Source organism: Trichosurus vulpecula, chromosome 5 (genome assembly GCF_011100635.1).
Source record: "Trichosurus vulpecula isolate mTriVul1 chromosome 5, mTriVul1.pri, whole genome shotgun sequence".
Classification (NCBI taxonomy): domain Eukaryota; kingdom Metazoa; phylum Chordata; class Mammalia; order Diprotodontia; family Phalangeridae; genus Trichosurus; species Trichosurus vulpecula.
The window spans coordinates 56,558,821-56,702,999 of NC_050577.1; the positions used below are offsets into that span (position 1 = coordinate 56,558,821).

At 38.6% G+C, this 144,179-nt stretch overlaps 2 protein-coding genes across 2 annotated transcripts in view; both read right to left on the reverse strand.

Moving 5' to 3' along the window:
- CUBN (cubilin) overlaps positions 1-31,380 on the reverse strand; it is a 299,579-nt gene extending 268,199 nt beyond the window's left edge. Inside the window, exons 1-14 of the mRNA XM_036760230.1 lie at positions 31,259-31,380; positions 30,666-30,795; positions 29,939-30,034; positions 26,022-26,060; positions 23,954-24,055; positions 23,217-23,320; positions 13,677-13,803; positions 11,776-11,944; positions 9,984-10,115; positions 9,045-9,140; positions 7,611-7,729; positions 6,910-7,096; positions 2,192-2,307; positions 1-184 (exon numbers count right to left, since the gene is read on the reverse strand). The exon at positions 1-184 is cut by the window's left edge and continues 51 nt beyond it. Of these exons, the coding sequence (XP_036616125.1) occupies positions 1-184; positions 2,192-2,307; positions 6,910-7,096; positions 7,611-7,729; positions 9,045-9,140; positions 9,984-10,115; positions 11,776-11,944; positions 13,677-13,803; positions 23,217-23,320; positions 23,954-24,055; positions 26,022-26,060; positions 29,939-30,034; positions 30,666-30,795; positions 31,259-31,380 (1,723 nt within the window). The remainder of the gene's footprint in view (positions 185-2,191; positions 2,308-6,909; positions 7,097-7,610; positions 7,730-9,044; positions 9,141-9,983; positions 10,116-11,775; positions 11,945-13,676; positions 13,804-23,216; positions 23,321-23,953; positions 24,056-26,021; positions 26,061-29,938; positions 30,035-30,665; positions 30,796-31,258) is intronic.
- Positions 31,381-45,846: 14,466 nt separating this feature from the next.
- TRDMT1 (tRNA aspartic acid methyltransferase 1) lies at positions 45,847-109,445 on the reverse strand. Its single transcript, XM_036760188.1, has 11 exons — positions 109,269-109,445; positions 67,219-67,328; positions 63,497-63,573; positions 62,861-62,932; positions 62,299-62,364; positions 54,520-54,589; positions 53,039-53,122; positions 51,641-51,990; positions 49,970-50,027; positions 48,577-48,706; positions 45,847-46,552 (listed from the first exon to the last, which is right to left on the reverse strand). Exons 1-11 carry the CDS (start codon positions 109,330-109,332, stop codon positions 46,452-46,454), a joined length of 1,182 nt encoding a protein of 393 aa, XP_036616083.1. The 5' UTR covers positions 109,333-109,445; the 3' UTR covers positions 45,847-46,451.
- Between the last annotated feature and the right edge of the window lie 34,734 nt (positions 109,446-144,179).

Sequence of the window (144,179 nt, forward strand, 5' to 3'; positions counted from 1 at the left end):
GGTCAGAGTGGAAATAAAAATACAGAGCATTATTACTGCTGTATAGTTCAGGAGGGTGATTGGAGCCACAATATTTTCCAAGTGGATATGCTCCTGAAGAATCTCCATCATGAATCTGAAGAAACTGATAACGACACCTGTCACTTGACTCTAGCTGGAAAACCGGGAAAGTTACATGCAGGACCTATAAAGGAAAAAAGCCAAAACTTACTATTTTTGTCTTTTCAGGTTAACTCCAAAATATTTCAGTAATCTCTGAGGTAGAATTTTTATTCCAGCACTACTAATCCTTATTAATGAATATTCTGATAGCTGTTAAATTTTTCTGACAAAAAGTAGCCACAAACTCCAGCTAAAGTTACAATCAACTCACAAATACTAACACGACCAAAGAAGTCTAGTTAAAGTTCCCTAACTAGTCACCATTAAAGTCAAGCAATAATAATAATTGCTATGTAAAATTAATATTTCTAAACTAGGTAAATTTATGGCTGGCACCAAAGCAACGCCCTCCTCTACCTTCAAGGAACTCTTGCCACCTCAGATTTCACAAAATACTGTGCTTTCCCCTCCCACCCCCACTAATGCACTTATTATGTCTAGTTTGTATTTTAGTTATCTGAATATGTTTTAAATCCTCTGTTAGAATCACGGAAGAGATTATATGTCTCAACTTTGTGTCTTACCCTGAACTTTGCACAGTGATCAACAATACATCATACAAACTTAACAAATAGATTTCAAATTGCTGAAATTATATTTATTCTTTGTAAGATTTAACATTAGCCAGATTTATATGGTTTATTTTAAGATTAGCTGGCTACTATCAGCATTCCCCAGAGTTTAGACATTAGCCCTAACATTTGTATAACTTCCTTTGAAAATCTTTAGGGGTTGGATAATTAAGGGAAGGATGATATCAAGGGCAAAAGAAAAGGAAAAAGATAATATGAGGAATAAAGTACATGCAAGTGTGAATTGAATGTAGAGAATATATTCTAATGTTAAACTCTGGAGCAAGTGAGATGAGAAAATGTAATGTTTTATTTCACACAAACCAACAGACCTATGAAATTCCCTCCTCTATAATCATGACTTGGAATCATGAAATTATACAGTAAAATATTCATCATTTTAAAGATAGGATGGTTGAGAAATCATTTTTTAAAGTTTTGTGCCTGGGCTTTGTTAGAGTTTTAAAATTAACTAACATTATGGTCTTTCTCTCCCCACTCAGGCATATTTTCTATGCCATATCTAAATGAAATAAATTGGACTGGTTCCATCCCAATGAATTTATACTCCTCCCTACATTCTGGTCTAAATGATATATCTCACAACAAACCTAGTGATAAAGAAAAACTTCTATTCATTAGCTTCCTTGCAACATGAAGGCTATAAAATTAAGGCAATGTCCAAATAAGAAATTCCTTTTACACAGAGAAATTAAATGTTCTCAGTATTACAGAACAGAATAGATAAAAAATGATTAAGAATCTAAATCAATAGAGGCTAAAGGGAAGGAAACAACAGTATATCTACTATCTGAAAACAAAGCATTTTCTCATGATTTTGCCTATTTGGGTTTTAAAGTACCTAAAGGGGCCTTTCCTGAAGGAAAACAAGAATAAAGATTCATTATTCATCATTAAACTCACCTCTCAGGCTTGTTGGGAGGATCAAATGAGATAATATATGTAAAGTGCTTTGCAAACCTCAAAGCACTATATTAATGTTGCTGTTATTATAATCATTAATCAACAATTTTAAATGGTACTCATAGCATTAAATTAAGGGGCAGAAATTAAGCATGCTAGCATGGGATAAAAGATCTGGTATGTAACTTTCTATTTTCAGACCTGGTACTTATTTCTGAATTGGAGGAGTGGTCTAGAAATAATAATGTATGTTTCAGGAAATTGTAAATATTAGATCTTTGAGTTAATGAGAACCTTAGACCCAGGGGTTGGTCAGAAGTATGTCTGGCAGCTTTCCCTTGGTCATTTTTGCAGAATAGTTGAAGTCAAATTTCATTCACCTAGCAACTACAGTGATATTCATTTATGAAATTATGGACTGTATGTGATTATAGACTAGAGATTACACTCATCATATTTTCTTGGGTTCCTCAGACTGGGGTAGATTTTTCCAACACAAGATGCTGCCATGGCTAGCCAACCCCAGCACTTACCTTTCTTTCTTCTGTTCGGATGACCCAGAAGCAATTAATATTGTCATTATGACCAATGATCTCTGAATTGGGGTAGCTGAAGGACCCACTAAGCCCAGAAAGTGAACCTCCACAAACTGAAAAGGAAAAACACACACACACACACACACAAAAGAATATACTTTTAAACAGAATCCCAAAGAGAAAATGCTATAGAATTTCTTCCCAAGTAACACTGCCTTTTATGATGACTGTACAAAATGGCTCAGCCTAACCTGTTTGTAGCCAGTGCTTCTTAGTAGAACTAGGATACCATTTTGAAGCACAGATGGATTCTCTCTGTGACCTCAGAAAGTTGGGTTCACAGCTTGTTCATTCCCACAAGTTATATACAGATAAGACAGAATAACCCCACAGCCCCACAATTCCTATTACCCTCCCTCAGCCCCATAAACACATAGGACCAAACTCTAGGCTCTGAACCTCACAGAAGAAATTTAAGGAGTTAAAATTCAGACACAAGATTGAGAAGACAGACCAAGACTTCTTACTACTTCTGCTGTACTGTCCCTAGATCCAGGAATCTGTTCCTGTTTACTTGAGTTATAAGTCACTGATGTGGCCTAGCATAAATTACTCTGCCTCCCCTGGACCTAATTGGGCTTCTAGTGATCACCAGCATGGGGTTTTACTCCCAGGCTCCTAATCAGTAATTCTGGGAAATGATTGAAAACAGCTGCCCCTGGTGCCTAACCAGTTGTTACTGTACCTTAAGCTTGGTACCCTTCCTCCCAGTGTGTTTCTGTCCCCAAAGGGGTACCTGCCTCTTAGGGCAGCCTAGTGAAGTGGGAAGTTATAGCCTCTGCTACCCCACCTTTCTTTCCCTCATTCTATACCCTCTTGGCTGATCTTGCGAGCCTCTATCCTTTCTATTATTTCTTTGGAAACAACTTCCCTTTCTGTCAAACCAAGAATGCTCATTCTCTTCCTTTAATTTGGAAAGCATTCAGTGTCATTGACACATGAAGAGGGGGACTCCTAGGCTCTTCCTTCTTGCAAGTTTCCTTAGTGGGACCAGAATCTCAGATTGCAAAGTGACCTCAGAAGCTAGCCAATCTCATGCCTATTTGAAATAAAAAACAGTTCTCTAACACACTCAACAAGTGGTTATCTACCTGCCAGGACAGCCCATTTCACTTCTGGATAGCTCTGGCAGGAAGCTTTTCTTTGCATCAAAATTACATTTTGCTCTTTATGACTTTCTCCCACTGGTCCTAATTCTCCTGCTGTGGTCAAGCAGACAAAGTCTGTTTCCTTGTCCACTAATGGCCCTTCAAATAATTTGAAGACGTTCTCATGTCCCCTCTGAGTCTCCTTTTCTAAAATTTAAGCAGCCCTATCCTCAGTGGTTTACAGGAAGAGAATCAAGTCATGTCCTTATGATTAGGACATTCAGATTCAGGCACAGTGATTTCATGGAGACATTGTGCATATCATCATGTTATTGAAATGGTCTTGGTTCAGATTCTCATCCTGTGTCATTACTGACCAATTTTTAATACAATCAACCAACAAATTAACAATTATTTATTGACCTTTTTCCATTATGATAGAAACCTTGGAGAATGCAGGACAAATAGGTGAAATGGTCCCTCTCCTTAAGGAACTTACAGTCTAGTTAGGTGGACAAAATTAGCACATGTGAAATAATTAAGAGAAGAAATAAATGCTAGGCTGAGTGGGGCTGAATAAAAGCAATATAACACCAAGTCTAAAACTGTCTGTCTAGCTTTCAAGGCGCCCTTAATCTGGGTAACTCCAACTTTAAATGCCAGGACTCCTCAGCATGTTCCCTATGCACTGGTTTGTCCCCTCTCTTTATTGTCTCACAAGTAAAATATTTCCCTCCCTCTCAAGTTCAGAATCTGAACTTGGTTCTGTCGTTCCCCTGGCCTGGAACTGTCTCCCCTCTGTCTTCCACCTGTCCTCAACCTTCTCATCCTTCAAGGCCCAGCCTAAGTCTTACCTCCTCAATAAAGCCTTCTTGTCATTCTTTGACCTTGCTGTGCTCAGAACTTCTACCCCCCTTACAGAATTCACCACACAACTTGGCACCTCATTACATACTGGCTTGTATTATCCATTGCTTTATTTGCATTTGTCATTTACTCAATTAGACTGAAAAGTCCTTTTGTAGGTGTATTCTGTGTTAGGCATTTCCTCGTGACACCTAGTAGTACCATGCACATAATAGCTGCTCAAATAAATACTCATTAAATCATTCAAACTATTGATTTATTTCAATGGAGGAAGCATGGCATAGTGGGGAGAGTATCAGACTTTGTGTCAGGAGGGATATGGGTTCGCATGGTAACTATAATGTTCAACAGCTGTTCCATCATAGGCAAGTCACTTAGCACATCTGGGCCACAGCTTCATCTATAAGCTGAACACAACTTACAGGGGAGCTGTGAGGAAAGCATTTTGTAAACCTTAAAATGCTCATTTAGTTAAATGTGAGTTATTACTTATGCCTATTACTATGCACTAGGAATGGTGCTAAGTGCTACAGATGGAAAGCCAAGGGAAATAGTTTGATCCCTCAAGGATCAAAGGAGGGAGTTAGCATGTCCATATAGAAGTATACTTATATATACTTGACATAAATAAAGTGAATACAAGGTAGTTTGGGGGAAAGGGTGCACTAGCAACTGGGGAGATGAGAAAAGGTTCATGCAGAAGGCAGAAGCTGGGCTCAGGACTAGAAGAAAACAGGGATTCCAAGAGCAAGTGGTACTAGGAGAGTACTGGAGGGAATGGTCAGGTCAAAGACATGGAAAAAAGGAGATGGGCATCATGTGTACTGAACAAGGGGTAGAGCAGGATGGCGAGACGATCTGCTGGAGAGGATGGGATCAAAGTACACGTAAAGGGGGTTGGATTTGGCAAGGAGAAGGACCACCTCTTCATCAAAGGATACAGTAAAGGAGAAAATGGCAAGAGGTGTCTATCAATCCCTGAACTAATTCCTGAAGGATGGATCAGTTTGGGTAGATAGAGGAACTAAAGGAGGGAAGTTTGGTGAGGGAAAGCAGCAGGAGTGAAAGCATGCTGACCATTAAAAGCACAGTGTGTAGAACACATACAATATGTACGTGGTGGAGGCTACATGTTGGATAGGGAGCAGGGGCAGAGATTACCCAAGTCCTTGAAAACAGGTAGATTCAAGAGGCAATGAAGAACCACTGTATATCTTAGAGTCATAGAGTGACTTGACAAAAATGGAATTCTGAGATGTTATAAATCTTCCACATAATGAAAGACGGTCAACATGTGGCTTGGTTTGTCAGAGAAGAAATATTTGGGAATGGCAAATACTCATATGGGTCGTTGGCTTTTTTGTTTAAAAAAAGTCACTTTGGCTTACATACAGGCATAAAAGAATTCTTTTCTATCTAATACAGTCTCAATTTTTATTTTAAAGCTATTAATCTCCTCCTTAGGGGCAGCATAGCGTAATGGGTAGAGAAGGGGTGTGGAACCTGTGGCCTCGAGGCCACATGTAGCCCTCTAGGTCCTCAAGTGCAGCCCTTTGACTGAAACCAAACTTCAAAGAAGAAATCCCCAAATAAAAGGATTTGTTCTGTGAAGTTTGGATTCAAAAGGCCGCACTAGACTAGGACCTAGAGGGCCACATGTGGCCTCGCAGCCTCAGGTTCCAGGGTCGGTCTTGAAGAAAGGAAGGTTGAGCTCTGATGCATGCTATGCAACCATAAGCAAGTTCCTTGACTTCTCACCACCCCAGGCGACTCCCTATGACTATTCATTATTGATGAGTTGCTGATTAGGCAGCTAGGTGGCAAAGTAGAGAAAGTGTGAGGCTTGGAGCCAGGAAAACCTGAGTCCAAATCTCTCCTCAGGCATTCACTTAGCTCTGCAACCCTGGACAACTCACTTAACCGCCAGTTGACTCAGCTTCTTCATCTGTAAAATGGGGATAATAACAGCACCTAGTTCCCAGTGTTGCTATGAGGACGAAATAACTTGACATTTATAAAGTGCTTTATAAAGCTGAAAGTGCTACATGAATAGCGTGGATGGTGACGATGATGATGATGATGATGACCTGTATTAGTGGAAGGAGCAATCGTCCATGCCAACAAAATAACAGGTACAGAATCATCCCCACCACAAGCAAGATAAAATAAAATAAAATAAAATCCTAACTTCATTCCCGCTACAGCAATGCAGCAAAACAAAACTTAAATCTTTTAAGCAACTGGACAAGTGTTTTCCCTTTTTATGGGCTTCATCACTCAAGGGAACAGAGGGGTAAAACACTGGGGCCAGAATGAATTTGCCTGAGGGATGATGGCTGCTACTCTAGGTTTGGTGGTGGTTGTTCAGTTGTTTCAGTCATGTCTAACTCTTCATGACCCCATTTAGGGTTTTCTTGGCAGAGATACTGGAGGTGTTTGCCATTTCCTTCTCCAGCTCACTTTACAGATGAGGAAACTGAGGCAAACAGGGTAAGTGACTTGCCCAGGGTCACACAGCTAGTAAGTGTTTGTGGCCAGGTTTGAACTCAAAAAGATGAGTCTTCCTGACTCCAGACCCAGCACTCTAACCACGGTACCACCTAGCTGCCCCTAGGTTTAGTAGAAGTGCTTATAAAAGAATTACCATATAAAAGTATATGTCTAAAATATCTAATTTGGCGTTCAGAATTTGAATTTTACCTTGCTGGGGGGTCTGACACTGGGAGCCAGTCCAAGCACTTGTACATTCACAGGTATAACTATTGATGCCATCGGTACAGGTGCCCCCATTAAAACAGGGTTCACTTGAACACTCATCGATGTTTTCTGTGCAGTTGGTGCCTTCCCAGCCTGGATCACATACACAATGGTAGCTAGAAACTGTCTCCTATCGGACAAAAACAAAAGAGCCAAGAGGCGTCCAGGACATCTGAATGAATTTAAATAATAAATCAGGTAAACCAATGAGATGATGTTAGCTGATAATGTTTTAAGCAGGTACTGAAGTAAGATAAACGCACCTCCCAACAGTGTGAATTGTCATTAATGAGCTTAAAGATCGATTGCTAAATATAAAAAGGAGGCTTAACTGGGTTAGGGTAAAGATTGTTCACTCTAATATCTTTGTAACGGTCTCATAAATTAGTGAGAGAAAAAAAATCCACACTCTGACTCTTTCCTGGGAACTGAAATCCTCATTTATCTCTTAATTGTGTTGTAAAAGTAGGTGGTAGTAACAACCATAATTACAACATGACACTTATGCAGTGTTTCAATGTTTATAAGAAAATTTCTAAAACATACTTGGTACTTTAGAATAGAATATCTGGTTTGGAAGTATAGTAAAAAATTAATTGCATGTAGCAGATATTTCATTGTCTGCAATGAGAGAAAATACTTACAATGCACCATCCATTGACACAGGGGTGACTCTGGCAGATTTGGCTGAGTGGGAAACATCCATTCTGTCCATAACCATCCCCCGTATATCCTTCCTGGCAGACACAAGTGGGTATAGAACCTGTGAAGAAGCCGAGCATACAAGTAAAGTTGGCCTCAGTAGTGACAGTGTAATGCTACTTAGGCTGTGTTAGACAACTCAACCAGTTTGCTGTTTGATCTAAAGTATACCAATGAATCAATTAAAATTTTGTTGAACTGAGTGACTATTTCAGCATAGTGCACCTGTCTTTCTGGAACTCATTTGAATTGCATCAAGGCTCTTTTCCCTTAATTCTCATGAAGATATTTCTCTTTAGAAGCTTAACAAATTCCACTCACACATATTTCTTAGATTGCTGTGGCTGTACTGTGGTCTGGCCTGTTCAAATGACTAAAAAAGACTAACTCAATTGGGGAATTGTTGAAAAGGAAATCTAACCCTGGCTTCTAGACAGTTATCAGATTTTGTGGACTATGCAACTAGAGAAAAAGGAGAGGAAGGAGAAATGAGGACTAATTCTTCATCTGATTCTATACATTGAACAAGAAGTATAACTTATTATTCGATCTATAAAAATTGCCTAACTACTACACATCCAACTTTATATACTTATTTTAGGGCAGATGATTTATTTATTTTTATAGAGCTTTAACACAAACCAGTGATGATCTTTTGATTTTTTTTTTAAATTCTGTCATCTTAATTGGCTCTCTGTTGCTACATATTTACTGCATGGAATGACTAGTTTCCTTACTTTATTGTCCCCTTCAAAGTAAGCTGTAAACATATTGTTATTAATGACTTGCAAGCAAAAAGGTGTCCTAGACGAAAATCATCAAAGACAAATCTGACCAGAAAAGGAGATTAGCCAGTTGTGTAACACGAGCGAGGGAAGATGGATTGAAAGCCTAAACTCCACACAGTGCCCACAAAAGAAGGACGAAGGCTCTCACTAGCATTTGGTAGATCCTCTTGGGAGGAATTACAGAAAGATATGGACACAAGCTATGAGGGTGGAGAAGATGTGAAGGGATTGTGGTCTGCAGTGATGGAAAGGATGGAAAGGGAATGTGGTGTACATTGGCTGAGAGAGCACTGAAGTTAATGATCAAACAGATCCATCAAAAAAGAAAAAAAAGCAGCACAGTGGGAATTACCAATGTTTATTACACTATCAACAACGTTGTTCTTAAAGTGGAATGGCCCATAAGTGGTGCATAACTCTACATTTATTTTCCAAGGATAGAGATTACCACATCATTCCTCCTGCAAGCCCAAGCTAAGAAGCTCCAGGCTAAGGGCCTGTAATTTCAAATAATCTGTCACTAAACCACAGTTGTAATAAAGACAATGATTTAAAAATCTAGCACTAGAAGAGGACATATGATATTACCTGAACCAGGGGTACATAAAGCATTCGGATGGCAGCCTCCATTATTCTCTATGCAGATATTTATTGGGGTACACACTTTTCCATTCCCTTGGTAACCTGATCAGATTAAGAATATAGTTATTTTTTAAAATTGTTTTAAGACTAAGTAATAAATATTCCAGAGTAAAAAACCCTAGAATATGAAGTAGTTCAATCAGATTTCTCCTTTCATCCAAGTGTAGTATGTTTAAAGTCATAGAACAAAAGTAACAGTAAAAACCAGAGCAACAGGGAATTCATAATTGAATTAGGAAGACAAATGCTTAGATTGTTTCTATTTGGGGGCAAGTTCTAATTTTAAAGAGTCCTTTTCATGTGTAATGATAACATCAAGGTTCTTAGCTCCAAGGCATTTCAGAAACCCAAAGCTCTATCCTCCTTTTATGGCATTAAGATACCATTTTCATTCTAGTACTTAGCACTCTCTGACCATCCTGTTGAATAATATTATGTGTTTAGAAAATAACAATGTGTTTATGACTTTTTTCAGGAAAGACAACCCATGTGTTTATCATCTAAATCATCATAAAAGTATACTATTTTGATTAATTACATATGAAAAAATAAGCCTATGTCTGACATCTCACGTACAGTCTTTCAAATCCCTTATTGCTATATTATTGCAAATGGATATTTTACCACATGAACAAAGCAATATCCATTAGCATCACAAGACCAGGTTATGCATGACCTTCCCATAAGTTATGGTAATACAGATGTGCCTGAATCCATCTATTAAATTAAGTTAAATTTATTTCTACCTTCAAAATATTCCATAATATTGGTTTCCTGAGATGTATTCTAAAGGGGACCAACAAATGAATTCCCTTTTTAGTAAGTTTGATTCTTTTTCTAGATATCTGTTTTGCTCTGAGAGGAGCAGAGGGTTTGGGACTTCACCTGGAGGACAGGAGCCACATTGATAGGATCCATCTGTGTTGATGCACTGGACCATGGGGGCCATAGAACACCCTCCATTGTCAGTCTCACATTCATTGATATCTTCACAGCTGTAACCACTTCCTTTCCAGCCTGTGACAATGAAAATTGGGTTTAGAAAGCATACTTACATCTTGGACATTCTGGCTCTCAAAGTCAATGGCCCACAAGTCCTATCTGGAGATGTCAGGCCACCTAAGAAGCGTGACTCAGGTTATGAACACAAAGCTGTTTGCAGTTAAAGTTGTACTTCATTTGGTTGAGATATGAAAGATGTTTCTTTCAAAAACAAAATGTTACTGTCTCTTTGAACATTACCTAACTCGAACTTTCTCTGATGCTCTTTTTTTGTGATATACCTTCCAAAGAGGGGCTACAGATGACCCGGGGGTGAAGGACACTGTGAGTGTAAACAGGCTGCTGCATAGTACAGACAGTGACATGTTCAAGAAGAGGCACAAAAGCTATCACCAAGAAGTATGTGATTGGAAAAGGAGGAAATGGCTGGTCAAGTGTCCAGAGCGAGAATTAGGAGGTAGAGAGCCTGAGAACAGAATGGGTCCTCAGAATTCTCAACACCTACAAGAAGGCTGTCAACATGCTGGGTGATTCTTGGTGGAATTTTTATGAGAGGTTATGAACCAGAATCTCACAAGATCAGAAGGTGTAAATTCAGGGAGCACCCACATTGATGAGATCAAGTCTCTATTGAACAAACAACCTCCAAGGAAGGCTACAGAGATTTATATGTGTGATTCCCCCCTGTATACTAACTAGAGAGAAAATTCCTCTCTATTTCTCTCAGGACTTATAATTATCACAAATTTGCTATCATTTTCTCTCTCATTCTCTCTCTCTCTCTCTCTCTCGCTCTCGCTCTCGCTCTTGCTCTCTCTGTCTCTGTCTCTGTCTCTCTCCTTCCCTCCTTCCCTCCTTCCCTCCCTCTTTCACTCCCTTCTCTCTCCTTACCCATCTATGTGTGGTAAAGGACCCCTGGGAAGAGATAAAGTTAGTGACTACCACTCTATTCATTGGAGAGTGACTCTGTGTGTGTATGTACACACATGTACATGTATGTGCATGCTGACACCAGATGCATGTGCACAGCAAGGAGAAAAAACTTCCTTTTTTCCAAAGCAGAGGTGGATAAGGAATTATTTTTCTCAAGAAGAATTTACATAGGCCCAGTCTTCTAACCCATAGGTAAAAGAGCCAGCCTCAAAGGATAATATTAGACTTGGTAAAGGAAAATTCTACATTTGAAGACCTATTGGTGTTCTATGTATTCAAACATATTCATCTAGCTGATGTAGGCATTGTGGTACTCAAGTGTCATTTTAAAAGTCTATTTTAGCTCCCCTAAACATTGCAGAATCATGGAATTTTGTTACTGGAAAGACCTTAAAGACTACTTCATGCAAACCCCTCATTTTGAAGCTGAGGAAACTGAGGCCCGGTTAGTGAAGTAATTTTCTATTTCTACTCAACACAAAGTCATATGAGACCACAGGCCTGATAGACACTTCATGGTCTAAATACATATCTATATTGGTCATATCTCACTTGTCACTTTGCTAAAGTAAGCTGAGATTAAGTAAAAATGGCCCATGCAATTTGAATTCCTCCAAATAAAAGTACTATATTCATTCATGGTGATACTGGGAGTAAAAGTGGTTCAGAATGTCACCTCCCTAGCTCTTGAGCACCAACACACATCACCATTAACCCTACGGGTGAAGGAATAAAAGCTTACCTATTGGACAGGGCCCACAGTAGAAAGAGCCTAGGGTGTTGACACACTCCACCAAAGGATTCTGAGAACAGGGAGGATCTGGAAGGCTGCACTCATCTATATCATGTGTGCAATCAGTACCGCTGGGTGCTGTGCTCCATCCAGCATCACAGATGCATGTATAATTAGGCTGAGAGAATGAGTGTGAGCACAAGTGAGAATGATCAGTAGTAATAAAAACTCATGTTGATATTGAACTTTTACTTTTATAAAACAATCTCTCAATCGAGATACAGCAGACTGTTTATCATCTGGCTCTCATTTCCATAAGACAATTGAGGGGATTCTCTCCTTCCCTTTTTCTCATATGGTTAAGCATTTATGCATGACCCTACAAAAAAGGAAACATCTTTGCTGGAGAAGTAAAAGAAACCTATCATTTGCCCAAAAGATGCCCAAGAAAAAGGAACAACAATCAAGAGCTGTAACTCAATATAATTAAAGTCAATCAACTCGGTCTGCTCTGTATTTAAGGTAAAAACACCCATGTAGGCACAGGCTCCTAGAAGTCAACTTGGTTTGTTTTTCCTTTAGGGAGTTCTCTTCTTCCCAGGGAAATTGGAGGGAGCAGTTTGCTGTCACGTGGGTAAAATGTGGAATGCATTTGAAAAAATAGAACTGGAAATGTTTTTGCCAAAAAATGACTAACTCTCCTCCAGAGTAGCCTAGAGTGGCAAGACTTCACTCCCCTCCATCCTCTCATAAATTGGGAGGTGGAACTTCATTTAATTTTGCATCTTTGCACATAGGCCACTGTCAATGTACACATGACATTCCCCAAACCCAATCCCTAGCAGTATAAAATAGAACAAAATGAATCCATTAGTATACACTCTTCCAAATACATTCAAAAACAGAATTTAAGACCACTTAAAAAGATGAAGCCAGTAGAAGCTCAGAGAAGAGGGTGCCACTTCTACAAACATGTTCTATGAGAATCTGGGAATGTTCTGAAATCGGTATCCATGGATGAAAGAACCAAAACAGCTCCTATATTCAGAGTGGAGGTATCCTGGCATCTGATTTCACTCATTCCTTTAGTCAATCGCTATGTTTTGAGTATGTGCCATCTGTAAAGCACAGTGCTAATTTTGTACTAGGCACCCTCAGAAGATACAAGCAAAAATCTCAATCACTTCTGATTCCAAGAGTGTTTACAATCTAATCTATCCTAACATAGTCATTCTGAATCTCAGGATTCTATTCTTTGCCACTTAAATGGACTCCACTTCTTTCTATTGCCAGGAGAATCCCTAACAAATTACCAACATGTCATTGGCCACAGTACTCCTTGGGAGGTGTTCCTTCCAAGAGGAGGCACTGTACAAATCAGGACAGTCAAATGAAATTAGCTTTCCGGCTCTAGTCTGTACGATATCTGTATATATACTGGGAACAAGCAGGGACTATGCCCACCTTACTAGAATTAGGACAAATTTGCCCTAAGGTGGGTAAGGTTGTCAGGACCCTGAGCTCCATGTGGTTTATTAGTCAACAAACATTTGTTAGGCACCTATTACGCTAGGTGCTAGAATACAAAGATAAAATAGTTTCTGCCCTCAAGGAGCTAATATTCTATAGGGGAGGCCAGTGGCTCCAGTATTCACATGTACTCAAAAATCACCTATAGAAAAAGGAACCCATCTCAATTATACCTTGCCAGTAGAGTCAAATATTTGTGTAATTGTGACATTTTGACATTTGTATAATTTTGATATTGTATAATTGTTAGTCATCACAAGAGGGGAGAAGTCAAGATTCTCAGATTCATGAAGTGGAATTGAAAGTCTTCGATGCTCTGTTTAATAAATTCCTCAGGGAGTTATATCTGAGAAAGAGCAGCCCTATGAGAAATAACTCACCACCTCAACCTGCTCACGGTCCAAATCCTCGCAGATGCCATGTACACAGAGAACTTTCGAGCCCCGCTGACAATCATTATACGCAGAAGCACACTGAGGTCCATAGTTCTCAGGTTTGCAGGTACAGCTGTTGATTACATCATACCATTATGCCACAAAACCTTCAAGAACATATGTTCAATTTTATAGCAACGGGACAAAAAATAATTTGAACTGAAAGTTGGGGATGTTAAAAGCTAACCATGAAATAACAGGCCAGCAATAAAGAGCTACAGATTTAGGTCTCAGAGGGGAAAGTCTATTTACAGAGACTGCATGGTCCACTGGATTGAATATGGAAGCAAGCAAAATCCAATGCCAGTGGGGCCATTGATTCATTACCAAGGTCAGAATGACTCTGAAAATTCCAACTATGCCAGGTCACTAGACAGAGTTACCAAAGATTAGATTTTTAGAAATTGGTAGTATGCTGTAAAACCCACCCACCCCTTTTTTATTTTATTTTTTTTTTGGTTAAGACCTATGATTACATTGAAATAGAGAATGCCTAGTTAGAATACTCTACCTTCCAATATAGATCAATAAGCGACCTTCAATCTGTAGTCTTAGAGAGGTGTCTGGGCCACCAAGAGATTAAGTAATTTGCCTAGAATCACAGAGCCAATATGTAATAGGATGATAAGATCACATATTTAGAGCCAGAAAGGCCCTTAGGGGCATAACACCTTTGTTTCACCGATGAAGAAACTGAGACCCAGAGAGGCTGTGACTTGCCCAAAGTCACACAAATCATAAAGTGGCTAAGTTAGAAATTGAACCTAGCTCCTCTGACTCCAAATTCTGTGATCTTCCCCATGGAACATGATGTATGTCAAAGACAGTAAGACTTGAACTCAGAATTTGAACTTCCTTACTCCAACTGACCCCAGGGTCCTTTCACTTCTCTAGCCCTCCCTTCTATCATCTCATCTAGAAAATGAGGTTGGACTAAAGTCTATGTTCCCTCCCAATTATAACGTTCTACGATTCTAGATGTTCAATGGTAACGAAATAATGACTTTGGTTGGCAGAAGGTGGATTTGTTTTTGCAGTAGCTTAATTGATAAATAATCAAATAAAGTGAGGTCTTAGTAAATACCTTGACTTTCTAAAATTTTTGGTTTCATTTTGTATCTATAGAGATGATGGAAAAATAATACTTAAGTTGTTAGATGACTTCTTTAAAACTTGATTATATCTTTTTTTTACAAGGCTTTTCAGACACAAAGGGAATCTTTTGCTGAACTTTTGCTGCTAAGGTAAAGTCATCAACCCACAAAGTGATTCTCTAATAGTGGAGACCATAAACACCATAAGCAGATGGAAGAGATATTTGTGGACCATGGAGACTTTGGAACAGTGTTCTTCAAATCACACCCTGCAGTGTGTTTGCTTTGGTTTGCTCTGAATACTTACAAACATGGAGAGTTCCTGATATCAACAGGCCCCTCCGAGGGCTACAAAAATCAAAATAAATTGTAACCCTTGAGAAAGATGTCCCATTCAGCATTAACACAGACACCCGAAAACAAATATAATGATTTAAGAGCTATTTTGTTAGTAAATGGTACTTTCATGTTTTCCAAGGTTGCCTTTCTCATTAAGACGACATAGATTAATGACAACAAATCACTGCATCTAGGAAGGAAATTCAGTAATGAATCCCCAGATCTATATATATATAGATCTCTCTCTGTCTCTGTCTTTCTCTCTCTCACTGTCTTCTCTCTGTCTCTCTGTTTCTCTTTCTCTCTTCCTCTTCTTCCCCACCTCCGTCCCTCTCCCTTTCTTATAAGAAATTGATTGAATCGTTGGGTTCGTAAAGCACTGGTAATTTAATCCCTGCCATGCATGTCAAACAGAGTATAATTCAATTCAGCAAGCACTGAATATGCATCTACTACGTGCTAGACTCTGGAAATACAGACAAAAATGAAACTCCCTGCCCTCGAGGAGACTATATTCTATTCTACTGGATCTGAGCATTCTAGAATTCCTGCCAAACTGAGGGCTATTATTTGCTGTGTTGTATTATATATATATGTATTAGATGCAATCGCCTGTACATACATGTATATCTCATACATCTCATACATGCATATATATGTATAATGTGCTATTATCCTATGTATATGTATTAGATGCTATCTCCTTTACATACATGTACATCTCACACATCTCATACATACATGTATATGTATAATAGGCTATTATCCTATGTGTGTGTGTGTGTATATATATATATATATATATATGTATGTATACATATGTTAGATACTATCTCAGTTATTCCCAAAATGTGGGTTAATTCAAGGAAAACGTTGCAGCAGGAGGATCCCAGCAGCACAGTCAGGAGGAAGCCCTCGTGCTTTTGTGTATTGTTCTTTGCCTGAGGATCCTCGATGGTGAATTTATGGCTGGAGCAGACCTTCAAGGTCATTTAGTCTGACCCCTTGGTATACAGATGAGGAAACTCAGGCCCAGAGGAGTTAAGTGATTGGCCCCAGGTCACGTAAGGCAGTAAGTACAGGAGTTGGAACTGGAACGTGGGTAACAACACCAGAGCCGGAAGAGACCTTAAAATATTATTTTACAAAGGAGGAAACAAAGGTCTAGTGAGAAACAAAACAACTTCTCAAGGTTACACAAATAATATGTGCCACAGCCAGGATTCAAACCCATGTTCTCTGACACAAAGGCCTTTGGACTTCCCGCTGAGTCACACTGCCTCCCATAAATACATCTGCACTTGTGCAGACTGTATTTTCTAAGCAATGCCTAAGCTTGTGTCTTATTTGATTACAAATAATCACATTTAAAGGCATATCTTTTAGGGAGAAGAAGACGCTAAGCTCTATTCACATAAAGCACTTTTACTCCTGCCTTCATGTTGAACACCAATATTGTTGCTGTCTGTCCTTCCTTTAGAAGAGAATCAAAGGCATTGCAGGATGATGAATTGACTCTCACAACATGTGAACTGGGTTTAAGTGAGGCAGAACTGCACAAAGTCATCAGCCCCACTCTCTCTTCCAGAGTCATGGAAGTCCAGTGGCAGGACAAAAGTTGGGATCTGGTGATGGCCCAGGATGCAGTGGATGACCTTGCAGTCTTTGATGTCTGGCTAAGCTCTAAGGGCTCTATGGCATCTGCTTCAGTCACCTTCGTGGCTGTTTGAACACATTACTCCCCTGCCCATTCCTTTGGGGGAAGTCTTTACATGCTTGAGGTAGACATCCCCCCAATTCACCCATGGGTCTGAGGCCTCTCGGCTACCCTCAACCTATTTAGTCCACCTGTGGAGACAGATTTACTGGGTGTGGCCACCATATATGCTATAGCTTCTTGGAGCCACAGGTGAGAGCTGAGTGCCAGGTAGGTACCAAAGTAGATGAGTAGCCCTGAAAGAGGCTTAGCAAGTCCTCACACCAGAGGTACTCATGCTCCCTGAACACCCCATGCACCCCAAACACGGCAGCTAGATGGCATAGAGCCAGGCCTAGAGTCAAGAAGAATCATCTTTGTGAGTTCAAATCTGACCTCTGACACTCACAAGCTATGTGACCCTGGCCAAGTCACTTAACCCTGGTTGCCTCAGTTTCCTCATCTGTCAAATGAGCTAGAGAAGGAAATGGCAAACCACTCCAGTATCTCTGCCAAGAAAACCCCGAATGAGATCACGAAGAGTCAAATGTTACTGAAACAATTGAACAAACACCAATATAAAAAGGTGGTTGATCAAGGAGCAGCAGTTTCAGGCTAAGCTAGTAATCATCATCAAAAAAAAAGTCTCACACTTAATATTTTGTCCTTGTACCCCAAGTTCAAGAACATTTGGCATCTCAGGAAAAGTCAAACACACTTCTGCAGTTACAGTTTAACTGATGTAAACTAAATCCAGTCCCATCTTAATACAACCAGCTAACTAACTGATTCACTAGTATAAAGGCCAGTTTAAAACCTAACTATCCCCTGATAGTCAGGAGGCAAGGATGGCTTAAGCTCCATCCTTTCAGTTTTATAAGAGTTTTTCCCCCTCCCCCACCTCCATCATTCTGATTCTCCAAGAATGAAAAATGCTTCAAAGGCTTTTAAACTGAGTCAAAGGTCTAGGGGGTGATAGCTGGATGTCATGAGTCCCAGTCCCAGGGGATGAATTAAATCCAAAGTAATCAGGCCAACAAAAAGAGCCTGCTCTCTGGGGCAGGGACCAGAACAGCACTGAGAGGTAGTAAAATATTATCGCATGGCCCCTTTGAAGCTGCTCAGGGCAGGGCCTCTTGGTACAAGAGAGAGCTTCAATGATAATAAATGATTTCACTCTGCTATTTTCCATATCCTCTGAGGTAGTCATGTTTACTGTTTTGCCAGGAAGAGTGAACTTACAAAGCACTGTATCTTTTTACAGAGCTGACAATCATGAATCCTATTCCTCTTTCTGTAATAAGGGATCCATGGACCCCTGGTACACGGACAGATTTCAGGAGGCCTCTGAAGTCGGATGGGAAACAAAAATTGCCTTTTTCACTACCCTAACGGAAATTTAGCATTTTCCTCAAGGCTGAATGGTGGGAAACAAACATGATTCTGAAAAGGTGGGCCACAGGTTTCACCAGGCTGCCAAAAGAGTCCACGGCACAAACAAGGTTAGGCACCTGTGAGCCATGAGGATTTTCTCACAAGGTCAGAGGGAGAACCTTGATTTCAAAGTGACCAAGCTGCAATGCTCAGTGTAAAACTTGCTCACAAATACTGAGTCTGCACAGCCTGGCCTGACTCCATATGCAGCCTGTCTTTGCTGGATTTCTGCTTCTATTTCCCAAAGGGTTTTCTGATCTCAGCAAAGCTTTTTTTCATGAAGGACACTTTAATTCACATAATTAATGGAGCCCAAGCAAGGATCCTGAGTTTTACAGTTCCATCATGCAAATTTCACAAAGCAAGCACTGAAGCATCTGCCTCTGCATCTCTGCCTGTTTTCTCCATGTCTTTAGAAAGAAGCCTATCTACTTGTCCACACAGGCCACTGCTCCCTTTTAAAAATCAGGAAATTTGTTTTAAGTGATGTGACATCCCCCCTACCCCCTCACCCAGGTGCTGGGGCTAGATCCCTGAAGCTAGCGGTTTCCCTACAGGAAAAATTACAAGAGCGGATCTCATCCCTATTTCACAGACTGAGTCCTGAAGGCACAGGAGTGACTTCTCACTTCGGGTTTGCTATTAGAATAACACTTTTTAAAAATGTCTAGGAATGACTGCACCACACTGGAAATCCAATCTCTATGCCCCACAATAGTTTTAACCACTGGGTACAAAGAGCATGAATTGAATAGTGACATTTTTTTGAAATCCCTAAACATAATGACAAAGCATTCTAACACCAGTGGAATGCCAGCAAGTAGTTGTGGGGGTTGAAAAGAGGTTGTTTTGTTTTTTTCGTTTCCATTTTGCAGGAGAAAATCATAAAGTATAAAGCTTTAGCATAATATATGGGTCTCTTCCTGCTTTCAGAATTTATGTCACCTAATTAGGTATTGGCTGGCTTGCCATAGCTCAGAAGTTCTGAATCTATGGTCTGTAAATCTATTTGCTTGTTTTTAAATATCTGTGTAATTGTATTTCAATATAATTGTTTACTTAGCAATCCTATGTTTATTTTATGCACTAAATGACATTATTCTGAAAAGGGATCTATAGGCTTTGCAAGATTGCCAAAGGGATCCATGACACAAAAATGGGTAACAACTCCTGCCATAGCCAATAAGCTAGATTGCATCTCAAGTTGCCAACATACCACTGATGAAGTGGGGACCCTAATTAAGTCTGCATTCTGAGAGTTAATAAGGCTTCAAATAAGGCTGGAAAATAAAAGTAATATCTGGACCTGAGGCTCATTGTCAAAGATGTCTGCAAGGAATAAACTCCTGTAAACAGAGAATAAGAGATCATGCTTTCCGCAGAATTAAAGACAAGGCAAAGGTCAGGCCCCAGATAGCACCGAAGTGTGAATTTGTGAATTACAAAAGCAGTGGCAGCCTATAGTGAGGACATCTTAAATCAAAAGCTGCTAGCTCTACTACAAATTATCAGCAGAGATGAGTATTTCTGGTCTCATATGTGGATTGAATTCTCGGTCGTTTCCTCCTACAATTTCAATGAAATATGGCTAGGGCCCAGAACAAGCCGAAGCTTGCAAAAAAATTATGTGTATACATAAAATATATATGTATATAGGCTTTTAAACTATATTCAGAATAAGATGAACAAGCAGAATGAGACCCTGGCTTAGGGAATAAATATGTTCATGTTAATGAAAAATACTGACAAGGCAAAAACTCTCAATTCCTATGGTATTTTGCTACCATTTTTTCTAATAAGGAGTATAATTTTCAAACTAAAACAAGCAATACAAAGAGGAAATTGAAGCCCAAAGTTAAAAGAAGTTATGAAAAGAGGACCTAATAGTACTATAGAACTGGAAAGAAAGTGCTCATCAGTTGGGGAAGAATTAAACAAATTACGGCACAAGAATATAATGGAACATTGCTGCCTGGGCTAATCTCACCACCCATCAACATCTGCCAGCAGCCCCAGATGTGACCGTAACAGGAAAGGTCCCTTCTGTGTCTCACCTGGGCCAGAGGTAAAAAGGGGCAGATACAAAGTAAAGAACTCAGCAAGGACACATTCTGTAGTGTAATTCAAAGAAAAGGAGAAGTTGTGGACAGATAATTATTGGTTTAGTATCTGAGGCAAAGGGTAAAAGGAGAATTTACCAGAGATAGGAAGGCAATAAAGCAGTCACTAGAAGGATAAGAAGCCAGATACCAATGCACAGGTTCCTTGGGAAATGAGCAGGAAAGGAGGTGACAAGAAAGTCACAAGAAGGTACAAGAAATGTAATTCTTGACTTACATACCTAAGGTGCTTAATAAATGTCTGCCAACTTAAACTGAACTGAACTGAGAAGAAAAACCAGAGTAAAGGAAATGTGGAGCAAAAATAAAGAAAGCAAATGACCCCGGGGAGTAAAAACAGCTGAGGACATAGTTTGGTTTGCTCAGCACTCTTTCTGTGGTAGCATCTTTTATGTTGGAGGTCGGGGGAGTCTCTCAAGGTTCTCCTTTATCTCAGGCGTCACAGACTAAAACATGCGGTTAAATTTAACATGATGAAATTTATTAGGGATAAATGTAAAGTCTTATACTTGGGTTCAAAAAATCATTAAGTAAAGGATGAGGAAGGTATGGCTAGATTATAAGTTCATCTGAAAGACAATCCTGGGTATGGGTCAGGAGTGTGTTCAGTGGACAAGAGAGTGACACTTGGGCTGAAGTGAGAATCATAGAGTCCAGGACAAGGAATATTTTGCTCTGATCAGATCACACGAGAACTATTTTGCTTAAGTTCCAGATGCAACATTTCAGGAACCATAAAACTAATCTGGAGAGTATTAAGAAGAGGGAAACTAGGAGAGTAAATAGCCTTGAGTTCATGCTACCTAAAAAAGATCTGAAGGAAGGTGATATCTAGTATAGAGAAGAAAAACAGTAGGGACATGATAGCTTCTCCAAATATTTGAAAGATTGTCACATGCAAAATGAATCAGACTATTTCTGCCTGGCCCCAGAGGACCAAAGTAGCAGCAATGGATTAAAAAAGGCAATTTAATCTTGCTGTCAGGAAAAATATCCTAACAATTAGAAAGCAGCTACCTCAGGGCAGAGTAGTTTCTCCTTTACTTGAAGTCTTCAAGGAAAATGTGTTTAATCAGTTATCATGCGTGCTGTAGGAGGGATTCTTGTACAAAGTACAAGACAGACTAGTTGGTCTTTGAGGTCACTTCAACCCCAACACTCAGTGTCATTCTGTGATGCCAAATAGCTAGCAGTGACCTAGCTGAGGGAGTACATGTACAGGTGAGTGGCAGACTGAAAGGGGCCTTGAAGACAGCAGAGGCACACAGATGGATGTTGTTCATTTGCCACCATAACTACTCAGAAACACTTTGGATAAGTTTCTATAAACTAGTGAATGGAAAGATCTGACACCAGTAAGAGTAGTAGTAGTAGTAGGAGTAGGAAGAGGAAGAGAAGGAAGAAGAGAAGTAACAATAATTGTAACAGCAATAAAAGCTAACATTTATAAAGTGCTTTAAGGTTTACTATATCTATCCATCTATAATTAAGCCCTATAAGATAGGTGCTATTACTATCCTCATTTTACAAATGGCAAGACTGAGGCACAGAAGTTAAGTGGTTTGTCACCCAGCTATTAAGTGTCTGAAGCAGGTTTTGAACTTGGGTCTTCCTATCTCTAGGCCCCGTACTCTATCCATTTAAACTCTGGTCTTCATGGCTCTAGGACCCACACTCTATCCACAGTGCCATGTAGCAGTATGACAGGCTCAGTATGCTAAAAAATCAGAGTTGAACAGAGAGTCTTCTAGAATTAGAGAGAGAAAAGCTTATAAAGAACTTGGTACTCTGGAGAACTCCACCCCTCAGTGGCTAATGTTCCACCCAGCTTATCTTTTTGGTGTTCTCCTTCTGTGTCAATGAACCTTTGTGTTCTGAAGAATAGTATCTCTCCACAGGATTTTACTTGTCTCCATCTTTCTCTGAGAATCAGGATATCAGGTAAAGCTTGCAGGATTGCTGGGATGAGTCACTGATAAACACCAGCCCCAATCAGTCTGATTAGTATCATGTCTAAGCGGGCAATTCAGTACAAGGAGGAAAGGGACTGAGCCCTCTCATCCTTCAGGATGGTGACCTCTCTGGGAAAGCATGACTTGTGAAGAAGACAGATATGACGAGGTTTAAGCTGGAGAAGATGATCAAGAGAAACAAGAGGACTTTCTCTAAATTCTTAGTCATTTCAAAGAGAATTAGAGTAATTTTGTGAAACTCCAAGGGGAAGAACCAGAGGCAAGAGGTGGAAGTTCCAGGTAACCAGATTTGGGCTTGACAAGACAAGTCGCTCAACCTGCCTGGGCCTCAGTTTCCTCATCTGTAAAATGAGGGGGCTGGATTTCGCGGTCTCTAAATTGTCTTCTAATTGTAAAGCTAGGATTCCAGCATTCTAGAAGAAGAACTTACGTGAAATCAGACCTATGCAATCGTGAAATGAGGCTCCTTGAATTGAGCTTCCTCTCACTGGAATTATTCAGTCCAAAGGTGAGTGACCACCTGGTAGGGAGGTCACAGAAGGTATTCCTTCATCTAAAGCTTCTTCTGCCTCAGCGATTCTACCATCCTCCAATTGCTATTCCTTTGCTGCTGTAGACTGTTACTCTGTTTTGATCAAACAACATTAAGCTCTCCCCGCCACCCCCCGATAGCTATATCACATTGGCATGTTACCATCAGTGGATACCACTACTTCTAAGTCTGCTGGTTCCTTGGAGATAGAAGACACAGGTGGGGAATGTTGCTTATTATGTTCCCTGCCAGGCATCCCCCAAGAAAACTTGATTTTTTTTTAAATGCCCAATATTACCTGTAACTTCCTGGTGTGTTGAAGCATGTGCCTCCATTCTGGCAGCTCATGGGTGTTCCAGCATAAATCTGACACTCGTTGACATCCGCTGAGCAGACAGGGCCCTGAGTCCACAAAAAGATTAAATTTGATCTCCATGAGGGATTAAGGGAAGGCTTTAGCGTGCCAAAATCAATCTTGCATCTACAGTACTTTCAAAGACCTGCCCCCACCCACACAGGCTCAAAGCAACGGCCCTCCCAACATGGACAGGGATCATGTGTCAATCCTTCCCATGAGCCCTCATCCTACTATGGTAATAGACACCCCAGGAATTGGGAGGGTGAGCAAACAAAGAAGCAGCAGCTCTTGTATCCACGAAGAACTTTCTCATCATCATCAGAAACCAAGGAAAGGTGTGGGGCGGAATGGGAAAGACAAAAGAGATTTTCTTCTAATTCCTTCCAGGCTCAATAATTTTACATTAATGCAAGTGGAAATGCCATGACCTCTGAAGCATCTTTTATATGCATGGGTGCAATCACCCTTGATATTTCTTGGTAATTCAGTGAGTTACCTAATCATATTTCTCTTTGTTTTCATTTTGGGATAGAAAACTATAATCAGCTCCAATGACAGGGCAGCACCGTTCTAGGAACACCCAGCTGAGAACTAAACACGTCCTAATCATTCAGGGGACACATTGCTTCTGGCTCTCTTCATGTACTGTTTGGGTAAGAAGAAACAAAGTGACTCACCTCCCAGTTTGGCGGACAGAGACAGAAGAAGGAATCGAGCAGGTTGAGGCAGGTCCCGCCGTTCTGACAGGGGTTGCTGCTGCAACTTTGGCTCTGAACTGTCTGAATGAAGCAAGCACAGTGAGGACAGCATGGCCACTAGCAGGATGCCCAGAGAGGCGCCGACTCTTATTCCTAGAAAGTCACGTGTATCTTCCTACAGATTTTAGTTATTCGCCCCAGTTCTTCCTCAATTAGTTCTCTTTTCATCCCACTGAATTATATTAACAATTTCATAGTGCTCTGACATTCAAATGCAGTCCACAGTTGGAAGCAGATTCTCATCCTAGTCTTTAAAAAAGCACAGCCCATCTAAGGAAATAAATATTTAGACATCAGGAATAAATGGGAATTTTAATCTAAGTGGCCTCGATTGGGGCATTCATTGATCACAGAAGTTATTGTTGGACCAAGGGAACAAACAAAAACTCCCCATAAGCATTTCCATGGTATTCTTATCCTTCATACTGCGGGACATACAAAATCTGATCAGCCACCACTGCTCCCCTCCTTCGGTGGGGCTATGCTTACTGGACTCTTTTCATTCTGAACTTCTTTGAATAAAATGTGTCTTATTTACATGCACTCTCTACTGCATTGCTCAAGTGATTTCTTTCTGTTCAAAACAGGCTCACCTTTGTCTGGATAACCTGTAGGAGTCTTCCTGAGTGCTAAATATCAGTTCTTAAGCCTAAGACCTACAGCATCTTTGGATTCATGAGAAATTTCTAAAGATATGGCCAGTGATCCACCCAGGGAAACCTTCTACTGTTGAATCAAGCTGCCTAACCATACTTCGGTTAAAGAGGTGGGGAGAGGGAAGCCCGAGAGAGAGATAGTGAGAGAGAGAGAGAGACAGAGAGAGAGAGAGACAGAGAGAGAGAGAGAGAGAGAGAGAGAGAAGGGAAGAATTATTCTTTGGTTGTTCTCTTAAATTTCCTTGAAAGGTTATTTGTTCTATAAAAGCAAAGCTTCATCTAGATATAAGGACGAGTCTACTGGGCTGAACACTTTGGTTTTAATTCTTGCTCTATAGCAGTTAAACTGCAAAAAATTGGGCATCTGCTCAACTTTTCTCTAGAAACAAGAAATCTGAGAAGAGATATTATATTATAAAAGCCTATCAAATCACTAAAAAAATTGCTAGCACATATATATATATACACATAAAGACATACATATATATATATGTGTGTGTGTATACACGTGTATAGTATACCAAAAATCTTAGTCCAGTTTTAAGTTTAGTAGCTTAAAACTGGACTAAGAGTTTTTTTACACCCTGTACATGACTTAAGATTTCCAGAGATTCATAAATATGATCTTATTTGAATCTCACAAAAACCCCTATGAGGTAGCTACTACAGGCATCATTATCTACATTTTACAAATGGGCAGATTGCAGCTTATAGAAGTTCAATATCTTGCCTGTGGTCATGCAGTCAGTAAGTGTCAGAGTCAGGATTCTATCCCATCTTTCTAATTCTATCCACCCTTCTATCCATGCCACATAGCCTCTTCTAATAAGATTATGGATACAATAAACATAGAATTGTTCATCAAATACCAGCATTTCAGAATGAAACAACAGCCCTTTTAGCTTGAAAGAGACAGATTTCATGCAATTAGAAGTTCTGTTTTATACAGCAGGTAGTGAATGTCTAGGATGTATTGTTGCTTCTTCACCTCTAACCTCCATATACCCCATAAGCGGTGCCAGTTGAAAACTTAGGTAGCCTCATGGATAAGAGAGACCTATAAGAGGTTATTAAGAAAAACCAGGATGTTTTGGAATACATTCTTATCCTCTGAGGTCTATGTCAAGTAGGATAATTATGGCCTTCAAAATACAGGTTGGATGAGCCATGAAGCTGATCCAGTGTGGAAAATCTTATGTTCCTGAGTCCCCTGGGCCGTAACGTCATTCGTAATCAAGCCCTAATGTGACATAGTGAGTCTGCACCTTGACACCAGCTTTAGCAAGGATGCTATCGTGTTTTCAAAGCAAAACAAAAACTTTTGTGCTTACCTGCTGTAAGCTTTGAAATCTCCTCTCAAGATCCATAAGCTGTCCAGGAAAACAAGAAAATAAAAGTGCTTTAGACATAAATTACCAGTTCACAGTTCACAGACCTCTATCAAACACTCATATTTTGTTAAAATCATGAACTCAATTTAATGGCAGTTATTAATGCCTATTTAACAAGCTACTGTGCTAGATACATAGCAAAAGACATAAAATTTCTATAAGAAATGGTCCTTTCCCCATGAAAGGACTTCACTCCCTACTAGAGGATAACATAAACACAGCTAGGAAATATAAGTGCATTAGAATTACAAAACAAAGTAGTCTAAGTAGAAGGGTTGTTATCTATGGGAGTTGGCACATGGAATAGGTTTGGGGGAAAAGCAGTGAAGTTGGATTTTAAAGACCAGATAGGCATTTAGCATGTGAAGTACGGAAAACATTCTAGACATAAATAATGCAGTAACCAAATTTATAGAAGCAATCTGTCTGGGTTGGGAATAGTAAAGCTTGGTTGGGATATGGAATGTGTGAAGTGTCGAGATACTAAATTAAGCTGGAAAGATGAGCTGAAACCACTGAGACTTGGTAGGATGAGACCTATGACTGGACTATGGCTCTAGATAGGTATACCTTATTCAAAAGAAACAGGATCTATAAAAGGGAGAGGGGCAGCACCATATATTAAAAAGGTATACTCATATTGTGAAATCCAAGAACTAGAAGGAGGGAGCATGAGGCAGAAAGAGTATGTGGGCAATGATCAAAGGAGGAAGAAGTGATTTTATCAAGCAAGAACACTATAGACCACCTGGATAGAAAGAGAAAATAGATGAGGAGTTTGGCAAACATAACAAGCATAGCACAGAGGTAAGATAAAGTAATGGTGGGTGACTTTATACAGACTTCTTCAAGAGCTCTCTCTCCATCAAAAGCAGAACAGAAAATAATGCCTTGACTTGACTTGGTGATAGTACCATTCTTCAAAAAGATGGAGGAATCATTGAAGGGAAACTCTGCTCAGGAGCTGATTCTCACTAACAAGAAAGAGCTAGTTGATAGGATCCTTGAAAGAAAATGAGCACTTTATCCCTGAGTTTGTGATAGAGAAGGAGAAGTAATCTGGACTTGCTCTGAAATTTACCCTAGATTTAAGGAAAAGTTGATTTCAAATGACATAGAAGGAGGATTAGTAGGAATCCACTGTGTAAAGTACGATGACACAAAAGAAAACAACTCTAACAATGAGGGAAGATGAGATTTGTCCAAAGACACTGATGTGGATGCAAAATGATCAACCAACTTAGATCTTAAAAAGAAATATATAAAAGATGGAATACAAGCTAGGTAACACGAGATAGATACAAAAGCATGGTCTTAAAGATCTGTCAGGAATTTTAAATATGAAACTAAGCTGAGGCCAGTTGATGAGAAAGGTAAAGATAACCAAAAAAAATGTGTTAAAAGCTATGTTGGGGGGAAAATGGAGGATCAAAGAAGGGAAAGGATCTTTGCTCGGGATGGATGAGATAATGATGACTGGCAATGAGAAAGAGCAGAGCTGCTCAATTCATATTTCATTTGATTTTTTTTTTTGTCTTCCAAGGAGAATTACCTTTGCCCTTGAAATGAGAGCATAAAAATGACTGAGTTGTAACCAAGATAAGTAAGGAGAAAGTAAAAAAATAAGTCCCTATCTGCCCTTGATGAAGTCAAGTAACCTTATCCAGATGAACGATAACCTGAGGTCCTTAAATACCTCAAGCAAGTGCATTTCATTTGCTGAGCAATGGTCAGTGATATCTGAAAGATTGAGGAAAATGGGAGACACGTCACAAAACTGAATAAGGCCCAATGCCTCAATTTTCAAAAAAGGGAAGAGGACAAAGCTTCAAGCTGTAGGCCAGTGAATTTGATTTCATTTCCTGGGGAAATTACAGGAAGGCACATTAAAGCAATGGTTGGCAAACATCTAGAAAAGGGAAGTGATTGCACATAGTCTGTGTGCCTTCATCAAAAACAGGTCCTGCCAGACTAACCCCATTTCCTTTTCTGATAGGACTACTAAACTGGTAGCTAAGATGACTACTACGCAATACACTACTTAGACTGTAGCAGAGCTTTTGACAAAGTATTTCATGCTATTCTTGCAGAGAAGATGGAGAGTAATGGATTAGATGTGAAGACAGTCAGATGGATTCAGAAGCAGAGGGAAGGCCAGACTCACAGAGTGGTTGTCTATGGGTCAACGTCAGTGTGGCAGCAGATATCCAGGGGAGGACCCCAGGGAGCTGTGGTTGGCCATGTACCTTTTGCCATTTTTCTCAATGACTCAGATAAAGGTATAGATGGCATGTTCATCAAATGTGGAGATGACACAAAATCATTCTTTGTATCTCCAACACATAGTTAACAAACTGAGTTGACAGTATCATGATGCAAGGATCTTGACAGACTAGAGTATTGGGGTACACAGCCTAATAAGATGAAATTTAATAGGGTTAGGTATAAAGCCTGACACTTCAGTATAAAAAATCACCTTTAGGAGTATAAAGGGGGAGGCATGGATAGATAACCACTGTTCAGAATTGGATCTGGGGATTTTAGTGGACTGCCAACTCCATAGGAGATTTAGCAGTGTGATGTGGCAGCCCAGAAAGCAAACAATTTGGGGCTGTATTAAAAGGGGCAAAGGTTCCAAAAGTAAGAAGGTGATAGTCCCGTCATACTCTTCCCTCATCATATTTCATCTGGAGGGGGCCACCTCCAGTTGTCTTGATCAACATCTTGCCACCAGACCCAGATGGCTCTGGAAGAGAGAGTGAGGCTGGTGACCTTGCACAGCCCTCCCTCACTTAAATCCAACTCACTTGCAAGTCATGGCATGACCCTCCTGATGTCATGGTCCTCTTTGAGAACGAAGGACAAACAATACCAACTTTATCTGGAGTATTTTGTCTATTTCTAAGCATTACAGTTTAAGAAGAAAAGCTGAACCCAGATTATAAGGGTCTGCAATGTGAGGCAAATGAGTTTGAACTTTACCTGGCAGGCATTAAGAAATCACTAAAGAGTTTGTTAGCTGAGGAATGATGTGACCAGATCAGTGTGTAAACTAACATTATTCTGACAGTGGCAGACTGGAATTGGGAAAGAGTGAAAGTAGGAAGCCTTGCTAGAAGGCTATGGAAATATTCTAGGCAACTAGTAATGAAACTGGAACCAGGGTAGGACAATGATAAAAAAGGAGTAAGAATTGGATGAAAATAATCTTATAGATTTCAGATTGGCAGTAATTGGTGAGAGATTAGTTGTAGTAACCTATTAGTGGTAGTAATCTAGAGAGATTAAGGGCAGTGAAGAGATAAATAAAATCAAGTGTTAGAACATGGAGGACTGTGTGAATGAACCAAATGATTGTCTTCACTTTCAAACTCTCTGTAGGATTTCTTTATCTCATTCTTCCTTTTACTTTTTTACTCTATGCATATTCCCACTTTTCTGCCTTACACATCCTAGAAGTGAAGCAAGATGCTGTGATAAGTGGAATACTGATTAGTTGGTTCTTCTTCTTCACCTTGAACTTCGATAATCACCAATCTCTATAGACATTAGGGAATCTCCATATCTCCAAGATTAATAACCTGTCTGATATCCTTTCAGATAATTGTTGGCCAGATTAGAACCAGACCATTATAAGCAGCAGGTGCCAACCAGAGGCTCCATGTTATTTTCCCACCTACCTCATTTTGTAGATAGAGCCCTCAGCCAATGATGCCCAGATTTTTATGACTTTGGCTCAGTAAGGCTCACAATTAACTGAAGACCAAAACCAATCATCCCCACTTTAAGGAAATTACTTACAGCCTTGATTTAAGGGGAAGTGCCATTTACTGAAAGGAAGGAGATGTCAGGCTCACCTGGTAATTGATGTGAGTGAGTTGATATGAAACATTGTGAGGAAGACCAACGCCACTTCTTTTTAATTCTGTAATATCCTCCTTGTTTTTTTGGATCTAATATTTAAAGAAAAAAGTATACACACTGAAATCTCTGGAAAAAATCATTCATAAACAACAAGGACTTTATTACATACTAATAAAAATTAGGAATAGCACACTACTTTAAGTACTAAGGTCTTATATTTTATTACTTATGTCATTCAGAATAATACCATGTATCACAAAGAGTAAGTGAAAATAGCCATGATGCAGTTTTACATGATTTCATTTTTTTTCAACAACAACACACTAAATAGCCTTAACATAAAATATTCCTATAATAACAACACCAGCATAGGTTAATAAGTGACTGGAATGCTTACAACAGTTGGTAAGGAGGCTGTGACTGGGAACAAAATGAATTAAACTATTCCTTCCACATTTTATTCATGTATCACCTCCCCCCTCATCTCTGCTACTACTGGACATTTCCATTTTTTTGCTGAATTTTTGCCAAGTCAAGGGTTCTATCATATATCCATGAACAACAGGCTATGCCTGGCTTCCCTGGCCTATGCAATATCACTCTGCTTTCTGGAACCACGACTGTAGTCACCAGCTCCATCCTATCCAATTTTTGAGATATACTCTCATCCCCTCCCCCCATTCACCATGGCCACCGCAAAAGTTCAAGGAAAAGAATTACCTGACTTAAGCATTCACCGAGGTCTTCTTCATTTATTTTAATTTTCCCCTGGGTTCCAGTCCTAAACTCAATACTTTGGGCAGATCCAGTAACAAACACTAAGTTGCCCCTCTCTGAGGTCATACGAGGCCTATATTACCAAACCACAGAAAATATCATTAGGTTGTAGATGTGTAATGAATTATCTACAGTAGATCCCACTGATCCTGAGAAACTTTACTAATCCTCATTCTGGTCACCTGCCTGTAGAGCAAATCAAAATGAAATGATTTCCCCCAGATTCCCCACCAGGTACTCACTTCTTTGCAACCATCCTCCAGCAGAATCTTCCGGAGAGGTAGTTGAATTTCAAAAGGGCTTAGCTCATTTACAAACTGATGGAATATGGATAGATCAGGAAATATTTTCACATATCAACTGAAGACATTAGAGAAGCTAGTGCTCTCATTCACTTTACATTAAGGTATTTCTTTTGCTTCTCTGTTCTCCTTAAGCTGAATTTTGCATTCTGCATTGGTTTGTCCAGATAGGTATGAAATCTGGCATGGGGTGAACCTAACTTACTTGCAAGAATGGCTAATTTAAGTACTTACTGTTGTTGGTAGTCAGTATTTCTTCTTTGTCGATGCAGTTCATATTGCTCAGAGTCACCACCTAACCCTGCATGCATGAATAAAGAAATGAAAAGCCAAAGAAAAGGAACTGGCCAAGACATGCTCCTCACCAGCCCTCCTGAGAGGGTCTGATATGTCAGACTGAGCCTGTTCTCCAGCAAGATGAATGACTGAGTTTAGAGGGTAGCAAGCTGGCAAATGTACTTTGCCCTGTGGAGCCACAAACTTTTCACAGTCCTCCTTCTTCTCCCTGAGATCTACACTACTTTAACTTTCCTAAGAGAGAGGTAAATGATCTTAGATCTAAATGGGTACTCTTCAACTTTCAAGGGGTCAAAATCTACCTTTAAGTGATGCATGATTTAATCATTACCTGTTTGACCTTTGCAATAGAGGAAAACTACTTTAGAAGAAGCCAGTGGAAATTACCCAGAAAAATCCACATAGGAAGAAGCTCTCCTAATGAATTCGGTCATGTTTTGATCTCAGTGACTAAGGGAACATGGAATCCAAAAAAGTTGAGATCAGCATAAGAAAGACAATCCAGGATTTCTATAGTTAACGCCTATGTTATCACCTATTTTTTCTCATCATGAAAACTCCTCAGTAGCTGAAGGAACAAGGCACCCTGAGGGAGAGGGAGGCAGCTTGTGCAAGCAATTCAAATGACTGCAACTATCTCAACCACCATTGTCCTTCAGACCTTCATGGAGACAGTTCAGGACCTCAAACCCAAAAGCCTTGGGGATAACCCAACCCAATCAGCAATGCTACTTCTAGTCCATGCTCTTCAGCCAACACTGAAAGAAGCAATCACTGTGATGGAGGTGCCCGTTTTTTTGTCATCACTAATACTAGCTGCAACCATCATCCTGGGAAGCAACCTCTCCATGGAAATAGAACCTAGCAGCTGCTTCTTTGGGTAACATCCCTTGCCTCCTGGGCAGCTCACTGAGATGCAAAAATAAAGTTCTCACCACCAGTGCCAGTCATTGGTCCTGACAAACAGATATGATTATCTGTGGAAATCACATTATATTAAAGATGAATTACAATCTACTTTGCCTCAGAGTCCTCAGGAACATAACTCTAGTCAAGAGCTCCTTCCTATACCATTTTTGAGATACACTCTCATCCCCTCCCCCCATTCACCATGGCCATAGCAAAAGTTCACTTCCATTATAATGTGAGTTGCTTGTTTATGTTGTTGTATATCTGGCAATTTGCACATAGTAAATCCTTTTTCATGCATCCATCTATCCATTCATTCATCCATCTATCCATTCATTCATTCACAGAAGTCATCCAAACATACTGCTTCTTCCAACTTTCTTATCTTTGCTTATGCTACTCCCTACACCTGACCTGCCTCTCTCTTCTCATCCTTCAGTGAAATCCATTATTTTATTTTTAAAAAATGATCTCGTGTCCCCTCCATGAAGCCTTTCCTGACAATCCCAGCTCTCAATTATCTTTTTTTTTCTGAAACCCTTAAGCTGCACAACAGCAGTGTAGACTATGGGGATAGCAGATAGGCAAATTAAGCATATGTCCTAACTGAGTCGATTTGTACAAAATGGTTTGGTGCTTATTCTGACCAGATCTTTATTCACTTGCCCGAGAGGGGTTAGTGCTAAAATCGCATGTCTTCCCTCAATATATCTCCATTTACAATGGAGAGTCCCAAAATGTCAACAAAAACTGCACAAGGAGAGAAGTTGCAATGCAAAAAGAAGAACAGTTAGTGTGTCAGAAAAAGAGAGACAGAAAAAGAAAAAAATCTTCTTTCTTTAGGACAGTCACTCTACAGGACAGAAGAGAGAATATGATTATCAGGATGTAAAACAAAAAAGCGCATCTGTGTCTGTCACAGAAGACAGGCCCTTGTCCTGGCAAGGAATTTAAGCCTCAAAAACTGTTGCCTTCTCTTTTCTCCAGACAGCTAGCGGATTTTGAGGATGGATTTTAAAGCTTATAACACACACACACACACACACACACACACACACACACACACAAAACTAATTCCATTAAAATAAATAATCCGGGTATCAGGTTATATGGAGTTTTTTTTTTGTATTTGTGATTATTTAACCTATGCTTTTACTGAATATTTTGTGTGTTTCTAAACAGCATGGCTTAATAAATGGGATGGTGGAGGCAGAGTCAGGACCACCCAGGTTCAAAGCCTATCTTGGACATTTACTAGTCATGTGATGAAAGGCAAGTCACCTGACAAGTCACCTAACCTCTCTGAGTTTTGTTTCCCTTCATTCATAAAAACAAGGATAGTGAGCCTTGTAGTACCTACCTGATTGTGTTGTGGTGAGGCTCAAAGCCAGAGACAGCGTAATGTTCTTTCCAAAACTCAACGCATCATACAAACGTGTCAGTAATTATTGTCTCCTCAACAGAACTAGCTTATGTTAGGTACTCAATATCTGTTGATTTGACTTTTAAATCTTTAAATTTCCACAGCCATATCCACAATGGACCTAAGAAATACCATGTAAGATCTCTGTGTAGAATCCTAAATCAAATTCAAGTAAGGGATCTGATCTCTTGTCACATAAAGTACTACAGACATCACAACAAGGTTATTGGTTCAAAACATCTGACAACACAGGTTTTATTTTCCTCACAAGGTTATGACCCCAGAAATTATTTTTCAATCAGTTAAGAATAAATCACGTGGCAACTTAGCTTTTCTTTTCTTTTTTTCTTATTTATTGTTTCATGATGTAAATATTTTGTTTTTTGTTAAAGAAATAATATGCTCGAATGAGAAAGTGACATTGTTAGTTCTAGAATTTGGTAAATAAATCAGTATGCGTCCTACCATAATGTCCTGATAGATTTTATCTTTTGTTTGTTCTTCTATTTAGTATTTTTTCCCCAGCTACACGTAAAAAACAATTTTAACATTTGTTTTTAAAATTCTGAGTTCCAAATTCTCACTTCCTCCCTCCCCACCCCTACCCCCTCATTGAGAAGGCAAGTGATTAGCAACTTACCTTTTCAATAAAACTTCTAGGAGATGTGAGGTGAGGAGTGGGGGTGGGGAGGAAGAGAGAAAACAAAGGGATTAAGATTTTATTAAGCTCTTGGTTGTGTCAGGTACAGTACTAAGTGCTTTACAAATATTATCCAAAATGATCCTCTTAACAACCCTGTGAGGTAGGTGTTATTATGATCCCCATTTTGTAGCTGAGAAAATGAGGTAAGTGAGCCCAGAGTCACACAGTAAGAACCTGGGTCCATATCTGAACTCTCCTTGGCTCCCAGGCTCGATATATCCCCTGGGCTACCTAGCTTGCCAGATGGCACTTCCCTAAAGATTGCTGAGAGCCATCCTTTCTACAAAAGCAGCAAGAAAGGTCCCTGGAATGAGTTCAATCAGTCCCTCTTTGCTACCTGAAACAGGATTTTCCTGTTTTAGCAAAGTGTACACAAAAGAGTTAAAAATAGTTACTGTGCTGCTAAGATTAAGCAGACAACTCCTGATTTCCCATGAAGGGAGGGAGGGAAGGAAGGAAGGAAAGAAGGAAGGAAGGAAAGAAGGAAGGAAGGAAGGAAGGAAGGAAAGAAAGAAGGAAGGAAGGAAGGAAGGAAAGAAGGAAGGAAGGAAGGAAGGAAGGAGGGAAGGAAGGAAGGAAGGAAGGAAGGAAGGAAGGAAGGAAGGAAGGAAGGAAGGAAGGACAGAAGAAAAAGCAAAGTGAGAACGAGATAAAAGTTTCACATCCAGCTTACTTAAACCATTCCAGCTAAAATCATTAGTCAAGTCATAAGTGTCATCATTTGAGGGGCAGGGGAAAGGTGGGTGGAAGGGGCTATAAAAATCAAATTCCTATTTACAGAGCATCACTATGGATACTGTCTGATTGGCTCATCCAGTTTCATCCACAAAATTAAAATACTGACTTGACTATGAAGAGACAACTCCTTTCAAAGATTCAAGACTTTCAAACTTAAAAGACTGGCCCATCTAAATTGGAGGGGCAGACAATGCTATCCACATGTCTGAGGTATTCATTCTGACCCTCTTCAAGTCCTATTCCCCCACCCCCCACAAGCACACAACAATTTTATAAACATTTATTAAATGCAAGGCACTGGGCTTTGTGCCCAGGATACAAACAAACTAAAAGCTTGCTTTCTCCACAACCCCTCAGTCACAACTACCATTGGTTACTACTACCCCTCAGCACTTTTCTTGGCTTTGAAAGCAGGCAGAGATTTTTGGTAACTAGAGAGAAGGAAAAAACAGCCTCTTGGTGGCTGTGAGGCTCAGAATAGAGACAAGCAGGGTCTGCACCAGGCCCTCTTCTTACTAGAAAATGAATTCCAAGAAAGGGTGGGTGGCTTAGTCAGCAACTTCATTTTTACTTAGCCAGAACCCTGGGGTCTTTGCCGTGGAATAAAGGGAATTTAGAATTGGTGCTGTATTCTTACTACCCTCTTTCTGGAGCCTTTCCTCTTTTATATAAAAGAAAGGTAAAATATTTTCTGATGAGTAATCTAAATATTTCCTTTTGTAGTTTCCAACTGATAGTCAACATCTGGAAATAATCCTTCAAGCTAGCTCTTAAAAACACAGCGATGGCCTTTAGGATTTTTTCCCCTCTAAACTTAAGCACTTAATCTTCTGATTCTTTTATAATTTGTAGCAATTAAAACAACATTTTTAAAACAAATCTGCCCAAAGTATCACCCAGTACCTAACCCTATCTGTATCCAGATTCATATAAAAATAGTATTGAATGAGCGATTCTACTCACCATACTTGCCGGCCCAGGATACAGCTTCTAGACAAGGAAATCTAATCTAATTCAATCCAAATCAATCCAATCCAGCAAGCTGTTAGAAAGGGCCATTGATGCACAGGACACTGTGCTAAATCTTGGGAATACAAAAATAAAAACAGTCCATCCCTCAAGTAGCCTACAATCTGCTTTGGGAACTTTGTGTGTGTGTGGGGGGGGTGTGTGTGTGAGAGAGAGAGAGAGAGAGAGAGAGAGAGAGAGAGAGAGAGACAGACAGAGACAGAGACAGAGACAGAAAGATAACATGTAAACAGTGTTGTATGTAAATGTAATGTGCCACCCAAGAGCTACTCCCCAGCTTGGTACTACTCAAAGATCTGTAGGTTTGCGTGGGGCAAGGGTGGTGGCAACAATTCTCAGGTTCTGGGGTGTTCTGTGAGCTTCTACTTATAAGACTACCTGCAATATTCAGCCAGGAAATATAATTAGCTTAAAACAAAGTTATTTATGAAGATGGCATATAAAGAATTATAGCTGAAAATCATTCCCACCCCCATATATTTGAGGCACACTTTCCCACAAATATATTCAGCCTCTATGGTTAGAGTGGGCACAAAGTCCCCTGACAGTGAGACATCCAGGTAGGAAGTAATACATACGGCCAAGGCAACTCACACCTCCAGTACAGCAGGGACCCGATACTTTTTTCTCTACTCATAGCATCCCCTTTCTACTGGGGAGCCGTCATTCAGCTGGGCTTCATGGGTCTGGTCCTCTCTTAGTTAGACTCTTGCCTTCCAGAACTTATTGCCTCATGTCCATAGCTCTTTTTTCTGCTGCCTGGGTTTATGTGAACCTTTGAACCTTCAAACAGTCCTGTTGAAAGCTGCTTTCTCTGCCTCTATGTCTCCCTCTGCTCCCTAATGGATACAGTATCTCCTATTCCACTAGTAGAAGTTACGGCCAATGTGGGCTGGGGGGAGAGGGAGGAGAGGAGAGAAATCCCTCCCCTCAGGAGCAAGTGTCTTCTGTTAGAGGTACAGAGGACACTTACAACAGAGGTGTCAAACTCACAACTCAATGGCCTCAAATGGCCATTCAAATCCACAAATGCCCCTGGAACCAGATTAACAAAATTAAAAAATGATAAAATAGGTAATGTTCTAAGTCAATATGCAATCAGTGGAGACTTTTCTATTTGAGTTTGATTCCACTGCTCTACAAAGCTGCTGCCTGACTTGCCTGTGCCTCAACTGACTGAGCTGAGCTGAGAAAGAAATAAACTGTCAAGGACCCATTTGCCCTCACAGACATTCACACACTAATTTGACAGGGAAAAGAGTATGAACAACCTTGGGTGTTAGGAAAGGCATCCAGTAGGAAGTTGCACATGATCTAAGCTTTGAATGAAAGTAGGGATTCTACGTGGTAGAAGTTAGGAGACAGTATGTGCATTCCAGGAGGCAGTTGGGTGACCTAGTGGATAGAGTGCCAGGCCTGGAGCCAGGAAGACCTAAGTTCAAATTCAGCCTCACACACTTAGTAGCTGTGTAATCCTGGGCAAGCTATTTAACCCTGTTTGCCTCAGTTTCCTCATCTGTAAAATGCGCTGGAGAAGGAAATGACAAACCACTCCAGTATCTCTGCTAAGAAAACTCCAAATAGGGTCACTAAGAAATGGACATGACTGAAATGACTGAATAACAGCATACGCATTCCAGACATTGGAGGAAGACTATGCAAAGTTGAGAGAGAGGGCCACATTCAGGTAACAGTAGGAGGTAAGTCTGACCAAAATGCAGAGTGAGTGGAGAATAATGCGAGATGAAGATGGTCAGGAGCCAGATTGTAAAGAGCTCTAAATAACCAAGTGAGGAATTTGTATTTTATCCTAAAGGCAAGATAGAGTCACTAAAAATTCGTGGGCAATTTGTTCTTTGGGACTTTGATAACTGTTTAGGAGATTCATTGGAGAAAAGCTGGGATGCGACAGACTCATTGGAAGGTTGTTACAACAGTCCAGAGGAGAAGCAGTAAGGGCCTGAACTATGACGGTGGCTATGTGATGGCAGATAAATAGAAGATAGATGTGTGATACATTATAGAAAGAGAAAAAACAAGACTTGCCAGTTACAGAGGGTAATTCCAGCTGAGTGATGAGGTCAGAAGCCAGATTGCAGTGGACAGGAGAAAAGAAAATGGTGACAATGTATGTAGATGGATTTTTCAAGGAATTTGGCACCAAAGGAGAGGAGAGAAACAGGATCCTATCTTGAGCAGATAGATGGCAGGGTTAATTAAAAGGGGAGACCTGGGTGTGTTTGTAGGCTGTAGGGAAGGAGGGATATTGAAGAGGCAAGCACTTGAGCTGGGAAGAAATGGGCTTAAAGAGTACAAGTAGACCAGAACTTGTGATTGCATCCGTGTACGGAACTCTTGATGAAAGAGCTCCCTTTTCCTCCACTGCAGATTGGTACCTGTTCTGCAACTTAAGAGTCTTAAAAAAGTTGTCAGGGGCCACTAAGAAGTTACGTGACTTACCCAGGGTCATGAAGCTACTACATGTCAGATATAAGACTTGAATCCACCAGGTCTTTCTGACTCTGAGACCATGCCACACTAACCATTCACTTATTTTCTCCCAACTTCTATTCCACTACTGAGAATCTATGGTAGTATATTAAGCCCTGAGGAGGTTAGCAAAGAGCAGGAGGCCTCCAAGAATTTATAGTGTTATTGGAGAGATAATCTATCTACACATATATACATGTTTTATATATACATACATACATATGCATATGTGTATATGTATATGTGCGTATATGTGTATATGTTATATATGTGTGTATATACATTCACACATGTGTATGTTTATGTACACATGAAACCAGAATATAATTCTGGCAAGGTAATATATAACAAAGGGTTTGACAATATATTTAAGGAAGCAGTATGTGTATGTATAGTGTGTGTATATAGATATGTATGCATATGTATATTACATACCTACACATAGACACTGATATATATGTATATGTGAGTATATATATGTATATATATAATATATATATTTTTTAAGGAAAGATACTTGTGTATACATCTCCAAAGCAATTCAAAGTAAAGCAGCAAGGATAATTGTGGTATGAGACTAGTCAGGAAACATTTTGGCGGGCAGGGGGTGGTGTCAATCTGATCACAGAAGAAATGAGGAGGATTCGGCATGGGAGGGCAAAGGGATAAGAGCAAGGTTAAAAAGAACAACATGAAAAAAACCACAGAGATAGATTCCCAATGCAGGCTGGGCAGAAGCTACAGAAAGGACCTTGATCTGGATGACATGGGAACTTTGTTAAGAAGTAATAAATGATTATTAAGGTGGCATTAGTTGATTGAGAATTTTGACTATCAGACTGAGGATGGTTTTATAGGCAATGGGGGGAATTCTTCTTGAGCAGAGAATTGGAAAGAAAGCAGGGTTTAGAATGGACTAATGAAATAGACTGCATCTGGGGAAACTGACTAGGATCTATTTATTATAATCTAAGCACCTTCCTCATGGGGTTATTGTGAGGATTTTAGCAGATAACTTATGTTGAAGGGCTTTGTCAACCTTAAAGCACTATGTAAATGTGCTATTTCTATAATCTAAGCATGAGGGGATAAGAGCCAGGACTATGAAATGAGAATGACTATATTAGAGATATGGATGCTTTCCAGGAGTTTAGATAAGGAAGCTTTAACAACAATAAACATTAAACACAAACTACAGTTAACTTCAAAGAAGCCTGAAAATCTAAATTAAGTAGCTGAGAATTTTTGAAGAAGTGGTAGGTGAGGTGGGAGGTCAACCTATGTTCAGAGTGAGAAGGGTGGCCTATAGCATGGGAGAGCAGGGAAACTGTAAAAGGCATGGGCCCACTGATTGGTCTGGGCAAGGATAATGTAGGATTCAGGTCCTGGAAGCTGGCAAAGGCATCTCTTCTATTCCTGGCCATTTCTGAGAGTAGAGCTCAAGCGGCCTTCACGCTGTTAACAACAGTTAGATCTGCCCCAGGGAAGACAGTGTCTTTAAAGACATGGGTCAAGGACTGACCCTTCTGTCCAGCATCTCTACTCTCTCCAGCCCCCAATCACCCTAAAAGTTACACATTAGATTTATTTTCATATATTTCATGTATTTTATTTTTCTATATTTCATACATTTTCATATATTTATATATTCATCTGATAGATGTAGAATTTCTAGATGTATCTTCCCCTCTCCTCCTACGTATCTCCCCAGCTGATTGCTGATGCTTTTCATTCCTGTAGATGGGACATTTATTAAGCACTTACTATGTGCCACGCTCTGAACTAACCTATAAGATACAAATACAAGCAAAAAGAAAGAAAATCCATGCCCTCAAGTAGCTTACGTTCTATGGACGACAACTACATACAAGGAGCTGGGGGTGGAGGGGTGGGAGTGGTAACTCCCTGGCCCCCTTGAGGGCAAAATAAAATCCAGAGAGTCAGTAGAAAGGTGAGAAAGAAGAGAGCTCAGCTGGCACGGTACTTCTTCAAATGGTGGTTCTGAAGAGGAACTCACCTATCATTGGAAAGGGATCTTCCTAGTTGAGAAGGCTCTTTGAAAAGAGGCATTTTTCAGGTTTGAAAGGCTCTTGAGATAGAGTTGGAAAAGTCTGGAGAGTCAGAAACAGCCAAGAGAGAATAATAAAAATGAATATAAAATAATAATAATAATAGATAATATTTATATAGTCTCATTTGGTCCTCACAACAACCTGAGAGGTAAGTGGAATTACCCCCGTTTTCTAGATGAGTTAACTGAGGCAGACAGGTTAAGTGGCTTGCCTAGGGTCACACAGCTAAGGAAGTGTCTGAGGTTGTATTTGAACACAGGTCTTCCTGACTTCAGAGCTGGAGTTTTATTCCCCAGTTGAGGGAACACTTTGGTATGAATGAGAGTCAAAATGTAATTGAGTTTAAGAGAGTGATCACAAATCTTTCCTGATTTGACAGCAGAGGGAGTGGCAAGAACAGGAGAAGACTGGACGCCTGAAGCAATCTGAGAACTCCCCATTGAGTCAAGGAAAGAGTACAGAAAAATGAGCCCTCTCCATTGCCGGGTGGACATGATTTATGTTCAGTTGGGTGAAAATGGAAGGAAGCTGTGTGCTGAGCTAGTTTTGTTTACTTCAGATTCAATCTGCTTTCTATGAGTTACTGGTGGCGTGGAATTGTTTTGGTTTTTTGCCACCTTCTACAAGAAACTTACTCTCATGATAGTCCTTGCCATGCTCCCCATTGCTTTATATTTATTTTGCATATATCTTGTAGATACTTAGGATATGTCCACGTTTTCTCCCCAGATAAAATGTAAGATCCTTGAGAGGAGAGAATTTGTATTTCACCTCCTAGCTAAGAGCTGGCACAAAATAGTTTCTTAAGAAATGTTTATTGAGGGAAGGGGAAAAGGAAAGAGGGAAGGAGAGAACTTGGAACTCAAAAAAATGTTTAAAAATTGTTTTATATGTAATTGGAGAAAAAAATATTATTTTTTTAAAATGCTTGTTGATTGCCTGGTTGGTTTGAAGACCGACTTCAAAGAAAGAACCGTGATTCAAAGATTTGTTCATACAACACTAGATGTGATAAAGATGACTGGGTAGCACCATGGACAGAGTACTGGACTCGGAGGAAGACCTCAGTTCGAATCCTGCTCAGACACTACCTATGTCACTTAAATCCATCTGCTTCAGCTTCCTTATTTGGAAGACAGGGCTAATAGTTGTTAACACCTATGCCTCAGCGTTGTTGTGAGGATCAAATGAGATAGTATATATCGTGTTTTGCAAAACAAATCACTATATGTATGCTATTATTATTATTATATATTGTTGAACAGGGTTAAGGTCTTGTTCGGAAGAGGAGAAAGACAAATTAGACATGAAACTACTCGTACTCCATTTCAGTCATTATTTCATGATACCATAAGAGCTTTATTCCTTTGCAGTTTTTTGCTTGTTTACCAGTAGATTATGGATACCATTCCCTTGAGTAATCTCAAAGATTCTGTCATAGAATTCCAAAATAACTGTGGTAATATTCACTCCATGATACTGTCTATTCTCATTTAGTTTCCGATCTCTATATTATACAGATTACAGGAAGAACAAGACATCATTCATATCTATCTGGACAATTATACCTAAGGGTGAAGGTCCAAGACTTCTCCGAAGGGAGATTAATAAAAACAAATACTTGAATTTACTAAAATCAAGTAAATGTGGCTTTTTGTGACCGCCCTTCAGAGCACAGGAGACAGAGATCCAGTTAAGATGGGCATAGTGATAAATGACTCCTTTCAAGGTCCATGAATGAGGACTTTGATCTGGTGTACCTTCTATCTCACAAAAAAAAAAGCTGCCAAGTGTAGCCCTTGTATTTTCCAATCTGACTCTCCTGTTTCTAGCCTTAATCTGACAGCATTGAAAGTAGGGAGCCATAAAATGAGCAATTATTGTGTTAACTTGGCATTTGTTTTAGAAATGTTTCCAAATTGCAGCCTATATTAGTGATTATTTCACAAGAATTTTCATGCTTACTTTTATGTACAAAATTTAGTTGAAAGCTCTTTCTTGAACTGGATGGCTGGGCCAAATGACAACTGAAAATTGTTTTGGTGTGAATGACATACTGGCTATGTTGCAGTCTGCTGAAGCCAATCTTCCTGTTTAAAAAATGTTAGCCAAGTGAGTTAGTCTGGTTATGAATATATATATTTCTAGATTTTATGTGTCTGGTGAACACCGTGCCATTTTCCTAATGAACAAATTAGGTCCTAGATAGGGAGGAAAGAGGGGCACTGAAGAAAACATTTTGATGGCAAAAACAAATGATAACCCAAGACAAGAAGTAACTTTAAACAGGGAGGGAAGAATTTAGCTGTAAGTCAAAATATTTTAAAGCAATTGATCTAAGAAGGATTAGTCATGGCTATAGGAATTCTAGCATATTCCAGATTAAAATTTCAAAAGAAAATTTATATTATGATAAACTAAGAAAGGTTATATCAACTTGACCTTTGCTGCAAATAATAATATGTATTTAGGGATAGGGGTGGTATTAAATGGTTTTTTTAATCAAATCAAATAACATTTATTGAGTGCTTTGGCATTCAAGGCACCAAGAAGGGTACACAAAGGAGTGTAAAATGAGAGTTAGTTTTTGTAGTCACAGTGACTGAGTTGGTGTGTGAACAGGAGGAGGAAAAAGTAGGGTAAGTAAGGAGTCAATTGGCTTGGAGTAAGGCACTTTGTTGTGTATACTACCAGAGTGAAGGAGTAATGATGAAGGGTGTGAACTCTGGTCTTAGCAAGACTGAATACAGGGAGATAAGATGGTGGCCTGGATCCTAGTGGCCCCACCCTCCACAATAATATATATCATCTTTGCCCTCAGAGACCCAATGTAGTGGAGGGGATAGAAAGCTAGCCTCAGGGTCAGAAGACCTGGGTTCAAGTCCTGCTTCTGATACATACTGAATTATGACCCTGGGCTAGTTGCAACAATTCTCAAAGAATATAAATTGCAAAGATAGTGGCCAGTATTAGTAGAGGGAGTTTTCTCACCTGGCAGTTTCTAATACCAATGAAACCAAAAGTCCTTGAGCCCTCAGAGAGAAAGAGTTATGACAAGAATTAAGTAGTAGAGGCCAATATGAGAAATGCATGATTACTTGACAAACGAATCTTTCTGATGTGGATGACAAGAGTCCACTAGGAAGAAATGGGACCTAAGCTTGGCTTTGATTTAAATAGGTAGAAATGCAGAGAATGTAGAGTTCAGACATCTGTCACCACACAAGAGGCAGGAAGGGTCAAGAAAAGGCAAGGAGACTTGGGAACTGCTAGTATTTCAGTTCATTTGGAATGAAGAAGGCAGGAAATGGAATACCATGAAATAAGGCTAGAGCATAAGAGACAAAATCTGGAGAGTTCAGGCTTCTGGTATCTGCTTGTTTTTTTTTTCCTTTTTCTACCCTCACAACTATGACTATATGACTATAGAAGAAGAGGAAAGGGAATCAAGGGCCTAAGTTGAGGGGTTGGTCTAAGCAAGAAGAAAGGCACTTTCATCATCAGTCTGGAATGAAAGAGACAGCGGGGTAAGATATCAGAGAACACAGTGACTGGCACATAGTAGGTACGTAATAAATGCTAGGTGACTGAATTTTAAGTGAGAAGAGGACAAGAGTGCACTCTTGACAAGTGATCTCTCTTTTTGTTCCCCCCTGGGAATAATGAAGGCTTCCTACAGGAGGTGGCATTTGAGTTGGGCTTTAAAGAATGGGAGAATGGGTAGGAATTCAAAAAGTGGATGGTGAGAGATGTAGGATATTTCAGGGAAAAAAACCAAAAAGGTAATGGCTCAGGGAGTATAGTGAAGGTGGTAAATAATATCGTTTGTTCAAGCATAAAGCATGTTCGAGTCATGTGTAGCAACGTGAGGTGGGAAGGAATGGGAGGTCAGGCTGGAACAATGGCAAGGAATGACGGACTGTGGCAGGCCTTGAATGACAGGCAAAAGTTCCTGAACTCTGTTAGGCAAGTGGAAACCGGCAAAGGTTTTGAGCAAATAACCTGTATGTATAAGAAGAGTTTGGACATAATCTGAAGAATGGTTTGGAGGTCAGAGGGCAAGTTAGATGGTAATGCAATCGCCCAGAAGAAAGGAGAATTACAGTGGGCATAGAGAGATAGGAATGGATGTAAGATGTCACAGATATAGAATTGACAGGTCTTGGATAAAAAAGGTGAGTGAGAAAAAGTCAAAGATAAAACTAAAGTTTTATAACTGGAGACCAAATGGAAGTGCTACAGATAAAAATCATAAAATTAAAAGGAGAGGGCAAGTTTTGGAGGAATGAAAACTTTGGCTTTGGATATGTTAACTAGTGGGATGACCAATTAGGGACAGGATTTAGATAGAGATCTGGTAAACAGTTTAGAGCTCAGGAAAGAGGAGGGCTAGATGTAGATCTGGGAATCACATGAATTATGGTGATAGTTGACACTGGACATGAGTAAGATGGCTAAAGAAAAGTATGTACAGAAGAGGGGCATGGACAGGACATTAGAGAATATCCATTCTAAGGAACAGAGAATGGGAAGAGGATGAGTAGACATCAAAGGAGAAAAAAGAATAGCTAGGGAAATAAGAGAACTAAGACTATGTTACGTCTTAAAACCAAGAGAAGAGAGACCAGCTAATAGAAGGAAGTGGTCAATAATAAGAAAAAGCTGCAAAGATGTTAAAGTAGACGAAGACTAAAAAAAATAAGTTAACGCATCTCATAATCAGATCATGGGTTTTAATACTGATAGGGGTCTTGGAGATTATCTAGCCTAACATTTATTTAACTACTGAGGGGATGGAAGCAAGTGCACATGTAGACAGCTTGGTCTTGTCAAAGAAGAGGGCCACTTCTTTGTCAGAGACTAGGGGAAAGGAAGAAAGAGTGGAAGACGATGTTCAAGAGGTTTCGAGATAAAGAGAATGGGAGAAGATACCCTAGTATTAAGTAATAGAAGCCGGGGTTGTCCTCAAGTCTTTTGACTCCAAATCCAGCGTTTGTTCCAGTGCACGATGATTCTTCACTGGTAAATTTTGAAAGAACAGTTTCAGAGAGAAATCAGATTACAAGCAGCTGAAAAGAAACCAGGCTGTGAAAGACACATTTGGTGTTATGTTTTCAAGAAATAAAATCAATACCTCAAGAAACAAAATGAAAACCAAGATAAACATTAAAACAACTAATCTTTATTTAGCATACAAAAATAAGTAATTTATCAATTACATTGTTAAACACATTTTAAAAAGATCTTCCCACATAACCTGATGAACTATTCATCAAAAAAATTCATCAAAAAAATTCATCAAAAGAACAGAAGTCTTTTTATTTAGAATAGATCAATGGTCCTAAATGTGTGACGGTCACTATATGATACCTGTATCTTAATTCATTTATTCAAGGGACATATTTTTAGAATATATTTTTCATTTACATATTTAGATTTAGCATATATTCTTCACACTCAGTATGAGTAACAATGACTTTTATTTTATAAAATAGAGTAGATAGTAATGAGAAGTTTAAAGGAAAATGAAATCCAATATCTAGCCAAGAATTCTGATTATAGTAAGTGCTTAAATAAATGTTTTCTAAATTGAATTGATAACATTTTTTACAATGACCATTAAATAACTTAAAATTTCAAATTCTTTCTAAAAGAAATTTAACCGTGTGGTTGAATCTGTTCAAAATAATTTTTAAAATAAAAATTTCATCATTCTCTTCTGAACATGAGGGAACATCATTACCATCATCTGAAAGTATGTCACCATTACCCAAGCAAGATTTTGATGAGTTTGGACACTACATGTACATTAAGACTATTCCCAAGTAGGCGGTAACATTGTTTCACTGTTATCTTCTCAGGAAATCCTAGAGATAGAGCCAGAGAGACAGAGACAAATAGAAACAAAGAGAGAGGAGGGGGAGGAATGAAAGCGGGGGGGAAGAGAAAAAGAGAGAAAGATCAGAGGACAAATATTTGTAAGACTGAATTTCAGACACAAATGCAAAATTACACAAATGACTTAATGAAACTCAACAAATGAGATCTCTGAACATGCGATTCATGTAATGCCTACAGATGAAACAGGAGAAAAGTACTGGCTTGATCGTTACTGATAGCGCACTGACCCTCCAGCTGCCATTAGTTCACAAATGTTTCTCCTGTTCTGCCTCCACAAGTTGCTACCTCTTTACCTTATCCATATTTTGTAACTTTTTTTTTTAACAAAATGCTCCATAAATCCTATCTGCATACACTCAAAGTCTTGTTTTCACTGCAGAACAAGAAAGTCCAAATTTCAATCTTAAATGTTATCCTGCGACATGTCCTCTTTACATAGGGACTATAGACCAACAATTACTCCACAGTTTAATGTAATATTAGGATTACACTTTGGACATACATTAGTATAGCAGCCACACAATGAAAGGCAGTATATAAACTAATGGCAGTATATCAACTAAATTAAAGAACATCAAGAATAGCAAGATAGTATTCAAGTATCAAGTCAGACCTGGTCATAGAAAAGTGGCTAGGTAACAATTCAGGGGCTATTACTGAAAATAAAATAACTTAGAGAAAGTACAGTGTGATGAAGTATTATACTCTGTAACTACTATAATTTTGTAGCATCATCACTCAACCTGATCATGAATCTGTTTTTTCAAAAAATACAAATTAGGAAATAAAGAACTCACCTCATCTCAATTATAATTTAATTCAAAGTAATTCTAGGTTTATAAACATGACTACTTTAATCATCCCCAAAGATAATCTTTTGTTATAGTTAAAACAGACACATAACATTGGACATAAATAACAACTAAAATTTTAAAAGCAATAATAAAATAAAGCGAACACTTCATTGGTGATCATCGGTTAGTTCAGACAGCATAGTATTAACAAGAACACAACCTTGGGTCCCATCGCATACTGTCTGGCTAGCTCCACTCTAACTTCCAATAAGGGACTTTACCCCATAATGTGGGACAGATATTTCAGGAATATATTCACTGATCACAAGGAGAACCAAGACAAACAGTATGATAGGATTTGTGTGAATCCATCACCACAACTGAAAAAATAATTCAAAACACACATCAAATTCTGATTAGTGGTCAATAGGGAAAGGTGTAAGTAGAAAAATAGTAACAGTGCTGATCAGTCACTTTATAGCTCCTCTTAGCATACAAATATATCAAAATTTCAGTGACACACAATTTTGTTGGTAGGGGTACTCCTTCCACCAAGGCAAATCACAGCCCCTCTGCAATGGTGGATAGTCTTTGGGAGTTTCTGTGCCCATAAATTCATCACAATGAAGCCAATGGGATGATGGGCTTCTCTCAAACTAATTATCAAACAAGAGCCACACTGTTCCTTGCTAAGCTTATCATTCTTAAGCTTTTCTAATTTGATAAAAACCTCCACCTTTGAGAACCCAGGGTCACCTTCACAGCAGAAGGAGGCCCTAAAGCGGGTCTTTGGTAGAAGCCATATATACATATGCATGTGTGTATATGTGCGTGTGTGTATTTATGTGTGTGTGTGCATGTGCATGTATGTATATATGTGTATATATATATATAAATGAAATATGCTTTTAAAATGTGATTTAAATGACTGAAGTATATATTTCTAAATCTTACAGCTATCAAAAGGACCTATTCCTTTTTGTGCAAGTAACAATATTTCCCCAACTAAAATCCAAAAGCAAAATTGAGAAGAGAGATTTTGTCTATAAAAGTCATAAATGCGAATTTCTATCCTCCCCCCGCCCCAACCCCCCCCTCACAGTTTGGGGGGAACTAAGGGGAGGCTGAAGCAATTCTTGTATTAGAGATGGATAACTTAAACTATTTAATTCAAAGATTACCTGAATTTTACTTACCAAACTCTGGAGGAAATCCATGAAGATTTGCTATTTCTCTAGGGGTAAAATATCGCAATTTAAGCATTGATAACTTCATAAGCTTCTCTTCTTCTGACAATGTTTCAAGAGACATGTAGACATTTTCAATCTGTAAACACATCAGATAGCAAAGTTTTACGTAACTGCTTTTAAGAAAAGTTGCCATGTGATACTGCAGAAGAATACAGACATGTCTTCTATTATCAATAAGGTTACAAAGTGTCCCACATTGAGCAAAATGGCTTAGTACCCTAAACTGAGTCATAAACACATTAATGTCAGCAGAAACTAAAAAAGAAATAAATCATAGTGCTGAAGAAGCCAGGACATTTTTCTACTGTAATTATCAGCTATTCTCTTACTCAAACACTCGACCACAAAACTGTAAACAATTGCCAACCACAAGATAAAAGAACTATAGGAAAAGAGTCGTGGACCATGCCAGGGAAAACATCAGCAGCCTCCATCAGTCTCACAAAGCTACGAGGAGGGATATGGTAGCTTGTGTTGTCTATCGCCCACTTCACCAACTAATGACAGCCTCTTCAAGTGACAAACTGCATTAAATAAACTTCACTCATCAGATCTAGAAATTTAGTTGACTCTGATGACATTTTTAGTGAGGGTAAATTTATGTTAATAGAAATGTTTTAACGGGGCAGAGAAGAACACATTGAAACCTTGCTATTATAGTGAATTCTGTATATGATAGGTCCAATTTCAATTCCATTCACTGAAATTTAAGGCTGAAGTCCCAAAGGAATCTTGTTAAAAGGTGGACTTCACTAGAAAGTAGTCCTGATAACACAGACCCAAAGGTATATGTGGGGCTCCTGCATAAAATCAGTAGAAGCAGGAGGTGCTGGCAGAGTATTCACTAATGGAGACAATATTGGGAGAATAAAAGGAATTGCATGAAATCATAAAAATAACTGTAGGTACATTCTTAAACCCAACAATGCTAAATTTAAAATGTTCTATAGTTCTATAGTAATTAATATTTTGAAGATGTAAGAGAGGATTTTTCCCATCCAGAAAGATAATTTTATTGGTGTAGGGAACAATCTCCCCCGACAAACATTAGGAACTCATGAGTAACTGAGTGCGAGAACATTTAGGGTTAGGAGGAGAGGTGCTGCTGAGGGTCAGACAGTCAGTAAATGTCAGAGGCTGGGCTTTGTGTTTTCCTGACTCCAAGACAAGTCCTTTCACTGATATATCATGATGTTTCTCAAGATTATTCCGGGACATGTAAAATTAATGCCAAATACTATTCAGATAAATAACTCTAAAAGAAGGGAAGACAATTTTAGGAACTTTATGATTTAGTGTGTTTAAAGATTTTAATTAGATTTGAAAATGTGTAAATTACCTGTACATCCTCAGCAGTTTGCAAGACAGATCCAGTCCCTTCTATATAGCTTCCATAGCTAAAAAATGAAAATTACTTGAGACATGTGTGGATGCAAACTACTCAGTTCAGAACTGATGGATGCTAAATTTCTATCTATGAGTGCATAAAATAATCTCAAAACTAAAAAAAAACAAAACAAAACATGGTTGTTCAGTTATTCAGTTGTATTCTGACTCTTGGTTTGCCGTTTCCTTCTTCAGTGTGTCCCCATATCACAGATGAGGAACTGAGGCAAAAAGGGGGTTAAGTGACTTGCTCAACAACTAGTAAGTGTCTGAAGCCAGATCTGAACTCAGGTCTTTCTGACTGCAGGCCCAGTGCTCCATCTGCTGCACCATCTAGATGACCCCATGTCCAAATTAAATTACAAGTGAAAAATGCATGAAGCCCTTCCATTCAAACTTTCTCAATACTAAAGTACTTTCAGAGCTGTTTTAAATACTCCTATTTCATTTTAAAACATCCACATATCCTACCATATTCCATAACATTCATTAAGAGTTGGCCAAATAACAACAGTCAATATAAGTCTTATTGAAACAAAAAATGACTTGTTAAAAGAAAATTGCTCTCCTCTTCATAACACTTATTTCATGATAAATGAATGGAAAAAGCATTCATTAGGCACTTACTGTGTACAAACATTGGGATAAACGCTCTATAGACAGAAGATAACTTGTGCTCTCAAGAAGTCTACATTTCACTTGAGAGAAACAACATATAGGAGTAGGGTTTATTAGCCAGGAGTGTGGTAGTAAATGCTTAACAACCAGCTCTTGGGAAGGGATGTGTGTGTGTGTACACATGACATGCTTTTAAGTTTAATCCGCTTTATTAACATTTTCTCCATCACTTTCTCAAATCTAAATAATCAACAGAACTATAAATCAAGCCCTAATTTTTAGTATTTGCAGATTGTTGAAGTGTAAATGCTCACAATGAAAATTTAACAATTAGCTATTGTAAGCCTGTGTGAGCTATTTTGAGCACACTCCTGCTTTTAGCCCATTACAAAGTATCTAGGTCATAAAGTTTACTGCCAAACTGTGCCCCTGCTATATAAATACTGGCATAGAATGAATCTCTGACCACAACACATTAAGTGTGTTAGCTATAGCACCTAATGCCACCATTCTCAGAGATCTCTGACTCTTTCCCCCTACCCTCAGTCCCATATACAACTACATACAAGTCCTCTCAATTCTATCTCCACAACATATTTATTAAAAATAATATGATTGGGAAGGTTCCATTTTAATGGTGCATGGATCTGACAGATATAATTCTTTGTAACTTTAAGGCACAATGAAAAGAAGGGAGTTAAGGAATTCAGCCATCCAACCATGTATAGAAATCTCATTTCTGCCACGAGTAATTAAGATCCTCTGAAGGTCACCAAACAAATGGCATTGTCCTTTATAAGCACTTTTGTGGGTTGTGCACATAATGTTCTGCCAAAAGAAATCTTCACTCATGTTCTATTGGACCAAAAAGCAAGCAATTAGAGAAAATTAATTCTAACAGAAACAATTTCCAAAACATAACACTTGTTTGAAGGGTAATCAAAAAAGCTATGGCGAATAAGACCAAGATATTTTTGACCATCAATAGAGTCTTTCTGAAGCTTACCCTTTTGTAAAGCATGTCGATCGCCTACAAGTGGGCTGAACAATGTCTAATAGAAGAGCATAGCGTAACAAGGCCTTTGGTGGCAAAAAGTACTGACTCATATCATCGTCAATCTCAAGAAAATCTTTTAACATCTGAACAGAGAGATCACTGTCCTGTTGAAGTTTTCTCTCTATTTCTTCTGCAGTTTCCAGTTTGAAAAGGAATGTCTCTTTTCCAGAACACTGTGTATTGCCGTCACAGTGAGGGTTAGGTTCCATTTTCCTCTCTTCACTGTTTTTCCTCACATCTATGGTAATTGTGTGCCTTTGTGAATTTGCAGATTCAACTGTAGGAAATTCGACTAATACCTGATATGAAATAAAAAGATGCAAATGTTTTAAAAAATAAAAGACAAATCCATGACTGCTACCCAATGAATTTATAGCTTAATTACTCTGGTCATTTCAAGGTTTGCCTTAAAAATGATAAGCTGTAATGTTTTGTCACTTTTTCAGTATTTCAAAAGACATATCACATGGCTCAAGAAACAATCTATAATCCAATTTTATATATAGTCAGACAATGTAAGATATAAGAATATTGTGCCCTCCCTCAGGACATAGGAGAAGCTGTCCAGCAAGGTCTAGCAGCAGTTACTTGGCACAGCAGCAATTTATTGAAAATGGGTTTTGGATCAAAAGTTTCATTAAAAAAGAACTGGCTCACTTCCATGCACAAAAGGAAAAACAGTCATGGAAAGGAGAAAAGTCCTTTTTACACCCAGGGGGTATTTACTGCATGTAGCTCCCTTAGGACTTGTAACTACTTCCAAAGAGCTCAATTATTTCTGCAAAATCTGGATCATCTTATAAAGGTTCATTTGTAAAAGAAAATACAAGTGCTCTTCTAACACAACTTAATATTTCCAATAAAGAATGAAAAAATGCTTTGGCTGGGATATTTTTCTATGTTTTACTCACAGAGCTGACCCCATATCCCTATACTTGACAATTTATGTACTATTGTGACATATGGAATAAAAAGGCTGCCTTGCACATATGAAATGAGATTGTTCTACTGGACATATATTTTGAATTCTCCTTAGTGGTAGAGGCTTAAATTTTCACAGACCCAATTCTGCCATCTTATCTCTCACCTGAGAACCACTGTGATCAAAGGTTGTATTAGTGAACTATAAGCCACAGGCCCTAACTAGTCTCATGCTCATTGTTAGCATGGTTTAATCATCGGAGTTAACCAGCTAAGACATAGCAGAAAATAATGGAAAGTATAACCATGTTAAGACTTAACTGGTATGAAGAAAAGAAAGAAGGTCAGGAGTGTCCATATAACTAATTTGACTAAACACAGGATACTTGAAAAATAAATGAACAAGAAAAAAACAGAAAGTGATACCTGACCAGGAACTTGAAAAGGTAATGGTTCTGACTGAAGTTTTGCAATAAGAAAGTAACGTAGTCTGGAATTTGGAATACCAAGCTACAAACAAAACATATCAGTTAATTACGTAAAATCAAATTTCAATTTCAATTAAAAAGCTGCATCAGAATGACTATAATTAATTAGTTTTGTAAAGTCTTCTAAGCATGCATTTTCCTTCTTGTAGTAGTAAATGTAGCTGTTGGTTTGCAGAAGTAATTTTTCAGTTCTTCTAAATTCATGCTCTTATATTCAATTGGTGCAGATAAGAATTGCTCCCAAAAATATTCTACCAGAGGGCCATTTTCATTGTAGATTGTACAGGTAAATATCAGGAAAATATGTAACTATGGATCAGGGCAGGGACTGGACCCATGGTTTCATTATCACAGAGAACTCTCAAAGAGCCTGACATTTCCTTTCCTAATGCAGGCTTCTTTTCTGCAACTTAGTCTTAGAGTTGCCTAGCTAAGTAAAGTCATACTCAAATACTGAGATTTTTCCAGTTTGAGTAAATGAAATTCAAATACATTTGGACTAAATTATCGCTATAGTAACTTTCAGCTATAAACTGTCTGCTCCTTATGCCAATTTTTGGCTTTTCATTTATTAACCAATTTTATTCAATAAAACTGTAAATATGAAGTAAGACATTTTAAAATACTTTTCGAGATTTAACATCACTTATTTTCAAAATTTATAACTAGCTTCAGGAATTAATTCTTTTAAATGTATCTCTTCCCTTCATTCCCATAACAGGGAACTGAGTAATGTGACAGAAAGACAAAAAGTAAAGAACCAAGGGAAAAGATAGAATAGATAGTAAAGGCACATTGTGGGGGGGGGGGGGCGTGGAAATCAGTGGCCTATCAAAAATTTGCCTTAATCCAAAAGTAGGAAATTTTGTGTTATGTTATTTAGATTATAAGGTCATGATCTAACACTAAATTATAATTATTATCATTTGACATAATTAACTTTACAAATTTTTGAATTATTTTAAAATATGACAGATTTCGATGCTATTTGATAGAAAAATACTATTTTTGGAATCATACAATTAAACCATATTTTAAAACCATTTTTAGCAAATAACAATACCTCCTATATCCCAGATGGATTAAAAAGAAATATTACGCGTGTTTTGCATGTTTTGGGTACTTAAACAATTATTTGGTTGTGACTGAATGAACAGAACATAAGCTACAAAAAAACCTCATTTCTCATTAAAAAATGTGTGTATACATGCAATGTATACAAACGCATACATAAAATATATACAGGAATGTGAAAAGATATAAATAAGCAAAACTATATGTATGTACTCTAAAAAGGTCAAAAGGTAAAGTAGTATCTAGAACAGTCTATAAAGCAGAAATTCTATTGAATAAATCAGATTCCTAGAATAATAGCCTTCAAGCTATAGTATACACAGATCTTTATAATTCGTTACTTACGGACATTGGAGATAATAGAAATTCTTGGTATTTAAAGCCACAACTTTCTAGTGTTTGCACAAAAAGGTCTCTGAAAAAAATGTTTTAAAAAGTAATTTCATTATGCAATTGTAAACTTACTTGTAGACCTCATATTAAACACAGAACTTTATTTAAAATAAAAATTGTATCTCCATGAAAGTTCTTTAAAAATAAGTTAAATAATCTGAGTAGGAATGTTCTGCCATGACCTCAGAGCCAGTCCACTACTATGACCTTTTCCAATGCTATGCTCAACTCTAAAATACTTCTATAATTCAGTGAACCTTGATTTCCCTAATGTGGGTACAATCTCCACCAACACAGATTTGAACCCTAAGACTCAATAAATGATCTTTAAGAGCTTCTGTGTAAAAGTCATTGCCCTGTGGCCAAGCTGACTGTAAGCCATCTGAACCTATATAGGCTGGTTTCTCAGATGACAGACACAGAGTCTGTTACTAAGCTCAAAATGAAAGCATTCCTAGGCTCGGTGGACTTGCCAGAGCTAACCCACCACTGAAAGAACCATCAAGAACCCAAGGTCACCACCAGGCTACAATGAAGCATCAGAGAAAGGTACTCTGAGAATAATTCTATAATAAAATTATAGCAATATAAACATACTAGTTCTTCAAGGATATGAATAATTAAGGTTGGTAATGAGAATTTCTCTGCACTGCATGCCATTGAATGCTGTGAAGCCATGTCTGGCATCGAGCAAAGGAAAACACTGTAATAACAACTGAGTTTATAAAGCCAACACACCTGCTTAGCCTTCTGTGCCGGCAATGTACACTGGGCTCAGGTGGTCTAGAAAACCACTGAAGATGGACTATAATCAATCAAATGATCAAAAAGCTGACTTCTTATTGGTTTATGCTAAATCACAAAAATAATGCAATAACATAGGATGCACAGGTGATTATGGCATATGTAAAGTAGCATCCATTTACGTTCTGAGGTTTTCATATGGAATTTTTTTTAACCAGCCTCCATCAAGGGTAATAAGACAAAAGTGAGAAATCTGAAAAGGTTTGAGTACCAGAAGAAACCCTTCACTGAGAGTTCCCCATCCTAATGAAATCATGGGTCCAGTAAAAAATATCTATGTCTTGCACATACCTAGATATGCCCAAAATAGAAGGTAAGCACCTGGAGAATAAGGCTCTTTCACTCTTTGCATCCTCAGTATTTAGCACAGTACTTGGCATCGAGTAGTAATTAAATCATTGTTTGTTGATGAATGCCAATTTTTCAAAAAAAAATAGTTCCATGGTTCTGGCAAAATTAATGCACTTAAAAACAAGAGCTAATTTATAAATGAAAATCACCTTGAATTTGAAAAGTAAAAATGATATGCAGCAGCTCCCAAATACAACCTTACATAGGTAAAGAAGAAAATGAAGATGGTTTTGAAGCATCTTTTAAAATGAGCTATTACCTCCAATAGCATTCATTTCCAGGCACAAAACGTATTAGGGGCAAATAATTACACACTTCTCATTAAGTATGTTTTAGCATTCTTAGATTATGAATAAATTTAATCTGACGATGTAAGTATGTTATCAGCCTTATGTTATCTGGTATCATCAACAGTATTTTTTTAAAAATAATGTCAAGGGGTTTATTCCAAGGGTTATGCAAAATTTTGTTCTAGACAAAGGGTTCTATCATTGCAAAACATTAGCTTAGTCCTATGTTAGATAACTTACTGAAGAGGGTTGGAATTCATTCCTCCTTCCTAGAGAAAGAAGCAGGAGAGCTGCCAAAGGGAAGGAGGGACTGGAGATACACCGTTCCAACCATAAGTCAAAAGGGAAACCAGAATCCAGGAGAATAACAACAAAGCATTCTAATTGGGTCTCCCTAACTGCACTGCAATAGGGTTTGTTTTCCCCTAACTAGTGGTCGAAAAACAGCTCTAAATGATCCCAATTCTAATTAAATAGTTTTCTGTTTCTAAAGGTGACATTCATTGATACAGACCACAAAAGGTTAGTGAAAATTAAAATATAACATTTCCCTATCCAAGTTCATGAGCCCCTTGAAATTTAACCATGACCCCAGAGCCCTTGATACAGTCCAATTTTTTTAAAATTACTATTTATTTATTTAATATTTTTAGTTTTCAGCATTAATTTTCACAAGAGTTTGAATTACAAATTTTCTCCCCATTTCTACCACCCACTCCAAGATAGCACATATTCTGGTTCCTCCATTCCCCAGTCAACCCTCCCTTCTATCACCCCAATCCCCCAACCCCTTTTCCCTTACTTTCTTGTAGGTCAAGACAGATTTCTATGCCCCATTGCCTGTTTATCTTGTTTCCTAGTTGCATGCAAAAACTTTTTTCTTGAACATTTGCTTTTAAAACTTTGAGATCCAAATTCTCTCCTCTCTTCCCTCCCCACCCACCCTACCTAAGAAGTCAAGCAAAATTCAATGTGTATCATTATGCAAAACCCTTCCACAATACTCATGTTGTGAAAGACTAACTATATTTTGCTCCTTCCTATCCTATCCCCCATTTATCCAATTTTCTCTCTTGACCCTGTAAAAGTGTTTGCTTTTGATTGCCTCCTCCCCATTCTGCCCTCCCTTCTATTGTATCCCCTTTTTTATCTCCTTCCTCCTTCTTTCCTGTGGGGTAAGATAGCCAATTGAGTGTATATGTTATTCCCTCCTCAGGTCAAATCTGATGACAGCAAGATTCACTCATTCCCCCTCACCTGCCCCCTCTTCCCTTTCTACAGAACTGCCTTTTCTTGCCACTTTTATGCAAGATAATTTACCCCATTCTCTCTCTCCCTTTCTCCCTCTCTCAATATACTCCTCTCTCATCCCTTAATTTGATTTTATTTTTTTAGATATCACCCGGTCATATTCAACTCACCCTGTGCCCTCTGTCTATATGTGTGTGTGTGTGTGTGTGTGTGTGTGTATACACACACACATACATATATACGTGTGTATATATATATGTGTGTGTGTATGTGTGTGTGTGTGTGTGTGTGTGTATTCCCTTCAGCTACCCTACTACTGAGGTTTTGTGAATTATACACATATTCTTTCTATGCAGGAATGTAAACAAAACAGTTCAACTTTAATTAGTCACTTCAATTTCTTTTTCTTGTTTACCTTTTCATGCTTCTCTTGATTCTTGTGTTTGAAAGTCAAATTTTCTACTCAGCTCTGGTCTTTATATTGAGAAAGCTTGAATCCTCCATTTTATTGAAAAACAATATTTTGCCTTGGAGCATGATACTCAGTTTTGCTGGGTAGGTGATTCTTGGTTTTAATCCTAGCTCCAGAATATTATATTCCAAGCCCTTTGATCCCTTAATGAAGAAGCTGCTAGATCTTGTATTATCCTGATTGTGTTTCCACAATACTCAAATTGTTTCTTTCTGGCTGCTTGTAATATTTTCTCCTTGATCTGGGAGCTCTGGAATTTGGCTACAATATTCCCAAGAGTTTTCTTTTTGGGATCTTTTTCAGGAGGCGATAGGTGGATCCTTTCAATTTCTATTTTACCCTCTGACTCTAGAATATCAAGGCAGTTCTCCTTGATAATTTCTTGAAAGATGATATCTAGGCTCTGTTTTTGATCATGGCTTTCAGGTAGTCCAATCATTTTTAAATGATCTCTCCTGGATCTGTTTTCCAGGTCAGTGGTTTTTCCAATGAGATATTTCACACTGTCTTCACTTTTTCATTCCTTCGGTTCTGTTTCATAATATCTTGATTTCTCATAGAGTCACTAGCTTCTACTTGCTCCAATCTCATTTTTAAGGTAGTATTTTCTTCAGTGGTCTTTTGGACCTCCTTTTCCATTTGGCTAATTCTGCCTTTCAAGGCATTCTTCTCCTCGTTGGCTTTTTGGAGCTCTTTTGCGATTTGAGTTAGTCTATTTTTTTTTTGGTTTATTTAATTTATTTAATATATTTAGTTTTCAGCATTGATTTTCACAAGAGTTTGAATTACAAATTTTCTCCCCATTTCTACCCTCCCCCCCGCTCCAAGACGGCATATATTCTGGTTGCCCTGTTCCCCAGTCAGCCCTCCCTTCTGTCACCCCACTCCCCTCCCATCCCCTTTTCCCTTCCTTTCTTGTAGGGCAAGATAAATTTCTATGCCCCATTGCCTGTGTATCTAATTTTCTAGTTGCATGCAAAAACCTTTTTTTCTTTTGAACACCTGTTTTTAAAACTTTGAGTTCCAAATTCTCTCCCCTCTTCCCTTCCCACCCACCCTACCTAAGAAGTCAAGCAATTCAACATAGGCCACAAGCGTATCATTATGTAAAACCCTTCCACAATACTCATGTTGTGAAAGACTAACTACATTTTGCTCCTTCCTAACCTATCCCCCTTTATCCAATTTTCTCCCTTGACTCTGTCCCTTTTCAAAAGTGTTTGTTTTTGATTACCTCCTCCCCCATCTGCCCTCCCTTCTATCATCCCCCCTTTTTGGTCTTCTTCTTTCTTCTTTCCTATGGGGTAAGATACACAATTGAGTATGTGTGGTATTCCCTCCTAAGGTCAAACATGATGAGAGCACGATTCACTCATTCCCCCTCACCTGCCTTCTCTTCTCTTCCTACAGAACCGCTTTTTCTTGCCACTTTTATGAAAGATAATTTACCCCATTCTATCTCTCCCTTTCTCCCTCTCTCAATATATTCCTCTCTCATCCCTTAATTTGATTTTATTTCTTTTAGATATCATCCCTTCATCTTCAACTCACCCTGTGCCCTCTCTCTCTCTCTCTCTCTCTCTGTATATACATATATATATATATACATACACATACATAAATACATACATACACGCACATATATATATATATGTATACATACACACACACACACACACACACATATATATATATATATATATATATATATATACATATTCCCTTCAGCTACCCTAATACTGAGGTCTCATGAATCATACACATCATCTTTCCATGTAGGAATGTAAACAAAACAGTTCAACTTTAGTAAGTCCCTTGCAATTTCTTTTTCTTGTTCTTTTTCTTGATTACTTTTTCATGCTTCTCTTGATTCTTGTGTTTGAAAGTCAAATTTTCTATTCAGCTCTGGTCTTTTCACTGAGAAAGCTTGAAAGTCCTCTATTTTATTGAAAGTCCTATTTTGCCTTGGAGCATGATACTCAGTTTTGCTGGGTAGGTGATTCTTGGTTTTAATCCTAGCTCCACTGACCTCTGGAATATCATATTCCAAGCCCTTCAATCTCTTAATGTAGAAGCTGCTAGATCTTGGGTTATTCTGATTATGTTTCCACAATACTCAAATTGTTTCTTTCTGGCTGCTCGCAGTATTTTCTCCTTGATCTGGGAGCTCTGGAATTTGGCGACAATATTCCTAGGAGATTTCTTTTTGGGATCTATTTGAGGAGGCGATTGGTGGATTCTTTCAATTTCTATTTTGCCCTGTGGCTCTAGAATATCAGGGCAGTTCTCCTTGATAATTTCTTGAAAGATGATATCTAGGCTCTTTTTTTGATCATGGCTTTCAGGTAGTCCAATCATTTTTAAATGATCTCTCCTGGATCTATTTTCCAGGTCAGTGGTTTTTCTAATGAGATACTTGACATTGTCTTCCACTTTTTCCTTCCTTTGGTTCTGTTTTATAATATCTTGATTTCTCATCAAGTCACTAGCTTCTACTTGCTCCAATCTAATTTTTAAGGTAGTATTTTCTTCAGTGGTCCTTTGGACATCCTTTTCCACCTGGCTAATTCTGCCTTTCAAGGCATTCTTCTTCTCATTGGCTTTTTGGAGCTCTTTTGCCATTTGAGTTAGTCTATTTTTTAAGGTGTTATTTTCTTCAGTATTTTTTTGGGTCTCCTTTAGCAAGTCATTGACTTGCTTTTCATGGTTTTCTTGCATCATTCTCATTTCTCTTCCCAATTTTTCCTCTATTTCTCTAACTTGCTTTTCCCAATCCTTTTTGAGCTCTTCCATGGCCTGAGACCAGTTCATGTTTTTCTTGAGGCTTTTGATGTAGGCTCTTTGAATATGCTTTGGTCTTCTTTGTCACCAAAGAATGATTTCAAAGTCTGATTCTGAATCTCAGTCTGTTTTCGCTGCCTGGCCATGTTCCCAACCAACTACTTGACCCTTGAGTTTTTCGTGGGGGTATGACTGCTTGTAGAGTAGAGAGTACTTTGTCCCAAGCTTGAGGGGCTGCACTGTTGTTTTCAGAACTATTTCTGTACAGCCAGCTCTGTCACCCCAGCACTCCTCCTCCCCCAAGAACCACCAACCTGGACCTGACTCAGATCTTAAGCAGCTCTGCACTCCCACTCTGATCCGCCACTTAATTCCTCCCACCAGGTGGGCCTGGGGCTGGAAGCAAGTGCAGCTGGTAGCTGCACCTCCTCCGCTGTCCCTGGGGCAGTGGTCAAACTGTGAACTCCTTTTACTCTGTCCCCCTACAGCTTTTTCCACTAACCTTCTCTGTTTTCTTTAGTGTTTGTGGGTTGAGAAGTCTGGTAACTGCCACAGCTCTGTGATTGAGGGTGCTAGGGCCTGTTTCGCCTAGCTCCCAGTCTGATTGGTCCGGGTGCAGCCCACGCTGGGCTCTGCTTGGCTGTGCTCCCAGCTCCAGGCAATAGACCTTACCCAGCAACCTATCCAGGCTGTCCTAGGCTGGAGCTCTGCTTCCCTCTGCTACTTTGTGGGTTCTGCAGCTCTAGAATTTGTTCAGAGCCATTTTTATAGGTTTTTGGAGGGACCTGGCAGGGAGCTCACACAAGTCCCTGCTTTCCAGCTGCCATCTTGGATCCGCCCCCCTAGTCTAATATTTTTAATGGGGAAATGAGGTTCAGATCAGTTAAGTGGTCATTTTGCTAGTAAGTAGCAGAGGTGAATTATTACTCTAAAACTTAGTCATCATTTAATAAAATCAACAAACATTATCTAAGGGTCTACTTCATTTATTATACTACTTTAGATACTATGGGATTCTGAAAGATAAAAACTTGTTTTGTGGGAAAATGCCTCTAAAATGAATGAAATTTAGAATTTTAACTGCTTTCCACAAAGGTAGGTAATCATTACTTTGTTCTTTATATTTATACGACATGAGTACCTAATTATTTTTATCTGTTTAAATTTTGTACCTAAAGGGAGAGTTTAATGGTTCCATCATGTAGCCTGAATTTATTTTTTTGGTGCAGATCAATGATTTCCTTGGTGTTGGGGTGCTCTCTCATGTGGAAATTTTCTTCAGTGATACATACTGACAACTCATCTGCAACTGAACATTTTAGAGAGGTATCTGGGACACTGAGATGTTAAATGACTTCTCCACACAGTCAGGATGTGTCAGAGGCAAGAAATGAATCCAAATGATCCCCCACTGCAAGGGTGGTCCTCTAGCTACTCTGTCCATCTTACTTGAATATTAAGCATTATGGTTTTGATCTCACAATATGAAGGTAGGGTTTGGTTACAGGGAATTAATGATATTGTTTGAAACATATTGATTGGGACAATATTTTATGAAGTATGCCCAAAATGAAAATGGAAAAAATCAGTAGGCACATCACAAAAAATTTAAAATTTTTTACTAAAAGTTAGCCAAGGTTAGAACTGTGGCCCTATTTTCTATCTACATAAATGTTCTATTTCGATATCTGCGTGTACCCGTTTCTGAGGCTGCCATTTCAGTATCTTCTGCTGCAAGATCAACTGAGTCTGAAATGCAATCAAATGAAACATATGCTTTACCTGGTGGAAGACACTTCAAATCCTTTAACATTTTCTAAAAGGATATACTTTGGTAATTTTTGCAGCCTGAAAGAAAAAGGTTTTTTGTAAATTATATTACAAAAAGGAACAAAACCCACACTATTATTTAGGAAAAGCACTTTTCAAATCAGTCACAAAGGAGAAAGAATTCATTACCAATGCTTTAAAAAGAAAAGTCATTACCTCATGCACCTTGTGGAGATAAATAGGGCTCAGCCAAATCATTGTTTCAGAAGTAAACTTAAAGCAAATTCACTTTAGAGAATACAGTACAAAACATAGTAGGCTGAGAGATGGAACCTGGGTTCTAGTCTTGGCTCTAATTCTGACTCACTGTGTGACAGTGGGTTTTAATACTTTATTTCTCCGGGCCTCATAAATCTGTACAATGAGAGCTGAACAAGGTGAGCTTTAAGGGACTTTCCAGCTCCCAAGTTATATGTGCAGTAAGAACAGTATACAGTGTCTGGATCAAGCGAAAACACGTTCACCCAAATGACAAATTTTCATACTTCATATAAGAAGAAATTTAAGGCTATACCTTGGGAGAATATGAAGAATGTGCAGGAAACTCTTTGTCCTCAGATCAGTCACATCTCCTTGTAGGCCAATTCTGGGGGGATAAGGAACACATGCATGGAGAAAATTAACATTGTAAATTATTCTGAAAATCATGATTAGCTCTGTGAACTTTAGGTTCAAAAAGAAAAATAGAAATTAGCATGCTTCCTCAGTTCAAATGCTTTAATATTCAAAAGGACTGAAGTTTGAGTCAAACAGGATTTTGTTGTTTGTAAGGAGAACCCAACCACCTGTCAGAGCAATATTTCTATGGGAAAACATACTCTGAATTCTAAACAACTGTCTTACAAATGAGCTTTGAAATGGAATTTACACTATATCCAAGCTCTTTAAAATGTAGGCTATCCCACAAAAAAATCATATCACATATTAAAGTGGGTTACTTAAGAATAAGCCATCAAGCAATAGCTATAAAAATGGATAGATATTAGGACATGGTGGGCAGATTTTCATTCAACATAAAATTCACTTGATTATGTAACAGAATAAAGTTTTATGAATATAATGAATTGTATCTACGGAAAGTGAAGTGTCTTACCCTTTGTAAATCCTTCACAAGTATCTTCCTCAGTAGGAAGTGATTTATTATACCTACCTTGTGAATGGCTGACACGGAGGACTCATTAAAATCATATTGAAGGACAGCTGATTAAATTCCTGGAGCGTAATTCCCTAGATAGTTTAGAAGAACAGACATGATTTAAACAAAGGAAGGAAGGAGTAAATAACGTGTTACCTTTATTCAGGACTTTATTTTTCCAAGCACTTTCCTATGCCCTTGATCATCATAAGAATCACGTGAGACACATGGTACAGGTGATTTTATCCATATCTGATAGAGCAAGTGACTAAGGCGCAAAGGAGTGAAGCAACCTGCCCAGAGGCACCAAAGAGGACACTAGCAGAACTTCTGCCAGAAGCACGGTCTCCTGCCTCCCACCCCAGCTCTCCTTTCACTAGTTCCTTTTTGGCTCTGGCTCTTTGTACCCAGTGGAGCCAAGGGTGGGGAGCTTCTTCTATAATTATTTGAATTTAGTGTTTAAATTTGAAAATGCATTTTAGATTTCAAAGTGCAATATAAAAAATAGAAAGAGAGCACCGTGCTGTGTCCAGGCTCCAAGCTCAGATCTGAGTCCTGGTGCTCCCAGCCTTTCCACCACTTCAGGTCAGTAGTCTCATCACCTGCAGGATTCTCTTCTGCCCGCCCTCCATCCCCAAGTCTTTTCTTCTTCAGATTAAATACTGCCAACTCTTTCCACTGATCTATATGTGACACAAATGACACTATCCTTCTAGCCATCATTAAAAAATATCTTAAAGATGAGAAAGGAGCCAGATTAAGGGGAGAAGGCAGAAGAAGAACCCAGGCTGCTCTATTTCTCTGATCACCCCCACCAATACTATAAGGAAGAGTCTGCAACTACATGCTCTGCTTGCAGCACTTTGGATGGATCCCTGATTCCATCAGTTAGTGTGGACACTCCTACCAATGACTGTTTAATTCTGCTCAAATCTTAGCAATGCCTTCCTATTTAGACCATGCACGGTGAATATGCCCAGTTCACTGGACCCTGTCTTTTTTTGCTTTTAACATCTCAGGATTATCAACACACCATCTATTGTCCCATTCTTCATTCATGACCTATTTCTTTTTCTTGCATACATTTCCCTTTGTAATGTTTCTTGGACAAAACTTCTCAAAATCAAATAACTGCTAACACACTGTAGCCTCACACACATACTCGTTCACACACACACAGACACACAGACACACACACACACTATTCTGTTGTTCTTCAGTTGTTTCCATTTTAATTTTTTTTAAGATCATGCTGTTCCAGAACTCACATACACAGAGTAACATCAAGAGAAGGCTTGCGTCTAAAAGATGGGTTTTTATGATGATAAGCACTTTGAGTCAGTGAAACCCTGTGCAATTTGATGAATGTGAATCAATTTAATCTCCTTTTCCTACTCAATCCTGGGCCAAGCTCACTGTCCTTCGGCAGTTCCTGTTATGCCCATATGGACAGACTCATTTAGCCAGCTGCATGTCATAATCTTAGCAATGTAGATTTTTCATGCTTTGTTTCTCCATTGTGGGTAATGAGTTGGTGCATTCCAGGTTTTCAAGCAAAGAGCTAGTGATCTCCAACCGTGCACGGGAGACTGTATTTGAGAGAAAGCACACAAAGAAGGAGTGGGTCCTAGTGCCCACCTATATAATGATGTACTAATGGAAAGAACAATGGCGAAAAGCTCAAAGCTCAAATTCCATCTCATAAAACATATCTGAATCATGGGCCTCTTTATGAGTCTCTTCTGGCTCTGTGTTAGTCTGTAGGCTTCACCACATTGCCACAAGGGTCCAGGAACCCCTGAGTGGAGGCTCATTTTCTCTTCAATTGCTCTTCACTGTTTCATTATGTTATTCTGCTCATGAGCTTCCTTCAGGCTCCACAAGGCTTTGCAAGTGAGATTGTAGTCCAAATTGTTTTTGCCCTGGGGTGCCATGTCTTTCCAATTAACAAGAAGAACACTAGCCAAATGAGGCAGTTTCTGGGGTCCTTCAGCTGCTGCCTTGTGGTGATTGTTTTATATGTGTCAAAATTATCTTGGAAATGGTAGTAGAGACAAGGTCTTTACTTTTGTATATTTTCCATTTTGGTAATTAACATCTTATTTAAGCAGGATATATCTGGCCTGCTACAATCTTCTGCTGCACACTGTCGTCTTCTAATCCTTATCCTTTCTTCTAATGTGACATTTACTGTAACAAATTTTTTTGCACTATTTTTGCACTATTATTTGACTGCACAAAAAATATTATTCCTCAAAAGACTAGCAACTGATCACTTCCTGTCTATTAAGACAATAAATTTCATTGTGTGTCATGTTGATTCTCCATATTTAGTGACTTCTGACTGTCTTCCTGAAAAGTCTATTTACAATGGGCAGTTCTGAGGCTCCTGAAAAGTCTAAGAATCTTTGGCTTCTTTCACTTCTTGATCGTGAACCTGTCTGGTCACTCATGGACACCCTCTTCCCAAGATACTCTCCAGAAATCCAGAGGTGAGTTCTGAGATGTCCTTGGTCAATATGAGCGACACTAGACAAAATTTCTTCACCACATACTAGTATATGGTGTGTGTGTGTGGGTGTGTGTGTGTGTGTATGTGTGTGTGTGTGTGTGGGTGTGTGTGTGTGTCACTGGGGCAGAGAGAGTAGGGGTGGGATTACAAGCAACCAAGCCAAAAGCCCTACCTCGTGCTCTTTTCAGAGAAGCCACAAAGCCCATACAGGTCTCTGAAAGGATGACGTGCCAAGTTCCATGAGGCCCTTACTAACAGCTCTAACTCCCACTCCAAACTCATTGTCAGGTGACTCCCAAAATGCACTACTAGGGCTCACAAGTCCCACACACTCTGATATTCAACACACAGACACCATGATCACTTTCTCTACAATCATGCTCCCATACTCACATCCAAAGCAGCTTCCACCCAACTCAAAGGCAGACATCTGCACATGGCTTCTTCCTGCTCCCTCTAAATATTCCCCACAAAAGCATGAAATCACTCACTCTCCTTTTCAGCCACCCCTACAATATAAAGAAGCGAGGAGGCAATCTTCCCACACAAAAGTCCCAAGCCTACAGTTGTCCCCCTCTCTTAGCCCACTAATATTCCAAACTCCTAAAAGAAAATCCTCATCTCCTTCCAACCCCAAACCTGTCTGCCCACCATTTTCCACTGGAGAGAGGAAAGGCCTCCTTTTTTCCCAAATGCCTCAGAAAAGAAAATGTTGGATTCACAGAAATATCCCTATTAATTCAGAGGAGTGGTATATAACTTTCTGTTGGGTCTGCATAGGAAAAGCCTCTGATGGACTCACTCAGTGTTTTCTTTTGTTTTTGTCCAGGATTCTCACGACATTTTTGGTTGGCTATCTCCTCGGCGCTCATTACAAAGGGCTCCCTCAGCCCTGCCTCGGTGTTGCTCTTGCAGGTTTCTGAGTTTCACCTCAGGTGGTGGCCTGAATCTAAAGCTCATGCCTACTAGAGTTTCTTTCCAACCTCCAGTGGAAAGTACTAGGAAAAGGTCACAGAATCACACACGCAAGTAGTCAAAATAGAGTATTCCTAAGCAAGGTCCCTCTCTCACCAATCTGAAAACATTTGGCTTTAGTCCTCTGTTCTATGAGAGATGGATGTGCTTGAATTAAAATAGAATTCATCACAAACTGTGTGGCCTTCATTTTGTAAAGTGGCAAACATTTTTTATGCTACATATTAAAACAACAATAATCATTACTCACCTCAATAGTTTTGGCCCATAATTGTGTATGAGGAAAGTTATGCTTGTATACTTCATTTGCAATAGTGTTTACATCAATAGCAGCCACCACTTCTGCAGATACACAGCTGTCTGCAATGATAAATTAAACATTTAGAAGATGTTCTATTTTAAAAAAGGAAGTAGGAGAAACTGGCATTTTGTCCAATATGAAGGCACAGTAAAATAACTAATACCTTTAATCAGAGTCAGAAGACACAGGAAAAGTTTGTCAGTCTTCTACAAAGTCCTATTCCAATGCCTGTTTGTGCCAAGGAGATTCTCAGAGGCTCTATCAGTGGTGCAGGAGCTGGGGAAAGTTCCATCTGCTAGGCTGGAAGAGCTTCAGGTGTGGCCCCAGCAACAGACTACACCTATTTTCCCAGAGACCATCCCAGTCAAGGACATCAACAGGCTGGCCAATTGATAGCTAACTCTTTGGCTATGACAACTCAACAAACAAATCTTGCCTGTTGGCATGCTAAATCTTTGTCCAGTAATCATCAAATGGACCTCCTAATGAAGGAACTGAATCATATCATTCTTGACATTCTCACTAGGAAATCAGAAGACAAAAGGAAGTTGAAGCTAAATGGAAGGATGGTTCGCTAGCTTTTCTTTGACAGTCAAGAGTTAATGGAACTGACTTCACAGCATATCAAAAGGCAACAAGAAACATCATTTCATGAAACATTTGATCATCTCATATTTCAGTACCAAAAGTGGTAGAAAACCAATTTGAACCATCTAGAATCAGCTAGAAGTCAGAGGCACCTTGGAACCAAACCCAAAAAAGGAGACCACCAGGAAAGTGGGCCTGAAAATAATGTGTATTCAGACTACAACCATGTTTAGAGGACAGCAGTGAATAACTACAGAGAAGAAAGGGGGACTAGTGGTCTGAGCTGGTCCCTGGGTGCTTTGCTCAAAAAATGGGGTTCCTTTTGCTTTGTATATGCCTTTCATCGGAAAGCATAACATTGTCGCTTATGTTCTTAGGTTACTGCCTCTCATTTTAATTTAAAGCTAGTTATAAGAGTATCTATTACTTCCCTAAAACAAAACAAAAAAAAAACCTCTTATTTTGCTGGTATTGATCTTATCTCAGTTAAAAAGGCAGTCAAGAAAGATCTTTGGTCCAGTTTGTATAACTGTGAATTTTTCTTTTCTTCCTGAAACTCATGTCAAGAATTAAGCTCAGTGCAAGATTATTACTAATTATTTAATTGTACCTTGTATTAAATAACCTTTTTATGGAATAAGTTTAAGATAATTTCTTAAGGAAATATTCAGTTTTCAACATCACTTAAATGCTTTTATTCCCTTAGGTATTCTGCAAAATTGAGTTTGCCTGATGCCAGGTGATATGTGACCTTTGTCTCTTTCGGTGGGGCTGGAAATCCTACCTATGGCACTTAATCTATTCAATAATCAATAACTAACACTATGTCTTCCTGTGTATGTGACTCTAAGATCAGCTAATGACAAAAATTCCCAAAAGTGTATTTTATGTTAAAAAAAAAACCCAGTAGAGAAAACATATTCTTGCAGCAGTGACCAGATTAGTAACAGCACTGATAAGAGGTATGTAAAAAAAATGTTGGCAAATCAAGATCTAATACATAACTTTAAAAAATATTTTGTGATAAGAAATAGATATGAAAAGACACGAGTGATGCTGACTCAGCCGCCCTTTTAATCAAAGAATTGCCTTACAGTATGGGTGAGTTTCAATAGGAAATCAAAGATCTCTTTAAAATGACTCAAAATAAAGGCCACAGTCTGTTAGAAGCTTGAATTAAGTTTGCAAAGATAAACTAGTCATATGGGAATTTTCTGAAGTGTGTTTTATCCTAAAACTTTCCAAAGGGAAGACAGCTCTCTTCCCCAACCTTTCTCTCTTCTCTAGAACCTAATACAGTTAGTATACTGAGCACTTTTGTTGTTTCAATCGTTTCTAACTCTTGTTGACCCCATTTGGGGTTTTCTTGACAAAAGATACTAGAGATACTGGTCTTTTTCCACCTCATTTTACAGATAAGGAAACTGAGGCAAACAAGGTTAAGTGACTTGCCCAGGGTCACACAGCTAGTGTCTGAGGCCAGATTTTAACTTAGGAAGAGGAGTCTTCCCGACTCCAGATCCAGCGCTCTATTGCGCCACCTAGCTGCCCTAGCTGAGCACACAGAAGGTGCTTAATTGTTGAATTAAATCACATACCAATTTAGCAACATACATACTTATAAATAGGGACTGCCCAGTTACAAACCATCACTGTACCTCACGTACAGAAGTAACACTTGGATGACCTCATCATAATCACACCTGTAATAGCTACCCAGGTATGCTAACACTGACATCTAGTGTGAGACTAACACAAACAATTGCTAAAAATAGACATTTGAGTTATTCTGTAAGATACAATAAGACTTTTATGAGAAATGGAAGTACCAAAGACCAAGGAATCTGAATTTAAAATCATTGCTGGAACTTTCTTATTGGGATTAGTCAAGCATCATTCTTGTTTCTTTTAAAAAGAAGATATTAAGTAGATATGTAGATATCTGTGTAGATATTAAGAAGTTCTTTTATAGTGTTATTAAAAAAGCACCAAATACACAGGTTTAATTAGATTTATAATCCAGCTTGGTTAAAAGTCAAAACAATAGTAATCAACGAAACATATTTCAAGACTTGCTAACTCTTCAACAATATGAAAAATTTCATGATCTTGACATAAAATCCCAAAGCACCAAATCAGAGAATCACAGAATTCAATACCTGGAAGGTACCTCTGCAGCCATCTAGCACAATTTATACCCCAAACGAATCCCTACTATCTCATACCTGACTAGTAACAATCTAGCCTCTGTTTAAAGATCACCAAGGAGGTGTGCTAGGTGCTAGAGCTAGGAAGACAAAAAAGACACAATCCCTGCTCAGCAGGTTTATATTCTATTGAAATCAAGGCTCAATTTGTCTCTGCAATTTCCATTTAGAGGTCCTGGTTCTGCCCATAATTCTAATCTCTCTTCTATATGACTGCTCATCCAATGCTTGGAGACAATTATCATAACCTTCCCATCCTGAGTCTTTTCTTCTCCAAACAAAATTCTCAGGTCTTTCAATGGAACCTGGACTCAAAAGGTTTTTCACCATTCGGGTTGCTCTCCTATGGACACTTTCCAGCTTGTCAGAATACTTTTAAACTGAACACAACATGCTAGCTGTAGTCTCACCAGGCCAGAGTACAAAGGGCTGCCACTTCCTATTTCAAGAAGTTATACCTCTCTTGATACAACCCAAGACTGTATATGCTTTTTTGGCCACCATACCATATTGCTAACTTATATGGAGCTTAGAGTTCACTAAAATCCTCACCTCCTTTTCAGAACATTTGTGGTCTAACCACAATTCTATTTTACATTTATGAGGTTGATTTTTGTGCCCATGTAAGACTTTACATTTGTTCCTTTTAAATTTCACCTTATTTGATTTAGCCCAATCCTCTAACATTTCAAGAATCTTTTGCATCCTGACTGTCACACAGTACATTAGGTACGCCTCCCCATTTTGTATTTTCTGTAAATATGATGAGCATGCCTTGCAAGACTTCATTCAATTCATTAACAAAAACATTAATGTTAACAAAAATGTTCACACATTTTAAAAATGTGTCAACAGCACAGGGCCAAGTAGATTCCTGGAGTACTCAACTGAATGCTGAACCAATAACTCTGAAATAAAAATCATACTTTCAATGTGGCCATCCAACCAGTCCTGAATACATTTGACTGTACTATCATCTGAACTTGGGGTTCCAAGCCTTTTTTGTGCCACAGACCCCCTTAGCAGTCCGATGAAACCTATAGATCCCTTCTCAGAATAATGTTTTTAAATGAACAAAATAAAATACACAAGGTGTCCCAAAAGTCTTAGTGTAGTTTTAGGCTTTAATTAAAGCCAAGGGTTTGGGGATACCCTAAACATAAACACAAGGTCAAGAACTCCTGATGTAATCCCTAGCTAGACTCTATCTTCTCCATAAGAATAGTATGAAAGACATTAGTGAAAGCTTTGCTAAAATGTAAGCAAACTATATCCAGAACATCCTATAGTCCTACAAGAAAGGGAAACAAAGGTGATCTGGCACAACCTGTTCTTGATGAAGCCATACTGACTCTTTGCAATCCCCACAGCCCTTTCTGGATGTTCAATAACTAACTCTTTATTGAGCCATTCTAAAATTTCCCCAGGAATCAAAGTCCGGTTCACTGGCCTATATACAGTTTCCGACTGTTCTCTTTCCTTTTTTTCGAAAAGCAGGACAACATTCGTCCTTTCCCAATCTCGTAGTACACCTCTCCCATTTTCCATAATCTTCCAAATATTACTTTGGGAGGCTGAGCAATCACTTGACAGTTCCCAGGACACAAGGTTAAGATTCACCTACCTGGTAGCTTGTATGGATCAAGGGTCACTAGGTGGTCTCTCACCTATCCAAGCGTTAGTCATTTGTGTTCTGTCATTTCCAGGGAAAGGATCTTTCCCTTGGTAGAAGATGCAAAAGCAAAGCATGACATAAGCAAGTCTGCCTTCTTTCTGGTCTCAGTTACCATGACGGCACCTGCCCCAAGCAGGGGCCTTGTGCCCTCTTCTCCCTGTCCCATTTAGCCTCTGTTACTTATACTGTACTTGTACTTCTGGAATCATGAGGTTTCTGCATTGCACAGAGGGAAGAATCCTGGATCCTAGTGAGAAAACTGGGGCCCCACAATGGGCACCTCTACAACAGATACAACCCTGGACAAATAAATGCTACATCTCTCTGGGTCTTCTGCTTCCTCATCTCCAATACTGGAACAGATGCTCTCTAATGTATCCAAATAGCTCTAAATTCCATCTGTGACTATTTTATGAAATACGGATTTCCGATACAGGAGTAAAAAGCTTACGTAATTCAACAATTCAATTCAATAAGCATTTATTCAACATCTATTTGAAAAGCATTGTTGGAAAGATTATGGGGGGGGGGTAGGGGAGCCAAGATGGCCGTGTGAGAACGTCTTACCAAAGCTCTCTCACAAGTTCCGTCAGATACTTCTAAAAAAATGAATCTGAGCAGATTTGAGAGAGTTAGACGCCACTAGTAGACTGCGTGGGGCAAATTTCCAAGCCAGGAGTCCACAAGGTGGACAGGACAGATCTGTAGGCTGGGAGAGTGCCTGGCTGCAGAAACCAGCCAGCAATGCAGGGTGGGAGAAAGCTGGGCCCCCAAAACCGGTGGAGATCCCCAGGCCTCCCAACACAGGACAGGAGTCTGTCGAAGCAACAGGAGGCAGCAGCACAGCACCTGAGGCCACGAGACATCTACTCCTGAGGCTTGCAGCCCAAAGGTTTGAAACTCACCTTCTTGAACTCCCGGGAGACATAATGGCCAAGTAAACGGCTCTCATCCCTCCCTCCCTGACCCAGAGAGAATACCTCAGGAAAAACCCTGGAATAGAAGAGCCAGAAGTGGGGCTTCAGAAGCCAAACACTGGGAATTCCTGAGTCCCAGAAGGGTGGAGCCAGCAAGGGTAAACACCAGGAACCCAGATGTGCCTTTGCACAGCCAGTGGAAGTGGCAGACACCAACACAGTGAACAGCCAAGACCACCCATGCTGGAGAGTAGCCCCAGGGGAAGAGAGGACCTCTGGCAGCCAGATGACCCCTGCCCCCACACCTCAGGAAACCAGAGGCCATAAAACACACAAGGCCAGTAACTAGGCTCACAATTCCCAGAACAAGAAACCTAGGACAGAGCTCCCTGAGCCCCAAAAGCAGAAATCCACTTTAAAGCCAGGAAAAAGCTAACCAATATGAAGAAGAGCACGAAAAAACCGAGGACCACTGATTCATTTTTATGGAGACAGGAAAGATCAAAATACCAATTCGGAAGAGGACAGCATTGACACTATACCCAAATCTGATACCTCAAAAGGGAATGTGAACTGGTCTCAAGCCCAAAAAGCATTCCTGGAAGAGTTAAAGGATGATTTTAAAAACCAAATTAGGGAGGCAAAAAAAAATGGGAAAAAAATCCACTGATGAGATCAAATCTTTAAAAAGTAAAATTGGCAAAATGGCTAAGGAGATTCAGAATCTAAACAGAGAAAATGACACCCTGAAAGGAGACTGAAAAGCAAAATGAAGGCAGCAATTCATTAAAAATTAGAATTGAGCAAGTGGAAGCTAATGACTCTATGAGGCATCAAGAAGTAGTCAAACCAAATGTAAAGAATGAAAAAATAGAAGAAAACATGAAATATCTAACTGGAAAAACAACTGACCTGGAAAATAGATCCAGGAGAGACAATTTAAGAATTATTAGTCTATCAGAAAACCATGATGAAAAAGAGCCTGGACAGTGTCTTCCAAGAAATTATCAAAGATAACTTCCCAGAGGTCCTAGAACCAGAGGGGAAAATAGTCATCGAAAGAATCCACAGATCACCCCTTGAAAGAGATCCCAAACTGAAAACTCCAAGAAATATTATAGCCAAATTTCAGAATTATCAAGTCAAGGAGAAAATACTGCAAGCAGCCAAAAAGAAACAATTCAAATATCATGGAACTACAGTAGGGATCATGCAGGATCTTTCAGCTTCTACATTAAATGACAGGAGAAATTGGAATATGATATTCTGAAGGGCAAAGGAGCTTGGACTACAACCAAGGGTCAACTGCCCAGCAAAACTGAGCATACTATTTCAGTCAAGAAGATGAATGTTCAAAAAAATAAGGGAATTCCAGACCTTCCTGATGAAAAGCCCAGAACTCAGTGGAAAATTTGATCTTCAAATCAAAACTCATGAGAAACATAAAAAAGTAAATGGGGGGGCAACCCCCAGAAACCTTGTTAATCAATAAAGGCGAATTGTTTACATCCTTACATAGGATTATATTGTTTTATATATGTTATACACACATAATACAGTTATTATGGCAATTGAAAGGGATACATATAGACTGTGAGCATCTGAATAAAATAACTGATATAATGATAAAAAACATAATTAAGGGATGTAAAGGGAGGGTTCTGGGAGAAGAGGGAAAGAGGTACTAGAAAAGGGTAAATCACATCACATGAAGAGACACAAAAACATTATAGAAGAGGGAAAGAAGGGAGGGAGAAGAGTAGTATATGAGCTTTACTCTCATCAGATTTGGTTCAAGAAGAGAATAACATAACCTGATAAGCATAGAAATCAAACTTGTCCTACAGGCAGTAGGAGGGGAAAGGGGAAAGAAAAGGGGGGGATGGTCAGAAGGGAGGGAAGAAGTAGCAAGGGGAAAAGGGTAAGATAAGGGAGAGAAATCAAGAGGGAGGGGAAATTGAGGAAGGCAGTGGTCAAAAGCAAAACTTTTTTGAGGAGTGGAAGGGAGGAGGGAAAAATAAAAGCACAAACAAGGGAGGAAACAGGATGGAGAAAAAGACAGAGCTTGTAATCATAACTGTGAATGTGAATGGGATGAACTCTCCCATAAAAAGGAAGTGGATAGCAGAATGGATTAAAAACCAAAATCCTACAATATGTTGTTTACAAGAAACACATTTGAAACAGGGGGATACACACAAGGCAAAAGTAAAAGGATGGAGTAGAATATATTGTGCTTCAGCTAAGGTAAAAAAAAAAAGCAGGAGTAGCAATCCTAATCTCAGACAAAGCAAAAGCAAGGGTAGATCTAATTAAAAGAGATAAGGAAGGGCACTATATCCTGTTAAAAGGCACTACAGACAATGAAGCAATATCATTATTTAACATATATGCACCAAGGGGTATATCATGCAAATTCTTAGAGGAGAAGTTAAGGGAGTTACAGGAAGAAATAGACAGCAAAACCATACTAGTGGGGGACCTCAACATCCCCCTCTCTGAACTTGATAAATCTAACCTCAAAATAAACAAGAAAGAAGTTAAGGAGGTGAATAGAATTTTAGAAAAGGCAGATATGACAGACCTCTGGAGAAAACCGAATGGAGATAAAAAGAAATATCCTTTTTTTTTCTCAGTGGTACATGGCACATACTCAAAATATGACCATGTACTAGGGCATAAAAACCTCACAATCCAGTGCAGAAAGGCAAAAATAGCCAATGCATCCTTCTCAGATCATGATGCAATAAAAATTATTTGTAATAAAGGACCATGGAAAGATAAACTAAAAATTAATTGGAAACTAAATAATCTAATTCTAAAGAATGAGTGGGCCAAATGGCAAATCATAGAAACAATAATTTCATTCAAGAGAATGACAATAATGAGACAACATACCAAAACTTATGGGATGCAGCAAAAGCACTTCTTAGGGGAAGTTTTATATCTCTAAATGCTTACATGAATAAAATAGATAAAAAGGAGATCAATGAAATGGAAATGCAACTGAAAAAGCTAGAAAAAGAACAAATTGAAAATCCTCAATTAGATACCAAACTAGAAATACTGAAAATCAAAGGATAGATTAATAAAATTGAAATCAAGAAAACTATTGAACTAATAAATAAAACTAAGAGTTGGTTTTATGAAAAAACCAATAAAATTGATAAACCCTTGGTCGATTTGATTTAAAAAGAGAAAGAAGAAAACCAAATTACCAGTATCGAAAATGAAAAAGGTGAATTCACCTCCAATGAAGAGGAAATTAAAACAATAATTAGGAATTATTTTGCCCAATTGTATGCCCATAAATTTGATAACCTTAGGGAAATGGATGAATATTTACAAAAATACAAATTGCCCAGGTTAACAGAAGAGGAAATAAATTACCTAAATAACCCCATCCCAGCAAAAGAAATTAAGCAAGCCATCAATCAACTCCATAGGCAAAAAACCTCCAGGGCCAGATGGTTTTACATGTGAATTCTATCAAACATTTAAAGAACAATTAATTCCCATACTTTCTAGACTATCTGGGAAAATAGACGAAGAAAGAGTCCTACCAAATTCTTTTTATGACACAAATATTGTACTGATACCTAAATCAGGAAGAGTCAAAACAGAGAAAGAAAATTCTAGACCAACCATGTAGGATTTATTCTAGGAATGCAAGGCTGGTTCAGTATTAGGAAAACTTTCAGCATAATTGATCGTATCAACAAAAAAACTAGCAGAAACCATATGATCATCTCAATAGATGCAGAAAAAGCAATTTGCAACTATGCCCAAAGGGCTATAAAAATGTGCATATCCTTTGACCCAGTAATACCACTCCTAGGGCTATATCCCAAAGAGATCACACAAGTGGGAAAGGGACCTGTATGTACAAATAGAACACCCATTCCCATTAAAAACACTAGAAAGCATAGGAATAAATAAGGCCTTCCTTAAAATTATAAATAGCATCTACCTAAAACCATCAACAAGCATTATCTGTAATGCAGATAAGTTAGATGCATTCCCAATAAGATCAGGGGTGAAACAAGGTTGTCCATTATCACCCCTACTATTCAATTTGGTACTTGAAATGTTACCTGTAGCAATAAGAGAAGAAAAAGAAATTGAAGGAATTAGAATAGGCAAAGAAGAAACTAAATTATCACTTTTTGCAGATGATATGATGATTTACTTAGAGAATACTAGAGAATAAAGTAAAAAACTACTTGAAATAATAAACTTTAGCAAAGTTGCAGGATATAAAATAAACCTACATAAATCCTCGGCATTCCTATACATTACTAACAAAGCCCAACAGCAAGAGATAGAGAAATTCCATTTATAGTTACTGTAGACACTACAAAATATTTGAGAGTCTACCTACCAAGACAAACCCAGGGCCTATATGAACATAATTGTGAAACACTTTTCACACAAATAAAGTCAGATCTAAATAAATAGAATAACATCAGTTGCTAATAGTTAGGCCGAGCTAATATAATAAAAATGACAATTTTACCTAAATTAATTTATTTATTCAGCACCATACCAATCGACCTACCAAAAAATTATTTTACAGAGCTGGATAAAATAATAACAAAATTCATCTGGAAGAACAAGCAGTCTAGAATATCTAGGGAATTAATGAAAAGAAATGCTAGGGAAGGTGGGCTAGCCAGTGCTTCCTGCTTTAGTTGGGGTCAAGGAGTTGATTAAGAAACTGGACACAGACCAATATATTACACCGTATACCAAAATAAAGTCAAAATGGGTTCATGATTTAGAAATAAAGGCTGATACTATAAACAATTTGGGAGAGGAGGGAATAGTTTACTTATCAGATCTATGGGAAAGGGAAGAATTCATGACCCAACAGAGAGCATTAGAAAATGCAAAATGGATAATTTTGATTACATTAAACTGAAAAGTTTTTGTATAAACAAAGCCAATGCGACCAAGATTAGGAGGGAAGCAGAAAATTGGGAAAAAATCTTTACAACCAATGTCTCTGATAAAGGCCTCATATCTAAAATATACAGGAAACTGAGCCAAATTTATAGGAATAAAAACCATTCTCCAATTGAGAAATGGTCAAAGGATATGAACAAGCAGTTTTCAGAGGAAGAAATGAAAGATATCTATAGGCATATGAAAAAATGCTTTAACTTACTATTGATTAGAGAAATGCAAATCAAAACAACTCTTAGGTACCACATCTCTCCTGTCAGATTGGCTAACATGACAAAACAGGAAAATTATGAATGCTGGAGAGGATGTGGGAAAACTGGAACATTAATGCATTGTTGGTGGAGTTGTGAACAGATCCAGCTATTTTGGAGAGCAATTTGCAACTATGCCCAAAGGGCTATAAAAATGTGCATATCCTTTGACCCAGCAATACCACTCCTAGGGCTATATCCCAAAGAGATCACACAAGTGGGAAAGGGACCTGTATGTACAAAAATATTTGTAGCAGCTCTTTTTGGGTGGCAAAGAATGGAAATCAAGGGAATGCCCATCAATTGCAGAATGGCTGAACAAGTTGTGGTATATGAATGTAATGGAATACTACTGTGCTAAAAGAAATGGGGAAGATAAGGACTTCATAATAACCTGGAAAGATCTACATGATATGATGCTGGGTGAGAGGAGCAGAACCAGGAGAACATTGTATACAACCACAGACATAATGATTCTGTGATGACTAACTTTGATAGACTTGCCTCTCCACAGCAATACAAGGCTCAAAGACAGCTCCAAAGGACTCAAGATGGAAAAAGCTAGCTACATCCAGAGAAAGAACTGTGGAGTCTGAATGCAGATTGAGGCAAACTATTTGCTCTTTTTTTTTTCCTCTTCTCTTTTGGTTTTGTTTCTTCCCTCTCATGATTCATTCCATTGATCATAATTCTTCTTTGCAACTTGACTATGGTGTAAATAAGTTTATCTATAGAATCTATAGAATCTATATCGGACTGCATGCCATAAAGACGAGGACAGAAACCCAATCTAATAATCATTTACAGGGCAGCTGGGTAGAGTGCCGGCCCGGAGTCAGGAAGACTCATCTTACTGAGTTCAAAATCTGGCCTCAAACACTTACTAGCTGTGACCCTGGGCAAGATGCTTAACCTTCTTTGCCTCAGTTTCCTCATCTGTAAAGTAAGTTGAAGAAGAAACGGCAAACAGCATCTTGTTCCATGGAGTTGAAACCCCAAAGAGCAGCCAATGCAAAGATGAAAAGCCTTGTCTTCAAGGAGCTTCTAATATAATGTATATTTTGAGGGGTGGAGGTTGGGTGATACATGAGCACAAATAACTATAACACAAGATAGAAAATTAGTAAGTGCATGAGTAGCCAAACAATAATGCAGTAGATTTAAGGAAGGAAACATTTCTAGGAGGATGAATCAGCCAGTATTCTTTGAGAAGGGGACAACTGGCTAGGGCTCAAAGAAAGAGAAAGACTGCAATATATGGAGATAAGGAAGTGTGTAGGGGAAATTTAAGTACAGGTATGGGAGGTGGAATATGCAAAATAAATAGAGATAGGATGAGTGAGTACAATACCAGTGGTATCTCCCAGCTGGAATGTAAAATACACAGAGAAAGGGAGGCCCTGTGAAAACAGACTGGAAAGCTCAGTTGAAACTGGTTTAATGATAAAAGAATAGAACATGCCTTCATGCAGGTGACAGCCAATCAAAAATACTAGCAAAGGGCAAAAAAAACCTCTTATACAAATGAGACAGCTATGAATGAAGATGCTGAAACTCTAATGCTTCCATACATATTTTTGAGAGCTATAAAAAGCCAGTACTTAGCAAAATATAAATTGGGAATATGGGCCAGTTGGAGGAGCAGCAAAGAAGAGAAAGGTGCCAAACTAAGAGGAAGGCTCACAGCAGGGATTACAAGGAAAGGAAAAGAAGGGCGCAGGGCCAGACATTACAAAGCTGTTAGCAAAGGTGGTGGAGACACAAATTTATATAGGACTTTGTGAGAATGGGGATAAAAGCACCATAAATCTTTCCAGTAAGTCTCTAGGAACACGAGCTAATAAATGCACTGACCTAATGAGAATCCAACACAGGGACTGCTTCTGGTTGTGTCCGCCCAGCCTCTGGAGGCTTCTTGGCAGGAAACACAACAGGGAGCTAGCTGTTCAGCTTGCTATGGATGAACTCCATGGAAGTGGTACAGAATCAGTCTACTGGCAGGTACCCTGTGGATTTGGCCCAGCCCTGAGTCAGTCACCCTAAGTCTAATGTGAGAAGAAACCAAATAGTTCTGGGCTCTCTCAAGGTTGGATTGCTATCTAGTATGTTCCAGAATCCCAAGATTACTTCCAGATCCTATTCCCTCTTCCCTTAGCCTTACAATACCTCTTTGGAAACAGAGGTAAACTGAGGTAAGGCTAGAAACATTGGGGAGATCGCCACCAATGAAAGTCCAACAGACCATTCTCTGATATGGCATATTTTAAGTAACAATAATAACCAAAATATCAGGAAATGATACTAGTGAGAAAATTTACTTCTATAAATATATCTCTGTGCATTTTACATATTCCACCTCCCATACCTGTATAAATTTCCCCTACACACTTCCTCATATATAGATGAATATATATGTGCATATATATGTGTGTGCATGTATTATATACTTAATTACAAGAAAAGGAAAAAATGAGATTTTGTTAAAAGTTAGTAAAATTCAGGAAGTTTTTGTTATCTGAGAATAACTGATGAAGTAAGTCATTTAAAATTAAATGAATCCACTTAAAACAGGGATGGCCCACTGTGTCACAGCAAATAGTAAGAGAAAAAAGATTTGATAAGAACTTTACCTTAGAAATGAAAATAAAGATTATGAAAAGTTTAATTTATCTGACAGGAATCAAGACTGAACCTGTGACTTCACGGTACGGTATTTTATCTTACATTTAGCAAAATTTAGGTTATACTTGCAACTATACCTTAATTCATAGAAGAAACCAAGAATATATCAAAAGTTGATTTCTGCAGGACAAACTTTTTCCAATAAGATTGTGTGTTAGCATGATAGGGCATCCTTTACTTCCCATCTGACTTTTTAAGCATGGTCATATTTGAGGGCTTCATCAGTTTTATCAAGGGTCTCTCCTATTATTCTTTAATATTCAAATAGTTCTCCTCTGAAGCTTCATTTGGAAGAGAGGCAAGTGATAAGCAAAAATGACCGATGCTTGAGTGGAGACTGAGATTTTGTTGGGTTATGATGCCTTTTGCTTTCCTATGCAACTTGAAAGGGATGCAGCATGACAAAGAGCTGGGAAACCATGGATTCAAGCTCACCTTGGACCTATCCTGGCTCCCAAACCCTGGGCAAGTGATTTGAACTCTCAGTGACCCTGGGCAACCCTCTAAGATTTGGAGTTGTAGGACAGGGAGCACAGGCGCTATTAGACTGAGTTCTTCAGCAGGAGTCACCTACACCAATGGATTCTGCTGTTCAGTTGTTCAGTCCCATCCAACTTCAACCATTAGTCTAAACCAAAACATAATGCAACCTTTGACAACAAATAAGCGACAACAAGGAAACACCTTGTACTACACTGGATAAGAAGAAAACCTTATACATAATGTCAACTAGATGGTCAACATGGCCCATTGTGGACACCACCAGTAGAAATGAGCCTAAACTTCATTAAGAGGGATTTAAATCAATTAACTCATCACATGAAAGGAAAAACTTCCCTAATAGCTGTGTGAAAATGGAGTTAAAGGCCCAAGATTCAAAACCCCAATCAGCAGACGTTTGCTTGTGTAACCTCAGGCACTGGACTTTGCTCTTCCAGGTCTCAGTTTCCTCAACTGTAAAATGAAGAACTTAAACTAAGTGACTTCTTAAAATGAGGGTAGTGAACTCCACAACCCTTGAGGCTCCTTTGGGCCTTAAAGAGATGATCCTATGAATGAACACCCCAGGCCAGGGGTGGGGAACCTGTGGCCTTGAGGCTACATGTGGCCTTCTAGATCCTTAAGTTCAGCCTTTAGGATCTGTTCTGTAACATTTGGATTCAGTCAAAAGGACACACTTAAGGATCTAGAAGGCCACATGTGACCTCAAGGCCACAGGTTCCCCACCCCTGCCCTAGGCAGTAACACAATCCTCTCCAATAACAGAGTAATCTTTTTTCTCTCTTGAGCAGTACATTTTATAGTACAGGAGAGCAGGACTGACATCTGGAAGTGTGGTCTAGTCCTAAGATTGAATGATTTAGGTAAGAGTGAATGACTAAGGAATGAAGGGCAAATCAGCTAGTCAGTTTACTAGTTTTACTGACCATAAGAAAAATGACTTAATCCTTCCTTGTTGTTGTTGTTTGTCCTTCCTTCTTGAAGAGGACCACAACATCAGGGAAGTGATGCCATGACTTTCAAGTGAATTGGTTTAAATGAGCGAGGGCTGTGCAATCACCAGCCTCACTCTCTCCTCAGGAACCATCTGGGTCCAGTGGCAAGGCATAGATCAGGACAGCTGGAAATGGCCCTGGATGCAGTGACAGACCTTGGCATTTTTAAAGCTAAGGTCTTTAACAGGTCTCAGAGTTTCACTAAGGCAATGCCCATTCGGTGATTAAGGCTAGGTAAGAAATGAGGCAAAGAATGGCTTCTTTTACCTAATCAAAAAAAAAAAACTATCTGGGAGAGGAAGATCCTCAGGGTTGGCCAATCTAGAAACAACTGCTATATGAGCCATCAGGGCCCAAACAATGACCAAGTGAGCTTGGGTTGGGACCTATCAGTAAGAGCCAGAGTGATTTGGGCTTAAAGCCTTCCTAATTCACTAGTTAAAAGCTCAAAGAATGAAATACCTGGTATGCATTTCCTTACCTTTCCAGTGAAAGGAGGGATTTAAATTGACCAGAGCACTTTACCAAACTAAGCATAAGAAGTGATTTAAAAAAAAAAAAAGGATCTCATTCAAGACACATGGGATCAGAAAAGCCACAGCTCAGTCATGGAACCAGGGAAAGAGTTGGACATCCTGTGGGGGCCCTGAGCCCCACCAAATATCAGACACCTAGAAGCAGGGCCTCAGCATCAGAAGCAGGTCCTCTCAGGAGGATTTACTACAGGGCAGAACATACATAAGAACCAGCCAGAAGAGGACAGGGATGGGCTGCAATCTGCATTAGAGAAGGCACTAACAATATTCATGAGCTCACAGGTCCAAGAAATACTGAAACAGAAGTTCAATGAATTTCAGAACAGTTCTTTTCATCATTGGTAAAGTGCTTGGGCCAACTTAAACTCCTCAGACAAGTCTCTCCATTCACAAGAAAGGTAAGGAAATGCATAACAGATATTTCATTCTTTGAGCTTTTAACCAGTGAGTTCCAAAGGCCTTACACCCCAATCACTCTGGCTCTCACTGATTGGCCAAAAATAGCTCCCAGCGCAAGCTCACTTGGTCATTGGTCTATAACTACAAATAAAAATTTATACAGACTTAGCTATATGGGAGAAAAAAAATCACAATAAAAACTGTTATATAGAATTTAGTATAACAATAACTGCAAAGTACTATTTCTCTATATCACTGTTGGACACTAAAACAGAAGCCCTTTTCATAAAATGTGCTATGATGAATTCTTATGTGTAACTAACATGGCTCACAGATGTATAAAGACAGTTCTTAAGTTACTTTGGTTGACACTGGGTGGTTTTTTTTTTTTACTGTTTGCAATGAATCTTTAACTATTTCAGTATTTTTTCTATCATAAATAATGTTAGCACAGAAAAAGAATTATGTAACAGTTATTTTCTATTGCAAGGCAAGCACTTTTTTTTGCCAACTAAATACCGATTTTTGTAAAGGATAAAAACATTAGTCACTTTGCTTAATTTCTCAAAAATATGCCCCAAATTAGTAGTGTGTTAAAAATCAAATACAATAGGAAAGTCAACATTCCGGCAGCCTGGTGGGGAGGAAGGAGCATTGAGTGCATGGAAGTTTAAAAGGCTACGTTAGAAGCATTTTTCATTTCACATTAAGCACTAAGCAAAAAAACTTCTGGTTAATAACCATATTTTCTTTCTGAATAGGACATCGAAGGAATAAAATCATAATAGCAATCAATTGTGGCTACATATGAAATCTCATAACATTAAACGGAATTTCTAAAACCTCTCTCTTCTCCTCCCTGTCTCCCAAGCAGCTACAGTCAGGCGGTCTGCATTTATCAAGGGCTTACCATGTGCCAGGCGCTGAGCTAACCACTGGGGACAAAAAAAGCAAAAAATATGGTTCCAGTTCTTGAGGAGCTCACATTCTAATGGGGAGAAGCATATATGTAAATAAGCACATACTGACAAGCCACAGACAGTGTAAACAGTAATCTTGGAGTGCAGAGACTCTGGGTACAGGGGGTAGGTGGGAAACACCTCCCACAAAAAGTGAGATTTGAGTTGTCTTGAAGGAGGCCAGAAAAACTAGGAGCTGGAAGTGAGAAGGGGGAGCTAGCAAATCCATGGAGTGTCTGGACTGGGAAACAGCAGGGCCACCAGTGGAGGATGGAGGGAGCATGTGGGGAAGACTAGAAAGCTAGGAAGACCCCAGGCAGTCAATCAGAAGACTTTACAATTGATCTCCCAGCAGATCTCCTTGATTTCATGATCTTTAAAAACTCAACATTGTGCAAGATGACATCAACTCTGAAAGTCACTCCCTCAGCACCCCTTCTTCCTTCTCAGTGGAAAGGGTAGGAGTGGATACCTGGGAGTTCCTCCCAGTTCCACTGTCTGAGGAGGGCATCCAGGAAGTCACCTTAGCCTTTCTTACCCAGCTGATCTGGATTTCATGATCATTCTGGAAGATGAATTCAGCTCCCTCCCTCAGACCTCCTCAGATCACTTCCAATCCCCGTGCCTGGTACCTTCTCCCCTCCTCCCTTCCCCAGCTTCTTTTAATAAGCTGCTTTCCCAGTTAGTTTGTAAGCTCCCTGATGGCAGAGGCTGCCATATGCTTTACTTTGTATCCCTAGTGCTTGGCACAGTAGCTGCTTAATAAATGTTTACTGACTCTGACTCTGATCTTGAAGGCTTTGGAGTTGACTGAGGTGAGAGAAGGGGAGTAGTATGTGACATGGTCAGACCTGCACTTCCGGAAAGTCATTTTGGCAGCTAAGGGGAGGACAACCTGGAGATGGGAGAGATTTGAGGCAGGGACGCCAATTAGAAGGCTACTGCAATAATCCAGGAGAGACATAAGAAGAACCTGTCCTAGGAAGGTGTCTGCATGAGTGCGAAGATGGCGGACATATACAAGACACGTTGTAAAGGTAGAAACACCATGATTTGACAACAGATTGGACATGTGGGATAAACGTGATTGAGAAGTGAGAATGCTAAAGTTGAAAGCTTGGCTGGCACTAAGAGAATGGACAGTAATAGGGCGGCTCAGAAGAAGGAAGGTGTGGAGAAAAAGATGATGAGGGCTTTTTGGACATACTGAATTTGCCTACGGGACATGAGATGTGCCCACAGCAATTGTTGATCCAGGACAGAAGATCAGGAGAGAGAGTAAGTCAGGATATGTAGATCTGGTAATCATCTGCGGGGATGACAGCTGAACCAACCAGGAATTGATCAGTGAGATACTGGGCTCTAGAGGGAAAACAGAAGGCCCAGGCTAGATCCTGTGCTAAGCCCTTAATTTTTTTTAAATTATTGACATGTATTTATGTCTCATTTTCCTATAAAAAACAATGTTATAAACATAAAAAATGGTGAGTGCCCAGAGGAATGCACAACACTATATTGAACCCATTATTTACCTGAAGCATGTTACTGATACTGTTTTAATAAGATGACCATCATCTATGACAATGTTTTTATGAGAAATATATATTTCAAGTTTCAACTAAGAGTGGCAAGAACTCATCCAGCTTCCTTGCTGTTGGGAGCAGCAATTCTGAGAGTGACATTAAGTTCTTTTGCATTTAGCATCATGGTTGGGGGGAGGATGAAACTGGACTTATTAACTCTGCATTTACATAAGGAAGGTACTTAAGTCTCGGGGTACCTCTCCCCAAGAGAAACATTATTCAAACCATAATAGGATCAATGTAGAAAAGGCACCTCAAACTGAATAGGTTTAAATATCTCCCAATAAATTACGCAAACTCTGATGCTTGGCTAAACCAGGAAAACTGATTCCCTACATCATTAGGTTCCATCCATCCATCAGCAAAGCTCAAGTGAACAAGGATTAATTAGTAATAATTAAACTGCATAACAGAGCCATTGTACAGTTCAGCTTCAAATGATTATCATGTGGTAAACCTTTTCTAAGAAATATAAAGAACCAGGGACTGTCTACATTCTAATAGCATTTCAAAGGATACAAATGCCAATCTTCCTCATGCTTCCTAGGAAGTTTGACAAATTCCCACTTAAGTTAAAGAGGATGTCTAGTTTACGTGAAACACATTTTAAAATAACTAAGTAATGGACAAAAGAAAAATTAGTTAATATTATGTTTTCACTGCATAGACCTTGAAAATGCTTCATATAAAGAAGCCTGAAACTAATGAACCAGTTCCATGAGATGGTGAGAAGATATAGGTTATACATGCACAATTATGTAAAACATTTACATATTAGTCATTTTGTACAAGAAGACTCAAATAAAATAAAAAAATGAAAGAAAGTGAAAAATAGCATGCTTTGGTCTGTATTCAATTAATATCAGTTCTGTCTCTGGAGGTAGAGAGTAAGCTTCATCATTAGTCCTTTGGGACTGTCTTGTATCACTGTATTGCTGAGAACAGCTAAGTCATTCACAATTCTTCAAACAATATTGCTGTTTCTGTGTACAACATTCTCCTAGTTCTGTTCACTTCACTATGCATCAATTCATCTAAGTCTTTCCAGGTTTTTCTGAAATCATCCTGCTTGTCATTTCTTACAGGACAATAATATTCCATTACAACAATATACCACAGCTTGTTTAAATATTCCCTAATTGATGGACATACCTTTGATTTCCAATTCTTAGCCATGACAAAAAGAGCTGCTATGAATATTTTTGTACAGATACGTCGTTTTCCTTTTCTTTTTTTTTATGTCTTTGGGAAACAGACTTAGCAGTGGTATTGCTGGATCAAAGGGTATGCACAGTTTTACAGCCCTTTGGGCTTAGGTCCAAATTGCTCTCCAGAATGGCTGGATCAGTTCACAACTCCACCAACAATGCATTAGTGTCTGAGTCTTCCCACAGCCCCTCCAACAGCCACATTTTCCTTTTTTGTCATATTAGCCACTCTGACAGGTGTGAGGTGGTACCTCAGAGTTGTTTTAATTTGCATTCCTCTGACCAATAGTAATTTAGAGCATTTTTATATGACTATAGATATCTTAATACAGATATTCTTAAGGAATATTTCTTCCACATTCACATCACAGTGAATAATAAAATGCTTGTGGCAAAATATAATTAAATTATCACCCTTCTGTATTCCCTACATACATAAATCTTCTTTGGTTAGTCCCAAACCCACTTTCCTACATGCCTTCTCTTCTCCAGGCTTAAGGTTTCTTTCTCATTACCGCTTTTGAAGATTTTAGACCTCATCCTAACATGTCCTAAGGAAATATCCCCTACTATGGGCATCAATGAAAGAACCTCCGAGGAAAAACACACTTTATTTCTTCATTTCCATACTATCACAGTTTTTACTCTCCTCCTGTCTTTCTGACTGGTCATTGTGTGAAAGCCATATCCTCTTCTCTGAGCCTTTTGCCCCGTCAAGGCTCGTACCCCGCCAAGCCCTAATTCAAGCCTTAATTTTCTCTTGCCCGGAGCCTTCATCAATGATCCATCCCAATCTCGCCTCCAACCAATGAAATTCTATGTATCTTGACTTTTAATCAATATTGCTGACTGAACAGGAAAAGATCACTTAGCCATAAAGCTAAACCAGCAAAAACCTGAAATTCATACCAGATGGAATAATAATAATCAAGAAATCCAATGAGAAACTATAAGGATTTCTACCACCCTAGAATTGCACAAAAAAATTAGCCAGAAACCTATGTGCAATAGGAACGGAGGCCTACGAACAAAGCTAGCATCAGTGCAAACAGTCATTATGACCAGAGACTAGCCAGAGATAAGACTTTGTGTCCAGAAGCAACCCCTTGCCTGCCCCTCCCCACAAAAAACCAGGGAGGATGGTATAGGTATAGACCTTTGAAGCTTTGGGAGCGATAGGAACCAGAGCACTGTGGGACGGCACAGACCCAGAAGTTCTGACATCCCTAACATTCTATCCAGAGTCACCATTGACAACCCTTAAGATCCAGTGAGGAAGAGATGTAAAGGGAGCCAATATCAGAGGGACCTATATCTGCAATGAGCAAAAGAACTGAAAACACATACCTACACAAGAGAATTATATGTAGAAATACATCAAATACAACAGGGAAACGAGCAGGGATTAGGGAGGAGGGGAGAGGAATAGAAGATAGACTATAAGGAAGTGGATAGTTTGTAATATGATATTTCAGAGAACAAAAGATAAGTAGGATTACAACCTTGAATAACACAGCCAACAAAACAGAATATAATGCTATAGGGGGAAAAATGAACCTTTAATGAAATAGAGGATTGCCAAACATTCCTAATGAAAAGACCAGAGCTGTGTAGAACCTTTGAAACAAAAATACAAGAGTCTAGAGAAATATAAAAAGCAAATACGGATGGATACTCATAAGGCACTAAACAAGGTTAAACTGCTTACATTCTAATATGGGAAGATGACACATGTGTGTCCCCTAAGGAGCCCATCATCATCAGTGGTCGTAGTAGTTCAATAATACAGAGGGCCTGGGAGTGGTTTTTAATATGTTTTAATGACCTTAAAATAAAAAAAGAAAGAGAAGGGAATGGAATACATTAGGGGAGGGGGAGACAAAAGAGGGAACTAATCAGGGAGCACAAGGAGAAGACTATCCAAAGAGGAAGGGATGAGGGGAGAGTGGGTAACATTTGAACCTCACTTTCATCTACATTGGTCTAAGGAGGAAAACTATCCATGTTGTTGGCTACATTTCACTGAAAAGGGTAAACAGGAGGGAAAGGGGAGAAGAAGAATTAAGAGGGAGGGCGGACTGCAGAAAGGGTCGGTCCTAAGCAAAACAAACTCCTAACTACAGACAGTGGGTCAGAAAAGAAAGATTTAAAGGGAAGGAAAGAAAGGATAAGAATCTGGCTCTGGGGGATGGAAAGAGACAAAAAGCAGGTGAGCATATGCAGATTGCATCAAAGTTGGAGCATACACTGAGGCTAAGCACACTCCTCTCATCACCAGAGAGAAAGAAAAGTATAATAAGATGGAGGGAAACACACAATCAACTATCCTAACTGTGAATGTGAATGGTATGAACTCATAAAACGGAAGAAGATAGCGGAATGGATTAGGAAGCAGAAGCCAACAATATGTTTACAAAACATAGCTGAAGCATAAAGATTCACACAAAGTTTACACAAAAATAAGGAGCAGGAACAAAATCTATTGCTGCAGCTGAAGTAAAAAGGCAAGGGTAGCAATCACAGAATCAGACAAAGCCAAAGCAAAACCAGAATTAATTAAGAGAGATAACAGGTAAAATTACATATTGCTAAAGTACTAAAGGCAATGAAATTACACCAATACTAAATATATTTGCACCAGATGGCATAGCATTTAAATACTTAAAAGGAAAAGTTAAATGAGTTACAGGGAGAAATAGGCAGTAAAACTATAATAATGGGGGCTTCAATGTGCTCAATTCAGACAAAGAAAAACCTAACAAAAAATAAACAAGAAAGAAGCTGAGGACTAAAATAGAATTTTTTAAAATGTTGATATAATAGACCTCTTGAGACTACTGAATAAGAATAGAAAGGAGTATATACATATATATATATATATATATTCTCAGCTCTGAATAGCACTTTTACAAAAATTCACCATGTATTAGTGTATTGAAACCTCAGAAAAATGCAGAAATATTAAACACATTTTTACAACTTACAATGCAACATTTCTCTAAGTTATCAACAAAAAACTAGCAAGAAAACACAGAAAGGCAATTTCCATTTAAAATAACTAATGACAAATAGGATATTTGGGACTCTACCTGCCAAAATACACACAAGATCTACAAAACACTCATTACACAAATAAAGATAAATCAAATAAATGAAAAAATATTAATTACTCTTGGTTAGGCCAAACAAATATAATAAAATGACAATACTACCTAAATTATTTTACATTTCCAGTGCCATACCAATCAAACTACTAATGGACTACTTTAAAGAGCTGGAAAAAAATAACAAAATTCATTTGGAAGAACAAAAAGTCAAAAATCTGAAGGGAAATAATTAGGGGGGAAAGTGGTGAAGAAAGAAGGATAGCAGTACCAGATCTCAAACTATACTACAAAGTAGTAATCAATATAACAATTAGGTACTGGTTAGAAATAGATAGGTTTGACCTGTGGAATAAATTAGGTATGCAACTGAAGTAAGGAAGGACTCATTTGACAAAAGTTATTGTAAAAATGGAAAACAGTCTGGTAGAAACTAAATATAGACCAACACCTTACAATCTATACCAAGATAAGCTCCAAATGAGACATAAAGTATGACATCATATACAAATTAGAAGAGCAAGGAAGAAATTACCAGTCTGATTTTTGGAGAGGGGATGAATTCATAGCCAAGGGATAGAGAGGCTCATAGAAGATGGGCAATTTTGATTCCATAAAATTTAAAAGTTTTTGCACACACAAAATCAATGCAGTTAAAAATTGGAAGAGAAGGAGATAAATGGGGAAAAGTCTTTACAGCATTCTCATTTCTAAGTATATTAGGAACTGATTCAAATTTTTAAGAATTAGAGCCACTCCCCAATTCATAAATGATCAAAGGATATAAATAGGCAGTTTTCAAAGGAAGAAATCCAAGACATCAAAAGCCATATTAAAAATGCTGTAAATCACTAATAATTAGAGAAATGCAAATTAAACAACTCTGAGGCTCCACCTCACACCAATCTGACTGGCAAAGTTGGCAAGAAAAGGAAAATGACAAAAGATAGAGGGGGTTTGAGAAAACATACATTAACATACTATTGGTGAAGCTGTGAATTTGTCCAGCCATTCTGGAAAACCCAGGAGGCAAGGCAAATAAAAATAAAAACCATTACAAATATGTAGTCATGCAAAACAAATTTCTGCATTGGTCAAATAACAACAATATTGTAAAAGCAAATAACTTTGAAAGACTTAAAAACTCTGATTGATGAAATGACAATTCTGATTCCAAAGGCTTCACACTCATACACATACACACACACACATACACACACACGTGTGTACACTAATGTGGTATTATTTTTGCTTTATTGTACCTATTTATTACAAGGATTTTGTTCTTCATTCTTTTTCAAAAGGGGAAGGGGGTTTTGGCAGGAGGAAGACAAGGTAGATTTTGGTTAATTGGAAAAAATAAAAATTTTATTTAAAAATCCATAGTAGTGCTATATATTTAAAACTATCCATCCTTTGGCCTGTAACATTTAAAAATACTACATACAAGAAGGACTATCTCAGTGTATAGATTCTCTTTGACTTTTCATTCTTTTCAGACTCAAATGTCCCTATTATTGAGATTCCTGACAAAGCTTTCAAGGATCATGCCTGTGCTGCCACTCAGGCCCTTTACAATGAGATGGTTCTCTCTTAAAGTCTCTCTTTATCCAGGCAAAATTATATTAACTTTCAAGGAGAAACAAGGGGTTTACAGGTACACTCCCAATTTAGAAGAAAAAGCACCAACAGCTATCCAAAAACAATTATATAACTCCTCAGTAGGAAACTTTTTGCTTTAGCCAAATTGTACTTAATATTTTCTGGTATGATACAAAGCCCACAAATAAAACAAAAGATCAACTGCTAAAAGTAAAGGTATACAAAAGGCCAGGTGATCTAATAAGCTTTTTATCCAATTTAAACCTATTTTTTCTCCAAGAATGAGGTATAATGGAAACAATGCTTTCACCTCTTAAGGTAAGAGCTTGATAGTTATTCTTTTTTTCCTATTAATTTATTTTTAGTTTTCAACATTCACTTCCACAAGATTTTGAGTTCCAAATTTTCTCCATATCTTTCCCTCCCCCCACCCCTAGACAGCATGCATTCTGATTACCCTTTCCCCCAATTTGCCCTTTCTTCTATCACACCCCCCCACTTCTCTTATCCCTTTCTCCTCTATTTTCTTATAGGGCAAGATAGGTTTCTATACCCCATTGCCTGTATGTCTTATTTCCCAGAAGCATATAAAAACAAAAATTTTTAACATTCATGTAACATATATGTATATATACATATGTATGTATGTATGTATATGTGTATAAATGATTAAAGTAAGATTGTCGACCCCTTTAAAGTTGCTTTCTTTAGAAAAGCAGATCAAAGAACCTGTGCTAGCAGCCCTCCTGTGTGCTGGTGTTATTGGACTTACACCCCCACAGCAGCTGCAAATAGCACTGTTGTTACAGTGTGCTATTCCCTCCTGATTTCCCAAATCTGATGAGATGAGAGTAAGGTTCACTGATTCCCTCTTACCTCCTCCCTCTTCCCCTCTCTCACTTTCTCCTTCTCCCAATACATTCCTCTCTCATCCCTTAATTTTATTTTTTAGATATCATCCCTTCATATTCAATGCCATATATATATATACATACATACATATACATTTACATACACACATATAGACATATGTGTATGTATGTGTGTGTGTGTATATATATATATATATGCATACACACACACACATATACAGGGTGTTCCTAAAGTCTGGACACACAGACATATTTTCAAGAAATGAAATGAATGAAATTTTCAACAACATTTTATTTAATTGGAATATTAACAAATAACATCTTCAATACAATTTCCATCATTTGTGATGCAAAGGTTGATGCGCTTTGCAAGATTTACATGAACTCGATGCAATAACTCCACGTTGCTGTCAATTTTAGCACATTCACTCTTTATGCATTCAATCAAGTGTATTGCATATGCATACACACACACACACACACACACACACACACACACGCACGCACATTTATATTCCCTCCAACTACCCTAATACTGAGAAAGGTCTCATGAGTTACAAGTATCATCTTTCCATGTAGGAATGTAACAGTTCAACTTTAATAAGTCCCTTATGATTTCTCTTTCCTGTTTACCTTTCCATGCTTCCCTTGATTCTTGTGTTTGAAAGTCAAATTTTCTATTCAGCTCTGGTCTTTTCATCAAGAAGGCTTGAAAGTCCTCTATTTCACTAAATGTCCATTTTTCCCCCTGACGTATTACACTCAGTTTTGTAGGTGATTCTTTGCTTTAATCCTAGCTCCTTTGACCTCCAGAATATCGTATCCCAAGCCCTCCAATCCCTTAATGTAGAAGGTGCTAAATCTTGTGTTATCTTGATTGTGTTTCCACAATACTTGAATTGTTTCTTTCTGGCTACTTGCAATATTTTCTCCTTGACTTGGGAACTCTGGAATTTGGCTACAACATTTCTAGGAATTTTCTTTTGGGGATCTCTTTCAGGAGCAATTGGTAGATTCTTTCCATTTCTATTTTACCCTCTGGTTCTAGAATATCAGGGTAGTTTCCTTTTATAATTTCTTGAAAGATGATGTCTAGGCTCTTTTTTTGATCATGGCTTTCAGGTAGTCCAATAATTTTAAAATTATCTCTCCTAGATCTATTTGCCAGCTCAGTTGTTTTTCCAATGAGATATTTCAATTGTCTTCTATTTTTTCATTCTTTTGGTTTTGTTTTATAATTTCTTGATTTTTTATAAAGTCATTAGCTTATATTTGCTCCATTCTAATTTTTAAGAAATTATTTTCTTTGGTGAGCTTTTGGACCTCCTTTTCATTTGGCCAATTCTGCTTTTTAAGGCATTCTTTTCCTCACTGGCTTTTTGGACCTCTTTTACCATTTGAGTTAGTCTATTTTTAAGGTGTTTTTCCTTCTGTATTTTTGGGGTCTCTTTTTGCAAGCTGTTGACTTCTTTTTCATGATTTTCTTGCATCACTCTCATTTCTCTTCCCAATTTTTCCTTTCCTTCTCTTACTTGATTTTCAAAATACTTTCTGAGCTCTTCGATGGGCTGTGACCAATTCATATTTTTCTTGGATGCTTTGGATGTAGGAGCTTTGACTTTGCGGTCTTCTTCTGGTTGTATGTATTGATCTTCCTTGTCACCAAAGTAAGATTCTACAGTCTGATTTTTTTTTCTGTTTGCTCATTTTCCCAGCCAATTACTTAACTTTGTAGCTCTTTGTCAAGGTAGGACTCTGCTTCGTGTGTGTGGGGGGGGGGGGGTACTATCCCAAGTTTCAGGGATTTTGTGCAGCTGTTTTCAGAAATACTTCTATGGATCTGTAAATTTTCAGTTCTTCCAAGGTGGTATGATCAAAGGAGAGGTGTTTACTTCTCTCCTGGCCTGTGCTCTGGTCTGTGAGTGACCTCAAGCACTCTTTTTTGCATTGGAAGTGTGAGGAGGATTCCCTCTCCACCGCAGCCACAAGCTCTATCATTTTGTGTGTTCTGCTGCTCTAGAATTTATTTAGAGTCATTTTTACAGGTATCTGCAGGAGCTTGAGGGACAGCTCAAGCAAGTGTCTGCTTTTACTCCACCATCTTGGCTTCGCCCCCCCCCCCCCCTTGATAGGGTTATTCTTGTGTAATCTTTTCCAGGAGTATCCTTAACAGTCCTCCAAAGACTTCAGATAAAAATAAACATCCAACCCCACGTATAATCTTACTCATATGATCTTTATCCTAAAAATTCCTTGAGAGCAGGAACTTCTCATCTGTGTGTACTTACCATACCAATCCTAATAGGGGCTTGCACGTAAGAAATATTTGTGGAAGGGAAAAAAGGACACCCTTTAATTATTTTGGAGAAGGATGGAATTTTAGAGTTCAAAAAGGTCCTTAGAAGTCATCTAGTTTAAACCCCATTTCACTGATAAGAAAATAAGACTGATTCTGACCTCTCTGATCCTGTCCCCTCACTTGGCTTGTTTTGAAAGAAGTATTTTATAACTTGAAAAATACTACGGAAATGCAAGCTATTGTTATTAGACACAACAGCTCTCTATCATGTCACACATGTACCTTGTTAGAGAACTGTACACTGTTGTTAGGTACTTGGACCCCACTGAGCCTCACAACAACCCTATAAGCTCACTTCTAAAACCTGTTCCCTTTTAACAGATGAGGAAACAAAGGCCAAAGAGTTTAAGTGGTTGAAGGCCATCCTAACTTGACTTAACCAATACCTCAGGCACAACTAAGCCTCTTCTGAATCCAAGTCCACTCTTCCTTCCATTATACTGTCTCTGCAAGGCTAAACAACTGTCTGGGAAGAGAAAAGAAGGTGAAAGAAGTGTCTTCAAATGGACAGGGGGCCCAGGAAGCTGGCAACAGGGTTAGGAAGGAAGATTTTGTTGTCTTTCTACATTTAAAAGGGCACATATTAAGAGTATAACAAAATTCATAGAATGCTCGAGTAAGAAAGGACTTTGGGGCCCATAAAGCCTAAGTGTCTCATTGAGAGATGAGGAAACTGAAGCACAGAGAAATAATTAGACATAGGTCTTCTAACTCTTAAATCCAGCATTTGTCCCACATTGCTTCTAGGGTCATATCTATTTAAAAGCATGACAAGAATATCACATCATAAAATCTGTACCCCCATCAACCAGGAATATCAAAAATGGCTAAGCTCAAAGTATGCTCAGAAGAAAAAAATCAATGCAATCCATGTGAGTTATTATTATTAATATACCCTGATTATAACATCTGGTCATGTATCTGTTTCACTCATTTCCAAGCCTCTTCCAAATTCTGCAGCTTTTTCAGCTCCAAAATCTATCCGTTCTTTGCTTCTCCTTTACTTTTCTATATCAATATTACTTATTCCTTCATCAATAGACTTCGCCCACTTAACTCTGACTCACTCAAATCTCTTCTAAAATCTCTCCAATGACTTCAAGTAATTAACAATGTCTGAGGGACAATGCAGTTATCACAGAAACAGAAGGGGACTCTCAGAGGATCTGAATTCAACTTCCAACTCTTCCAGTTACATTGAATTTACTGTGTGATCTCGGGTAAGTTGCTTAAACTTTCTGAGCCTCAATTTTCTCAGTGTAAAGCAGGGTTAAGATCTGTACATAACCCTACCTCACAAGGTTATCTGAGGATCAAAAAGCCGATACAAACAAAGCACTTTTGACTCACTACATGCGACGAAAACCTCAGGTAGTTATTCTTTTTCTGGCAACGTGATTCCACTTTTGGTTTTGTATTGTAATTGCTTTGGGGAAGAAACTATTACTTGATAAATTACATCCACTACCAAAAATATTACACAATGGAACATACACGCAAATGGCAGCAAATCAATTAAGAGTAACTGGATATGGAAAACAAACCAGATTATCAATACCAACTGTCCAATGACCTTAAAAGACAGATTTGCAAGAAGGAAAAAAACTCCACAAAGATTCTTAGAAACCTGGCAAAAGCCTTTCAAAAAAAGATAATAAGGGGGGAGTCCTAAATGATCTAAAATCAGTTATCTACCTAGTGAGCATTAGAAAACCAATCAGAAAACTTTAAAAATAGGACACCTTCAATGAAATTCATGTCATTCACCATAAAATAAAGACTATCACTAAATGAGCAGTTAAGTGCTCCTGGGCTGGGCTCACACAAACTAACCTTAAAGCAATCTGCAAATTACTATGAAAATATAAAGTATTATTGTTTTTATTACCAAAGATAACCCCAAAACTGACCACAAAGTACTTCACAGAACAAAATGCCAAGACTTTTAAATATTAGGGAGTTTTCCTGCTCATCTTAAATCTAAGGATGGAAATCTAACCAAGAAAATCCAGCATAGAAAGAAAATGTCAAAATCATAGGCAAATGCAAAAGGAAGGGGGGGAAAGAAGTCTCGTTCCAGCACTCAAAAATTAAGCAAAACCAAAGATCTCAAAGTATTGTCTGGTGACACCTTTACTAACAGGGGAAAATGTTTCACAATGTTCTGCTGGTAAAAAAGCAAAAACTCTTATAAACACATGGAATTACAAAGTGGTTTGGTTTAGGCCCAAACTGGCAAATATATTACTGAGGATGGAGACAAATTAAGAGGTCTAACAAAGGAGTCAGTGATGAATGATAAATGTGAAACTCACATTTTTGACCAAAAATAAGAACTTGGACCAATTTTGTTGAGTGTGATTAGGTACTACATGGAAAGAACTCAAAGTTGACACCCTGGCTGGACTTCTGATACTCTTTTGTAGAGCAAGCCTATTTACTTTTAGGGCTGCCTCCAAGAATTTAAGCACCATTAAAAAATCAAATCACCCAGGGCTTTCTTTTCCCCCCATTTCATACACATTTATTACTTCTACTGAAACCACTTTCATTCTTCATAGTTTAATTTCTCTTAAATTAGAAACATGATATAATGAATCATCTCATTTTGTATCCATGTGCTTCTGAAGCATGCCCTTTCAAATGTCATTAATATACACCTCACAACACTCCATGACTTCATCTTGTTTCTGAAAGCAGGGGTTGGGAAATGTCATAGGCTATGACAGCAAACCATATGATACAGCTTGAAACATACATCGAACAATCAACAAGTATTTATTCAGCACCCATTATGTGCTAGGTGCTGTACTTTAGGCATTTAGAGATACAGATATAAAAAAAATGAAATAATCCCTATTTGTACAATTATATTTTAGGTTCTACATTTGGGAAATGAGTACAAGAAAATGTAAACACAAAGGAAAATAAATTTCTCTATTGATTTTAAAGTTTATTGAAAAGGATACAATGTCTTATACAATGTAATTTTTATTAAAGCTTGTAGGAAAAATATTGGATAAAAGTCCTCAAAATAAGCCAGGGCTAAATGGTACCTGTCCAGAAGAGAGCAAAGCCCAAGAGCACTGGAGAATGGCACTTCGAATGAAAGATTCACCACACTGAGGAAGATCAGATCTGTTTTAGGTTCTTATTTATTAATTCCCAACGAGATAACATTGGTTTTTTTTTTTTTACACAATGTCTATGATCCATTTTGGCTTAGAACTTTTGGGATGGGCAATAAAGAACATTTCAGTAAAACGAAATCCCATTTATCCAAAGACCTTCATTACAAAATATGTTCCCAAGGGGGACGGGGGTTGGAAAAGCACACTATAAAAGATTTACCTGAAAACTTTTGGGAAGGAAAACATTAATAACAATGGCTAGATGTTAAGAGTCTACTGGACAAGGAATTATGGATGAATGTGCTCTAATCCCTAATAGACACAGCCCCTACCTAGCAATTTGTATTCAGAGATTTTGGTATTTTCTGGAGTCCAGAATCATTCTTTGGCTAGTCCTAGCCCAGTGTCTACAAAAATTTGTCACCTATCTGTTAAATGCACATTTACATTACCCAAACTTCCTTTTTTTTCCTGGATATTTTTCTAATTAAATTGGGGCTTTACAACAAAATTTGCCAAGAGGTGCTATGGCCTAATACCAGTCGATCATGATAGCACCTAACAATGATCATGATTTACTTTAGTTTTAAAAATAAACCTGCAGCCTTATAGAAGGGGGATGCAAAACAGTTATGTTCCCAACTCATTTGATTCTGTAATTCTGAATAATCAAAATGCTTTTTACTTCATTAAAGGTATAGATAGATATAACACTACTAGTCAGAATCTCATTAGGAGGGCTTAAAATGGAGAAAAGAAAAATCCATGTAGTTCTAGAAGGCCAGATATCACCAAGCATGTATTTATGTATTAAGTATTTATTAAATAACTGCTATGTAATAAGGCAACAGCTAAAACACACACAAAGGTCAAGAGAAACGTCTGCTAACTAATAAAAACCATTATCTTTAAAGGACAATAATAATACTCATGGCTTTAGATGTCTATACTAAAATGCTGAGGATGAGAAATATACAAAGTGAATTCTCAGCACTAAACTAGACCTCACAGGCATCACCGAGACTTGGTGAGACTCGTGACTGAAACAGGGCGATGGGGTAATAGAGTAGCACTGTATACCAAGAAAATAGAATCCTCTAAAGAAATCAATGAAACAAAGGGAGGAAACACACTGAGAAGTATTTTATTAAGGATCCAGGGGAAGAGAAGCCAAGTGATACAGTGCTTCTGACAATCAATATATCACAGACCACATAACCAGAAGGAAAAAATGGATGATGAGTCTCTGAAATAGACCACAGAGTTAACACCAAGAAATGAATGATACAGGGGAGATTCAACTATTCAACTATTACCTGCTGGAGGTGTCCTTCTTCCTAAAAGCGAAGCAGCAAATAATTGTATTCTTTAAGAGGTGGAGGAAGCAGTGCAGAGAACTGCCATTCTGGATCTAATTTCGGCAATAAAAATAATGACTTACTTAATTAGAAACCTTGGGAGGAATTGATCAGGTCATCTTAGAATCTGTTACAGACAAAGGAGAAAGCTGATTATGGTCAGAAAGTATATCCTATATTCAGGGAAAATTTTTGTTCTTTTTTTTTTACCCAAAAAGTTGAGAGAAAAAATAAACAGACTCCCATGATCAATATTTTACAGCTCACAAGATGGAATGTACTCAGGAACAAAATGGGTAGAATGGGAGGGAAGGAGGTAAAGGGGAGGAGGAAAGTCAGCTATCCAAAGAGACCTATGTTCCTACATGCAAAAGCTGCACCATATAGAAATAAAAGTCTTGGTCTTAGAGGGGAAGGACCTGGGTGAAAATTCTGACTGTCCCATATCAGATGAGCAACTTTAGGCTAGTTATTTTACTTCTTTACAACTCAGTTTCTTTATTTATAACTTAAATGGATTGGCTTAGATAACTCTAAAATTCCCCCCCACCCCTCACTGGAAAAACCCAAGAGTACCAACTGAGATTTTTAAAAGACATGTACAAAAAATGGAAATAAAGTCAGGTGACAGAGTAGAAATTCAAAAGGATAGCACAAAGCTAAACCCTAGACCATGCTAAGGATAATAGAAAGTCTGGGTAGGGGTGCTTTTTTTCTTTTTAGAAATTTTTAAAATTTAGAACTCATAAAATCTGAATACAGATCAAAGTGTTACTATTACTTTATTTTTCTTAGGATTTTTTTGTATTTTCTTTCACAACATGACTAATATGGAACTATGTTTTATGTATTAAAAATAGGTCAAAATTGTTTTTATATGTAATTGAGGAAAAATAAAATTCTTTTTTAAAGTAGAAAAAATATAAATTTAAAAAATTTAATATTCTTTTATTTTCAGTTCCTAACTCTCTCCCTCCTGACTCCCCCACCCATTAAAAAGGTAAGAAAAACAAAATGGGGGGGGGCATATTTTTAGCTATATTACAGTTCTTGTTGTTCGTCCTTTGTTTTTGAAGAGGACCAATGACATTATGGGGTAATGTCTTGATTCATGCATGAACTGGATTTAAGTGAGATTTGCTTCACAAAGTCATCAGCCTCACTCTCTTCCAGAGTTATCAAAGTCCAGGAGCAAGACAAAAGTCAAGATGACTGGCAATGGCCCAGGATGCAGTGGATGATTTTGGTGTCTTCAATATCTGACCAAGCTCTAAGTGCTCCACGGAACCTGCTTCAATGGCTGTTGGAACAAACTGTTTCCATCTACCCCTTCCATTGGGGGGATGTCTTTATGTGCTTGGGATAGGCACACCTGTAACTTACTGACAGATCTGAGGCCTCGTTTAGCCCATCTGCTGAGATGGTTTATCAGGGTGGCTTAGCCACTGTGCATGCTACAGCTTCTTGGAGCCACAGGCAAGAGCTGAGTCCACCAGGTGGACGCCAAAGGTGGATGAGCAGCCCTGAAAAGGCTGCACTACTATATTACAGTTAATAAGACTACTAAAGAGGAAATAGGCTTGGTGTTTGAGGTGGATGGGATAATAATGGGCAATGGAAAACAGGAAAAATTACTTACCTTTTAGTTTACTTCAGACTGTAAACTCGTTTAATCTTACTGTTTTTTTAGACTGGCCCTATGATTTTAGCAGTATAGGGAAACTCCCAGAGAAGAACACAAGTAAAGATATGGTAATAGAGTACATAACTACCAGATTAGGAAACACATACATCCTGTATCCCAGAGTACTAAAAGAACTTGAGAATGTGATTACTGAGCCAATGATCATCTGCGAAAAATAGTGGAAAATGAGAAAGATGCCCCAGGACTTGAGATAAGAAAATATAGCCCATATTTTCATAAAGGGAAGGTGGGTCCTTTAAACCATAAGTTAGTAAACTTGACTTCAATTCTTAGCAAAACTCCATAAAGAAACTATTGGTTGCTATGGCCAACATGGACTGACCAAGAATAAATCGTTATCAGTATAACCTCATGTCCTTTTCTAGAATAATTAAAGCAGTAGATCAAGGAAACAAAACCAAAACAAAACAAACAAAAAAAAAAACAACACAGACACAGCAAAGTCTCTGACACTATCATCATAGACAATATGGAGAAATAGGAAGTTGAAAGTAAAGTTGATTCAAAATTGGTTAAATCCCTGGATACAAAGGGTAATCATTAATGACTGAAGGAAATCTGAAGAGAATTCTGTAGGTGACTGCCACAGAGTTCTTTTCAATATCTTTATCTGTGACATGAATGAAGATAATATAAAGGCAGACACAACTCTCTAGATGACACAGCATTAACATAACAGGGCACCTAACATCTTAGATGTCAGCCTGAATGGGAATCAGCATCCAAAAAATTCTCAACAAGCTAAAATGGTGAGATAAATTCAATAATATGAAATTTAAGACATTTAATGAGAAAAAATATAAAGTCCTACTTATGAGTTCAGAAAAATGAAATGCGCAAGTAGAGTGGGTAAGACCCCATGCTACACAACTCCAGAAGTGACAGGCTCAATATGAACAAGAGCTGAGACCCTCTTAGGCTGCCTTATCGAGCTTGAAATCCAAAAGAAGGGGGTGCTTACATCCTGTGTCCTAGCTGGGCCAGATCTAGAATCCTGCATTAAGTTCTGGCTGCATCTTGTAGGAAGGGCATTGACAGGCCGGACAAAGGACAGTGATCAGGAGAGCAAGGAAATCTGAAGCTATGCCACACAAGGATCAGCTGAAGGAACACAGATGTTTAGTGTAGCACTCTCCAATTATTTGAAGGGCTATCATAATAAGAGGAGACTTTCTTTATTTGGATCTAAATGGAGAACTTGGGACAGCGAGTGGAAATTACACAGAAGCAGACTGAGACTCAGTGAAGAAAAAACTTTCAAAGAGTTGTCCAACAGTGGAATGAGCTCGGGTAAGTTCCTCATCATTGGAAGTCTTTGAGCAGAAGCAACATGTCCCTTTCTTGGGATGATCAAGGTAGAGCTACCTGCTCAGGTACGGACTGGACTAGGTAACCTCTGTGGTCCCTTCCAACTCTGATTCTGTAAAGAAAAAACTCAGGATAAAATATAAACTCTATCTGATTGATTACTACAAAGCCTCACACAAGTAGAGATATCTCTAATAAATATATGCAAGTGTTCCAAAAATTTTTACATTTTTTCATCTGTACTGACAGTAACACTATCGAAGAAATTTTATTCCGTTAAAGTTTTTTGGACACCATTACCTCTCCCTCCACCCCCAAAAAAAGAAAATATAAGTGACAGACTGGAAGAGTACAGCACTATTCTCCCTTCTTTGTAGAGCCGGGGGACTATGAGAGAACACTGCATTACTGTCAGATTCAACTGATGTGTTGATTACTTTTACTGAACCACTTTTAAAATAAATGTTTTATTCTTAGTTACAAAGGATGGCTTGCTGGGTAGGGAAGAGGAAGGTATATATTCAGAAATGAAGGTGACATAAAAACTAGGTATCAAAAAGTTTTAAATTTAAGGAAACAGGATATAGCATTGCCATGCCTTTAATCGGTAATAATAAGGTTTGAAAATATTCTAAATTTTGCTCATTTGAATTTCAGGACAAGTGTTTTCAGCAGCAACAAAAATATACAAAATAAAACTATAAAAAAGGTTTTTGCTAAGTCACAAAGTTTTAATGTGTTAGTATTTAAACCATTCCTATAACATGTTCATTTCAATTCTTAAATACAGAAACTCCCTGCCTTTTAAGCATTCCGAGCACACCTACTGCTGGGATAGGCCATTCTGGCATTAGAGCTAACCCGAAAAGTCAGCCATTACTCAGGCCAATGTCTTCTCTTCTGATTGCACAGTGAAGAGGCAGCGGCCACAACAGATGCCTCAAGAGAAAGGGAAGCATATTCATGATACTGCCATGTGCCCTGTTTAGCAGCAAAGGGTAACATCCTTCACAGGGCAACAGGTTCCCTACTTACCCTATAGGAAAATGTGTACTAACCCATTTTACTCTTTCCTCTCCTCACCACTCCTTCCCTATTCAAACCAAAGGAGCTTGCCAGTAATATGAAGTGAATATAACTACATGAACATGCCCATTCCTTGGCTACTCTGGCTTGACAGTTCAATTCAATTCCAACCAACAAGCATTTATTAAGCACCTACTACAACCAAAGCACAGTGCTAAGCCCTGGGGTACAAAAACAAAATGATTCCCAGACACCTGACACATGGGAAGAAGGAAACATGGGAAATACTTCTTGCAATGTGGGGCAGGCAGAAGGGATGGAGCCCCTACCCCATCTCTACATATAAGAGAAGCTAACTGTTTTTATAAAGGACATTTATAAGTCAGGTGTTGTAAACTGAGGCATACCTCTGTGAGGAAGAACCCTCCATGCAGGAAACAGTTTTAGCCCAACTTGATCCTCCCTACCCAGTTCTGGATCGGTTTCTTCTTTTCTGCTATATTCTACATTCAACCCTTCTTTGCCTGCATCTCAAAGTCCGTGGAACAGAGTCCCTTCTGCTGATCTACCAATACCATCAACCCATGCCATTCCTAACTGCACATGCTCTTTCTGACCCCTGGTGCACCACCAACATGATTGCTATGTGGTTCCACTTTTCAGAAAAGAAAGAAAACAGAGTCTATCACCTCTAAGCCCCTGAACTTATCACACACTCACCGGCATAATTTCAAGAACAGGCTGTGCCAAATGTCATTTCCTTTTTGCCAGGAATACCAGACTGGCAGATGGAGAAGTGCTATGGCCACAGCTCACCTAGATTTGAGGAATGCAGGTGATGAAGGCCCTCATGCTATTCTTGTGGTAAAGATTACAAGATTGGGCTACACAGTAGTAAAGTTAGGTGGATTTAGAACCGACTGCTTGGCCAAGTATAAGCAGTAGTCATCAAAAATCCAAAGTCAACTTTCAGGGAGGTCTCCAACGTAGTGCCCCTAGAATCTATATGTCCACCTAGTGCTATTTAACAGTTACATTAAAGATACACATTTGATACAAGGCGATCGGGGTGGGGGAGAAGGTGGCTACTTAACAAGCTGGATAAGAAAGTCAGGATCAAAAAAATCTTGACAGGATAGAAAACTAAGCCAAATAATATAAGATTCAATTTAATGAAGATTAATATAAAGTTTTAAATTTGGCTATAGAAAACCAACTTCACAAGCAAAAAATGGGGAAAGCAAAGCTGAGTAGCACTTAATCTGAAAAAAAAAATCTGTAGGGAATTAATAGGCAAGCTCAATGGATACATCTGCTCCTGTTGCACTAGGTGGCCTATTAAGATCACAACCACTTACATGATTTAATATATTTCAGTATGGCAGCCAAAAAAAGCAAATATGATTTGTATCTTTCATTAATCCAGGAATGGTGTATGAAATGAGGGAAGTTAGCTTGGGGTGCCCAAAGACCACTGATAAGCAGAAGTATCCCAAATAGCATGACCAGGAGGTTTAGGTCTGTCAAGGTCACACCATAGGAAGACCAATTGAAGAAAATGCAGATATTTAATCTGGAAAAGAACAGATTAAATTGGGATGGGAGGGCAGTTGGGGTTAAAATAACTAAATATAAGTATATGAAAGGTTGTCTTGAAGAAGAGGTAGACTTGTCTCGCCAGAAAAACTGCCTAACATTATCTGAAAGTATAGAGAGATATCTCTGAAGGCTGTCCGTCAAAAGCTCAAAAACCGTTTGTTGGCAATGTTGTAGAAGGGACTCTTGATTGGGTTAAGGATGGATGAAATGGCCTTTGAGGTCCACTGTGGATTGAGACCAAGATTTGTTGGTCACCATATGACCCATCTGGGCCATATTCTATCACACTCCTGATTTGGTACATACTCTGAGAGAAGTGCTTTTGGCTCATTCACAGCTCAGACTCTTCTGGTCCCTTCCACTAATTCTAGGATCAGTGGTTCCAAAATCAATGATTCTTTCACACATTGAAAATATTCAGCCTAAATAATGCCTTCTACAATATTCAATATATGCAGGTACAGGCCAAAGAATGAGTTATTTTTTTCAAGCTTGTATACAGAGTCAAATTAACATATACTAGAAGTGACTCACATATTACCATATTTACAGAATTTTTATACCATGGAAACTGACTTTAAAAAAATATTTTTTGTCTGTATGTGACTTTTGTAATTAAAATAATTTCTACTGACCTTCAAATAAGCAAAACTTTGTGTGGGGGCTGGAATATAGCAATATTTCCATAAGAAAGGACCCTTCTATTTTCAAAATAACCAACTTAGAATCCTTTGAGTTAGAAATTTCCCAAATGTGTGTTCCTCTGAGGCTGGGCATCACTGCTCTTTCTGGGAGATGTATTTGTACTTATTACAAAAAACTCTACTACAAAGTCCTGAATGTTTTGTGGAGCCTGGTGCACTAGGATTTGATCACCTCAGCATAGGATTTAGAAGTGGAATGGTGTTTAGAGATTACTTAATATCCTTTCATTTTACAAATGAGAATACCTCGGCCCAGGGAGATGAATGACTTGCCCCTAGTTACACTGGTGGCAACAGAGAAAGGTCATTTGAGCCCTTGTCTTCTGACTCTAAATGCAATGCTCTTCCCACAGTACCAAGGATTTACCTGCAATGTGTCATGGTGGTAAATGAGAAAACCATGCATTCTCCTACTACAAATTTAAAAAACAAAACAAAACCTGAGTAATAAGTGCATGTAAACTGTAAATCTGCCTTAATAAACTCTGTTTGGCAACTAAACAATTCAACCAAAATTTAGGCTAAAAGTTGTTTTTCTTTCCTCACTTCCTTCTAAGACTGAAAGCTGCCAAAGAAGAGACCAAAGTACTTCTAGCACAGCGCCTTGTATTGAGCAAGAGCTAATAAATCTCTGTTGAAAGTAGGCCTGAGAATTAAATGAAAATGTTCTCATCAGATAGTTTAAACAACGCTGCTTCAAGGAAAGGAAGAAAATGAATTCAAAAGCTTACCAGAAAAAGCCAAAGTAAGGAGATGCTTCTACTAGAGAAATAATAAAGGATTGGACAAAAGGCCTGAGACGGGAACCTTCCAAGGTGTTACCAGCTGGCATTCAATAATGGCTGCTGATACTCGTATAGCACTATAAGGTTCACAATATGTTTGCTTTATAGACCTTACTTCAATGGATCTTTACAACAATCCCCTCAGGTAGATACCATAGGCCTATGATCCTCATTTTACAAGAAGTAGAATCTATGCCGATGGTCACAAGATACTGTCAAAACCAGGATTGAAACCGAGATGAATCAATATGCATTTATTAAGCACCTACCATTCCCTAGGTACTGGACATACAAAGTGATCCCTTTAGGGATCATTTTCTACTGGATTTCCCCGGACTACAAGTCAAAGCTCCCTCCGATGTACTAACTGTTGTCTCTCCCATGCCTTGCATAGTTTTTGTGTCGGAGGGATGTTGAAATTACCCAATCAAATCTCTTTACTGTAACAGATGAAAAAAAAAAAATGGGCCTTTAGAGGTTAAATGACTTGCCAAAAGTCCAGACATTTAAGAGAAAAACCAAGAATTGGGCATCTATACCACACTACCACTCCAACAAACGATCAACCAGTCAACAAGCATTTATAAAGTATTTACAGTGTACCAGCCCTGAGTATACAAAATCAAAAATGAAACAGTCCCTGCTCTCAAAGAACTAACATTTTACACGGGAAACAATATGCACACAGACAAGCAAATATGACATAAATACAAGGTGGGAATCAGGAAGAGCTTCAAGTAGAAGATGGCACTTGAGCTGAATTTTGAAGAAATCATGGAATTCTAAGAGGTACACGTGAAGTCTGTTTATGGGACACGGCCAGTGCAAATGTATGGGAGGGAGATAAAGAGTGTCAGGTGTGAAAAACAGCAAGACCATAAAGTTCAGAAAGGGAATAATATATTAGGAAGGCTTTTAAAAGACAGAGAAATCTTATTCCCAGAGATAACAGGGAGCCACTAGAGTCTGTGGAGTAGAGGAGGGATATGGTTAGACTAAAACAAAGCTAAATTACAATGGTTTACAATTGAGGAGGAAAAAATGGGAATATTTTACCTCTTTCCTCATAAAAAAAATGAAGAGGTTGTACAAGATATTAAATTCAGCTCAAGTTCTTTATCTATAATCGGGTGACCTAAGCTAGTATCAAAACTGAACATTTCAGAAATCAAGGTGAAAAGTGGGATTCTTTTATCCTTATATCTATATAGTGAATGGCACATAGAAGGTTAATAAATGCTTTTTGAATGATAGCTAGAAAATCAACATGCTTACTCTAAAAAGTTCTATAGTAACTTAAAATCTTAGCCTGGTCCAGCTGGCAATGTCAAAAGCAAGAACAAGCCTTCTGGGCAGTGTTGTACTTGTGTTTAGTTTCATGGTCAGATCAATTTTAATTAACTTGAAGACAAAATGTATGGGGATAGAAGGGTTGGAATTGGAGTTAGCAAGACCCAGGTTCAAATACTACCTCTGAATCTTGAAATGGATAACCACCACACCTCTCAGTGACCCAGACTACCTAGGACTACAAGTTGTTAACATGTGGCATCCACATCTGTGGAAGAAATTTCCACACAGATGAAATCACAATAGATCATCTTCTCCACTCTCCCTCCCCCATCCACAGGACCTCTGGATCACTATGGAAGAAACCTCAGAAGGATATCCAATCTAGTTCAATTCCCTGAATTTTCAATCAAGAGATTTGAGGTCCTGGAAGCTGACTTGCCAAAGGTACTTAAGAGGTGAAATGTAAACCCACACACATCCTCCAGATCCAGAGCCAGTGATTTTTCCATTGTACCAACATTTTCTGCTATTGTGGGTTCTAAAGTCTCTGGGTTCTAAATTGGTTCTGTAGGAGTTGTAAATAGCTCAAACCATTCCAGAATACTGATGATGATACTCCTGACAGTAAAGGGATGGATCAAGACATACATTTTTTTAGACAATGTAGTTGTCTGTTTTGCTTGACCATGCCAATTTCTTGCAGCCTGGTCCCTTTCCACCTTTTCAGGCTTCTCATCATTTTCCCTCTGATCCAGTGGGCTCCGGGCTGCTCCCTGCACAAGACACCACTTTCCATCTCCTCTCCTTTTCGCTGGTTGGCTCTTATAGCTGGAATTCATTCTTCTCATCTCCACCCTCCGGCATTTCTGGCTTCCTTCAAGTCCCAACTACGATCCCACCTTTTACAGGTGGCCTCCCCCAGATCCCCTCTCCGCCCTGCCCCATCCTAGTGCCTTCCTTCCCCAGTGGATTATTTCAATTGGCCCTACATCAGCTTGCCTGCACGTAGCCACGTACCTGACCTCTCCCCTATTAGACTGGACTGTCCTCTGCCTTCTTTGTATATCCTCTGAGGTCAGCACATGTCTGGTACATCACAGGTGCTTAATAAATGCTTGCTGTCTCCACTTAGGGGAAGTATTTGGAATGGAAAGGAGATTAATACTAGTTAACTGGAAAATGAAAGAAATTTCTTAAAAGAAAATCTCCAGCCAAGACAGATGTGAAAGGTGGAAGTGGGAGGAGAGAGGGGCAAGCTTTACCACCCCCAAGAGTTCACCCTGCAGGGATGGGAGAGCAGGGGAGTTCACAAATCATTCCAGGGCCGGTGAGAGCCGGTCCTAGCTCCCACATTCCGATAGCGGAGCTGTGATCACCTCCTGGGGAATGCTTTCCGCAGATGTACCTAAGACACGAGAGGGCGGAGCTAGATGAGGGGCGGGGTCAGATGGGGGCGGGGCTGGAGCTACTGGCGGAGTGAGCCACTCTGGGGCTGGGGCAGGCTCAGAGGGTGGGGCCTACGCGTTTCCAAGTGAGGCCCGGCCGAGAGAACACGGACCGCGGAAGCGCCGGGGCGGAGGAGGAAAGGTCTCCGTTGCCAAGGAGACACAGCGCACGCGCGGCTCCGGCAAAGGGACCCGCCCACGAAATCCTGGGGGAATACGGAGGTGGAGAGAACGGCCCGTACCTTTCAGTGCCTGGTGCATGCCCCCAATGCCGCTGTACAGCTCCAGCACCCGCAGCGGCTCCATCGCTCCGCCTCCTAGTCTCTTCAAGCCTGGTCCCTCACCGTCTCCTCCCCCCACGCCACCTGGACGACGGGCGTCTCGGTTCCGCGAGAATGCAGTTCCGTGCCCCGCCCCCACTGCCCTGGGTGCACGTGCAGGCCTCCACTTAGGGCGGAGCAGGACTGGGGAAAGGGACGCGCAAGGGACTGTGGGAAGCAAGGGGGTTCAGCTCTCCAGACACCTCTGGTCCTTAGGAGGAGGCGGGGCTGGGGCCTCTGGAGGAGTGAATCTCTGCCCGCCTCAATTCTGTTCCCTAACAAGCATTTATTAAGTGCTCGCTGTATGCTTGCCACTCCTCCAAGCTCCTGGGACACAAAGAAAAGCAGAAATACAACCCCTGTCCTCAAGGAGCTTCCTTCCATTCTAACCCGGAAAGACAATCGGATTTGCCACCTGTGTGGCAGGTCTGAGTCTTTTTCCATATACGCTTGCCTTAAATCATAACCAGAATAGCTAACATTCCAATAGCGCTCTAAGGTTTGCAAATAAAGTTACAACCATCTCATTTTACCCCCACGACAACCCTGGGAGTTGGGTGCTATCCTTTTACGGGTGGGGACAATAACCTGGCAGAGCCTCAGTTTCTCCATCTGTAACACCACGAGGTTGGACCTAATGACCGCTGCAAATCCCTTCCTATGTGACTCAGCATTGGAGAGCTTGAAACTGAAGAAAATGAATTAGATATGAAGGCTTCTGTAAACTAGTGTCCAGTGGGTGGTCAAAGCCAGGGTCTTTTTTTGTCGTAACTACTAAAGAGTTTTTTACATATTAAGATAGTATACCTCCCTTGAGGTCCTCCTGCTATGGAGGGGAACCTGGTTCTCATTAACCAAGCTGCAAGGGCTTTGAGTGAAACCTGGAGAAGGAACATATGTCTAATAGGCGTCCACCAGCTTCCTGTGGAGGAACTCATTGTAAGAAGGCTAACTGCCCTGTGATGACTTTTTTGTGGGGGACGCAGCAGTGAAACCAACTACCATGAGTACAGGGTGGATCCATCCTTATGGAATTAGATTGCTGGAACTATTCAACTAATATATTATGGTTTCCAAATTGCTCTAAGCAGTCAGCCCCCAAAAGGTCCAAGGGACAAAAATGTTGCAGAAGCCACTGAAATCAATATGGTTTCGTTCATACAGCTGTTCTCCTTCACTACACCCCCTTATAACTTAATGATGTTACTCTATTACTTAGGTTTTAAAAATTCAACTCAACAAATATTAAGCAATTCAATTAATCAATAAACATTTAAGTGCTTACTATGTGCCGGGCACTGTGTTAAAATGCTTCAGATACAAAAAGAGGTAAAAGTCAGTCCCTGGCCTCAAGGAACTTACAATCTAATGGGAGAGACAACATGCAAATATATACAAAGCAAGCAACATACATGATAGATAGGATATAATTAACAAAAGGAAGGAACTGGAATTAAGAGGGGTGGGAGAGAGCTTCCTGTAGAAGGTGGGATTTTATTTGGAACTTAAAGGAAGCCAGGGAGGTCAGTAATTAGAGTAGAAGAGGGAGACCATTCTAGGTGTGGGGTACAGACTGAGAGAATGCCTTGAATTAAGAGATTGTGTCTTTAGTGAACAGCCAGCAGGCCAGTGTCACTGGATCAAGTAGTATGAGTACAAGACATAAGGTGTAAGAAGACTAGAAAGGTAGGAAGGAGTTAGGTTATGACAGGCTTTGAATGGCAAACAGCGCATTTTATATTTGGTCTTAGAGGCAATGGGAAGCCCCTGGAGTTTATTGAATAGGGGAGGTGACATGATCAGACTAGTACCAGAGAATGAATTGGAGCGGGGGGAATTTAAGAAACGACAAAATCAAGCACGTACTGTGTGCTAGATACTGCTACGTACCAAGTGAAAAAGGAAATAACCTCTAATCTCAAGAGGTTGTATTCTATTAGAAGGATAAAACACATACACAGATAACCCTGTGAATCCTTCAATTTATCTACAAATAACTTGGTTTCCTTGGCATGACATTTGAAAACCCAGATTCACCTCCAAGTCATTATGTAGCATTGAAGTAGGATAGGTATTTACATTCTTAATTATTATTATATTGTATTGTATTCAATAGAATTATTTTATTATTAACATATATAATATATTATATAATTATAATATAATTATAATTTATAATTTTATATAATTATATATACATTTATAATTTTATTATATATTGTAATATATAATATGGTATGATATAATAATTTACTATTATATTATTTATTTTATTAATTATGATATTATTTACATTCATGAATATATAAAAGATTACATTCCTAAATATTATTCCTAAATATTTTGTTGTTGTTGAGTTGTGTCTGACTCTTTGCAACCCCAATTGGGATTTTCTTGGCAAAGTTACTGGAGTGGTTTGCCATTTTCTTCTCCAGCTCATTTTACAGGTGACTAATTGAAGCAAAAAAGGGTTAAATGACTTGCTCAGGGTCACGCAGCTAGTAAGTGTCTGAAGCCTGCCACTCTATTCACTGTGCCACCTAGCTGCCGCCATTGTTAGCACCAACCTAATAATGTATTTGACTTTATTATACACACTAAAAATGATTCATGGTCTTGCCCACAAAGAATCATAAAAACTTTTTCCTTTGATGAGTCTCACTTACCCATGGGCCTCCAAAGAAACACGCCTAACAATTAAGGCCCAAATTTACACTTCAACATTGTGGCTCTTCAGCTCCCTGCTCTTAAATTTTACTTCCAGGAGCTCTTTACTAAGGCTCAGAAGCTCCCTCAGTGTTACTACTTTGCCACTGTTGCACTCCATCTTCTACTTGGCTGCTACTCTTGCTGCCAACAATGCTTCCTTAGGGAAATGTCACTGCTTTAGAACATGACTACCAGGGTGTCTCGGACAACATACCTAGGGGCTAGTTAACACATTTCCTGCACTAGTGTTAGTCTTTCAAACCTACTTTGCATTCAAAAGGGCCACTTCTGACCAAAAGGTACCCCACCATTACTCCTACCTGTTGAATAAATCTTTTGCTCTAAACTAATCTGCTATCTAGTTGGCTGGCAAAACAAAACACTTTCTTGGGGACATGTGAACTACAGTTTTGAATGGAGGTTGAACCTGGAGAGTACCTCAAACCTGAGATAGCTTTCTGGGGATTTACTCTCTTAATGTTAATTACCTGAAGTACAGGCATAAGCATCCACCAACTTCTCTGGGCTTTGCTGTGTAGTGAGCAATAGAAGACAAAGGATTACTTTTCAGGTTGAGTTAGTGAAGAAGGAACCTTGGAGGACTGCAGGTAGAGAGACAAAAACAAACCTTTTTAAGGATTCTATTCCTAGTTGTTAGTACTATCTTAAAGAAATATTGTTCATAAAGACTCTGTTCCGCTTCACAAATGTTGAAGCAGACAGGAAACCACATTGCCCAAGCAGCAACCCTCATAGTTATTCCAAGTATTCAAAGCGATGTGTGGTTGCTGTATTTCTAGAGCAACTTTTACAATCTGAAGGAGGAGAGTTACTTTCTCTCTCATCTTTCTCTTCCTCTCTCTGTATCTGTCTCTCTCTCTCTTTTCCTGTGTCTCTATCTGTTTATCTCTTTTATGTCTTTGACTCTGTATATCTCTTTGAATACCAGAAACATCCAGGTTTGGCCATTTATCTCTAGAACTTATCCCAAACAATTTTTTCATTCCCTTAATTTAGCCATATTCTTGTTTCTTTTTTCTCAAAGCCAGACTCAAATTAAGCCTGAGAAGCTTTCTGTGGAATCTTGTAATAAGTCATTATGTCATTATGGAGACAGCTGTGGATGGTACAGACCCTCAAATTATATTTATTTATAATATTTCTAATCTCCCGCTTAAGCTTTAGACAAACTTTCATAAATATTGGTTTAATCTCTCTTTACAGTAAAAATTATATACAGATGTATGAGAAGGAAGAGGAAAGTGGATAATTATCACAGTAATACTATTTTCTTTTTCTGAAGGATCAAAACCCTACATAAAAGATAGCTAAATTCCCAAGAAGAAAGTTTCTGCTATTAAGTCACAGCTTCTCCTTTTTCCCCTCTGAATCTAAAACTAGTATTTCAATCAACGGATCAATCAAAAAGCATTTATTTGGCACCTCCAGTGTGCTAGGTCCAAGAGATAGGAAAACAAAAATGAGAGAGTCCCTCCCTGCCTTCAGGGAGTTTACATTCTACTAGGAGGACACAACTTGGTCAATGATGAGTAAATACAAGACATAGTACACGCAAAATAAATGTACAATGACTGGGTGGTGAGAGGGAGAAGGAGCTCTGCACTAATGACAGAGGAATCAGAAAAGATTTCCCATGGGAAGTTGTCCTAGAGCTAAGCCTTGAAGGTAGCTAGTGAGTAGGTTCTAAAAGATGAAGGTGAAAAGAGAGCATTTGAGCTTTAGGGCAGGAAGTGGAATGGTGCACATGGGAACAATCAGTAGATCTATTTAGCTGAAGCAAGAGGTGCAATCACATGTTATCAGCCTGGAAAGATAGGCTACAACCAGAAACTTTAGTAGGACTATCCCGGTATAGGTTGATAGGTCAATTTGAAATAATGAAGCACTTCAACTGAGACCAAGTTGATGAAAACAGTTAAAGGTTGCCGGTGGCACAAAAATAAGAGTAGCTAATAAAAATAGAGACTTTTAAGATTTACAAAGTGCTTTATGTTGTTTTTCAGTTGTGAACGACTCTTCATGACCCTATTTGGGGTTTTCTTGGCAAAGATACTGGAGCTGTTTGCTATTTCCTTCTGCAGCTCATTTTATAGATGAGGAAACCCTTGTAATAAATATGCATAGTCAAGCAAAATAACTTCCCACATTAATCAGATCCAAAAATATATGTCATTGTGTCGCCTAAGTCTATCAATTTTCTGTCAGAAGGTGAGTCCCATATATCATCAGGAGTCCCCTGGAATCCTGGCTGGTCATTGAATTGATCAGAGTCCTTAAGTCTTTCGAAGTTTTTTATCTTTACGTTATTGCTGTTAAATTATTCTGCTGGTTCTGTGCACTTCACTGTGCCCCAAGATCACTAAACAATATGTGTCCCCTTTGACCCAGTGACTCACTACTAGGCCTATTCCCCAAAGAGATTGAAAAAAAGAGGAAAAGGACGCATATGCAAAAAAATATTTACAGCAGCTCTTTTGTGGCAACAAAGAACTGGAAACACAAAGGGTGTGCCCATCAATTGGGGAATGGCCAAACAAATTATGGCATTTGAATGTAATAGAATACTGTTTATTGTGCTACAAGAAATTATGAAGGAGATAGAAGTCAGGAAGACTTCTATGAACCCCACCGGGTTTTATGGTCACCAGGAGGGAGACGAAAGCCAGGCCAGCAGGATGGAGATGACTGCCATTGAAAGCAACAAGGCAAGTGGGGAGCTGTCAGAGACCAAGAGCAGCTAGATGAGCCTTTACAAACACTGGAAGGAGTCGCTGGACAGCAACCTCTCTGCAATGAAGTTTGCAAAGAAGGCAGCTTGCCCTCTCCAAGCCCTGAGTCTTTTGGTGGAGCTCATTTCCCAAACTATTCTCAGGTAAGTAGGTTAGTGTATTCATTTAAGAGTGTGCTAATTGCACTTGTATTACTTTGCTAATTGTTTCTGTCCCAATTAAATCTTTTAAATGTCTCAGTGCTATTCCTTGCCCAATCTTGTTAGCATGGTGACCAATTGAATACCAGTGCCTGAACTACAACCAAAAATTCCTTGTTTTTGAACTGCCTGGAGGCAAATAAGTCAAGTAAATAACCATGAAGAGTCTCCCATAATTTGAATCCTAGTGTGTGAGATTCCAGAGGTGATGAGAGCAACAAAGTAGAATTAATGTGGGGAGAGGGACAAATAAAACTTTATTACCATTAGAAATCATTTAATCACTAGACAATGAGCAGTAAGTAGCAATAGTGTGCCCTAAACTAAACTAAATGGATAGTATGGGATAGGAAAAAGAAGTTGAAGAGATAGTCTCAACCTTTGAGGGTGTTAGAATCAATTAAGGGAGGTAAAACACACCTTCAGAACAACAAAAGACAACATTTAGTCATTCCCTACATTTCTCTTGACAGTCAATAAAGGTAAGGACTATGACTCTCAAAATCGTCTCTGCTATTTTCCATATGTCTTTTAAACAAAACTCTGGAAAGCATTTCATTTCTATGAATACCTCTAATTCACTCTAGATGGTTTGTCAGGTGTTTTCTAGATTTGTGTGGAGAAAAATTTTACAAATTTAATGAGTATAAAAGATACGAAAAGTAAATTTTCATTCAATTGTACCTTCTTTTCTCTAAGATTGTCACTCAACCTTTTTGTCTGTTCGATAAACTATATTGAAGTGAATATTGTCCTGAGCCACGTCTTTCTAAAGAGAAGTATGATATAATGTTATAGGCACTGGATCTAGCATTAGAGGATCTGAGTTTGAATCTCTCACATGCCTCTGCTACTATTTATAAGCATGCCTGCAAAACTCACTTAACCTATTGGGCCTCATCTGTAAAAATGCAGGAGTTGGAATGGATCGTCTCTAAATCCTCAGTCTTATGCTCATTTCTGCCAACCATGATCTCCATGATTAATGTTAACTTTGGGAATTCATGAACATGAGATGCATTACTATAATTTGTACTTAATTGTTACTTGATTATTCGGGGAATTTTTAAGATTGAAAAGATAATTAGAAAAAGAGAGACCATAAAAATGCAAGAAACAAGAAGTCTTATAGCCAAATGATTGCAATCTCTCATTAGAGATGATGGGTTGTCTTACTTGTAATATATCAACGGGAGAAAAGAAACAGAAATAGGCAAGATTTCAACAGAAAAAGAACAGATGGAAAATTACGTATCATATAACATTCTCAGAGACTATCAATCAAAATGTTTTCTGCAACAAACTGTGCTCTTATGATTTCTTTTGTACAAATCATATTATCCCAGAAAGGGGATAAATGTAAAATAAACATTAGAACTCAAAAGGAAATGTAAAATTCAAGTTTTCTGTTGAAACAAGCCACACTACTTCCCTTTATATGTTGGCAAATTTTATGGCTCCTTGTCACATATTTTTTATATTTGAATTTTACTTAATGGAATTTTCTCTGAAATAAGTGTATTCTCATCAAATGATGTTTTTACAAAGTGATTTTGAGTAACAATCAAAAGAGCCTTTCTCTGTCTTTTTAATGTGTTCTTAAAGAACCAAAGCTGTAAGGGGCTTTTGGAAATCATATAATTTATTCTTCTTCCTTTTCTAGAAGGAGAAACTGAGTCCTCAAGACTTTAAGTGATTTGTCCAAGGTCACACATCTAATCAGTGACAGAAGTGGTACTAGAACAGAATCTAGGTCTCTTGCCAACTATTCTAGTGCCCCTCTGTCTTCTTATCACAAACCATTCTCTAACAAACATGATAGCCAAACTTAGTAGACATTATCATCATGACTACAGACACTCCACAGCTGGGAGAATGATCTTGTTGCATTTCAGTTCCTTTCACCATTTTATCAGCTTCATCAACAACAGGAGACCACTTCTTCAGCAGAAGTGGAGATAGTCGTCATTTGGATCAAAGACAACTTTGCCCACAGATCTAAAACTAGGTGGCTGACAGGGCCCCAGAATTAGAGTTGGACATCTCTTTAAATGCCAGCTAGCCATGAGCCTGAATTTCCAAATGCCTTCTAAGATCCTCTACTACAAGACTAAGGCTGGACAAAATTGATAGAGTTTCTCAGATTTGCTCCTGGAGAATACACAAAAGTAGAGAGGAATCAGCCTCAATGAACAATGATTAACATTTTCATTAGCATTTTTACCTTCATGAGCCAGTAATGATCTATATTTCTCTTGTTCAAGTGTAGCTAAGGAAAGAAAACATCATAACCAGATTGGTCACAGGTTGATGAATATTTTTGCCCACAGTGCCTTTCAAAGACCATCTACTTAAGTTTCAGAAAGATTGTAATCTGTATCAGTGCAAGGGTCCCTAAACCAGAAAAAGAAATTATAGACCCTTGATATTTTGAAGTATTTTGCCTAAATACTGTTTAAACAGTTATATTGCCTAGCCACAGTGTAATTAAATTAACCTTTGAGGAATATAACCTATTGACAAAAATCATGAACTTCATGACAGAATAAAGAATTAATTTCTTACATCTTTTTCAAAAAAAATTTTTTTACCAAAGATTATAATTAGGCAGAAACTAAGAAGAGTCTTCATAAGTTCCCATATTTTTCCCCATTCCCTCTAGTAAATTTTGGAGAGGTGAACATGAGAGAAAAGGAAACAGAGGCTCATAAAAGGAAATCTAGTATCTTAAATTTCTGGTTATTCCTTTGCCCCCACTTCCCTAGTGAGTCATAGGAACATCCAGAGTTGTTACCTAGGCAACCAAATTATATAAACTTAGCCACAAACATACCAGAAAAAGGAAATCACAAAAATAACCAATATCACTTCCCCTTTTGGCAAACTTTAAAAGCAAATAACGATGGGGAATTAATCATTTTATTCTTGCTAATTAAAAAAGGCTTAATAACTGTTCTACTATGGGCTATTTACATGAATCCAAAGTTAATAAAAGTAACAAAAACTACAAGGCTCCATATTTGTTCTGTTATGTCTTATTACTGCCAGCTATATACTTATTTAGAAAGAAAACTCGGAAGTGCGCTATCATGCACTTGTGTTACCTTTAAGTTTGTATTTTTTAAAACATAAATTGAATAAAGGAAAAATACCTATTTACCCAACAAAGTAAAAAAATATTTTTAGTATGGATCTCTGATTTCTTTGGAACTCCTAGTGGGGAAATAGCTTCCACCAATGCAAATCAGCAACTATATTGTAACTGATAGTCTTTTTTTATTTTTTGACATTTCTATTTTTTTTGATTTATTTAATATATTTAGTTTTCAGCATTGATTTTCACAAAAGTTTGAATTACACATTTTTCCCCATTTCTACCCTCCCCCCACTCCAAGATGGCTTATATTCTGGTTGCCCCGTTCCCCAGTCAACCCTCCCATCTGTCACCCCAATCCCCTCCCATCCTCCTTTCCTTTCTTCTCTTGTAGGGCAAGATAAATTTCTATGCCCCATTGCCTGTGTATCTTATTTCCTAGCTGCATCCAAAAACTTTTTTTGTTGTTGTTTTTGAAAGTCTGTTTTTAAAACTTTGAGTTCCAAATTCTCTCCCCTCTTCCCTCCCCACCAACCCTCCCTAAGAAGGTGAGCAATTCAACATAGGCCACATGTGTATCATTATGTAAAACCCTTCCACAATACTCATGTTGTGAAAGATTAACTATGTTTTGCTCCTTCCTAACCTATCCCCCTTTATTGAATTTTCTCCCTTGACCTTGTCCCTTTTCGAAAGTGTTTGTTTTTGATTACCTCCTCCCCCTGTCTGCCCTCCCTTCTATCATCCCCCCTTTTTTATCTTCTTCCTCCTTCTTTCCTGTGGGCTAAAAGTGTATTCCCTCCTCAGGTCAAATCCAACGAGAGCAAGATTCACTCATTCCCCCTCACCTGCCCCCTCTTCCCTTCCTACAGAACCACTTTTTCTTGCCACTTTTATGTGAGATAATTTACCCCATTCTATCTCTCTCTTTCTCCCTCTCTCAATATATTCCTCTCTTATCCCTTAAATTGATTTTATTTTTTTAGATATCATCCCTTCATATTCAACTTACCCTGTGCCCTTTGTGTGTGTGTGTGTGTGTGTGTGTGTATACATACATACATATATATATATATATATATATATATACCTACACATATCCATACATAGACACACACATATGTATATATGTGTATACAATATATATATATGCATATTCCTTTCAGCTACTATGATATTGAGGTCTCATGAATCATACACATCATCTTTCTATGTAGGAATGTAAACAAAACAGTTCAACTTTAGTAAGTCCCTTATGATTTCTCTTTCTTGTTTACCTTTTCATGCTTCTCTTGATTCTTGTGTTTGAAAGTCAAATTTTCTATTCAGCTCTGGTCTTTTCACTGAGAAAGCTTGAAAGTCCTCTATTTTATTGAAAGTCAATATTTTGCCTTGGAGCATGATACTCAGTTTTGCTGGGTAGGTGATTCTTGGTTTTAATCCTAGCTCCATTGACCTCCGGAATATTGTATTCCAAGCCCTTTGGTCCCTTAATGTGGAAGCTGCCAGATCCTGTGTTATCCTGATTGTTTTTCCACAATAATCAAAGTGTTTCTTTCTGGCTGCTTGCAATATTTTCTCCTTGACCTGGGAGCTCTGGAATTTGGTGACAATGTTCCTAGGAGTTTTCTTTTTGGGATCTATTTGAGGAGGCGATCGGTGGATTCTTTCAATTTCTATTTTACCCTCTGGCTCTAGAATATCAGGGCAATTCTCCTTGATAATTTATTGAAAGATGATATCTAGGCTCTTTTTTTGATCATGGCTTTCAGGTAGTCCAATAATTTTTAAATTATCTCTCTTGGATCTATTTTCTAGGTCAGTGGTTTTTCCAATGAGATATTTGGCATTGTCTTCCATTTTTTCATTCCTTTGGTTCTGTTTTATAATATCTTGATTTCTCATCAAGTCACTAGCTTCCACTTGCTCCAATCTCATTTTTAAGGTAGTATTTTCTTCAGTGGTCTTTTGGACCATCTTTTCCATTTGGCTAATTCTGCCTTTCAAGGCATTCTTCTCCTCATTGGCTTTTTGGAGCTCTTTTGCCATTTGAGTTAGTCTGTTTTTTAAAGTGTTGTTTTCTTCAATATTTTTTTCAGTATTTTTTTGGGTCTCCTTTAGCAAGTCATTGACTTGTTTTTCATGGTTTTCTTGCATCATTCTCATCTCTCGTCCCAATTTTTCCTCTACTTCTCTAACTTGCTTTTCCAACTCCTTTTTGAGCTCTTCCATGGCCTGAGATCAGTTCATGTTTTTCTTGGAGGCTTTTGGTGTAGGCTCTTGCACTTTGTTGACTTCTTCAGGCTGTATGTTTTGGTCTTCTTTGTCACCAAAGAAAGATTCTAAAGTCTGAGACTGAATCTGGGTGTGTTTTCACTGCCTGGCCACGTTCCCAGCCAACTTACTTGACCCTTGAGTTTTTCATCGGGGTATGACTGCTTGTAGAGCAAAGAGTACTTTGTTCCAAGCTTGAGGGGATGTGCCATTGATTTCAGAGCTATTTCTATATAGCCAGCTCTGCCACCCCAGCACTCCTCCTTCCTCAAGAACCACCAACCCGGACCTGACAAAAATCTTCAGCAGGCTCTTCACTCCTGCTCTGATCCGCCACTTAATTCCTCCCACCACTGGGCCTGGGGCCGGAAGTAACTGCAGCTGTAGTTCTGTAGCTGCACCTCCCCCGCTGCCCCTGGGGTGGTGGCCAAACTGCAAACTCTGTCCCCTGCAGCTTTTCCCTCTAACCTTCTCTGTTGTCTTTGGTGTTTGTTTGTTGAGAAGTCTGGTAAACGCCACAGCTCACTGATTCAGGGTGCTAGGGCCTGTTCTGCCCAGCTACTGGTCTGGCTGGTCCTGCTGCCTCCCACCCTGAGCTCCGCTCCCCTCCACCCTGTGTGCGATAGACCTTATCCAGCAACCATCCAGGCTGTCCTGGGCTGGATCCCTGCTTCCCTCTGCTATTTTGTGGGTTCTACAGTTATAGAATTTGTTCAGAGCCATTTTTTATAGGTTTTTGGAGGGACGTGGTGGGGGGTTCACGCAAGTCCCTGCTTTCCAGCCGCCATCTTGGCTCCACCCCCCAAAAAAAGTCTTAATCTGTAACTGATAGTCTTAGAGAATTGCCTAGGCACTAAGGGGAAAAGTGATGGCCATGACTTTACAGCTCTCCTGTGTCAAAGGCAAGATTTGAATATAGATCTCCCTAACTGAAAAGCTAGCCCATTATCCATTATGCCATGCTCTCCAAAAGAAGATGAATGTTAGTAAAGGATATGTAAATTTAATTAGAAAGTAGAAACAATTGACTAGAAGAAGAAATAGCCATACTTGATGGACTTTTCAATTCATATTCATGGGCATATACATTAGGCACACCTTGTTTTTGTTGTTCAGTCCCAACCATATAGTTTGATTGGCAAAGACACTGGGAGTGGTTTGCCATTTCCTTCTCCAGTAGATTAAGGCAAACAGAGGTTAAGTGACTTGCCCAGGGTCATACAGATAGCAATGAGTGTCTGAGGCCATACTTGAACTCAGGTCTTCTGATTCAAGGCCCAGCACACTATTCACTGAGCCATCTAGCTGCCTCCAAGCACGCACCTAGGATTTCCCAATTCTTACTCACATTGGGAACATATTCTGATGTACTCACTCCTTATCTTCTAGAAGTAACAATGAGTGGTTTCTGAGTTTGGTTTCCATCTAAGGCCATTGTAGCTGAGTTAAAGCAAAAGCCCTTACAGAACGATTAAATGTCAACCATGGTGGAATTCAATTGAATCCAGAAATAGAGGGCTAGAAGAAGGAGCCAACCCCAGGAATTTCAGAATAACTTTAGATAGAAAATAAACTATTTTAATAATGGAATTGTTCCAGTACTTCATAACTATATTTATACAAAGTTCCAAGCACTTTAAAGATTTTTTTTGAACTCTTAAACTTAGTGGGACAGGTATTAATAATTTCTACCATCCTATTAACATCTCTGCGCTCCATTCCTCAAAGGAGGAACTTTGATTTGCCCAAGGTAACATAGCAAATAAAATCCTACCAGGGAAATTTCATAATTTTGTAATGTAATTTGTAGTCTATCTTAATCTGGCAAAAAGAACTAACCAAGGCCATGATGAGAGAATCATACAGTGACATTTAATTTGCAGACCTTAAAGTGTATCACTAGTGTTATTTTCATTTCATTTTCTTGCCATTACCCAGTATGAGGCAGTAGAAGGGGTACGAGCCTGCTCTTTGATTACTGAGACCTGGGTTCTTACCAGTTCTAAGTCTGCCCTCTAACTAGCTAAGGCAAGTTAGGGGGCAGATTCTTCCTTGGCTCTGATTCTCTTATTTGTAAAATTATGGAGTTGAACTAGATCAAGGGTTTTTAACCTGAGGTCCTTTGACAACCAAGGGGTATGTGAATAGATTTCTGGGAGTCCCTTTATTTCAATACAAGTGGTTTCTTTTGTAATTCTATGAATATTATTCTATGTACTCAAAGCATTATTTTCAGAAGGGACCCACAAGGCTCCACCAGACTGCCCATAGGGACCATAAAACAAAAAAGGTTAAGAACCCTTGGCCTGGGTGATTCCTGAATTCCCTCCCACCTTTATGATTCTATAAGTCATTCTCTGCCCAACTAAACAGCCTTTATTCCCTGGATCACAGAGGTAAAGTATTAAAATTAAAATATAGCAGTCCAAAAAACTCCAGTCTGTTTAGAATGGTAAACAAAAAGGGGAGTGGAAAGTGATCCTAAGGGCATTTTAAAAAACTATTTCATACTTGAAGTTAAAAATCACTGTGCTTTGGAAAGAATGTTTGGTATCTTCATATCTTATCTTTTTAGCTATATATTTAATCCTTTCCATTTTGAAGTAAACCTTAGGTATAGGATCAAAAGACAGCATAAACATTGTGTCCACATCACAGTGCACTCTGTAGTTTGAGAATTCAAAACTAGAGATTGAAATTTGATCATGGTATTATCTGGATAGAGATAAATCCTATATTATGGGAAATTTGAAGATTACAGATGAAAAGTAGTTAAGCAATAAATATTAAGTGGCCAAAACTCCTGAAAGGCTCACCTGGTACCATCCCAACAATCACAACGTATAGAACAATGGACAAAAGCAAATGGAAGATTTAGATTTTCCAGTAAAAGGTGGGGGAGTGGACTAAGGTCAACACATGTTAGAATGACAAGTTTGAGTTCCAGCAGTCAGTAGGTAAGAAAGGTGATAATTCTATGTACCAGATGAACTAAGTCTATGTACTTACCTGCTTTTAGGTTCCCATGGCCCCAAAGACCAGTTTGAAGATGTGAGCCTCATCAGAGGAGGTATTGCAAAGAAGAAACCAAACAGCAGGTAGCAACAGGCCATTCCAAGCCCTTCAAGCAGATTCTCTATGTCCATAAATCACAGCATAATGTGAGATCTTCTGAACCAATAAGGCAATGCTGTACAGTGGGAGGCAGCTTGGACTTGGTCAAAAGACCACTTACTAACTCTTAGTTTACTAAGTACTAGCTTACTAAGCTCTTAGTTATTTACTAGCTCTATGAATTTGTGCAAACTACTTAATGTCTCTGGTCCTTAGTTTACTTATCTGTCAAATGGAATTGATAACCCAAACTACAAAGGAAAAATCTAGTTTTCTGATTTTAATAAAATAGGAGAGAGGCTGTTTGACATATACTGGATATAGAGCCAGCCAATGAGTCAGGAGGGGCTCAGATCAAGTCACTTAACCTCTCAATTTCCCCAAGCAACTCTTTAAGACTATAGATTCAAGAACTGTAGTCTATCTGCATGGATAGAGTAAGTTTCCTTAAAGGAGTTTTCTAACTCACTGAAATAAAAAAAAGAAAGAAATCTCCCTATTTCATAATGAAATTGAGACAGCCTTATAAGGGACAGAATATTTCAAATTCTTAATGCAATGAGTATGTATTTTGTTGGTGACTAGGGGGAACAGTGGATATTAGCATGCTGGAGTTGGAATCAGTAAGAACTGGGTTCAAATCCTAAGGCAGATGTTTAATTAGATAGGTGATTCTGGCAAGTCACTTAACCTCTATCAAAACCAACATGTGTAAAACAGAACCCCTTATTTTTCCTCCCAAACCTATCCCTCTTCTTTATTACTATTAAGGGTAATATCCTTCCAGTCACAGACTCTAAACTTGTGTAACCTCAACTCATTCTTCCTCACTCCACACCTCAGTTGCCAGATCTGGTAGCTTCTACCTCCCTGATGTGTCATGCATCTGTCCCCTTCTCTTCACTCACAAAACCAACAACCTAGCTCAGGCCCTTATCACCTCTCTCCAGTACTACTGCTATAGCCTTGTAATTGATCTCCTAGGCTCAAGTCTCTCCCCACTCCAAACCACTCTCCAAAGAGTGGCCAATGGGACCATATTATTCCCCTTACTCCACCATTTGATAAAATCCAGGGGCTCCCTATCATCTCTAGTATCAAATGGAAACTCCTTTGTTTGGCATTCAGTGCTCTTCAAAGCCTGGCCCCAACTCCCTCCTCCCCATCAGTCCATCCCACGCTATGCAATCCAGCCAAATGCCTTCTTATTGTTTTTCAAACTTGACATTGTATTTCTTGTCTCTCTTTATACAGGTTTTCCTCCATGTCTTTAATGCACTCTTTCCTTAGCTTTGCTTCTTAGAATGCCTAGTTTCTTTCAAGGCTCAGCTCAAACATAATCTTCCACATGAGACCTTTCCATTTCAGCCCTTCCCCTTCCAAATTACCTTATCAATATTTTGAATGGAACCCTGGCTTGAAGGGCCAACTGTGTGGGCGTCTCTCTCCTCTTTGGTACATATCAATGCTCCCCTGCATGAGGGGCTGGGTGGAGTTGGCAAAAGCAGAGAGAGGAGAGATCTGGGCTTGTCAGTCTCCTGGATGTATGACTTTGAGCAGAGTGAGTCACTTAACTTCACTGTTGTTTAGGCAGCTCTCTTGGACAATAAGCTTCAGAGAAAGTGCTGGTTGTATTGGTAGAGAGAGTTTCCAACTACCTCAAGTTATGTGTGCCTAGTTTCCTCAACTAATAGGGATAAAATCAGATGCAAAGATCAAATGAATAATATTTGCAAAGCACTTAGCACAGTGCTTGGCATATAGTTGGCAATATGGAATTTCTAACTATTATGATGAATGAGAATACAGGTGCAGTCCCTATCCCTAAGTAGGTACATGTCTGGTTCTTCTTTGTAACTCCAGCAGCTAGCACAGTGCCTGATATACAATGAGTGCTCCTGAATGTTTGTTGAAATTATGGTATGTGGTTATAATGGATCACCATTGCGCTATAAGAAATTACAAAAAGGAAGTTTCCAGAGAAACTCTGGAATAATAATGATGATAATAATGATAGCAGTAGTCATTAGCATTCACACAATGTTTTAAGGCTCACAGAGTTCTTTACATATGTTATCTCAGTTGATCCATACAACAAACCCATGTTTGTTGTTCGTTCACTGTCAGTCACAGCCATCTCACTGTCACCTCATTTGAGATTTTCTTGGCAAGGATACTGGAGTGGTTTGCCATTTCCTCCTCCAGTTCATTTTACAGATGAGGAAACTGAGGTCAACAGGGTTAAGTGACTTGCCCAAGGTCACACAACTCATAAGTGTCTAAGGCCTATGAGGTAGGTGCCATTATTATCTTCATTTTATAGATAAGGAAGCAGAGGTTAAGACAAGATTTGTATATGAACAGATGCAGAGTAAAGTGAGCAGAACCAAGTGACCAATTTCTACAATATTTACAATGACATTGTAAAGACAAACAACTCTGAAAGACTTAAGAACTCTGATCAGTGCAGTGACCAACCATGATTCCAGAGGATCAATGAAGCATGCTATCCACCTCATGATGGAAAGGAGAAAGACTAAAGAGGCAGAATGAGACATATAGTTTTGGACATGGACAATGTGAACATTTCTTTTGCTTGGCTATGAATTTTTGTTACAAGGTTGTTAGTTGGGTTTTTTTCTCTCAATGGGAGGCCTGGGAAGGGACAAAAGTGTTTGTTAACTGAAAAAAAAATTTCTTTAAATTATATACCCAAAAGTTTTTTTAAATTTTTTCTTGATAAAAATGATCTTCAGTCTTTTTTTTTTAGTTGTGTGTGGAGCAAGGTGCTTTACAAATTCTACTGCATGCATCATATATTCCTCATATCATTCCAATGAGATAACTAATACAACTGACATTTACTGGTTTTACAGCTTGGTTTTAAAATAAAATTCCATAAGAACCTGTGTAATTGGCCCAGGCAATGGAAGAGCTAATACCAGTGTAGAGATCTAAAAGTATTTTTCCCTTGCTGAGAAGTCAAACCTGGAATGTAAAATAGAAGATTTTATTCCATACTACTAGAATGATTATTCTGGGTTTTTTCTCTAATACAGTTTCCAAGAATTTGGTTTCCTATTAGTTAATGCATCAGTAAAGCACATTGATTAAGTATATGTTATTCAACATGACTGGGATATGATTGCTGAGATGTCGTCCATAAGCTTTAAAAAAAAACTACAGAAAACAGATAAGGTACAACAGAATTGGGGAATGCCATCCTCATTTCAAAAAGAGAGAAGAGAATGGAGCCTACCACTCTAATCCACTGAGCTTTTTCCGGGGGGTGGGGGGTGAATAATATAATTATCCTCACCATCAGACTTTAAATTTCCTTTTACAACTTCAATCCATTAGTCCTAGTTATGCCCTCGGGGCTAAATAAAATAACTAATCCTTCTTCCATATGATAGCCTTTCAAATACTGGAAGATAGTACCTTTCCCCACCAATTCTTCCTCTTTCCATCCCAAGTTGCTTCAGTTGATTCTCCTATGGCATAAACTTCAGGCTCTTCACCACGGTGGTGGCTACTCTCTAGAATATCAGGCATTGCTAAAATGTAGCATCCACAATGAACACAATACTCTGGGTATCATCTTACATGGCCAGAGAATATTCACCTCTCTAGTCTTGAACATCATTCTTATCCTGAGACAGTCCAATATCACATTAGCTTTTTTAGTTGTGACATCACACTACTGACTTCTGTTGGGCTTCCAATTCACTCACAACCTAGACCTATTTCAGATGAACAGCTACCTGTCCATACGTCCCTGACTTGTAGTTGTGACATTGATTTTTTTTTAAATCCAAGTATAAAAATTTAGATTTATCCCTATTAAATTTCATCTTACTCAACTTGGCCCAATATTCTAGTCTATCCGGATTTTTTTTTGAATCCTGTCTCTTAACCAGTGTGTCAACTCTCCCTCCTAGTTTTTTGTCATATGAGAATTTGACAAGCATTCCTTTATTCAAGTCATTAGTTAAATATTAAACAGCAGAGGGATAAGGATGGATCCTTAGCACACTCAAATGTAGATTGACTTCCTAGATGATATTGAGCCATCAATAATAATTCTTTCAGTCTTGCCTTTCTCTCTCTCTCTCTCTCTCTCTCTCTCTCTCTCTCTCTCTCTCTTTCCTTCCTTCCTTCTTTCCCTCTCTCCTCCACAAAAATATCATAAAAGATTATGTCAAACGCTTTGTCATAATCTAGGCAAACTTTGTCTCCTGCCTATCTCCAATCTACCAGCCTAGCAACCTTATCACAAAAGGAAATGGGGCTAGTATATCATGACCTGTTCTTCTTCTTTTTTTAATGGAAAGGCATTCATCAAGTCCCTACTATGTACCAGGCCCTATGGTCAGTAGCATGACCAGTTTTTGACAAGTCACACTAGTTCTTGGTGACCATTTTCTTTACTAGATGTTCACATTTAACAGTTAAGTTGGTTAGAAAGTCAGACCACCAAAAATCTTAGGTTAGAACATTAGGCCAAATCTAATAAAATGAAATTGAAAAGGGTTAACTGTACAAAGTTTTCCATATAGGTTAGAAAAAAAAAATCAGTTTTTCATCTGACTACAGACCTTTTTTTTAATGGTGTAGAGGTCAACATGAGTCAACATAGTGGGATGTGGCAACCCCCCCCCAAAAAAAGAAAAAGCATGATATTAAGCTGCATTAAGACAGACAAGGGATCCAGGACTAGAGAGGTGATAACCCTTTTGTAATCAGGCCATGTCTGGAACATTGGGTTCATTCCTAGGTGATCCACTTTAGTAAAGACAGTGATATTCAGGAAAGAAACAAAGAAGGGCAAAGAGGCTGTGGAAGAGCCTAGAAATCATATAATGTGATGATCATCTGAAGGCACCCAGCATGGCATGCTTATACTGGAGGAGAGAAAACGTGGGGGCAGGGGAAAAGGGGACAGATGGGAGCTGTTTAAGTTCATAAATGGCTGTAATACACAAGTAGGATTAGACGGGTTCTACATTGTCCCAGAGGGCAGAACTAGGAGTGGGTGGAAGTTGCAAAGAAGCAAATTTAGGCTTGATGTCAGGAAACACTTTCTAACAATCAGAGTTCTCAAAAACTGCAATGTATTTCCTAGGAAGATAGTAGATTACTGGAAAGATTCAAGCAAATGCTGAATGACCACTTCTTAGGCTTCTTAAAGAGGGGATTCTTGGTCATGTTTGGTCCAGATGTCCTTTGGGATTTGATATTTCTGTGATTGCTTCCTAAAGGACAGACCCGGTTCTTGTAAATAGAGTGTGTGTGTGTGTGTGTGTGTGTGTGTGTGTGTGTGTGCGCGTGTGTGTGTGTGTGTGTGTATTCAGGAACTCAACAATTTTTCCCTGTTCTTTTACTGGTGCTTTTTATTCTCCAATTTATTCCAAGTTACAGAACTATAGGACTCTCAGGTCTTTAGCTATTCCACTTTTTCTATCCTTCAGTCTACTATAAATACTCAAAATCCAAAACCTCTTCATCCACAGGCTCCCTTAAGAGGCCCCCCAAATGAAACACATGCTGCTGCCAAGCCTCTTTAGAATCCCTGTCTCTGCCTCATCTTGAAGGATTTTGGAAGGAGGGGTGGTATGGAGAGTAATGAATGTCATGACTCACTGTCTGTTTCAAGCCTTGCCAGCCACAAAATTTAAAACAGAAGAGGATGATTTTTTTTTAAATTAAAGAAATGTTGATCAAGCAGGGAAGTTTGTGGCATGGAGATTAGCACTATGAGAACTCCATGACCCATGCAACTAGGGCTCTGTGCAAAAGGATGTCCAATTCAACTGTCCCCTGTGTGGCATATTATCTGCCCCTTTCCCCCCACCCCTTGACCCTCCATCATGCCATGATTTCTATAATAAAGCCTGGAGTTAAATAGAGGAAATCAGTATTGATACCAGTTATGACCAAGGAAATTAGATTTCTTTTTTTGTATTTTTTTTCTTCTATTGAAAGGAAGAGTCAATATTGAAATTAACTTCTCCAGTATAATTTTCCATTTTATCTATCCATGCTCATTTTGCTTAAGCACTTACTTACCATGTGACTGGGATCCCCTTTTTGACCTTTACATTCTTTCTTACAAATGAAAAACTCTCACAGTCTCTGAACAAAGTCCTCTGTAGCGGCAAGGCAATGTAGAGCCTGAAAAGAAGTTTTTTTAAAAATTGGCAAAGAAACATCCTTTAGGGTCCTTTAATTTTTTTATGACAATGGCCTGAGAAACAAATCTTTCTTCAATGGATATATTGATCTTAATACTTATTTGCTAGGGGGGAAATCAGGTAACTAATTAAATTAATACTTCAGTGATATATAGTAACAGTCCTAAACAACGTAATTTTAAGTGCCATTATTATATTAAAAAACTGAAGGAAGAAAACCACAGGGAGAAAACAATTAAAGCCACAACATCCCATACTTCTTTTTACAATTGTATTTGCTCATTCGATCTTTAATTGTCTAAAGGAACTATTGACCTACTACTTGACTCACCACCAACCGTCTTTCACCACGGAGTGCTTGTTCTATTGGCCACTAAATCTCAGTATGTGGGCCAGAAGATAAATGAAAATACCTCCAAGAAGTAGCAACCCTGAAAAGTGTCCTGGTAAAATGGATCTGTCCTGCCTCAGTCCAGTTCAAAAATTCACAGCAAAGGACTACAGGAACAGGCTGGCAAAGCTGCCAAGGACACTGATTTTGAAATGAAAATCATACTGTGTGGGTAGCATGAGTCAATGAAACAATTTCCTTAGTGATAACTGTTGCCTCAGTTACATAGATTACTTCGAATTCTCAGTTGTAGGCAGGCATTTTGATGGTTTTCTAAACTCCACTAGTCATTTCCTTTTCTCAATTGCTAACTCTTCTTCCAGGATACAGTCTTGTGGCTGTTTTGTGTGGTAGCTGAGCAACTGCTATATATGGTATATTTTATGAAAATGGATGGGGCAATAAAAGTTGGATTTTTATTGCTCTCATATTAAAAATCACTGTTATTACATTGAGGCTGTCTAACTTGATGGAATGGTTCTGAAGAAGAGAATAACAGTCTTTGGTGAGAAGCACAATAGGTCTAATTAGAGACAATATGATTTAATAGAGCTTGCACAGACTTCAGGAGATAGTGGGAGATAGAAGGGCCTGGTGTGCCATGGGGTGACAAAGAATCAGACACCACTGAGCAACAACAAATGATTTAATAGAGAATAGGGTCCTAGATTTAGAGCCAGAAGGAACCCTGAAGGCCATCTAAATCCAGTCCTCTCATTTTTCAGATGATGAGCAGGGGCTCCAAGAAGTTAAATGATTTGCTCAAATTAACACAAGTGATAAATGGCAGATGTGAGATTGAACCCTAATGCTAAATTAGACAACTTCATCTACCATACCATGCTGCTTCCCCTAAAAGTGACTCTGCTTTTGTTAGAAGGAGGATTACCAGGTAGATGACAATCCCGTTATACCTTCATAGATAAATCTTAGTGAGTTGCCTAAGCTTCGAGTCATTAGGTGGGTAACTAGTGGTCACATAGCTGATAAGTAGAAAATGTGAAATTGGAACCCAGGCCTTCCAGTCCAGCTTGCTAACCTCTATGACATCATAAACATTAACTGACCTAAGCTTTTGAGCCGCAGTTCTGCTATGGTCTTATTCAATCAGGCCATTTCCTGTAAATCCTCTGTGATTCATTTTCCTTTGCATAGATTGGGTATATTGGCTATGGTCAAACTCTATAAAGTTAATGAGGCTTAGGATAATTAACAGTTACCCATCTCTCTTATAAACTTCTCTTCTTCCACCAAGGATCCATAATCCTTCCAGTTACCCAGGTTTTCTACTTTAAGGTCATCCTCACTCTCACTCATCCTGAATATCCAATAAATTGCCAGATCTTATCCTTTCTACTGCCAAGGCATCTCTTGGATCCATTCCTTTCCCTCCACTCCAATCAGGCCTTCATCACCTTTTGCCTGGACTCTAACAATAGCTTCCCAATTGATTGCACTCTTATCTTTCCCCCACTCCAATCTAAACTCCACACAGCTGTCAATGTGCCTTCCTGAAGTGCAAGGTTTACCATAGGACTCACTTCTATGTTCAATGTGCTTCCTATTTTTCTAAAATTAAAATGGACTGTATAATACTCACCTACATGTACCTTGTGGTCCAGCCAATCTGGCTTCTTATTACTCCTTAAACATGATGCTCCATTTCCTATCCCAGGACCTTTGCATATTGTGCCCCATGCTCACATTGCACTTGCTCCTCACCTTGGCCTCTCAGAATTCCTAATTTTATTCAAGGTTCTGTTGAAATACCACCCTCTACAGAAAGTGGGGGTTTTTTTGGTCCTCCTCAGTAGCTAGAGTTTCCCCTCCCCACCCCAATAATCTTTTTATATATTTTGTACTGACCATGCTGTCCACCCATGGCAGATTGTAAGCTCCTCAAGGGCAGAGGCTGGGTGACTTTTGTCTTTGTATCTTTCATACAATGCTTGGCACATAGTAGGTGCTTAATAAATTTTTTTATTTGTTGATTGAATAGACCAGGGCTGTCCAACCTTAGGTTTTTATTGAAACAAAAGACAATATATTTTGATTTGCCATTTTAGTGAGAGCTCTGTGGTAGCTCGGCTTTGTTTACTAAAGCATTTATACATGCAGTGAGCGGGCTGCATTTTGGACAGCCCTGGAGTAGAACATTATTTAGAATAAATAATGTACAGCAAAATGCATTATTTTAAAATAAAACTTGATTGTGATTAACAAGAATTATGAATAGCAGTAGCTGACCTTTACGTAGGACTTTATGCCATTGTCAAATTTAGTACAAAAACCCTGGGAAGTAAGTGCCATTGAATCTTTTTATCCCTGTTGTATAAAGAAACTGAATCTCAGATACAAAATGACTTGTTCGTGGTAATAGGTTCCAAAGATAGCATTCAAACTCAGATCTTCCCAGACTCAAGTGTACCATTCTTTCTCTAATCAAACTGCCTCTCATAGAAAAAGTTATATATGTCCATGAAAACAGATGTCTTCAAAAGAGGCATTTTTAAAAGTCTAAATGCCAAGTTTGTATTTATTAACATTAAAAAATGAGAAAAAAATTGTATGCATGTAATGGTTCATTTATTTCTGATAAGTCCATTCCACATAACACCGATTAATTCTAGTTAATTTCAAATGACACAGATTAATTCTTCTCCCAAGGTCTAAAACAGGTGTCATACACATGGCCCACAATATTCCTCAGTGTGTCCTGAACCAGATTAAATATACTTGGGAAATATTTAACAAAATAAATTAAAAATACAATAAAATATAAACAATATTATTACGATTTTATAAATTAATATGTACCCAGAAGGATTTTTATATGCTGTTTGGTGTCCCCTGTCTCTAAGTTTGATGTTGTTGTTGTTCAGTCGTTTCTCAGTTGTATCCAACTCTTCATGACTCCATTTGGGGTTTCCTTGGCAAAGATACTAATGTGGTTTTCCATTTCCTTCTCCAGCTCATTTTACATGAGAAAACTGAGGCAAACAGGGTTCAGTGACTTGTCACAGCTTGTGTCTGGGGCCAGATTTGAACTCAGAAAGGTGAGTCTTCCTGACTCCAGGTCTGGCACTCTATCCACTATTGTGCCACCTAGCTGCCCTTTTGGCACTGGTCTAAGCTACCACCTACTATCATTAAGGAATTCCTTACCTTGTTGGACCTAGAATACCATGCAGTAGTACTCTACTGGTGACTACTCAACTTCCTTTAAGACCCTGGTAATATCATTTTCTACTTTTATTATGTTGTTATCATAAAGGCATGGACCCTCTGCTAAAGTCCAATTCCAATTCTTCATGACAAAGAGATAATGCTGGATTTTCCAGTGCTGCATGAGAGACCCTGGTAATATTATTTTCTACTTTTATTATGTTGGTATCATAAAGGTATGGACTCTCTGCTAAAGTCCAATTCCAATTCCTCATGACAAAGAGAGAATGCGGGATTTTCTATGAGTCAGTCAATAAACATTTATTAAGCACCTACCATGATCCAGAAACTGTGTTAAGCACTGGGGATAGAATTAAGTCTGGAGACTTGGAGATCTGGGAAGAGTTTTGGGGTCAAAGATAAAGACTTTGGAATTGTCTCTGTAGGAATGATAATTAAAGGCATGGGAGTCACCAAGGGATTGAAGAGAGCCAAGGCCAGAATCTTGGGAGATACCACATTTAAGGAGTACAAAGAAGAAAAAAAGAAGAGCTAGAAAAAGAGGGTGAGAAAGAACAGCCAGAGATGTAGAAAGAGAACCAAGAGATTGTCAGTGTCATAGATGTGAGGGGCAGAGATGATATCAAACAAGGGGTTGAGGGAGGGAGTGATCAAGAATGTCAGATGCCATAGAAACATCAAATAAGGCAAAGCTTGAAGAAAAAGGAGTCACTGGTAACCCTGGAAAGAGTAATTTCAGCAGAGAAGTCAAGAAATCTGCTAGCAAGGAAGGGATTTTAGAGATGCAGCATGGTTTAGGGGGTACAGAAACGGACCCGAGTCAAGGAGAGCTGGGCTCCCACCCTCCCTCCCATACGCATTAGCTGGGGGATTCTGGGTGAACCACTTCACTCTTTTGAAGCTCAGTGTCCTCATCTGTGAAACGAGGGGGTTGCACAATGCAGCTTCTTAGGTCCCTTCAGTTTTAAATCCATGAACCTATGATCCTATGGGCAAAAGAGTGAGTGAGGAACTGGAGGCTGTGGGTCTAGACTATTTTATTTAGAAGTTGAGTTGTGAAATGGAGGAAAGACTTTGGATGATATCTTGAGAAAATGGCAGGATCAAGTAATTACATTTGTTGTTGTTCAGTCATGTCTTACTCTATGTGACCCCATTTGGGGTTTTCTTGGCAAAGATATTGGAGTGATTTGCCATTTTATCCTTCTAACTCATTTTACAGATGAGGAAACTAAGGCAAACAGGGTTAAGTGACTTGCCCAGTGTCACACAGCTAGTACGTGTATGAGGTCAATTTTGAACTCAGGTCTTCCTGACTCCAAGGCCAGCACTCTCTCCACTACACCACTTAGCTACCCACCAAGTAATTAACTAGCAGGGAGGAATACAGGTATTGGGAGAAAACACCCTAGAGTTCATTTCTTTCTTGCTGGTAAACTCGAGTTAAGCACCATTTATTTAGCTGTGTATATTAGTCATAGGCCAGTTGTATTAGTTTTTCCTTGCAGTTGAGTCAGTACTCAAATGAAAGCTCTCCAAGGAAAACATCTCAGAATGTACCAAGAGGTTTTAGTGATTCATTTAGAGCATCATTCTCCCTGAGTAAAAACTGACCCTACATTTGAATCAGAATAGCAAAAAAAGATAAAGAAAAGTACAGTATGAACAAGTGTTACTGGTAGTGGCCATATGTACAGGAGACAGATGGCATAAAATACTATACCATGCAGATGGTATAAGATATTATACCACATGTGTGGTCAAAATCCCATGGGACCATTTGCCCTCCTATCTCGGCTCAATTTCACTTCTAGTAGTCATATCAAAGACTTGTAATTTAGCATTTGCTGGTCAAGGACAGCGTAGAGAAAGTGCAATCTGTATGCTGCATGATTAAGATACAAAGTCAAACACTGCAGAACAAACACTTATCTCCAAACACAAAGAATTATGTTGTACTATGCATCTTAAAATTTCAAATCCTGCATGGTCTTTGAGATGACAAATAACTAATTATAAGGAAAGTGGCCTAATTCTACAAGACAAACATTATGGAAATGAAAGTATTGATAGCTTGGGCTTAATGTAAATTAACTTTTCCCTTCATGATGGAATGATAGAATTATTGCCCTAACAAAGTAATGTACACTCAATATCAAAATATGTTGTCAGGATTTCAGAAATTATGAGGAAAATTATAAATCTCTTCATTCCTTTGTGTCTAACCCAGTGTAACACTGTCCTTAATTCATTAATGATATACTAGATTTTCTATACCCTTGTGGCTTACATATTTTTCATTACTCTCAAACAGTTAGTGAGCTAACTTTGGAGATGGGAAGATGTAGGTTAAAGTTACATCTCTGACACATCCTGACTCTGTGACCTTGGGCAAATCACTTACATGCTCAGTGTTCCAAACAATTCTTGAAGATTATAAAGTGCAGAGCTGGTGTTGACCTTTGTTAATATGGTGCTCCCATCAAGAATTATCTTTACTAACGAAATCATAGATCTAACCCTTTCCCCCAGTATGGCCAAAAATCTTTCATCACTACCCACTCCATACTTCTTTCAACCTATGAAATACCTGTATTTGGGGCTTTTTTCTCTAGATGAACCTGATTAGAGTTTCTTGTACTTTTTTCCTAATAATAATGGCTCACAATTATATAGCATGTATACTGAACAAAGCCCCTTCCTCACAACGACCCTTTTAGAAAGTGTTAATTTTGTTACAACCATTTTATGTATAAAAAGCTGAAATTCAGAACTGGTAAGTGACATCCACTTAGATTTTTAATAATGGAACTAGGATTTGAACCCAGGTCTTTTGATTCCTGAATCCAATCATGTCTCCATCATACAACACTTTTACCATTCTTTTAGCTTGTATCACTTAGTTCTTCAAATGAATTATTCTTTGATAGAATACACATAGAACATTTTCTAATTTCAGCCAGAATTTTCCAGTGTATAAATTATACTCTAATTAGGCATGTTCAGAAATGACAGGTATCCTGGGGAAGGAAATACCACACTGTACTAAATGGAGGTGACTTGAAAATATTAAAAGGTGCCTCTACTGTTGTCCAATTATTGGGAGAACTGGTAAACTCAATTAATTTGAGGCCTTGGTGTGCATGTGTGTGTGTGTGTGTGTGTGTGTGTGTGTGTGTGAGTGTGTGTGTGTTCCTGTGGGGATAGGGAATGGTTTGCGCTAACTTGGCTATTCCACTCCTCAGGAGGTAGAAATTAATTTCTTCTCTGGAATTATCCAGAAGAGACGTAGATATTCAGTGTATTCCCTTACCCATCCTGGGCTACTGTAATGATAAAGAAGATTGTATGTAAGAAAGGTACCTCAGGACTTTGGAGGAAAGATTCATTATAAATCCAAGTATTATTCAACCTAATGTTTTGATAACTTGAAACTGCCATGAAAAACTTCTGCCATTTAAGGCTAAACAGCCTTCACAAAACAGGGCTGAGTAATGGGAATTTCAGCAACTAACACTAAGTCCTTTTTATGGGTTCAGACTAGCACACAAAGATTTGCCATAAAGGGATGTTCCACTGAGACATGCACCAAACTGGGTGAACACTCAAAAAGCTCAGCTTCTATTTTGCCTTGGTCCTTGCCTTGGTTTCCTGAAACCTTGGGTTAATTCTGATGTTTTGCCCTCGTCCTACCTTCTGCTCCTTTCTACTAAATCCAATGGTTAATTCTGATGCTTTGCCCATATTCTGTTCCTCTCTACCAAATCCAATATATTGGAATAAGGCTTAAAAACCTCAGGTCCCACTCCCACAATACCTGCTGTTACAGACTCTTCCTTCTGACTCTTCTGTTGTTGGCCCTCAATTTTTGTGCACTGATTGCAGCTTGCTTCTCTCCCCTTTTGATGCTATTACCCTGCAACCTCCTTCACTGCTGTATAATCTACATCTATATACCCATCCCTTTCTTCCCCTTCCCATCCCTTCCCTTCCCTCCTTCCTTTTCTCTTCCTCTTCTGTTCCCTTTCCCTTTTCCTCCCTTCCCTTCACTTCCATTACTCATCCCCCTTGGTCTCTCTGCCTCGCTCCTTTCCTAAGATCCTTGCCTGGATGATTCTCCAACTGAAGGGTGACCATAATAACTTTCCTTCATACAACCAGGTTTTGCCTCTTGTAAGTTTATTCTTACTGATCAACAGGAGCAATTTTCCAAGGCAAGTAGTGGGAGATATTATCTCCTTTTCTAGTATCAACTTTTTCCATTTTTTCCTTTCCTTTTATATTTTTCTGTGAAATTCCTAGTCTACGTAGCACAATCATTTTAGGTCCCCTCCCATACACCCTCTCTTACCTTACTCATAGTCTTTTGATCAATCCTTAATGAAGTCATTTAATCATTGCTTATAAGAGGTTCCTTAAATTTACTCTTCTTTCCTTATGAAAGTTCTTAAGGAATATTCATACATTTAAAGAACTCACCATTTGTATTATCCTGACAAGACTTCTGTGTTCCTTTCATTTTCAGGGTAATTTTCTTTGCACTTTTATTTGTTCACTGCTATGAGTCACTGTTTATGTCTTGAATGCCTACTAAATGCTCCATACAACCCTCTCTGCTGAGTACTCTGTGGGGGGGGGGGGGGAGGAGAATATGGAGGAGAAATAAAAGCCAATACTTCAATGCATTCATGAGCTCATAAATTGACACTCCTTTCATAAGTGCAACCCACCCACATCTTCTCATGTCTAATTCTTGTCCATGTTCCCCCATAAATTCTCTGTGGAGGATCTCTACTATGTGCCAAAAGCCTTCCTCCAAGACTTTTGACATTTTGCAAGTACTAGGGCAGCTCCTAGAATAGCATCACATTATTTCTCACTCCACTCCAGGTCCAGGGTACCTCATGTTCTGATCACATCTCCTGGAGGATAGTTCTTATAACACTTCTTATGTGATAATATGCTATAGCCTGTCTATGCCCACCACGCAACTTTCCATTGCCCTTTGGGTCAACTATAGTTAGATACTTTGGAAACTAATATTCTATGATTTACAACCATATGATACCATTAGAGACCATTGGCAATTTTTAAAATGATAGTTTTCTAAGTAAAAAAAAAGAATATGAAGAAGTCTCTATTAGAATATAAGCTCCTTGTGAATAGAGATTGTTTAGTTCTTTGTATTTGAACTTCCAGCATATAGCACAGAGCTTGGAACACAGGAGATGATCAATAAATAAATGCTCAGTGAATAATTGGTTCATTGATTGGGGTTTTTGTTTGTTTTTAACAATCTAGAGTGCTGTGGTAAGTTATGGAAGAGATACAAAGTATAGAAAAGACATAATTTCTACCCTTGTGGAGTTGAAAAGACTACTATGATACAAAGGCAGACAACTGCAATATACAATAGTATACGCTATATGCATTACATTGTAGCAAAATAAAGTACTGCGTGAGGACCAAAGAGGATGTTACTGACTTGCAGGGTGGGACCTGGAGATTGGGGAATGCTTCCTGGAGGAGCAGACATCTAAATAGAGCTTGAAAGACTCATAGTATTCAATAGGCAAAGAGAGGAAGTAAGAACATTGAGTCATAGCAAATATGAGCAAAGGGGGTGTGGGGGATGAGGAGGGGGAAAGCACAGGGTGTATTCTTCATATATAGTCTGGAATTGTGGGGAAAAAAACCTGATTTGGAGTTAGGAAGAGCTGGGTTTGAGTGTTGCCACTGACATATACTAGTTATATGCCCCTGGACAGGTCACTTAACTTCTTAAAGCCTCAGTTTCCTTATCTGTTTTTGTGGTTCCGCCTTCCCACCCCTAGAAGATTTCAAGAAAAGGGAGGATGAAAAGTGTTGGGCCTGTTACAGGAGGGTTTTTTTGTTCAAGTACAGGGTAAACTGAAGGGTCTAGGGTCACTTCCAACTCTTAGATTATGTGCTTTTGGGATAGAATGTAGTCCAATTTATCTGGAGCATAAACTATGTGGAGGGCAGCAATGTGTGACAAGGATGAAGGGTAGAGTGACCCCAAACGGCAGAAAACCTTGAATGACAAGTAAAGGAGTACAAACATTATTCCATAGAGATAAATAAGCCAATGAAGTTTTCTAAGCAGAGGAGTAACATGGCCAGATCTGTGCAAAAAGAGATTCATTTGGAAACAGTGTGAAGCATGAGTTGGATGAGGCAGAGAGTTCAAAAAAGAATATCAGTTGAGAGGCTAACGAAATAGTCTTGACAGGATGTAATGAATAGTACTAGGGTGGCAATAGTGGGAAGAGAGAGGAAGGGGATGATAAAGAGATGTAGCAGATGCAGAATCAATAGAACTTGGTAAACAACTTGGCAGACTGTGGTCAATGGAGCCGTTCTGACACTGTGAAGTTTAGTGGGATATTCAGGTAAAAATATCTTTTATTAGTTGGAGACTCAAGACTAGAGCTCAGAGAAAAGATCAAGGCTAGAAGATGAGATGTAATAGTCATCACCATGGAGGCAATCACGGAAGTTATGGAAGTAAATGGAGATTGCCAAAGGAAAGATATTTCAAGAAAGAAGAGAAAAAGACCAATAGGGAGGATACCCATATTAAGGAATTAGGAAAAAGAATAAGGATTCAAAAGTGTAATTGGAGAGAAATAGCTTAAAAGGAAAAAAAAAAACAAGAGAACACAGAGTTTCTGAAGTCAAGGAAAGAAAGAACATCCTGAGGGAGGACGTGGTCCACAATGTCAAATGCCACAATGTCAAACAGGATAAGGAATGAATTAATGAATGAATGAATGAATGAATATAAAGCATTCACTAAGCTTTACCATCTGCCAAACAATATGAATGGGGAAAAGGCCATTTGATTTGGCTATTAAGGAGTCATCAGGGACCTGTGAGAGGCAAGTTTCGGAGTAATAGGCTCAGAAGCAAGATTGTAAGGAGTTGAGGAGAGAGCAAGTGATGAAGTATCAGCAATCATTTTAAGAATTTGGCAATATAAGGAAAAAGGGGTGGGACAGTAGCTAGATAAGATAGAAAAATCTTTATTAGAATTACTAGAGAACTGAGCATTTTGTGGACAGAACGGAAAGGCATGATACATTGAGACTGAATATATTTGTCAAAGAGGAGATAATTGCTGAAGGAAGGAGGTATTGGAGGAGAAGAGTGAAATAGGACCAAGAACAACAGGAAAAAAGATGAGCAACAGGGAAATATTTTCTTCTGTGTGCAGAAAGAAGAGGAAAAGAGGAAAAGTATGCGAGAGAAGGACTTGGATTAAGAAGGCAATGTTAAAATTTAAAGGGTTTAGGGAATTATGAAGGTAAGAGATTGATTTTGGGAAGGGGAAATTGGAATTGGTAAAGTTGACATGAGGAGAAGGTAAAGGAGGAAAGGGCTGAAGCTAAAAAAAAAAAAACAAGACTAGAGATGAAGGGAAAGGATTCAAGATCAATAAGAGGAAGGATTCCAAAAAGAGAAGGAAGTTGGGAAAGGAAGATAAGAATAATTGGTAGAACAAGGGAAGAGGTTGGTTAGAAAAGGCAAATAAAGCCAGATAAGACTGTCAAGTTGCCAGGTGAGAAGGTGATAATGAGATGAAAATGTGCTAACCGGGTGAGAAGGGAAGAGACAATTCTGGAGTCGAAAAGCTCCAATGCCACCAAAGCTAGCCAGAGGAGCTACTAGGAAGAACAACAAAGCTGAGGATCTCAGCTTGGCAAGTATGGGCAGCAAGGAAGATGCAGTGACTGAAATAGAGTATATGATATTCCTATTTCTGCCACAGCAAAATGACTGTTACCTACACTCAAAATTCATGCAGGCTGTTCTCACTCACTGTCAATCTAATAGCAACAATAGAGAAGTTTACTTCCTGGGGTACAAATCCAGAGAACCTTCCATGACCTGTTAGACCATACGACTACTATATATTTATGGGAATCAATATGGACACAAATATCATTCCCAGAAGACACCTAGAAAGCATTGCTTAAATATCGTCTTGGGAAAGAAAGTAAAGCCCCTAGCCAGGTTCTCTGCTAAGCATTGTACAAATGTTTTCTCATTTGATCCTCCCAACCACCCTAGGAGGAAAAGTACAATTACTATTTTATATATATATGTATATGTGTGTGTGTGTGTGTGTGTGTGTGTGTGTGTGTATATATATGTATATATATATGTTATTATCTTTCCACAGGTGAGAGAACTGAAGCAAACAAAGGCTTAAGTGACTTGCCCAAGGTCTGAGGGCAAATTCGAACTCAAGTCTTCTTGGCTCCATGCCCAGCATGATATCCTCTGCTCTACCTAACTGCCTCTAAAGATCCTAATGCTAGAGGCAAATTAGAGTCCATAGGGGATCACTAAGATTTGGTAGATGAGGCCCAGGACTGGAATATGGCTCTGGAATATTTGGGGTAAAAACAGTAAAGACAGAGCAGGGTACCTAGCAATTCGCGTTAAACAGATACACTTCGTTCAAGGAAATCCAGCAACCAGAATAGAACAACGGCAGAAAGTATTTGTGTGAAAGGTCAATAGAGACAAAATTGAAGTGATATCAACATTAGGTTTTATTATGCAAATTATTTGGATACACAGAATAAAGAGATTCATTTGGGGAACAGGTCACAAGCTTGGCAAAAATGCATATTATAGAAGTGATAAGAAACTTCAGTTATCTGTACATCTGCAAGAGTTCTATTTCTCCGGCCCAGGCAGGGCAGCAAATAATTTCCTTACTTGACTTACTTATAATTTCTATCCTGCAAAAAACAGAAGAATCAAGGATGGAAAATCCTTTTTTAAAAAAATAATCATCAAGAACTAATTTCTGGATTGGAAATGATGGAAATATGAGGGGAAAGTGACCATTCCATCTAGGAATCTGTGATAGGGAAGGAGAAGCATGCTAGGTATACTCTGACAGAATTCCTAAATTTGGGAAGAACATACTTCAAAAGGCTCAGGGAAAGGATAGGTTGTATTTCATGACCTTAAGTTATTCTGGAGAGGTCAGCCCAGGAAGAATGAGAAGTTTTCAAGAATGGAATTCTGAAGACATAAATGGGTACAATTTTGTTGAGGAGGAAAAGGGGGTAGTTGTTTAAATAGACCAATGTGGATGCACAGGGAACTGATTTATTAACTTAGATTTTAAAGAGATGTACAGACAACAGAAGCAAGAGTATGTAGTGAAAGATGAGTGCAAAACAATGGCATAACCATGAAAGAATTATGTTAACTAGGAGTGTTAAAGCTCAGAATAAGGGAAGGCTTGCAAATGGAAAAAAATCAGAGGGTTTTTTTAAGTATATGAGGCAAAAGAAGGAAGCCATAAAAGGGATATAACTACTGGTCATGGGGGAATTGAATGATAACTAATGACAGCGAGGGGGCTGAGCTGTTCGACTTAATATGGCTTCTATTTTCCCAGACAAGGAAAAAGATCATTGAGTTGGAAAGGATGGAGCAAAAAATGAAAACAAAAAAATTTTCCTGAAAGAACTGGCAAAATTGCCAAAACAAGTGGTCTTTAAAACATCACAGAGAGATATTAAAGAATTGGAAATGATTAAATGTCCCAATTTTCAGAAAAGAGAACAGAATTAACTCTGCAAACTATGGACCAGGGAGCTTGAACTAGAGTCCTAACAAAATTCTAAAATTTAAAAAGTTATATTCGTGACTTTTGTTTTGAATATAACATTCATTTCTGATAATATCTCTCTACCACGGTTTTGTCTATTACCACATGAGTCTTCCTATGTGACAAAGACTAAAAAAATGTTCAGCAAAATCAACCAACTTATTGACCATACCTGAAAGTTTATACAATATCTCACATTCACTGTCCTTCACTTTTCCTTCTAAAGGAGAAGATACATTCTCATCTCTTCACTGGAACAAAACTTGTTATTACAATTGCACACTGCTGAGGTTCATTTTATTGCTCTTTCAATTTATCCTGAAGACTTGAGGTTGAAGACTTGAGCTTCTTGAAGCAGAGAAGATGTTGTTTTGGTATTTTTTTATCCCCACTGTTAGCACATCCCCTAGCATACACTAGGTACTTAATAAATGCTTGCTGAATGATTGACACATGGTTTTCTAATTCTACTTATATCAGTCTGTCAGGTCATATGTGCTTGCCATGTTTCTACGAATTCCTGGTATTTTTTATTTCTAATAGCACAATAATATTCCATTACATCATTTACCACCACTTTCTTAGTCGTTGGCCAAATGAATGATGAGAACCCAAAGTGTTTCTAATTATTTACTGCTACAAAACTTTAAAATTCTGTGATTCTGTGAAAATGCTGCTGTAAATATATGGGACTAGAATGTATTCTGAAAGGGTGAGTTAGTGTACACCTAGAAAGGGAACAGGTGATCCCAAAGAATTAGCATGGTTTCATCAAGAATGGGTCATACCAGACTAATTCTATTTTCCTATTTTTTTTGACAGGGTTACTTGATGAGTAGATCAGCTGTAGATGAAGTTTTATATTAAGCTAGAGAACGGGGGACAGATGTTACCTCCAAATTTATCCTGTATCTATCTTGTTTGATTTATATATTGTCTTCCCCATTAGACTCTGAGCTCATTAAGGGCAGGTACTATTTTTTTGGCCTTTCTTTGTATTCCTAATACTTGATATTGTCCCTGGAATGAGGTAGGTGCTTCATAAATGCTAGTTGACTGATGTTACAGTTAGATGGATTAAAAACTGGTTGAATGGCCAAGCTTAAATGAGTTAAATTAAAGGTTTTATATCAAAACTAATGGAGTGCCTAAGGGATCTGTACTTGGACCCAGAGATTGTTTGACATTTTTATTAATGACTTGGATAAAGACCCAAATGGCAGGCATGCCAAAATTCCGGATGACAAAAAGCTTGGAAAGAAA

Excerpts from the sequence above, each read along its gene's own strand:
- TRDMT1 (XM_036760188.1), bottom strand. The coding sequence starts at position 109,332 with ATGGAGCCGCTGCGGGTGCTGGAGCTGTACAGCGGCATTGGGGGCATG. Across the intron at positions 63,574-67,218 it reads TATGGGCCAAAACTATTGAG|GGAATTACGCTCCAGGAATT; the intron begins GTGAGTAATGAT and ends TAAACTATCTAG. Across the intron at positions 48,707-49,969 it reads AAACTGCTGAGGATGTACAG|ATTGAAAATGTCTACATGTC; the intron begins GTAATTTACACA and ends ATGTGTTTACAG.